Source organism: Cervus elaphus, chromosome 10 (genome assembly GCF_910594005.1).
Source record: "Cervus elaphus chromosome 10, mCerEla1.1, whole genome shotgun sequence".
NCBI lineage: Eukaryota > Metazoa > Chordata > Mammalia > Artiodactyla > Cervidae > Cervus > Cervus elaphus.
Genome location: NC_057824.1, coordinates 35989800 through 36133978, shown reverse-complemented (window position 1 = coordinate 36133978; position 144179 = coordinate 35989800). Strand labels below are relative to the sequence as shown.

Sequence of the window (144179 nt, the reverse complement as noted above, 5' to 3'; positions counted from 1 at the left end):
CCATAAAACAGAAGCAATATTGTAACAAGTTCAATAAAGACTCTTAAAATGTTATATAGTTATACAAAAATGTTATATATAGTTATTAGTTAGTTAGTTAAGTCGCTCAGTCATGTCTGACTCTTCGCGACCCCGTGGACTATAGCTCACCAGGCTCCTCCGTCCATGGGATTCTCCAGGCAAGAATACTGGAGTGGGTTGCCATTTCCTTCTCCAGGGGATCTTCCCGACCCAGGGATTGAACCCGGGTCTCCCGCATTGCAGGCAGATGCTTTAACCTCTGAGCCACCAGGGAAGCCCATATATAGTTATATATAACATCAAAAGAAAAAAAAGAAGAAGTTGTACTTAATAGTGGCTACCAGAGGAGAAAGGGCAAGGGGCAGGGGAGAAGGAGGGCAAAATGGGTAAATAGGAGATCCATTGTATGGTGACAGATGGAAACTAAACTTTTGATGAGCACGTGATACAATATACAGAAGTAGAAATATCATGTTGTACACATGAAAATTACATAGCATTATAAACCAGTGCTACCTCAATAAAACAAGTGATATGTGTGGAAGTCGCTCAGTTGTGTCCTACTCTTTGCAAATTTTCCAGGCCAGAATACTGGAGTGGGTAGCTGTTCCCTTCTCCAGGGGATCTTCCCAACCCAGGAATCGAACCCAGATCTTCCCCATTGCCAGGTGGATTCTTTATCATTTGAGCCACCATGGCTTCCCAGGTGGAACTAGCGGTAAAGAATCTGTCTGCCAATGCAGGAGACACAAGAGTGCCGGTTCGATCCCTGGGTCCGGAAGATCCCCTGGAGTAGGAAACAGCTACCTGCTCCAGTATTCTGACCTGGAAAATTCCATGGGCAGAGGAGCCTGGTGGGCTACAGTCCATGGGGCCGCCAAGAGTTGGACATGACTGAGCACCTCAATAAAAAATATAAAAATTAAGTTATATAAACTTATGATTAGCTAAATTATATTTTAAAAGGTAGTAAATATTCAAAACTCATTGCTTCCAGATAGTTTTACATTTTCTATACTCTCGAAGTATATAAATGTGTACATACGTATGTGTATATCTATCTGTCTCTAACCTATATGCTATATAGTACTTAGCCTATGGTCACAGAAATATTGTGAAAATACTATATAACAGGCAGCCAACTCCCAACTCTGCATTCAGTGACATCATAGTGATAGCTTGAAATCAGCTGCTGTTGAGTATTCACACCATGGAAATCAGCCAGTGCTTCAAATCAAGGATTGATTTCTTTCCTTGATTAAATGTCTAGACTTTAGAAAGCGATACAGATTTTAATAATGCAGACTAAACATAAAAGTGTGTCACATCTACAGTGGTTACATTGTGAATACTACGAAATATTGTGAAATCATGGTTGAATTGTAGCTGTAGGTTGACTCTAGGTAACAAGAGTTCAGCAAAATTCAACAAAAGCATTCCATAAGAATTAACTTCATAGGACTTCAGGGGACAAGGGTTAAGTCTCTGATCCAGGAAGATTCCACATGTCAAGGAGCAACTAAGCCTGTGTGCTGCAACTATTAAGCCTGCTTTAGAGTCTGGGAACCACAACTACTGAAGCCCGAGTACCCTAGAGTCTGTGGTCCACAACTAGAGAAGCCACTGCAATGAGAAGCCCGTGCAGACCCAGCACAGCCAAAATAAAACAAAACAGAATAAAATAAAGAAAGAAAGAATTAACTGCACGATAAAGGAAACGATCAATAGAGTGAAAAGGCAGCCTATGGAATGGGAAAAAAATATTCACAAACCATGTATCTTAGGGGTAATATCCAAAATATATAAGGAACCCTTACAACTTCGTAGAAAATAACTAGTAACTTCATTAAAAAATGGATTAAGAATTTGAACAGACATTTTTTCCAAAGAAGGCATTCAAATGGCCAGTAGGTATATGAAAAGATGCTCAATATCAATAATCATGTGCCTAAATGCAAATAAAAATCACAAAAAGATTACCTCACTCCTGTTAGGGTGGCTATGATCAAAAAATCAAAAGACAGTTAAGTGTGGGTGAGGATATAGAGAAATTGCAACTCATATACTTTTGGTGGGAATGTAAATGGTTCAGCTGCTATGGAAAACAGTATGAAAATACCTCAAAAAAATTAAAACTAGAACTACCATATGATATATGTATCATAATATATATGATATATATGTGTATGATATATGATACATGTATCATATGCTATATATATCATATATCATATCAGATGCTTACCATATGATCCAGCAACCCCATTTCTAGTATTTATCCCAAAGAACTGAAATCAGGATCTCAAGGAGATTATCGGCACTCCCATTTCGCTGCCGTGTTAGTCACCATAGCCAAGATGTGGGAACAACCTAAATGTACATCAGTGGATGAATGAATAAAAAAATGTGATATATACATGCAATGGAATATCATTCAGACTGAAAGAAGCAGCAAATGCCACTGTGTGCAATAACACACATAAATCTGGAGGACATCATGCTAAGTGAAATAAACCGGTCACAGAAGGACAATTACTGCATGATCTCATGTGTATGTGTGTGCTAAGTCACTTCAGTCGTGTCCAACTCTTTGCCACCCCATGGACCATAGCCTGCCAGGCTTCTCCGTCCATGGGATTCTCCAGGCAAGAATACTGGAGTGGGTTGCCATGATGTCCTCCAGGGGATCTTCCCGACCGAGGGATTGAACCTGCTTCTCTTACCTCTCCTGCACTGGCAGACTGGTTCTTTACCTCTAGGGACACCTGGGAAGCCCACGATCTCTCTTGTGTGTGTGTGTGTCTCTGTGTGTGTGTGCGTGTGCACGTATGCATGCTCATTGTGTCTGACTCTTTGCCACCCCATGGACTGTAGCCCACCAGGCTCCTCTGTCCATGAAATTTTCCAGGCAAGAATACTGGAGTAGGTTGCCATTTTCTACTCCAGGGGATCTTCTTAGACCCAGGAATTTATCCCTCATCTCCTGCATCTCCTCCACAGGCATGCAGGTTCTTTACCACTAGCCCCACCTGGGAATCAATCTCATTTATACCAGGTATCTAAAATAAAGTTATGCAAGTACAGAATTGTGATTGCCAGGGGCTGGTGGGAAGGGGAGGTGGGTTTTTTTTTTTTAATCAAGTATACGATTTCAGTTATGCAAGAAGAATAAATTCCAGAGATCAGCTCTACAATATTGTGTTCATAGATAACAATGTGTTAACTGAAAAATCTAAGAGGATACATCTCATGTTAACTGTTTTTAACCACAATAAAATATTGAGGAAGAATTAATCAGCTTTGTGTAATTTACAACAAAGAGTCTTTTATATTTTATTACTTGCAAATTATGTGATGCACTTTCTTTAGAGCTGCAAAATTTATAATAAACTTAAGTGTGTATAGACACACATGCATTCTCCCCCCCCAAACCCCCAGAGCTGGTTGTTAAACATTTACCAGCGCTCCCGAAGCTGGCTGTCCAAGCAGGACTTTGGTAAAAGGAGCGCCGCTGAGCGGTTCCAGCTCAGTCCCTGCCAAGCTCAGATTCCCGCTTCCTGACAGCTCTGTCCCATGGCAGGAGCCATGCTTCCTCCACCTGGGACTCGGCCCAGAAGTGCAGTTTGGCGCTGACAGTGAGGCGTCCTCCGAGGCGCTGGCCACCCACATCCCTGCCTTCTGCGCGCACACTCGCTTCCCTCTGCCAGAACACCAGATGTGAGATGTGGCTCAGCCCAGGGAAGAAACAAGGAAAGATGGCAGGCATCCTGATCCCCTTGGTCCTCAGCCTCCTGCTCTCTACCCAGATGTTGAGGGACTTGCACACAGACAACACCCAAGGTGCTCCTTCTCTCACAGATACTCTTTCATGCGTGGCCTCCAATTGTCTCCTTTAGGACTGCCTGGTACACATGTACTGTCTTGGATCCTATCCAGGCCCTCTGGGTCATCATCTCCAGGGGCAGTGTCTGTGCTGTTAACTGCTCTATTCATTCATTCATTCATTCAGGTTGAGTGCCTGCTGTCTGCCAGGCATTGTAGGCTCTGGATATGCCAGAGAACAAAGCAGACAAAAATCCCAGTTTGCACGGAGGTAGGGCGTCCCTGGTGGCTCAAACGGTAGAGAATCTGCCCGAAATGCAGGCGACTAGGGATCAATCCCTGGGTCGGGAAGGTCCCCTAGAGAAGGGAATGGCTACCCCCTCCAGTATTCTCACCTAGAGAATTCCATGGATGGAGGAGCCTGGCAGGCTACAGTCCATGGAGTCACAAAGAATCGGACACAACTGAGTCATGAACACTTTGAAAAGAAAGAAAGTGAAGTCACTCAGTCGTGTCTAACTCTTTGTGACCCATGGACTGTAGCTGGCCAGGCTCCTCTGTCCGTGGGATTTCCCAGGCAAGAATACTGGAGTGGGTTGCCATTTCCTTCTCCAGGGGAGCTTCCTGACCCAGGGGTCAAACCCGGGTCTCCCACATTACAGGCAGACTCTTTACCACCTGAACTACCAGGGAATCCTTTTTGTTTTTTGAACATGAACACTTTAACACTATACTAATGAAGAAACACCAAATAGATACGTATGGAAAATATAGGGTATATTAGTTAGTCATAAGTGCTAGGGAGAAGAATAAAACCAGGATAGGGCATAGGAAGTATGAAGGGGAAGAATGAGTAAAGATCTGAAAGAAGATAGTGAGCCACGTGACTATCTGGGTGGAACAGTGCTCCAGGCAGAGGGAACAGCAAATACAACAGCCCTGAGGAAGGAGTCTGCTCGGAGTCACCAAAGAATAGTAGGAGGCCAGTGTGGTTGGAGAATTTCCAGAAGATTCTTCTGTACACAAAAATGGAGAACTCCCTAGCAGAGCAAATGCCGCTTTTTCTTTCGTTTTAAAAAATATTTATTTGCCTGTGCCATGCCTTAGTTGCAGCACCCAAGATCTTTGATCTTTGTTGCAACATGCAAGATATTTAGTTGCAGCATGTTAACTCGGTTGCGGCAAGGATCTAGTTCCTTGCACAGGGATTGAACCTGGGCCCTCAGCATTGGGAGCACAGAGTCTAAGCCACTAAAACACCAGGGAAGTCCCTAACTTTTTCATGTAAAGTCTGTCAGCCTCTGCACTCTGCTGTTTCCAGACTCTTCCTCCACTGTTTGTTTCTGTCACTATACATTTATTGAGCACTTATGAAGTGCCTGCCTTATGAGGCTGAAAGTCCTTGTAATCATTTTCTGGAGTCTTTGCCTGTCCATCCAACACCCCCTGCCTCCAACTGGATTTCATTCTTCAGTTCCTTGAACCCTAAGTTTCGAGCCTACTGCTGTCTCCCAAACTCTGCAGTTATCCTTTATTCTCTGCTTGTGGCCACAGGATAACATTAGTTCCCCAAGCCTGGGTCCAGATCCCAGAACCTCCCTGTGCCAGCAAAAAAGGCTCAGATCCCTCACTGGCCTGCAAGGAGGGTTGGGAAATTGAGTTTAGTCTTGGACATTGAGCTTGAGGCATCTGGGATGCATATAGGAGGCCATGCACAGCAGGTCATTGGGTTGACTGCCCTCTGGCTCAGAAGAGATGGTACGGATGGAAGTAGTGATTGGATTCAATATAAGCGTTTGTCAAACTGCATTCTATGTGCTAAGCTGGTGCTTCTCAACACTGACTGCACATTCAAAGTGTCTGGAGAGCTTTTAAAAAATATATCTACAAGAGTCCTACTCCAGGCCAATGAACACCAGATCTCTGGGGATGAGGCCCAGGCCTCTGCATATTTATAAAACTTTCCAGGTGATTCTAGTAAGCAGGGAGAATTGAGAACCACTGTGACACATGAACTGCATCATCCTTGGCTGCTTGTTGGAATAAACCAGGGAGCTTTAAAAAGTATTGATGCCTGGGTCTCACCCACAGAGGTACTGTGTAAAATGGTCTGGGTGCAGTTCAGCCTGCGGAGTTTAAAAAGTTCCCCAGGTAAAGTTGTCAAGCTTGAGACCAACCGTGGATACTGTCTCATCCACCCACTGAACTCGATGATGAACACGGAGGAGGAGAGAGAATTACAAAGATGAACCAGATTATCTTTTCACCCTCAAGACTCTCACTGTCTTAGAAGGCACCGTAAATTAAAAGTTGATCAGGAGGATTCCCGTGGTAGTCCAGTGGTTAAGAATCCGCCTGCCAATGCAAGGGATGTGGGCTTGATCCCTAAAATCCCATAGACAGAGGAGCCTGGCGAGCTACAGTCCATGGGGTCCCAAAGAGTCGGACATGACTTAGCGACTGAGCACGCATGCGCACACTTGGAAGCGTCCACATGCCGAGGAGCAGCCAAGCTGGTGTGCCGCAAGTACCGAAGCCTGCGAGCTCTAGAGCCTGCGCACACAAGAGAATCCACTGCAGTGAGAAGCCTGCACACCACAGCTAGAGAGTAGCCCCTGCTCACCGCTGCAGAAAACCCACAGGCAGCAATGAAGATCTGGTACAGCCAAAAATAAATAAATAGTTAACCATGGGTTTCCCTGGTGGCTCAGACGGTAAAGTGTCTGTCTCCAATGCTGGAGACTTGGGTTCGATCCCTGGGTCGGGAAGATCCCCTGGATAAGGAAATGGCAACCCACTCCAGTACTCTTGCCTGGAAAATCCCGTGGACAGAGGAGCCTGGTAGGCTACAGTCCATGGGGTCCCAAAGAGTTGGACACGACTGAGCGACTTTAGTTACTTGTGGTACTGGAAAACTTCCATCACCTTCCTTCTATTGCACCCTGTTCTAACTCCAAAAACTCAAATGCCAATAGTCTGTTTTGATGACGTCCCCCTGTTCTACCCAATCAATCCCAATAGACCTGCAGTTTGACCTTCCCAAACAACTTCCCTTCCCATCTGGATGCCACAGTCAGACTCTTAATGACACTCTCACCAGTCCTTAAATCTTTTGTCTCCTTGGCTTTCTATCACTCTAATTCACCAAATCCTATTGTGTTCCCTCCTAAATATTGCTAGGATTGGTCTGCTTCTTTCCATTCGCTGTCCCGCTTCAGGCCGCCCCCATTAGCTTGAATGCCTGCTTGCAGTCTCCCAAACTGATACCCAAAAACTGATACCCACCAGGGTTCTTGGCCTTCCTTAATCAATAGAAATTGACTAGAGGCCAGACAAGAAATTCAAGCAAGGCTTTATTGATCTGGGGCTCTGTTTCCTTATAAAGTGGACATAGTAATACTTACCTTGTAGGTAAGTATTCAAGAAAGCAGAGAAAAACTCCCACTTCTGAATGGGAAGAGCTGCACCATAGGATTGGGTGAATTAGTGTGACAGAATAAATTCATTTATTTTGGCTGCGTTGGGTCATAGTTGCTGCATATAGAATCTTTGTTGCATCATGTAGGATCTTTCGATATGGGGCACATTGATGTGGGCTCTCTAGTTGCGGCATGGGGGCTCAATAATTGCTCAGTAGTACAAGCTTTGTTGCTCCACAGCATGTGGGATCTTAGTTCCCCCATCAGGGATTGAACCCACATACCTTGTATTGCCAGATGGATTCTTTACCACTGGGCCACCAGGGAAGTCCCAACAAAATGGTTTTTAGTGGGGTTTGCCAACCACAACATGCCCTGCTCCTTTGGGCATCAGGCCTGAGACAATCAGAACCCTCCCTACAGTTTTCTGAAGTCAAACTAGGGGAAGTAGGATGAAGCTCAGGAGGTATGAGCTTGGCCACCACTGACTGCCATGCTTTCAGCTTCATGGAGAAAACAGATTTGAAGAAAAGAAAGTACCACCCCCCCCCCCCCCAACAGGGAGTGGTGTATGTGTGGTGGGGATGTGGCCTGGGTGGGCAGATCAGGAGCAGGGAGAACCTCAGTTCCCAGTTTTATTATCAACAAGGGCAGCTGCTTCCTCATCTTCCCCAGGTTGAGTTACCTTGATCAGTAAATCCCCTACTAAGCCTCAGTTAATTGAAACTAGGTCACTTGAAACAATTTGAAACAATTTAAAGAAACTTCACAACACACAATCCAGGGAGGAATTAGTTGAGGAGGAGGATTAAGGCATTAGGTAAAACCAGCCCCTTTGAATGCGGGGATTGAATTGGGGGAGGGCTGAATTGGTTGATGACACAGGTGAGGGTGTAGCCTTGGGCGCCCATCTAAAATGAAAACTCTTAGCCAAAAATTCAACTGAATTGCAAAGGCATTTAGGACTTAGGGGGAAAATGAAAATGTATTCTTCTAAATCAGAGGGGAAAAAAAAAAAGTGTCTAACAGGTTGTGAATAATTCAGATTTAATTACTAGGAAAATGCCTTCCTTTTCTTTTTCTCTTTTTATTCTTTCTCCTGCCTGATGCTTAGGCAGCAGGTTTAGGAGATATTTTCGTTCCAGAAATTCTCCTTGAGAAATAGTGAGCCAAGTCCTCAGCTTTCTCCTTGTTGGGTGTGAAAGCCGGGTGTTTGGATGTGGGCAGGAAGGAGTCTCAGGTACCCCCTGCCTCTTCCAACTGGATGCTGCCTGGCGTGGTACCCACTGTGGGGGTCCCGCTCCAATGCCAGGGCCTCTGTGCTTGTGGCTGAAGGCATGGGTGTGAAATTCTCCCAGCCATGCAGATGGGTGCCATGACAATTTTGTGGTACTGCATCACAGACCCGGCCTCATCACTGCTCAGAAATCCCATTACACGCCTACTGCCGTTGATTTCAAACCTCATTACTCACTTGGAGCCCTCTGTACTCTATCCCGTGCCCAACTCTCCCCTCCTTTCCAGAAGATGAATTTTTAAAATAACAGCTCTATTGAGATATAATTCATGTACCATAAAATTCACCCCTTGAGAGTATACAATTAAATGACTTTTTAAAAATATTTACTTATTTTTTATTTGGCTGCACTGGATCTTAGTTATGGCATGTGGGATCTAATTCCCTGACCAGGGGTCGAACCCTGGCCCCCTGCATTGGGAGTGTGTAGTCTTAGCCATTGGGCCATCAGGGAAGTTCCCAATGATTTTTTATGTATTCACAAAGTTGCATAATCATTACCACTATCTGGTTTTGGAACATTTTTATAACTCCAAAAAGAAGTCCCCAGGACTTCCCTGGTGGTCCAGTGGCTAAGACTTCATGCTCCTAATGCAGGGGGCCCGGGTTTGATCCCTGATCCCGGAACTAGATGTCACATGTTACAGTTAAAGATCCCATGTGCCACAACTGAGACCCCGAACAGCCAAATAAAAAAGTTCAGTTCAGTCACTCAGTTGTGTCCGACTCTTTTCGACCCCATGGACTGAAGCACACCAGTGACTGAACAACAACAATTGAATTGCTAGGTCATATGGTCACTTTTGAGAAACTGACAGTTTTCCAAAGTGGCTGCTCCATTTTGCACTCCTATCAAGCAATGTATAAGTGTTCCAGGTTCTCCACATTCTTGCTAACATTTGTGATTGTCTTTTATATTTTGGTGGTATCTCACTATGGTTTTTGATTGGCAAAAACTAATGACTAATCTTTTCCTGTCAAACTTATACCCTTGTGCATTTTAAAATTAGGTTATTTGGGTTTTTATTTTTAACTAGTAATAGTTTTTTATATCACCTGGGTATGAGTTTTTTTTTTTTTAATCAGATGTTTCCAAGTATCTCCCAATCTAAGGGTTGTCTTTGTGTGTGTGTGTGTTTGGTCCGTACTGTGCAGCTTGTAGGATCTTAGTTCCCTGACGAGGAACTGAACCTGGACCCTTGACAATGAAGGTGCTGAGTCCTAACCACTGGAGCAGTAGGGAATTCCTGTCTTTTTGTTTTCTTTTTGGTGTCCTTTGAAGCACAGAAGTTTTAATTTTGATTATGTCTAATGTATCTACTTCTTTCTTATCACTTTTGCTTTAGTGTCATATCTAAGAAACCACTGCCTAACCTGAGGTATTGAAGATTAACTCCAGTGTTTTCTATGTAAGTTTTATAGTTTAAGCTCTTGCGTTTAGGTATGATCCATTTTGAGTTTATTTTCATATGTGGTGTGAATTGGGTCCAACTTGATTCTTTTGCATGTAGATAGCCACTTGTCACAGCATCATTTGTTGGAAGACTTTTCTTTCCTCTTTGAATTGTCTTGGCAATCTTGCTGAAAATCAATCAGCTACAAATGTGAGGATTTTCCTCTAGCCTTTCAATTCTGTTCCATTGGTCTACTTAGCCTCTTGCCAGTACCACACTGTCTTCATAGTGTAACTTTGTTGCAGGTCTGAAACCAGCAGTTCTGAGTCTTCTAGCTTTGTTCTTCTTTTTCTAGATTGTTTGACTATTCTGAGTTCCTTGAATTTCCATATGAATTTTAAGGTCATTCTGACAATTTCTGCAAAAAGACTGCTGGGATTTTGATAGGGATTCTGCCAAATCCTTAGATCAGTCTGGTGAATATTGCCATCTTCACTATATTAAGTCTTCTGATCCGTGAATATAGGATGTCTCTCCTTTTCTTAGGTCTTTCTTTTTTTGAGCAATGTTCTACAGTGTACAAGTTTTGTACTTCTTTTGTTCAGTTTATTTCTAAGTACTTTATTCTTTTTGAGGCCATTGTAATTTTTGTGATTTTTCTTAATTTCACTTTTTTATTGTTCATTGCTACTACATAGAAATACAATTGATTTTTTTATGTATTACTCATATTAAACAATGCTGCTGTATCTATTTGTTAGTTCTAATAGTTTGTGTATGTGTGTTCCTAAGAATTTTCTATATTTTCTGAAAATAAAAATAGCTGCACATCTTCCTTTCCAAGTTGGATCCTTTTTATTATTTATTGCCTAATTGCCTCAGCAGAAGAGTTTTGGAATGGTTTAATATAGTGGTTTTAGGATGGTTCATGGCCTTTGGAATCTGTCAGATATGGTTTTGAATTCTAACTCCACCATTCCGCTCACTTACTCTATGATTGTAGGCTGGTATTTTGATTTCTTTGAACTTTGGTGTTTTACCTGTAAAACCCAACTTGCAGGGTTTTAAAATATTTATTTTTAAAGTAAAGTACAATATATGTAAAATAAGATGTACAAGTCAAGTGTTTACTTTGATGAATTTTGACTATTGTGTACATTTGTGTAACAACCATCTGAAAACAAGAAATAAAGCATTACCATCAGCCCAGAAAACTCACTTGTACCCCTTTCTAAGTGAATCTGTTTTTTTCTGTCATCATATGTTTGTTTAACCTGTTCTTAGATTTCCTATAAGTACAACCATGCGGTATGTTTTCTTTTGTAACTACTTTCTTATATTCAGCACAGTGTTTTTGAGATTCACCCATGCTATTGTGGGTATCAATAGTTTATTATTTTGTATTGTTGGGTAGCATCCCATTGTGTGAACATACTACAATTCGTAATATGTTCTCCACTTGATGGGCATTTTGAGTTGTCTCCAGTCTGGGCCACTATTATGATCCAGGTTACTATGAACAATTGTGTGCATGCCTTTTAATAGAAGTATGTTTTTCATTTGTCATGGATAAATACCCAGGCATGGAATTTTTGGGTCGTATAGATGTATCTTTGGGCTTCCCAGGTAACTCAGTGGCAAAGAATCTGCCTGCCAATGTAGGTGATGTGGGTTCAATCCCTGGGTTGGGAAGGTCCCCTGGAGAACAAAATGGCAACCCACTCCAGTATTCTTGCCTGGAAAAACCCATGGATGGAGGGACTTGGTGGGCCATAGTCCATGGGGTTGCAAAAGAGTTGGACACAACTGAACACACATGCATGCATAAATATATCTTTAACTTTATAAAAAAATTCCAAGGAGTTCAAAATGGTTGCATGACTCTGCATTCTCACGGCCATGTATGAAAATTCCAGTTGCTCCATATTCTTGTCAGCATATGATTTTAACCATTCTCATAGGTTTGAAGTGGTATCTCGCTGTTCATTGGCATTGGTCCGATGGTTAACAATGCTGTGCATCATTTCATGTGCTTGCTGGTTATTATATATTTCCTCCTGTGAATTTTGTTCATGACTTTTGCTCACTTAAAAAAACTAAGTTGTTTAGGGGCTTCCCTGGTGGTCCAGCAGAGAAGGCAATGGCACCCCACTCCAGTGTTCTTGCCTGGAGAATCCCAGGGATGGGGGAGCCTGGTGGGCTGCTGTCTACGGGGTCACACAGAGTCGGACACAACTGAAGCAACTTAGCAGCAGCAGCAGCAGCTGGTGGTCCAGTGGTTAAGAAACTGACTTGCAATACAAGAGACACCGGTTCGATCCCTGGTCTGGGAGGATTCACATGCCTCAGAGCAACTAAGCCTGTGTGCCACAACTACTAAGCCTGCTCTCTAGAGCCCACGAGCTGTATCTACTTAAGCTCATGCTCCTAGAGCCTGTGCTTCACAAAAGTCACCGCAATGAGTAACCTTTACGGGCAACTAGAGGGTAGCCCCGGTTCGCCGCAACTAGATAAAGCCTGTGTGCAATGAAGATCCACCGCAGCCAAAAAAAGAAAAACAAGGGCTTCCTTGCTGTCCAGTGGTTAAGAATCTGCCTGCCAATGCCGGGGACAGGGGTTCAATCCCTGGTCCAGGAAGATCCCACGTGCCGCGGAGTAACTACATCCATACACCACAGCTATTGAAGTCTGCGTGCCTAGAGCCCATGTTCTGCAATCAGAGAAGCCGCTGCAATGAGAAGCCTGGGCACAGCAACTAGAGAGTAGCCCCTGCTCACCACACCTAGAGAAGGCCCATGTGCAGCAACAGAGATCCAAGACAGCAAAAATAATAAAGTAAACGAAATAAATTTTAAAATTGAGTTGTTTGATTTTTATTGTTAATTCATAGATGTTTAAACTATATTTCATATACTCTTCCTTTGATATATGTACTATGGTTTTTCCCAATCTGTGTGCAGGGTTGTTTTGAGATTTAAATGAATGATACATTAAGAACAGTGGTTGACACACAGTAACTATTCAAAATAAAAAGAACAGAGGCTACCAGAGCATAACCTTTCTCCATTTTCTGACCACCTACCCTGAAACTGAGTCCCTCTCCACCCATCCTTAGGATTTTCTTCCTTGTTTTAGAGGGCAAGAAGAATTTCTCAATGTAATCCACCTCAGCAGTTCTTGCTGTATGAATTATGCCCTCCCATATCTGTTACACCTTCATCCTGTACTCATACATATTCAAAAATCTAAAGTTTCTTCCTTTAAAAATAAGAACAGGTGGGAGGAAGACAAAGGACAGTGATTTTAAGTGACCTTTTTCTTCTTTCTGGAAAATTTTAGGATTTTTCTCTTTATTCTTGATGCTTTACATCCACCTATGGGACTTCTAAAATTCATCTTACTTCTCAGTGCTCTTACCTGGCTAGCTTCTCAGAGACCTGACAAAGTCATTTTATCTCCCCAGTTAATCACCTTGACAAGTACCTCTGGGACCACCCCTTCTTTCCCTTGCCTCTGAGCTTGGAGTTTATCTCCATATATTCCTTTCTTCTTTAGAGATTCTCTTGTAAATTTTGTGATGATGATCCTTTAGTTTTGTTTATTTGTAGTGTATATGTTGTCTATTTCCCAACTTCTGCTTTTTTAAAAAAATGTATTTATTTATTGGCTGTACCATGCGGCATATGGGATCTTAGTTCCCTGACCAGGGATCAAAACTGCACCCCCTGCTTTGGAAGTGTGGAGTCTTAACCACTGGACCACCAGGGAAGTCCCTTCTAAGCTTTATCTTTGACTTAAAATTTCTGACCATCTGATGATGATAACTTTCTTGTTTTCCTGTGCTGTTATGAATTTGTTTCATGGGTTAGGGGAAACAGAGGTGTTTATATTCCATGTGTCATAATAGCCAATCTCCAAAGGAATTTTCTAATATGCTACTTATATAATGAGTATATAAGTGCCATCACTTCATGGCAAATAGATGGGGAAACAATGGAAACAGTGACAGACTTTATTTTCTTGGGCTCCAAAATCACTGCAGATGGTGACCGCAGCCATGAAATTAAAAGACGCTTGGTCCTTGGAAGAAAAGCTGTGACCAACCTAGATTGCATATTAAAAAGCAGAGAAATTACTTTGCCAATAAAGGTCCATTTAGTCAAAGCTATGGTTTTCCTAGTAGCCATGTACAGATGTGAGAGTTGGACCATAAAGAAAGTTGAGCACCAAAGAATTGGTGCTTTTGAACTGTGATGTTGGAGAAGACTCTTGAGAGTCCCTTGGACTGCAAGGAGATCAAACCAATCAATCGTAAAGGAAATCAGTCCTGAATATTCATTGGAAGGACAGATGCTGAAGCTAAAGCTCTGATACTTTGGCCACCTGAATGGGAAGAGCCAAATCATTAGAAAAGCCCCTGATGCTGGGAAAGATTGAAGGCAGGAGGAAAAGGAGATGATAGAGAATGAGATGGTTGGATGACATCATTGACTCGATTAACCTGAGTCTGAGTAAGCTCCAGGAATTGGTGATGGACAGGGAAGCGTGGCGTACTGCAGTCCATGGGGTTGCAAAGAGTCAGACACGACTGAGCAACCGAACTGAACTGAACTTATATACTGAGTACAGAGTGTGTTACTGGTTTACTGTAGGCAGTCAGCCAGTTATTTGCAGAATGGATCAAAGGACAGGTGCGTGGTAGAGACGTTTCCAGACACAGTAAAGCCCACCAGCCTCCCACTCCTGACCTCCATGCTCTGGAATATATACTGTAGAAATAGATGGACTAGTCAGGGGACTTTGAAGAAGTTACTTTGACTCTTTAGGCCTCTCCTTCCTCATTTGTAAAATGGGGATTTCCATGAGGATAAATGCAGCAATGCACATGAAGTGGTTCGAGTGATACCTGGTACATAGTAATCAATAAAGATTGAGTTTCTTTTAAATTAACAGTGAAATATTTCATTTCAAAAACATCTCTGAGGGACGTCCCTGGACATGCCTGTCCAGTGGTTAGGACTGCCTTCCAATGCAAAGGATGCTGGGGCTTCCCAGGTGACTCAGGGGGTAAAGAATCCTCCTACAAAGCAGAAGATATAGATGTGGGTTCCATCCCTGGGTCAGGAAGATCCCTTGGAGAAGGGAATGCTACCCACTCCAGCATTCTTGCCCGGAGAATCCCATGAACAGAGGAGCCTGGTGGGCTACAGTCCACAGTGTCTCCAAGAGTAGGACAGGACTGAGCACTTATGCTCCCAGGGGATGTGGATTGGATTCCTGGTTGGGGAACCAAGATCCCACATGCCCCATGGCCCAAAAATCAGAACATAAAACAGGAACAGTACTATAGCCAAAGATCGCTGGATTTGAGCTCCCTGCGTCCTGTAGCAAAATTCCCACTGACTATCTGTTTTACATATGGTAATATATATGTTTCAGGGCTACTCTCCCAATTCATTGCATCCTCTCCTTCCCCCCACCCCACTGTGTCCGCATGTCTGTTCTCTACATCTGGCTGATTCATGTTGATATATGGCAGAAACCAACATGATATTGTAAAGCAATTATCCTCCAATTAAAAATAAATTAACATACTGTAACAAGTTCAATAAAGACTTTAAAAATGGTCCATGTGAAAAAAAAATCTTTAAATAAATATATAAATAATTAGTGGAAGATTTAAAAAGCAAAAACATTTCTCAGTGCTGTGGTCTCTGTTACTTGCACTTTTACCAGCAGCCCACCCCCCTCCCCGAATCACCTGCACCTTCTTCTGCGTTTCACCCCATTCCACCCTCTAAGCATCTGTGTGCAGTCTGTCCTTTCCAAGGAACACAGAAGCCTGCCACACATTCTTCCCTTTAATGGGCCTTAATAAAAACCCTTAACTAAGTCTTCATCAGTGTCAGTAGGAGGTGAGTAAGCAATTAGCATTCCTTACTTAATGGACCAGTATTTCTTTCGGCGGGGGCAGGAGGGGGGATGGGGTGGGGGCGGTGACAGTACCAGCTAGGAGATGGATGTAAAGTTTTAATCTTGTTTCCTGGTGGACACAGTACAAGGCGGGGTGAAACGCCTCCTCTTCAAGGCTCCACACAGGTGAGCCTGAGAACAACTTTGTCTAGGGTGGCACTGGACCCGTGACATAGAGGTGATCTTCTTATACGTCAGGCTTTAGAAATAAAAATGCTTTCTGGGCTAAAGGAGTGGCCATGTGAATCCATCTGGGCTAGGCTGAAAGGCATGAAGGTATGATTCTAGGAAAAGTGTTGGATACAAAGGAACACGGAGAATGCACTTCTGGCAATTGAGACAGTACCACGTACCAATGGATGCTTAGACATGTAGAGGATGTATTTCTGGTTGGATAAAAGAAAGTGTTCATTCATTTGGTGATTGTTTATTGGGCTTCTCAGGTGGTGCTAGTGGTAAAGAATCCACTTGCCAATGCAGGAGATGCTAAGAGACGTGGGTTTGATCCCTGGGTCGGGAAGACCCCCTGGAAGAGGGCATGGCAAACCACACCAGTACTCTTGCCTGGAGAATCCCATGGACAGAGGAGCCTGGTGGGCTACAGTCCATGGGGTTGCAGAGAGTTGGACACCACTGAAGCGACTCAGCAGGCGCGCACACACGTATTGCGCACCTACTATGTGCTAGTTACTCTTCTAAGTGCAGGTTTACAGCAGGAAAGAAAACAGGCCCCAAATCTCTTCCCTCATGTTACTTGCATCCCCGTTAAAGCATAGTGGGGCACCCTGGGGCCAGAGCAAAAGGAAACTTTGGTTGGTGATAGGAGACTTTTGGAGATGATCTATGAGCATGATTCGAATTCTCTTAGGTAGACATGCAGGGACAGATGAAAGACCCTGAACCTCTCATCTTCCTGGGAAGAGGAGTTTAGAAAATGCCAAGAGCTCATTCCCCAGGAGCATGAAGGAGGGATAGCAGAGAAAAGAGGACTTGTTAGCTGGTTTGGTGGTTGGAAGATGTTCTTGAAGGAGACATGATAAGGGTTGTTGGGAGGGGATGGTGTGAACTCATAAGCAAGCCTGCCTTGCTGGGGTGCCGATGGTGAGAGGAACCAGTTCATCAGAAATGAGAAAGACACAGAATTATGTATTAGCTATGGGCATGCGCATTGAATTCCGGTCTGACACCTGTGTACGTGACCTTGGAAAATTTTCTATTTTCTCCTTCAGTGAAGACCTCAGGAGCATTTTTTGGGTTTGTTTTTGTTTTTGGCAGGGCTTTTTCTTTTGGCTGTACTGAGCGGCATGCGGGATCTTAGTTCCTTGACCAGGGATTGAACTCACAGCCCCGGCGGTGGACGCACAGTCTTAACCACTGATGTGCGTGCTTGCTCAGTCCCTCGGTCATGTCCAACTCTTTGCAACCCTATGGCCTGTAGCCCGCCAGGCTCTTCTGTCCATGGGATTTCCCAGGCAAGAACACTGGAGTGGATTGCTGTTTCCTTCTCAAGGGGATCTTCCTGACCCAGAGATCCAACCTGTATCTCCTGTGTCAACTGCATTGGCAGCAGATTCTTTACCACTGAGCCACCTGGGAAGCCCTTAACCGCTGGATCACCAGGCAAGTCCCTGGGACCTCGGTTTCTTCAACTTTAATGGAGACAATGCTGCAGCTTCTTGCGTGGATTTAGCCAGCAGATGCGTATATATGTATATTAATATGTGCCTGGCATTATTATCCTGTTTGCAAAACTGTCTCTCCACAGGTTAATTCAGTCTTGTCTGGAGGGTGACTGGAGGAAACATGCCTTTATCTCCCGAGACTCTTGCAGCCACTGCCTGGGGGTGACGGGCTCAGCCATCCAGGGTCACTCGGGGTCCACTCCAGCCGGGCAGGGGGCTCCTGGCTGCCTCTCTGCATCCTTTCACTTGGAGGCCTCTTTTCACTTTGTTTTACAATATTTCCCGAAGCTCTAATTGCTACACTTCCTCAAATGTTTTTAATACAGGCAATCAGCGACGACTGCAATTAGGAGGGCCTAATTACATCGGCTTTCTTTCTCTGCCTCAGAAACCACCATTGGAACAGTCACAAATAAACCTTAATGAAGACCAAAGATCTTTCTTCAGTCTAAAGCCATTTGTAATCACGATCTGTTATTGTCAAAGCCAGCAGGCAGAGGAGTCCTTAGAAGGACTGTTGCATATTCAGCAGTAGCAGCAGAGAGAGAGATGGGCTGGGGCCTGGGAGGAGGTGAGCAGGCAAGCTTGGGCCTGGGGGGGTCTGTGGCCCAGGCGGGTGTCCAAATGGGTTTGCCCTCAATCTATCTTTCTGCTTTAATTGCTTTATTTGGCTGATAAAGTCTCTTAAGCCAAGGGTCCCCAACCTCTGGGATCAAATGCCTAATGATCTCAGGTGGAGCTATTGTAATGATAGAAATAAAGTCACAACAAATGTAATGTGCTCAAATCATCCTGAAACCATCCCTCCTCCACTGGTCCATGGAAAAATTATCTTCCATGAAACTGGTCTCTGGTGCCCCAAAAGGTTGGGGACTACTGTCTTAAGCCACTCTTTAAAAAAAATTGTTGGGATGCATAGCTTCTCAAAGTGGCTCAGTGGTAAAGAATCTGCCTGTCAATGCAGGAGATGCAGGAGACTTGGGTTTGATCACTGGGCCAGGAAGATCCCCTGGAGGAGGAAATGGCAACCCACTCTGGAATTCCTGCTTGGGAAATCCCATGGACAGAGAAGCCTGGCGGGTTACAGTTCATGGAGTCAAAAAGAGTCGGACTCGACTGAGCACATTTGAATGTGCTCTAGATGCACATTTGAATGGTAAAATGTGAATGTCTTAAGAATAAGGTTTAATTAATTAAAAACATAGATACATATAGTATTCATGTAATCACTGCCCAGATCAAAATATAGAACATTTCCAACATCCTGGACCGCTCCCCCTGCCCTTCTGTGCTGTATCCATCAGGGTCGAATCAGAAAAGCAGAACCATGATGAATGTTAGGTTACCAGGGATTAAAAGAATTTGAATTTACCCAACTGTGGGAGGAACTGGGGAATTAAGAGTTCAAAAAAGGGCATGGGGGAATCAGCAAAGGCGCTCACTCGAAGCAAGGACACGGGTGAATGAGTCAGAGATTGTCAGAAAGCCCGGAAGCTGGCCACGTCCGGCTGTAGTAGTGAGACCACAGAAGAGCTGGTGCAGAAACCCGAGGGAAGCTGTTGGTTCTTTAGCTGCTGCCTCTGCGCATGCTCAGTGAAGCATGTGGCGGTGATGGGGTCACTGTGGGTCAGCAGGTCCGGAGGGCACTCAGGAGAAGGGCTGGATGCAGTGTACAGAGCAGAGCCGGGGAAAACTGAAACATGGCAACATCTCTCTCTCTCACCACTGTGAACATTCAAAAAAATGGGCAACTGTAACCTGGAACCACTCAGGGAAGGCGATTCTGGGAACCGTGGACCACAGCGGAACCAGGCTGACTATCGGAACAATCAGGCACAGAGGAAGAAGTTTCGTGTCCACTCAGTGGCTGGTGGGGTTTGTGTCCTCCAGCTGCGAGATTACAGGTCCTTGACAAAGTCTTTATATTCAAGCTGCAGGACACCCAGAACAGCGCCTTCCCCAGAGCCGGTGAGGGGAGGAGGTCTCCAATCCCTCCTCCTTCCAATTCCCATCTCTCTTTAGGAGAAGGCAGCACTAATGGAATTGGGTCAGATTCTTGGATAGTGGCCAAGATCACTGTGCTTCAATGCCTGGGTGTGGCCTGTGGTTATGAATAGTGGTTCTCAACCTTGGCTTCCCAATGGAATCATCTGGGAAGCCTTATAAAATACTGATGCCTGGGCTGCCCCCAGAGAATCTGGAATGCAGCGTTGGCATTGGGATTTTGAAAAGCTCCCCAGATGATTTGATTGGACAGTCAAGGTTGGGAGTCACTGGAGAGGCAAGAACTGCAGCTTGGTAGGCTGGTTCTTCTCTTTTCAGGGCCTTTCTACTTTCCCATGCAACAGTAAGGTTAAATGACTCCAAAACAAGGAAAGGGGGCATGGCACAGTCTTTAAAAGAATGACATAGCCTAGCGTGCATGTGTGCTAAGTCGCTTCAGTCCAGTCCGGCTCTTTGTGACCCTGTGGACTGTAGCCTGCCAAGCTCCTATTTCCATGGGGTACTTCAGGCAAGAATACTGAAGTGGGTTGCCTTGCCCTCCTCCAGGGATCATCCCGACCCGAGGATAGAGTCTGAGTCTCATGTCTCCTGAATTGGCAGGCGAGTTCTTTACCACTAGCGCCACCTGCAAAGCCCAACATAGTCATTTTGTTGTTCATTTGCTCAGTTGTGTCTGACCCTTTGCAACCCCATGGACTGCAGCATGCCAGGCTTCCCTGTCCTTCATCATCTTTAACATAGGCATAGGACATGACAAAAACTGGTTTGAATCAACTAGGTCCAAGATGGTGGAATATTCAACTTCCAGTGGACCTCAAGCCTCATTATACACTCACTGTGATATATTAGCATAATCTAAGTGACACACCCACCATGACAGTTACAAGGCTGGCCACCAAAGACCAAAAGATAGGAAGTGGCCCAATTCCTGGAAATCTCTGTTCCTTCCCCAAAATCATTGGAATAATCCTGCCTTTCATTAGCCTATGAAATTACCCAGCCCATAAAAACTAACCATGCCATATTTCAAGGCTGTTCTTGCCTTCTAAAATGGCCCACTCTCTGTCTGTGGAGGGTGTTTCTCTTTAAATAAATCTACTTCCTACCTACCACTGTGTGTCTCACTGATATCTTTTTGTGATACAACATCAAGAACCTGAGCTTCATTAAGTCCTGAGACCAGGTATGTGATCTCAGCTAAAAGACCGTGGGTTCCAACATGGGCTTTGTCTGGGTTCAATCAGAGATACACGATTTCAACTCTGGGGTTGGCCTCCTGGGACTGGTTTCCTCTGCATGCATTGCATTGCCTAAATAATTAGATTTGGAACACGGATGAGTAAGAAGCTCTCCTTATGCCTTAAGGCCTTGTCATCTGCTTCAGTCCAGTAAACCAGATTTCTTGTGCCAGGATGTTCTCCCCTTTCCTCCATAGGGTCAGACAGAGAGAAGCTAGTTGAGCACATGTCCACTCGTCTGGGACAGTATTCTCAAAGCAGTCTTTGTATAAAAGACTGGCGTAATGTTCAGTATGTCACTATGGTTAACAATGCTGTATTGTCTGTTTGAAAGATGCTAAGCGAGACCTTAATAATTCTCAAACACACACACATCCACTTACTGAGTCCAAGTTCATACTCTCAATGAAGAACAGGCCAGTGAATTGAAATTCGAGTCGTTGGGGGTGAAGAATGGCAACTTTATTCGGAAAGCCAGCAGACTGAGAAGATGGTAGAATAGTGTCTCAAAGAACCATCTTGCCTAAGTTAGAATTCAGGTTTCTTTTATACTAAAAGGTGACCTCAGGTGGCCTTGGCCAGCAGCAGCTTGAAGCAGGGCTTTGGTTCCTGACCAGAGAATGAATCCAGGTCACAACAGAGAGAGCACTGAATCCTAGCCACTAGACCGGCGGTCAGTGACAAGGCCCCAGGTCTTCAGCTTTGCGGAAAAGAATTCCCACAATGACAGAAAGTAGTGAATCAAGTGAAGTGTTTATTAGGAGGAAAAAAGAGTACAGTATGTGTGGACAGACACAAGGGCTTGCTCAGAGAGTCAGAGTCATGCTTTCGTGGCAGTTTAAAATCACTTATATGGGGCATTTCTTCCTGGTTTCTTTTGGCCAGTCATTTTGATTTGCCTGGTTCAGAGTCCGTATTTGGTATATCTCAGGATACTCCCATGCGTGTGCACACACCTCTTAACCAAGATGAATTCTACTGAAGAGGCCTATGGGAAGTTAGCATCACTTAGCATCACTCTCCCTTTTTACCTCCAAGGAGTCTTTCTGTGCATGAGTAGTTGGCGAGGTTTGTTAACTTTGAGAATGAGAAATATGTGATCTCTTATTTTCTATCTGGGCAGGACCGAGCCTCCTCCCTTGATTGTCCCGCTATTCTCCTCTTGGAGTATCTACTCTGCTGGGGGGTGGGGCGGGGCGGGGAGAAGCATCTAACTCCTGCCTCAAAAGGGGAGGGAGTAAAGTCAAGCTTTTCCTGGTTCCAATCAGCCTTCAGAGGGGATGTGTTAATTTCCTCCTTCCTGCAGTCATTCACAGGTGAACCTTGCCAGGATGTTTCCTGTGAGGTAAATAAAGGTATTTTAGCTTAATGCTCGTTGTCTGGGAGGCAGGGTTCCCAGAGGCGGGCGATTATGTATAATTTAAGCTTATGGGCAACAAGTTAGTGATTACCTTGTAATAGAATACAAAGGTTGTTCCCTATTACACAATTGTAACTGTATGAAAAATTAATCAATCTAAGAAAGAAATGGGAAATCTTACTCAAGTCAAACTGAGGATTATAACCCAGGAAGAGCCTCTCAGGAAGTTTTATTCTCCATGTTAGAAGTCAAAGCACAGTTATATAAGTTTTTTGAGACAGAAGGCTGTGTGTTAAATGACACATTATTGGCAGTTTACACAATCTAAGCATCATGTGACGCCTTACAAGATTGGGAAGGAATGCTATCTTTTAAGAAGTTGTCTTGTAGGTGCTGGAAGAATGCTGCTCTTTATGGTTGAGCAGGTATTTCTGTTGATGGCAAGTTTTGATCGATGCGTAATGCAGGCACACAGTGCCCAGTAGGGGAGTAGAGAGGAAATCAAAGGGAAGAGAACATTTTTTACGTTCAACTTTTTCTTGTCTTGCCATAAAATATGAATTTTATTTCACAAGGTGATGGATGTGTTCATTAACCTTATTGAGGCAATCATTTTGCAACATATATATATGTATATATAAATATATATAAACATTATGTAAGCCTTAAACTTATACAGTGTTCTGTGCTGGTTATATCCTAATAAAGCTAGGAAAAAAATCCCCATGGGACTCTTAAAATATCCCTTTGTCTTGGTCCTACTCAAAAATTCAACCGAATCAGACTCTCAGGGAAAGTGGGTACTGGCTTAGGTATTTTGTATTTTATGTAAATTTGCTTATTTTATAAAAATTTGCATTGAGTTATGGTGTATCCCAAGGCTTCCCCTGGTGGGTCAGATGGTAAAGAATCTGCCTGAAATGCACCCGGGTTCCATTCTTGGGTCAGGAAGATCCCCTGGAAAATGGAATGGCAATCTACTCCAGTATTCTTGCCTAGAAAATTTCATGGACAGAGAGGAGCCTGGTGGGCTACAGTCCATGGGATCACAAAGAATCAGACATGACTGAGTGACTAACATATATACATATAGTATATTAAAGTAGAATTTACAAATCTTGTTTTCAGCCCAATGAATTTTTACATAAATATATACCCATGAATTATACTAACAACTTGATGAAGCCATAGAACTTTCCGGCTACTGCTGAAAACTCCATCATGCTTCTTCCAGGCAGCAATTCCTCCTACTGCCCCAGGATGTCTGTGTGTGCACTCAGTTGTGGGATTCTCCAGGCAAGAACACTGGAGTGGTTTGCCATGTCCTACTCCAGGGGATCCTCCTGACCCAGGGGTTGAACCTGCATCTCTTGCACCTCCTGCATTGGCTGGCGGATTCTTTACCACTGAGCCACCTGGAAGCTCCCTGTCCTAGGATCAGTCAGTTCAGTTCAGTTCAGTCGCTCAGTCGTGTCCAACTCTTTGCAACCCCATGAATCGCAGCACGCCAGGCCTCCCTGTCCATCACCAACTCCCGGAGTTTACTCGAACTCATGTCCATCGAGTCGGTGATGCCATCCAGCCATCTCATCCTCTGTTGTCCCCTTCTCCTCCTGCCCCCAATCCCTCCCAGCATCAGGGTCTTTACTGAGTCAACTCTTCGCATGAGGTGGCCAAAGTATTGGAGTTTCAGCTTCAGCATCAGTCCTACCAATGAACACCCAGGACTGATCTCCTTCAGGATGGACTGGTTGGATCTCCTTGAAGTCCAAAGGACTCTCAAGAGTCTTCTCCAACACCACACTTCAAAAGCATCAATTTTTCAGCACTCAGCTTTCTTCACAGTCCAACTCTCACATCATACGTGACCACTGGAATAACCATAGCCTTGACTAGATGGACCTTTATTGGCAAAGTAATGTCTCTGCTTTTTAATGTGCTATCTAGGTTGGTCATAACTTTCCTTCCAGGGAGTAAGTGTCTTTTAATTTCATGGCTGCAATCACCATCTGCAGTGATTTTGGAGCCCCCAAAAATAAAGTCTGACACTGTTTCCACTGTTTCCCCATCTATTTGCCATGAAGTGATGGGACCAGATGCCATGATCTTAGTTTTCTGAATGTTGAGCTTCAAGCCAACTTTTTCACTCTCCTCTTTCACTTTCATCATGAGGCTCTTTAGTTCTTCTTCACTTTCTGCCATAAGGGTGGTGTCATCTGCATATCTGAGGTTATTGATATTTCTCCTGGCAAGCCTGATTCCAGCTTGTGTTTCTTCCAGCCCAGTGTTTCTCATGATGTACTCTGCATATAAGTTAAATAAGCAGGGTGACACTATACAGCCTTGATGTACTCCTTTTCCTATTTGGAACCAGTCTGTTGTTCCATGTCCAGTTCTAGCTGTTGCTTCCTGACCTGCATATGGGTTTCTCAAGAGGCAGGTCAGGTGGTCTGGTATTCCCATCTCTTTCAGAATTTTCCAGTTTATTGTGATCCACACAGTCAAAGGCTTTGGCATAGTCAATAAAGCTGAAATAGATGTTTTTCTGGAACTCTCTTGCTTTTTTGATGATCCAGCAGATGTTGGCAATTTGATCTCTGGTTCCTCTGCCTTTTCTAAAACCAGCTTGAACATCTGAAGTTCACAGTTCACGTATTGCTGAAGCCTGGCTTGGAGAATTTTGAGCATTACTAGCGTGTGAGATGAATGCAATTGTGCAGTAGTTTGAGCATTCTTTGGCATTACCTTCATTTGGTCCTAGGATAGGGTGCTACTATTCTGACTTCTATCACCTGAGATTCATTTTACCTGTTCTTGGACTTCATAGAAATGGGGCCATGTAGCATGCAGTCTTTTGGAGCTTAGCTTCTTTCCCTTAACAGGTCTGTGAGATTCATCCATGTTGTGAGGGTCAGCAGTTGTTTATTCCATCAAATGACTATGCCACAATGTGTGCATCCATCCTATTTCTGATAGAAATTTGGTTGTTTTCAATTTTTGGCTAACATAATGAAATATGATGAACATTTTATACTTATTTTTGGTGTACACACCAAAAATTCCCATCAGTACACTCATTTTTCTTAAGCATATACTCTTAATTAGGAGTAGAATTGTTGGGACATAGGGCAGGTGTATGTTTAGAATTTATACATAGGGAATAGGGTTTTTTTTTTAAGCTCTTAAGCTGGACCTAATGCTTAGCCAGGATTGAGAATAACTGCTCCGGAGGGTAAGTAAAGGCATTTTCAGTAAACATGGGTCTTCGTTGTAATAAAACCCAAGACAAAAGAGGGTTTGCTATGCCTTTAAAATAATAAGACCAGGTTTGTTACTTCTCAAGGGATAAGGTCAAGGTCAATTCTTAAGAGACAAGTACATTTCTCAGGTAGCCTAAATGGGAGTGGTTTACAAAAGGGAAATTAACCTCACATCTGACTTCAATTACCTTAGGAGATAATAAGCCATTGCCTGGGGTGGAGATAACCCACAGCCCCCTTCTTTCCCTGCACCTCTCATCCATGGACCAGGACTCTTTTTTCTTACCCTTGGAAAACTAGAAATATCAAAGCTTACTCTCTCCACCAGTAGAAAGTGCCAAGGAGACATCTCTTCAATATTCAGGAGACATTTGAGATGGCACATTTTGTAACATGTGAGCCCAGCCTGGATCTCATGGGGGCTTTATTATTATGAGGGGCTGGGAGAGGGTTATCTTGGCTTGAGGAAGGGGCATGTGAAAAATACTGTATAATGTTATAGTTAAAAACTAATGTAATCATAACTAATATAATTAATGTATAATGACTGTTATTGTTCATTTGCTAAGTCGTGTCCAATTCTTTGTAACCCCGTGGACGGCAGCATGCCAGGCTTCCCTGTGCTTCACTGTCTCTCAGAGTCTGCTCAAATTTATGTCCATTGAGTCAGTGATGTTATCCAACCATCTTATCTTCTGCCGCTGTCTTCTCTTTTTGCCTTCAATCTTTCCCAGCATTAGCTGCTTTTCCAATAAGTTGGCTCTTTGCATCAGGTTACCAAGGTATTAGAGCTACAGCTTCAGCATCAGTCCTTCCAATGAATATTCAAGACTGATTTACTTTAGGATTGACTGGTCTGATATTCTTGCTGTCCAAGGGACTCTCAAGAGTCTTCTCCAACACCACAGTTCAAAAGTATCAGTTCTTGGGTGCTCAGCCTTCTTTATTGTCCAACACTCATATTTGTACAAGACTACTGGAAAAACCATAGCTTTGACTATGTGGACCTTTGTCAGCAAAATGATGTCTCTTTTTAATATGCTGTCTAGTTTGGTCATAGCTTTTCTTCCTAGGAGCAAGTGTCTTTTAATTTCATGGCTGCCATCACCACCACAGTGATTTTGGAGCCCAAGAAAATAAGGTATGTCACTGTTTCTACATTCTCCCCATCTATTTGCCATGAAGTGATGGGACTGGATGCTATGATCTTAGTTTTTTGAATGTTGAGTTTTAAGTCAGCCTTTCACTCCTCTTTCACCCTCATCAAGAGGCTCTTCAGTTCTTCACTTTCTGCCATAAGGGCAGTGCATCTACATATCTGAGGTTATTGATATTTCTCCCAGCAATCTTGATTCCAGCTTGTGCTTCATCCAGCCCAGCATGTCACATGATATACTCTGCATAGAAGTTAAAAAAGCAAGGTGGCATTATACGGCCTTGACCCAATTTTGAGCCAGTCTGTTGTACCATGTCTGGTTCTAACTATTGCTTCTTGTCCTGCATACAGCTTTTTCAGAAGACAGGTAAAGTGGTCTGGTATTCCCATCTCTTTAAGAATTTTCCACGGGTTGTTGTGATCCACACAGCTGAAGTCTTTAGCGTAATAATACATAATATAATATTAAAATAAAGGGAATATTCATGGACAAAGGAGAGGGATACTTTCTTGAGATTTAAGCGTTTGTGTTTGGACTTAAAAAAAAATTGCATCTGTTCCCCTCTCCCGGTCTGGGTTCTGTATTAGTTGTTTATCTCATGTTGGCAAATGAGACAATTTCCATACTATTAGAGGGGCAGAGAGGATGGATTCTGTGAGGGAAAGTCCCTGCCAGACAACTGAAATCTGTTTTTAAGTTTTATTTATTTATTCATTTTGGCTGCAGTCCATGGGATCACAAAGAGTCGGACCCGACTGAGAGACTGAACTACTACTGGGCTTTCTCTAGTTGGAGCGGTGGGGACTGCCCTTTGTTGCACTACTTGTTTTTCATTGCAGTGGCTTCTCTTGTTGCAGAGGATGGAACAGGCTCTACTGCTGTGCACGGGCTTAGTGCTCCGTGGCACGTGAGAATCTTCCTGGACCAGGGATCGAACCCAAGTCCAGTGCGTTGCCAGGTGGATTCTTTAACCACTGGATCGCCACGGAGGCCCTAACTGAAGTCCTAACACACCATGACTGTCTCTGATGAGAACCCAGCTTTGATGTATGCAGCATATGGGGCCACGCCAGAAATTAGGGTCATTTTCTCTGCCATAACATGCCCTAGAAGGTTATGCTCTGTCTCTTGAGTCTTTGTATTGTGATGCTCTGGGCCCCTCTGGGGGAAATCAAGCTCTATTCTGTGGGAAGTGGAAGGACTCACAATCTTTAAGGAGAAGCTTCCAGGTGACTGTGGGATCTCCTAGGAACAATCCAGTTACCTTTAAAGGGTGAATCACCCCATCTTCCTGGAAAAGTGAAAGAAGAGCTCTCATGGGCTCAAAGGAGGGAAACAACTCTTGGGTAAGTCCCTGGGATGGATAAAAGCAGAACGTCTCAGGTGCTTGGTCACTTGGGGTGGTTGGTGGGGTCTCTAATTGGAAGCGCTCCTTGAAACTGTCACTGCTTGAAGGGCTGCCTTGACTTTGCATTGTGACAACTGAGGTCACAATGAATTCTACACTGAATGGATGGCAATGTGGGCTCTCAAGGAGGGGTGTCAACAATGGATGGGTGGTACACCAAGACATGGATGTTTTCTGTCCCCTAAATTTCTCCTATTTTCCTTTCCCACTCTGAAGACTGGTAATGTCATCAAGTATCCTTTTCTCTAAACTTGCTATCTGTCTGTTAGGGAACCATGGACTAAAATGACCTGCTCTGACCATGCAGGATAATAACCGTCTGCATGAGTCATCTCATAACAGGAGGTTCTGATAAAGAACATGCAACTGACAAGCTACTGTCAGCCAAAAGAATTCAGGAGAGGCCAAAAGGAGGGAGGGAGATGCCAACATATAATATGTCCTGTCAAACTCCCAGCAACTCTCACGCTGGAAAACATCTTGACTGAGAGATACACATGTTGTTAGGAAAGGCCTTGAATCAGATCAAATACGGACAGGGGTAGTTCTGAAACTTGGCCTATGTACGCTGGTGCTGAACTGAATCTCAAAGACAGAGCTTTGGGCACAGTAGTTTTATTGCTTTGCTAGGAAAGGGGGACACAGAGAGCTAATGCCCTCAAAACTGTGTGTTCCAACCTGGGGGAGGTTGGATGAGGAGTTTCATAGCAATGGTCCAAAGGGCAGGGTTGTTGATAAGGACTGAGGTGTGTCTAGGGCCTGCATTCCTTTAATCTGGCCTCAGGTGGTATCTCCTAATGAGCTTCTCCTGATGAGGTTCTCAGGGTTATCAAACTGTGATTCTCTGGAATGAAGAGTGCTTCATAAGTAGTTAACATCTTCCATTTGTGGTGGGTTTTAGTTCTGCAGAAGACCTCAACGATAGTTCTGTGTATCCCTTGAGGCAGAACCAGGACTCTGTCCCAGAGCTGCACTATTATTTCCTGACTGCTCTTCCCTTCTCTCTGCATCTCCTCCTCCTTTGATTCAAAGCAATGGTTTGAACCTTTCCTTTGGAACTCAGTGAAAGTCATGGAGGCTGAAACCTCTTTCCTACAAACAAAAAGTGGGGGACAAAGAAAGGTTTCCATGCCCAGAGCCCCACAGGGACCTGCTCAGTTTCATGCAAGGTGACTGGCCAGAGAAAACCCGAAGGACGAACTCCACCACCATATACTCAGTCTACAAGCCATGTGGCAGAGAAGTTCTCTGGGTTGCTTTACCACACTGCCCTCCGCCTGGGCACCACATCCCAATAAATTCCCTTACTTGGTCAGTATGTATGTCTCCTTGGACAATTCATTTCTGAGTGTTAGACAGGAACCCAATCTCGGGCCCTGGAAGGGGTTCCCCTTCTGGTAATACCTCTCCTGTACTCTGCTCTCTTCTGCCCATGGGAGGGATGAACTCTGATCTCCATTTCTCCTGGTTTTGTTGCAGAGAAGAAGCCAATTCTGACTCCATGTTGGAAACTGTTTCTTTGACTTGCTCTTCATTACTTTTGTTATTATAATCACACATAACAGCCTGCCTCAGAGGACCCTGCCTGTCTGCCTGACTGTAAACTAAAGTACCTTTGTTCAGCTCATAGAAACATAATCTGACCCTGCCACTTGTGAATAGCTACAACAAAAAGAAGACATTAATACACTGCTTTCAAAATCTGGCCATTCCCAGAGATGTTTTGGAAGGCTGAAGACCCCCCACCTCTTCCTCCCTTTCACTTTATTTCCCCACTGCCTGTCCCTCTCTATCCTGCCTTTTGATTTTAGCTCCTCAGGGCTTCTGTCCCTGACCTGGCATCCAGACCCTGACAAGATGGTTACTCTGAGACATTAACCTGCCATCTTCTTGATCAGCCAGCTTTCTGAATAAAGTTATACTCCTTGCCTCAACACTTTGTCTCTCAGATTCATTGGCCTGTTGTGTGGTGAGCAGAGCAAGCTTGGACTCGGTCACAGTTTCTTCATGGGGAGAGCAAGAAGAATCCTGGTCCATGAAGAAGGGGTGCAAAGATAAAGGGGATATTTTCCAATTCTGCTTACCTTTGAAACAGAGCAGGACCCTGGGGGGGGGGGTCCTTCTGGGTACAAATCCTTTCAGGGTTTCCCCATTTCTGTTTGTAGGAAATAAGCTTCATTCAGGCTCCTTGAACTTTTCTGAGTTCCAAAGGGCAGATTCAGACAGTTGCTTACCAGGGGAGGGAGGGAATGCAGAAACTTAGGAGGAACAGTCAAGAAGCAATAGTGCAGGGTTAAGACTCTACACTTCCACTGCAGGGGTTCCCCTGGTCAGGGAACTAAAATCCTGCAGGCCATGAAGTGTGGCCAAAAGGAAAAAAAGAAAAAGGAAAAGAGACAACATTTCAGGGTTCTGGTTCCTCCTCATGGAATATGCACAGCAAAATACCTTTGAGTTCTTCTGCTGGAACTAAGGCAGTTCCACCTCCAGGTGGAGGATGGTGACTTCAGGCTGAGCACGTGATTCCTAGAGCACTGCCTTTTTACTTCACCACTAACCAATCAGAAGAAAGTCAGCGCACAGCAGAAGATTTGAAGACTTTGACCTGCTCCCCAAGTGATTCTCCCTTCAAAAACTTATGTGTGTTGGGTTAGTCACTCAGCCATATCTGACCCTTTGCGACCCCCATGGACTGTAGCCCACCAGGCTCCTCTGTCCATGGAATTCTCCAGGCAAGAATACTGGAGTGGGTTTTCATCCCCTTCTCCAGGGAATCTTCCTGACCTAGGAGTCAAACCTAGGTCTCCTGCACTGCAAGCAGATTCTTTATCGTCTCAGACACCTGGGAAAACTTCATGGTTGAGCAGAATCTTTGCAATTGGTTTTTGGACACAAGTCAGCCTTCTCCCCAGGTTGCTAGCCTCCTGAAAAAACCTAAGTTTTCTTTCCAATTGACTCTCGATATTTGAATTTGGCTTTTGAGTGGCACTCAGAGTTTGGTAACACCTTGCTTTCTCCTCCAAAAGTAACTGAAATCAGACACTACTTGCTTCCCAGAGAATGGACTTCCTATTGAAGACTATCCCCAATTTAGTAGCCCTCAAAAGACTACATGGAGGAAACGTTACAAAAGGAAGAGCAGTATGGGCTCGTGCCAGCTCTGAGTTATTTGGTAGAAATAAAAGATTTATGACTGTACTGACTCCTGCCCAATGTTGTGAAATATTTAAAATCTAATACAGTGAATACTAACATCATTACTGAGGAATATGAAAGTGTTAATGTTTCAGAGCCCTGACACTACCCAGGCCTAATATTAATCATGAGGAAGCTTAATATTTGAACAGAATTGGAAAGAACTGGGCTGCTTTAAAAGCCTTCCCTTTGTGTTCAAAGAGGACATTATCTTCTGAGGGATGGAATGGCCTCCATTTGCATAATGTCTCTCCTTTTGTTCCTTCTGTTGTCCCAACTAATTGCTTTTGAATACACGACCTCTGCTATTTCCCCTATCTTTCCTGCCAATAATGATTTGCCATCCTCTTCCCTCTTGATATGTAAAATGTAGGTAAGTGGGATCCTTCAAAGCACAAGACTTCTTGTGAGTCCCCTACAGCTGAGATGGCAATACGGACACATTGATCATGGGGTGCCTGAGAGTGGATAGAAGTAGGGAGACAGAAGCCAGGTCCCTGGGGCTCCCTGCTAAAAGGAAGCATCTCATTATGTTATGGGAGAGGGTGTGTTTGAAGAAAAGATGAATAGATATAGATTGTAGAAGTTCCCCTTCTCGAGAGAGACTTGTAGTGGGGATGTCAGTGTGATATGAAATTCATATTTTATGGCAAGATTAGAAAAAAGTGAACAGAACATGTCCTCTGCCCTTTGGTCTCCTCTCTCCCCTTACTGTGCATTGCGTACCTGCATTATGCATCGACCAAACTTCTCCATCAGCAAAATAGCAGCATTCTCCTAAGACAACACCTTAAAAGGTAACATTCCTTCTTGCTCTTGTAAGGGGTCACAATGATCCGCCACCTTGTACCTACAGATCTGGATTGTATAAACCGTCAGTAATATGTCATTAAACGTACAGTCCTCTATTTCAAAAAACATAAAACTATGCCTTGGCCTCTAATGGGTGAAACAGTTCTTGGAGTTTTCTGAGATGCTCTTCCCAGGTTATTATCCTTGGTTTGGCTCAAATAAAATTTTCCATTTCTTTCTTAGATGGACGGATTAACTTATTTTGTCAACACCAGCTTTGTTGTAGTTAATAAAACTGGTTACATTTCAGTGACTCAGCTGTTCACCTTTCTCAAAATTGTCCTGAGACCACAAGGGGCAAACATACCAGGGCTGGGGATGAAGATCGAGAGGGCGAGTGATGAAACAAAATTCATAATTTATGGCAAGATGGGAAAAATTTGATAGAGTGTTTCTTTGCCTGTTTGGGCTTCCTCCCTACCCTTTAGTACTTATTGTATCTTTTGTTTCTTTGTTTTGTTTTTTGACCATGCAGCTTGTGGGATCTTAGTTCCCCAACCAGGGATCGAACCCATGCTCCCTGCAGTGAAAGTAGAGTCTTAGCCACTGGACTACCAGGGAAGTCCCTTTCGTGTGCTGTGTGCATCTGCATGGGGGCTTTCCAGGTGGTGCTTGTGGTAAAGAACCCTCCTGCCAGTGCAGAAGACATAAGAGATGTGGCTTTGATCCCTGGGTTGAGAAGATCCCCTGGAGAAGGGTATGGCAGCCTACTCCGGTATTCTTGCCTGGAGAATCCCATGGACAGAGGAGCCTGGTGGGCTACAGTCCATAGGGTTGCAAGGACTCAGACATGACTGAAGCAATTTAGCAGGCATTAATCAGACCTCCTTAGGAGATAAACTTCCTCCTTAATCTCATCGAGATTCATTGCTCCTTAGGAGATAACTTTTCTTAATCTTGTAAGGGGCCATAATGACTCATGACCCACTACTCACTTTGTACTTGTAGATTGTCAAAAACACATCATTTAATGTACAGCCCTGCCTCTGTCTCAAAAGATTGTGTGACCGTGCTAACATTCTCCATTTGGCTTGAATAAAACATTCCATGTCTTTCCTAGATTGGTTAATTTTTCATCAATAGTAGAAGTGGTAATTATCTAAGTTCTCAGTTACTAAGCACTGACTATGAGCTGGTCATGTATTCAGTACTACACAAGTATTTGCCTCATTTAGTCCTCACTGCACAAATAGAAGGTGGGTTCTCTTGTGATTCCCACTTTGCAGTATAGGGGAGGAGAATACTTTTCCTCTTACACTGTTTAACTGAGTGGATGGGTCCATGCAAATTAAACTAAGAAATGCTAGGTAACAGAAAAAGAGTGTCGGGGAGGAAGACAGTTTCCTTTTCCCTTAGAGGTTCTTCTGGCTGGCCTAAGAATTAAACTGACATGAGACGGATTAATAGGAGAAAACCAAGCAAAAGTTTAATAACAAGTGTACATGGGAGAGCCCAGGAAAATGGAGTAATTTACTAAAACGACTGAAACCTTCACCTTAAATACCATCTTCAGCTTAAGATAGAAGAGGATGTTAGGGGTAGGGATCTGGGACTGCAAAGGTAAGGAAGGTAATTCACATGGATATGGAAAAGCAAATATTTGGTAAATAAATGTTTGCTGGTTCAGGCAGAGGCAGTGGGACACAGAGGAGTTTTAACAAATAGGCCTTGTTATGTTCCTCCCTGTCTATATACCTAATGTCTTACTATAGTGTCTATGGTGATATTCCCTTGCTATAACAGGTCCTCTATCTACATTCTCTAGGCAGCTAAGGAGGAGGTCAAGGTTCCTTGCTGAATCTTGTTTCTTAACAATCCCTACCACTTCCTCAAAACAGTTGAATAATCTTCCCACTCATTAGCCTATGAAATTCCCCAGTGCATTAAAACTAATATCCCCTATTTTGGGACCTCTTGCTTTCTAAGATGGCCTACATTCTGTCTCTGGAGTGTATTTCTCCCTAAATAAATCCACTTCTTACCCATCCCTTTGTCTCTCACTGAATTCTTTCTGGGAAGAGACTTCAAGAAGCTGGGCTTCATTAAGTCCTGAGACCAAGTGTGTGGTCTCAGCTAAAAGACCATGGGTTCAAGTCCCAATCTGAGTTGCATGGTTTAGTCTGAGAGGTTATATACCATTTTAACAAAAAGGTTTGGGCTTCTAGGAGCAGTAGATTGTGGGAAGGTAAATATATGGGAGAAATGATGGACGATAAGGGTTATTTCAATTCAATTTCTTTGTGCAAATTCAAAGTTGGCACCATCGCCAGTGTGATAAGAGTTGTTTCCTCTTTTTAGTACAGAATTGAGGAGGGGGCACACCTTCACAGAGGGAAATTTATGCCTTTAGGCAGAAAAGAGGAGGATAAAGAGCTTTCTCTGCATTTGCTGTTTCTTGATTGCCTTCAGCTCAAAATAATCCTCTGCCGAAGTGGCATATTTCAAGATGGTATATCCTGATCCCCTCCAGCAGCTAAGTTAAACTGAAGCAGGAAAGTCACTTGTCTAAAGTCACAGAGCACAAACTTGAACTTGATAGGGAAGGTGGGGTCGAGGCAGCAAATGGAACTTCCCAAGGCATAGCGGTCATGGTCATTGTTGAGGAGGGGCAAATTTACCTCCTTCCCCTCTTGAGTTCTTGCAGCTGGACTCATAATAAAATGGACACAAGACAGATTAACTGGAGAAAAAGAGACGAATTTTAATTTGTATGAACAGAGGTCTTATAGAAATGGAATCTAAGAAGTGGCCAACTCAGGCAGCTTTTATACTTAATAGACAAAGAAATAAAGGTTTGAGGAATGGGTGAGACAAAGAAAATTAGGCTTTGGGGGCTTCCCTAGTGGCTCAGTGGTAAAGAATCTGCCTGCAATGGGGAAGACCTGGCTTCAATCCCTGGGTTGGGGGGATCCCCTGGAGAAGGGAATGGCAACCCCCTCCAGTATTCTTGCCTGGAGAATCCTATGGACAGATGAGCCTGGTGGACCACAGTCCATGGGGTTACAAAGAGTCAGACATGACTGAGCAACTAACACTTTCACTTTTCTTAATTAGTGAATTACCTAAACAGAGTTTGGGCTTGGGGAAAGTAAATTAAAGAGGTAACAAGACTTGTTTATACAGTTTTCTCACCTCAAATCCCTTGTTTCTGATGATAAGGGTGTCCGTTTTTACCTCCAGATGCAGGGAATGGACCTTTCCCATGAGAAATTTAATGATTGATATACTTATTGATTGACTGATTTTCTTTGACTTGGGGATTCTCTGCCCTCAAAAATTCATTTATTTGTTTTTAATGAAGTACAGTTGATCTACAATGTTATGTTAGTTTCAAGTGTATAGCAAAGTAATGCAGCTATATATATATATATATATATATATATATATATATATACATAAATATCCATTTTTTTTCCAGATCCTTTTCCCTTACTGGTTATTACATGATACTGATTATAGTTCCTTGTTCCCTTGTTGGTTATTTATTTCATATATAGTAGTATGTGTCACATGGGAAGTTTATTTGCTGCTTCCAGAGAGACACAGCGGAGGGTCTAAGTGTCCTCTTACATCAATTGTTTCTTAACTTTAATTCAACATAATCAGTATATAATTGAGGCCTACTTTGGGGGCAGTTGGTCCCGACGTCATGTGTCTCAACATTTCTGCTCTCCCAAGCTCTTCAGCCTTAAGGATGCCCAACGTGGAAGAAGAAACCGCTAGCCATCTAAGGAGGCAGGTGTTGGCTGGAAACAAAGATCCAGGGGGATGCGACAAACCAGGAAACGCCCCCCAGGGGGGCTGGGGAGTCAGGACTAAAGGGTCAGAAATCAGAAATGAGTCACCACAGGAGTGGGGAATAAAACCTAGAACTTATGTCTTTAACAAGAGGTAGGAAGAAAAGGGAAAGCAGGGAGGGGTAAGAAATGGACAGGTAAGGCTGAAAAGAGTTTTTATTATCAGTTATTACTTTCACTATTCCTTTAAATATTTATTATTATTATATTTTATTCTTGGCCACACAGTACAGCATACGGGATCCGAGTTCCCCAAGCAGAGATCAAACCTGAGATCCCTGCATTGAAAGTGCATTGAAAGTCTTAACCATTGGACCACCAGGAAAGTTCTTGTAAAGAGACTGATTGCCTGGAATTGGCTTATGTGATTGCGGGGCAGGCTGGGCAAACCTGAAATCCGTAGCACAGGCTGTTAGGAAGGGCAGCCTGGAAACTTGGGCGGGAGCTGATGCTCCTGTCCTCAGGAAGAATTTCTTTTCTTTTTTTTTTTTTTTGGCCATGCCACACATCCCGCATTATCTTAGTTCCCTGATCAGGGACTGAACCCAGTGAACCCAGTCCCTGGCAGTGAAAGCACTGAGTTATAACCACTGGACCACCAGGAGATTCCCCAGAATTCCTTCTTCTTCAGGGTAACCTTGGCTTGCTCTTAAGGCCCTTCAACTGATTGCGTCAGGCCGCCCAGATTGTTGAAAATAATTCCTTTTACGTAATGTCAACTACAGATGTTAATCACATCTGTAAAATCCTTCAGAGCAACACCAAGATGAGTGTTTGAGGAGGCTACTGGGATATTCACATGAAATGGACCGTCACAGTGCTCAATGAACACTGGCTGAATTAACCAGTAATAATAAGCCAATATTTATAGAGTAGTTAATAGATGCCAGGCACTGTTCTGAGAACTTTGTATGATTAATTTGTTGACTATTCCCAGCAAACTTATAAGGTCAGTATTGTTATTACTCATGTTCAACTTTAGTGCTGTTTGTCAATCAATATTTCCTCTTCTTCTTTCTTTGGGCTTGTGGTAGGTTTTCACTTTGTTGTCCCCTTTAAATTCAGTATTGCCACCTAACTTATTTGATCAATGAAATATGAACAGGAATGACATGTATCATTTCCAGGCAGAAACTTTTAAGGGCCAGTTTAACACCTCTTTGTTTTCTCCTTGTCATTTTGACCAGCAATATCCAGATGGTGGACCCTCTATTGAGCAACATGAACAAAACCCCAGCTGACCCCCATCAGACACAGAGCCTGTATTTTAAACTATTAATATTTGGGGGTCATTTGTTTCCACCATGGAACATAGTTTATCCTGATTATCTCCCTTTAAAGATAAGGGAACTGAAGCATGGAGAGATTAAGTCAGACAAATAAAAATGATGGAACCAGGATTCACATCCAACCATCTAACGGTCCTTGCTGTCTAGAACCCTACAAGGTTTCAGAATGATGCCAAAAACTCAGCCCCTACGCACTGGGGCTGAATAGAATAGAGACAAAGTTTGGATGAAGTAGAAAAGAAGAGCTTTATTTCTTTGCCAGGCAAAGGGGAACCCAGTGGGCTTGTGCCCTGAATAACTGTGTATCCCAACCTGGGAGGATTTGGTGAGGAGTTTTATAGCAATGGTTCAAGCATGGGGTTGCTGATAAGGATTAGGTGTGTGCAGGGCTGGAACTCCTTTAATCCAGCTTCAAGTGGTCTTCTCTGGAATGAAGAATGCTAACATCTTCCATTTGTTGGGGGCTTTATGGCTCAGACGGTAAAGTGTCTGTCTGCAATGTGGGAGACCTGGGTTCAATCCCTGGGTCAGGAAGATTCCCTGGAGAAGGAAATGGCAACCCACTCCAGTACTCTTGCCTGGAAAATTCCACGGATGGAGGCGCCTGGTAGTCTACAGTCCATGGGATCGCAAAGAGTCGGACATGACTGAGCAACTTCACTCACTCACTTAGTTCTATAAAGAGCTCAAAGATATTGTTATAGGTACCCCTTGAGGGGGAACCAGAACCCTGCCTCAAGGTTGCACCACTGTTTCTAGACTGTTCCTTCCTTATCTCTGCAGGCCCCCCTCCATTCCCTGAGTAGCAACAAATTGAATCTGCCCTCTGGAACTCAAGGAAGATCATGGAGACTGGAGTCTGCTCTCTATAAACAAGGAAGGAATGGGGGACACAAGTGCTTCCAGGCCCAGGAGCCCCACACGGTCCTGCTCTGTTTCAAGATTGCCATCTTTTCTCAGGCTTCATCCTTAAGCCTTTCTGTTAGGAGCAGCTTTGAATTCCCCCACCCCCACCAAAAACTTCTGCCATTGTCTGGAGACATTCTGGGTTGTCACAACGTAGGGGGTGGGGCAGGGCAGTTGTGCTCCTGGCATCTGGTGGGTGGAAGCCAGGGCTGCCGCTAAACATCTTGCAATGCTCAGGGCAGCACCAGAGCAGAGTTATCCAGACCCCAGTGCTGCTTGTACCACCGTTAAGAAGTTTTGCCTTGCACAAAATTCCTCTGTTGTTTACATTAACCGCAGCTGGCCACTTTCGCTTGCCACCAGAGGCTTGGTTGGGTTGTGATGAGTTAGTTAATCAATTAATTGAAAACAGTGGGGTGTCAGTGCTGGGCTGGGTCTTCGCTGACATTTGCCTGACTGATCCGGAGGAGTAAGTGGTGAGAGCGCCACATGCGCCGGTGACACTTCGCTGTGCCAGGGAGTGAAATGCCAAGCCGCTGGCGACACGTCGTCGCAGGAAGAGCTCACCAGGCTGCGTGAGTGGGCAGAGGAGTTGCCAGGGATGAGCTTTCAGTGTGGGCAAGTGCAAGGTGCTGCATTTGGCAGAAAATAATCCAAGCTATACTTAGAGGCTGGAAGAGGATGGAGCAGATAGAAGAAAATGAATAGAAATGGGAAGGATTCCAGACGCCGAGTCCCGAGACTGATTCTAAGACTCACCTGAGCTCCGGATAATGACACTGATGCCAGGGCCCTTGCCTTGGATGTACTTGGTCAGAGTTCTGGGCTCTATTATCAGGTCTGCTTTTTATTTTCTGCAGGAATACAGACCCTGCTTCTCCAGATTTTCAGATTTTCAAGAGAATTTCAAAATCCTGGCTTTTATATGTAAGTTCCCATCACCCCCCCTTTTTTGTAACTTTAAATTTTGGTATAATCTCAAGCCTATAGAAAAAAAATCACAAGAATGAAAAAAAAGCTTCTTCTGCTATCCTTTATCCAGATGCACCGGTTGCTATCATTTTCCCCATTTGCTTTATCACTCCAAGTTCCCAATTTTTATAAGCATCTCACGGATCAAGCTAAACAAGAATGTAAATGGACTTTGTTCCTTAATCTGTCACTGGCGACTACTGAAGCTCAGGCCCCCTTTCAACGAATTAAGTTGAGAGCTGCTGGGGTGTCTGAACATTTGTATTTTAAAAAACGTCCTGCAGATGGTGCTAATGGGCATCCAAGGCTAAGAACCACTGGTCTGGATCCCTCATGGTAATTTTATTCCCCTTATCAGTGACTGGCTTATGGGTGGACATGTGGCCCAATTCTGGCCAAAGAGAATAAGGGGAAAATCTAATGGAGTAGCTTCTAAGAAAGATTTCTTCCCTCTTAAAGACACACAGTAAAGAGGCACCATCTCGATGCACCTGTCTATGATGGGATATTGTACCTGGGTATGATGGATACTGGCCCAAGGATGGAAGTCTGGAAAGATGGAAAGTCATTGGGTCCTTGGATTTATCTTTAAGCTGCTGAATTAACTAACCTGTGTGTGTGCGTACTCAATAGCTGCAGTCATCTCTGACTCTTTGTGACCACATGGACCGTGGCCTGCCAGGCTCCTCTGTCCATGGGATTTTCCTGGCAAGAATCCTGGAGGGGGTTGCGATGCCCTCCTCCAGGGGATCTTTCTGGCCCAGGGATAGAACCCACGTCTCCTGCATCTCCTGTGTTGCAAGTGAATTCTTTACCACTGAACCACCAGGGAAGCCATTAACTAACCTGAGGGCCTCTTTATCTTGAGATTTTTTTTTTGCAAAGGCAACATTTTTTCTTACTTAAGTTGAATAGCAAAGATGAGCAGTCACTTGCTAAAGATCAATGCCTGCCTTACGTCACGTAGAGTTATTACTAGGAAGCAACTCTCCAGCCATGGATGATGTTTTCAACATCACTTCCCCTGGAATCTAGATGGAGCCATGTGACTCTTCTTACTAATGAAATGAATGGGTTGTTTCTGGGTCAAGGTGATTGAATTTAGGGGCATGATCCTCCGCTTTCTCACCACCACCACTCTCTCCTCCCCGTCCCCCATCTACCCAGGTGGATGAGATCAGGCCACCCTGAAGCCACAAGATGGTACAGCTGCAGGACAGAAGCAGCTTGGTCCCTGAGTTACAGCTTGGAGCAGAGTCATCCAGGAGTGTGACTCAGCCAGAAACACCTGCACTGGACTTTGTGTGAGTGAGGCATAAAGGTTTATTTAGTTAAACCCTAGAAATTTGGGAGGTTATTATGATAACTTAGTTTACCTGATCAATACAATCTAGTTAAGTTAGAACTGAGTATTACTTGCAGCCAAGAGGTTTTTACTTAAAGCATCAGAGAAAGACCTCTAAAGTCCAGATCACCATCTCTTTTTTTTTTTCCCCTGTGCCATGAGGCTTGCAGGTTCTTAGTTCCCCCACCAGGGAGCAAACCTGTGGCAGTGAATGTGCCGGGTCCTAACCGCTGGGGCACAAGGGAAGTCCCCACAGACCACCATCTTAAAACTGGTTTTTGTTTGGTTGGTTTTGTTATTCGCAAAGAAGGAATCAGCAGTCCACAAATTTTACCTAACACCCAGGAGGTGCTTGCTTTCAGCTAATAACATGGCCTTGCCATTGCTTTTATGGTGGCTTTGATTTTAGGCTCACGATTTACTGGCCCTCAGACACTGACCCTTGGTTTCTGGTCCCCGGTTCTTTCTCAGTCTTGGTTGTTTCTGAACCAAACTGGCTTTGAGGTTCTGACCCCTCTTCTAGAAACATCCTGACTAAATACTATTCTGGTCCAGCTATCCTGCTGTCCCCAAGAGGGACTCTCAGCTGCTCCCAGATGGCTGGGTGTTTCCCAGCTCTGGATGCTTCAGAAGTTCTAATCAATATTCACTTGGTGACTAGGAACAGAGACCCACTCAAGCTTGCTTGAGGAAAGAGGAGATTGTTGAAGGAATTTAGAAAAAGTCTCCCAGAGATCTGAGGACTACACCTGCAATACGACTGGGCCAGGAGGAAACGGGACAGAGAGGCTATTAGAATCCAAGAAAGCCACTCTTTCCTCTCCTTGGGCTACCTGCTTTCCCCTAAATGGTACTTAATGCATTTTTTTTTTCTTTCCTTCACGTAGAGCACTTACCAGCTGAAAAGCTAGAACAAGACAGTTAAGGACACTGGTCTCACAGAACTTATCTTCTAGTAAGTAAACAAATACACAAAGGATAAAATGTTACACCCTTCTGAGTGATCAAGGGAATAAGTATGGACTATAATAAAGAATAACAGGTGATCTGCTTTTGAGAGTTGGCAAACAAAGAGGTGACTTGTCAGCTCAGACCTGAAGAATGAGAAGAACCATGTAAACAGAGAGATTTCAAGCAGTGGGAACATTGGATGCAAAGGCCCTGAGGCAGAAATATGTTCGGCTGGATCAAGGGACCGAAAAGGGAGGACATGTGACTGGAGTGTAGGCCACAACATGAAAGGTGGCATGGAATAAAGATGGATAGGTCAGTATGGTCTTAATAATGCAAGACCATTTGGAGATCAAGGCAAAACTTTGGATTTTATTTAAGTGTAATGGGAAGGCTTTGCTGGGTTGTCTCCTCATGACCCAACAGTTTTGTCTTATTTTTGAAAATAACTTCAGCTTGCCTTTGCCCCATTGTTGCCACGCTAGTCCCAAGGCTTCCTTGTATCTTTTCTGTTTTGCTGCTCCTAGCCAACTAGCAGCTGATTTCTGTGGTGTCAGTTAAAATTTCCAGCAGAGATCATCTGATTGGCTCAGTTTACCTTTTAAAGTCAAGTCACAAGGCCCAGGCCACCGGCCTCCCTGTGAATGAGTTGGCCAGCCTTCAGTTAGGAGCAAATCGTGATTCAATCAACTGTATCTGGCAGCAAGTGTGTGCATGTGTGTGTGTGTGTGTTAGTCATTCCGTCGTGTCTGACTCTTTGCCACCCCATGGACTGCAACCTGCCAAGCTCCTCTGCATCTCCTGCAATGGCAGGTGGATTCTTTATTACTGCACCACCTGGGAAGGCCCCATCCACCAGAGACTGTGCATAAAGCAAGCGATGTAAAAGCTATTAGAGAAGTATTTATTTCTACAGATGAGATTTAGGAAACGAGAATTTCACTAGGTGCCTAACATATAAAATTTCTGAAAATACATGTGAGATTGTCTCTAATGTATACCTAAAATTAAAATTCTCTTTTTATGCTTCAAAGTCTTTCTTTGAAAGTTTTTCTAAAATTTTTAATTTTATTTTTAAGTTGAAGTATAGTTGACTTACAACATTGTGCCTATCTCTGGTGTACACATATAGACATTCTTTTTCTCATATTCTTTTCCATTGTGGTTTGATCACAGGATTTTGAATATAGTTCCTTCTGTTGTACAGTGGGACCTTGTAGCTTGTCCATCCTAGATGTAATAGTTTACATCTGCTGCTGCTGCTGCTAAGTCACTTCAGTCGTGTCCGCCTCTGTGTGACCCCACAGATGGCAGCCCACCAGGCTCCCCCATCCCTGGGATTCTCCAGGCTAGAACACTGGAGTGGGTTGCCAGTTCCTTCTCCAATGTGTGAAAGTGAGAAGTGAAAGTGAAGTCATTCAGTCATGCCCGACTCTTAGCGACCCTGTGGACTGCAGCCTACCAGGCTCCTCCATCCATGGGATTTTCCAGGCAAGAGGACTGGAGTGGGGTGCCATTGCCTTCTCTGTAGTTTACATCTACCAATCCCAAACTCCCAGTCCTTCCCCACCCCCCCACCTTCCCCTTGGCAACTGCAAGTCTGTTCTCTATGTCTGTGAATCTGTTTCTGTTTTGTAAATAGGTTCGTCTGTGCCATATTTTAGATTCCACATATAAGTGGTATCATATGGTATTTGTCTTTCTTTTTCTGACTTACTTCACTTAGTATGATAATCTCTAGTTGCATCCATGTTGCTGCAAATGGCATTATTTCATTTTTTTTATGGCTGATAAGTGGCTTCTGAATGTACTTAGCGTCAAAATTCCAAATCTTTTACGTGCCTGTAATTCTCTATCCTCTGGATGCAGCTTTTCTCTTGGTTTCATCTGATGCCACTCTTCCTGTAACCTGTATATGTTCCAGTTTTACTGACTTGTTTGGAGTGGGTGGGGGTAGGGGGTGTCTCTCCAGTCTCAGGGCCTTTGCGCATGCCGAGGTTTTTTCCCTCCATGTGTCCTTCTTTCACTTGGATAACACAAATGCTACTTTTAGGTATAACTGTAAATGCCAACTCCTGATACTTGACACTCCAACAAAATTAGAGCCCCCTCTTTACATGCCTTTGTACTTTTGCTCTCTATTTTGCCTTTATGACGTGGATCACAACTGTAAATGATGTTGATTTGTGTGTCTACTTGTTCAGTACTCGTCTCCCATGCTGGACTGAGAGTGGCTTGAGGACAGTGGTTGTATCTGTGGGGATTGTAGCTGTTTCTGACACATAGTAGCATCGTAGGTACTTGGTAATAAGTGCTAGATGAGTGCATGAAGGAATGAATGTTGTGAAGTGAGAGATTATGTAGCCCGAGAAGCCCCTGAAGACTTCATGGAGGCGGATGAGGCTTGATTTTGCTCTTGAAGAATGGACAAAACTTGGAGTGGGCAGGGGGAAACACTGTAGGCAGGAATAACACTCATCAGCAAAGGCAGAGAGTTGGGAATAAGTATGTAGATGCTGGGGCATCCCAGGTGGCGCTAGTGGTAAAGAACCCACCTGCCCGTGCAGGAGACATAAGAGACATAAAAGGTTTGATCTTTGACTTGGGAAGATCCCCTGGAGGAGGGCATGGCAACCCACTCCAGTAGTCTTGCCTGGAGAATCCCCGTGAAGGGAGGCGCCTGGGGGGCTAGAGGCCATAGTGTCGCACAGAGTCGGACACAACTGAAGCGACTTCGCATGCAGGCATGCATGTAGATGCTGGCTTGATTAGAGGTGTGTGTTGACACAATCTGGAAAATAAGATTGGATCGGTGGGAAATGATCCAGTAGGGACAATGTAAATCTGAGAACAACATTAAATATTAGGTAACCTGATAGCTCAGCTGATAAAGAATCCGCCTGCAATGCAGGAGACCCCGGTTTGATTCTTGGGTTGGGAAGATCCCCTGCAGGAGGGTGTGGCAACCCACTCCAGTATTCTTGCCTGAAGAATCCCTGTGGACAGAGGATCCTGGTAGGCTACTGTCCATAGGATCAGAAAGAGACAGACATGACTAGCAAGTTTCATACAGTGCATGTTTTGTTTCAAGTATATGTCCAAGTGCTTTATGAAAATAAGCTCATTGAATCCTCACCACAAACCTATGGAGTAAGGATTATTTTTGTGTCCCTTTTACAGCGGGGAAAGCTGAGGCACAGGGAGATTATCTTGTTAAAGTCATCATGGCTGATGAGTGCAGAGCTGGGATTCACATCTGGGCAGAGCAGCTACAGCGTCTGCTTGCTTGAATGTTATGCCCTCTTGAAAGATAGAGACAAAACTTGGCTCTGAGGCTTGCAGAACAGAGATACACGACAGAGAAGCCCCAGTGTTCTGGTCTTGAAATTGGCCGTAGGATGTTGCTGGTCCAGAAATGAGGGGACTGGGAAAGGGAGCTGCATTGGGGTGAAGGAAATGGTGGGGGGCGGGGGGGTATGCGGAACTCAGAGGTGGAGCAAGAGATTTGAGAAGCGTGACCCAGAAGGCTTAGTGAGTGGCTATTGCGTAGGGTTTAAAGTCAGGTAGATGCTGGTCCGAGTACCCGCTTTGCTGTCTCTTTGCAAGTTTCAACGTCTATCCAGTGGGTTTAATGATAGTACATACCCCAGACGTTAGGATTAAAAGACACAAATAAAGAGAACCTCCTGACACGTAGCTTGGCACACACAGTGGGCGCCTAGTGAATGTGAATACTCTTCACAGGACTTTGGATGACCAGGATTGTCCTGGGTCCTGGCTGTGAACCGGAAGTGTAGATATGAATATGTACTTGATGCCAGCCAGCCCGGTGCATCTGAGCAGTCTTCATGCAAAGGCACTCTGAGGTCTCATGTACCGAAACTTTGCAGGGAGCAAGGGGGTCCTTCCAGGGGTCAGGTGCCCGCTTCTCTCCCCCAGCTCTCTGGCCTTCGCAGAGGGCTTCGTACTGGGTCTCCTGAGCAGATGTCCAGTTAGTTAAGCCCCTGGGTCTTTTCTCTCCATCTCTGATCAGCTCCCCAGATGCCCTGTTTTTGGCAAACTGGTTCTCAGGGCTGCAGGTCGCTGCGTCTTCCCTTCACGGTATCCATCACCTACCTGCTCCATCTCTTAGATCCTTCCCTCTCCAAGAGTGCCCGGAGCCACTCCTCTCGAAGCGTTGGCTGAGATAATTTGACCTGACGCATGGCCGCAGCATTAGAGAGCAGTGTTAGTGAGGAGGTTTTCCCCTTGCTGCTTCTCCCGATTAAGCCAAGGGAAGCATCTTCTTTGTTGCTAGAGTATCTTAACATCTTTCTAACATTTTGATTATGTCCTTTTTTACAAAGAGCAGGCAGCCGGTCTTTGGCTTACAGTAGGCAGCAGCTAGAATATGGCAGGATTGTATTGCTTTTTACTGTAGTTATTCTCCCAGTTACCATTTGCTTATGGTAAGCAATTCCAGTTTTCTTTTTCACAGTAGTGATATAAAGTTCACTTTCAAGATATATTTATTGAAGTAAAAAGCGAGTCAATTTAAAGAGAAACATTAAATAAATAATGGCCGATGTGGTACGTGGATATGAAGCACTTTTGCAAGGGTTGAATTCAAATGTCTGAGGTTTGGGAAATGCGATTGGAAGGAGGAAATTGATCAAATTAGGAAGCAGAGTCTTGGCTCTCAATGCTGGCTCTGTTATCGGCACCTAAGACACTCTCCTCGAGCCTCTATTTCCTCACCTGCTGAAATGCGGATAATAATTCTTCCTACACGTGGGTTGTCTTAAGGATTCAGTGAGATAATTTGATGTATGGGTGTAATTTGCAAGCAATGTCTCTCAAGTGTCAAACAAAACAAATTGTTACTAGTCTGCGCTCTACAATAAAATTCACCGTGGGTGTGAGTGTGGGCACGTGACTAGCTTCCCAGGACTTGGAGCCTGCAGCAAGAATGAAGGCTGGACAATCACACACCCTCTCTGGCCTCAGTTTCCTCCTTGGTAAAATGGGATATTTCTGGGAAGATTAAAAGATGCAATATGTGTAAGGTTCTAGAACACTACCTGGTACTTAGCAGAGTCAGGTAAGCATGAGCGCCTATGACCATAACTCTGTCCCCTTGAGTGGCTGGAGCTGGAAGTAGGATGGAGGTGTGATGAGTTGGTGTGTGCCACACTCACCCCAGGAGTCACTTCAGGCAGGGATGCTATCCATCTCTCGTGTTTTCTGATAAATATTCAAAATATTCAAATGTCCTTCCACTTCACTCCCCTGAGCTCCTCAGAGACTGTGCAAAGTACACCCTTACCCCCAAAAGAGACTCCCTCCCATTTGGCTTCAGTCTTCCTACAGTCGTGCTGGCTGTGGACTGAGTGGGATCCCTCCCTGCCATCCAAATCCACACACGGAAGCCCTGAGCTTCAAAATGATGACATTTGGAGATGAGGCATTTGGGAGGTAATTAGGGATCAAGCTCAAGCTGAAGTGTGCATGCTCAGTCGTTGACCCCATGCTCTTTGTGACCCCATGGATTGTAGTCCATCGGGCTCCTCTGTCCGTGGGATTGTCTAGGCAAGAATACTGGAGTGGGTTCTCTCCAGGGGATCTTCCTGATCCAGGGATCGAACTCACACCTCCTGCATCTCCTTCATTGCAGGCAGATTTTTTTTTACCACTGAGAAATCGGGAAAACCCTTAATGAGGGTGGGCCCTTGTGATGGAGTTAGTGGCTCTGTCATGTGAGGACAGTGAGAACGTGGCTGTCTGCAAGCTAGGAGGAGAGCCCTCACCAAGAACTAAATCTGCTGTCACCCTGGTCAGGAACTCCCCAGCCTCCATAACTGTAAGAAATAAATGTCTGGTGTTTAAGCCACCCTGATCTATATATTTGTTATGGAAGCCCAAACTCAGATAATGCTCATTCTACCCAGAACTCATCCATAAGGTACAAAGCATACATACTGATTATGTGTAATGTGCTAATCATTTTGGAGAAGGAAATGGCAGCCCACTCCAGTACTCTTGCCTGGAGAATCCCAGGGATGGAGGAGCCTGGTGGGCTGCCGTCTATGGGGTCGCACAGAGTCGGACACGACTGAAGCGACTTAGCAGCAGCAGCAGCAATCATTTTAACACAAGATGTTTTATTTAAGCCTCACAACTCCGTCGAGGAGAGTACTGTACCATGCTCCATTTTACAGATGAGAAGGCTGAGGCTTGAAGGTCAGGTGGACCTTCCCCAGTTCCTAGAGCTACTGGGTACCAGAGCTAGATTTCTGAACACATGTTTGCCCTCAGTAGCTTCTGGGGATTCAGGTGAGGGTTACAGACTCTGCCATTGGTGAGGGCACCTTGCTGTCCTCAAGAGGGGAAGGAGGATCCTTCCCAGTGACTGGAGTGTGGATGAGCAAAGCTCAGCTTTCAACATGGACATGGGTCGGCTTGAGGGCAGGGCAGTGAGTTTGTGTAGGAATTCCCCAGAAGAAACAAAGCACCCCAGCTCCATGAGTTACAACAAGGCAAAACCTTTAATACATGAGTGCTTATTACATTAGCTGCTTCGGGGCTCTGACATCTTTGATTTCTGGTCATGTTATTCTAACACGGAAAGGTGAATGCCTCTGTCCGGGCCACCTGGGTGGTTAAGTGGCCTGAGGATTTGCATGAGTGGACAATGGGGACACCTGTGCACACACCTGGGGATTTGGAGACCCCACACCGCCCCCCCTCCCCCAGCCACCACCTGTGACTTTGAGTAAAGTCCTCTTCCAAGGAGGGAAGAATGAGGAGGTCCTTCCAGTAAAGAAGGAAGAGAGGAAAACATCTGTCACAGATACACACAGAGAGAAACGACATCATGGGATTGGCTTGATAAGTGGAGGAAGGGATGGACGGGTTAGGACCTGGGCGGGGAGGAGCGAAGTGTGGGAGAGGGCTGAGTCCATTTGGTTTCATTCTTTGTAAAAAGTAATACCATCACGAGGACCATGCCATGCAACCTCAGAGACTCCTCTGTCCACTTCCCCCCGGGCTGTGCTGGGGCGGAGGGCAGAGGGCCGAGGTCAGTTCAGACCGGCGTGGTGCGCCTGTTGGCCGGATTATTATGCAACGACTCTTTGAACTCTTTGGGCGTGGAGTTGTGGAACTGTAGAAAAGCGTGGTCCCGGTCGGAGTTGAGGAGGGTCCCCATGGTGATCTTTGAGGGGTCCCGGGAGAGGGTGAACATTGAGATGTCAGTGGAAGGGATGGTGTGGAAGCCTTTGCTGATGGGGGACAGGTCTCGGGATCTGGGTTCCGTGGAGCGGGAACTCGACCGCCTCCGAAATCTATACCTGTAGGGTGGAAGGCGAGCGAAGGTAGATTTCTTCAGGAGCTCCGAGTGGGATTTGGCACGTAACTGCTGATGCTTTTCTATATAGATGTGCACGGCGACAACCCCCACAATTTCCGCGATGATGAAAGAGAAGGCTCCGAAATAAAAGGACCAGCCATAGGAGTAGCTCTTTTTGGAGTCACGCTGCCCAGGGTCTCCAGCGTTGGCTGATATATAAACTATGATGCCGATGATGTTGCTTAACCCTAAGAGAAGGGGAAAGAAAAATACATCCTTTATAAACCTCAGAGGTAACTGTCACTTTTAGGCTTAAACTATTTATTTTGAAAATGTGTGTGAAGTAATTAGCCTCCAACCAATAAAAAAAAAAAAAGAAAGAAAATGTGGAGATGACAGGGAGAGAGGAGGATGGATTTATGGCTGGAAATCCAGCTGCTGAACTCTTCTTGCAGGGTCTGTCTCTCAGGAAATGAAAAATTCTGCTGATCCATCCCCGGTGGGAAGCATGTAGCTCAAGAATACACCGTACTCCTCCAACAAGTGCAGAAGAACTCAGAGTGCACGTATTTTCCCTTAGAAACAATTCATTCCATCAAAACTTAGTCTTTGGCACTAAGTCATGAGAATGGTAAAATGAACAAGATACAGATCCTTGCCCTTGAGTTCCTCACCATTAGTAGGAAAAACTGACATGTAAATGCAATTACAGCAGAATACAATAAGGGCTCCACCAGAGACACATGTAAAATGGTTCAGGAGCGAAAAGAGAGGATGACTAAGCCACTTTGTCCTGAAGACAAGGTGACGTTTGAGCAGATCCTGAACAGCTCCTGGCTCACTGGGAGATGAAAGGCTATTGACAACAGAGTTGAGAATAAGAGTAGAAGTCTCGCCTGGATGATGGGAAGGCTGATGGCAGCTTGAGCCTCAATAAGAGGCAGCAGAGAGAAGAGGCTTAGAGAAGAAGAGTGGGGTTAGAAATGCTTATTGAGAGTCCAAATAGGGCTGCCCAGTGGATATTTCTGGGTCTGGAGCTGCAGTTTGGAGAAAGAATGATCCATGGGTAAGGGACAGTAACTAACTATATCTTTTTATCTGCCCAGGGGGATACAATAATGTTTTAAATTAGCTATTGTTCAAACATCAGAAATTGGGGAATGTGAAGCTGTTGTTCCCAGCAGGCAAGGTCTGCAGACTTGGTGTCCCCAAGTGCCAACAGGATAGTTCTGGAAAGAGCTGCCCAGTTGCTTGGAGAGAAATTGATTCTCTAGGGAGTAGTAAGAAGGAATGAAAGAACCTGAGGGTCTGTGGCTGCTTCTCTCACATGATTGTCCAAAGATGACGATATGTCTTTGTGTCTCTTTGCTTTAAGGACCTTATCTGAGCCTTATACCAGTAATGACTCAGGGAGGCTTGTACATCAGGTGGAGTCTCCTAGCCTACAAACCCAGGCTGCCTCTAAATGGAAGTTGTCCCTTGTTACAGTTCCCAGTGCATATGTGCTAAGTCACTTCAGTCATGTCTGACTCTTTGTAACCCTATGGACCGTGGCCCACAAAGCTCCTCCATCCATGGGATTCTCCAGGCAAGAATACTGGAGTGCATTGCTGTGCCCTTCTCCAGGGGATCTTCTGGACCTAGAGATCCAACCCAAGATTCTTACGTCTCCTGAATTGGCAGGCTGCTTCTTTACTACACAGTTCCCAGTACTAGTTGGTAAATAACCATTTCCACTGGCCTGCTGAGTATCCCTGCCATTGAATGCCTCATACTCTTCCTGGGGATCCTCAAGTTTTCCCCAGAGTCCAGCAACTAAAGAGTTAAAGTTGTTTTTTTTTTTGTTGTTGTTGTTGTTCTTTTTAATTGGGGTATAGTTGCTTTGGAACTTCCCACTAGTGGTAAAGAATCTGCCTGCCAATGCAGGAGACCCAAGAGACGTGGGTTTGATCCCCTGGAGTGGGAAGTGGCAACCCACACCAGTATTCCTGCCTGGAAAATTCCATGGACAGAGGAGCCTGGCGGACTACAGTCTATGGGGTTGCAGAGAGTCGGACATGACTGAGCGACTGAGCAGCATAGTTGCTTTACGATATTGTATTAGTTTCTGCTGGACAACAACATGAATCACCTATAGGCCTGCATATATCCCCTCCCTCCTGGACCTCTCCACCTCCTACCCCTACCACCCATCTAGGTCACCACCGGGCGCCGAACTGAGCTAGTAGGAACCTACAGTAGGTTCCCACTAGCTATCTGCTTTATGCATGGCAGTGCACATAAGTCAGTCCCAATTTCCCAGTTCATCCCCACACCTCAGATCCACACGTCCATTCCCTACATCTGCGTCTCTACTCCTGCCCTGCAAATAGGCTCATCTGTACAAAGGGTTAAAGCTTGACATAGCAAGGCCATTCCATTCTACTGCAGTGCTACCGTTCTGATTGGCTGGTGCTCATGCATTAAAGGGATTCCTATTTTGAATATGACCTCTGGCCACACTCCATCTAGGACTCTCCCCTAGAAGGCAGGGCCAGGGTCTGCTTCTTCCCTGTCTCCTCTTGGCTTTACCCAGCACAGGCACTCAGCAGGTAGGCAGCGGGTTCTAATCACTGAGCTATTTCTTCATATGGGGGTTAACACGGCCAGCCCTGTGTCAAGCTGCAGAAAACCACAGGGTGAAAAAAAAAAAACGGCTCCTCTTTCTGGAGTGTCAGTTTGGCTTGAAGATGAGTAGGGAAGACACATTCTTTTATATTAAAATGAACATGGATATAATAAGGAGAAGAGAGCAGAATTCACATGAATTTTTAAGTATAAATGGGAGACAGACTTCAAAGACATTTCAGCTCACGGAAGGCAGCTTCTGGTGATGCCCCCTGACTCCCCAGGGCCACATTTTTCACTCGCCTCTGCCTGCAGGGAAATTTTGGTGGCAAAGTTTGAGAAGCCCTGGAAAGAAGTCTTGCTGGGAAAAAAAAAAAAAAAAGAAGCTCAAAGAGATACTCCGATGTCATCACAGGCTAAAGGAGGTGACAAGCCAAGCGAGTTGCCGCTTATTTCTAGGGCATTGATGATATGCCAGGCGCTCTGCAAAGTCTTTACGTGCATGATCTCAATTAATCATTGCAACAGTCCTGCTTTAAAGAAAAACAAAAAACCAAAAAAACTTTTTTTACAGATGAGGAAACTGGGACACAGAGAAGATAAATAACTTCCCAAGTCAACACAGCTGGGAAATGGTGTGTGTGCTTGTGCTAAACTGCTTCAGTTGTGTCCGACTCTGCGACCCTTTGGACTGTAGCCCACCAGGCTTCTCTGTCCATGGGATTCTCCAGGTAGAAATACTGGAGTGGGTTGCTATGCCCTCCTCCAGGAGATCTTCCTGACCCAGGGATTGAACCAGTGTCTCTTAAGTCTCCTCCATTGACAGGTAGGTTCTTTTTTTTTTTTTTTTTTTTTTAATTTTTTTATTAGTTGGAGGCTAATTACTTCACAACATTTCAGTGGGTTTTGTCATACGACAGGTAGGTTCTTTACCACCTGGGAAGCCCTGGGAAATGGCAAAGGTGGAGTTTGAACCCAGGACTATTTCTTAAAAGCTCCCTGAGCGTAGATCTAGCTAGGTTTGTTCATTGATCTGGTCTTATCTCCTTGCCCAAAGCCTGACCCAAAGCAAGGGCAGAGCACATATTTGTTGAATTGAATCAACATGAGCATTAAATGGTACAACCTACATAATACCAGCTATTGTGCATCCTAGGTGGTGCTAGTAGTAAAGAACCTGCCTGCCAATGCAGGAGACATAAGAGATGCAGGTTTGATCCCTGGGCTGGGAAGATCCCCTGGAGAAAGACATGGTGACCCACTCCAGTATTCTTGCCTGGAGAATCCCAAGGACAGAGGAGCCTGGCGGGCTACAGTCCATGGGGTCACAGAGTCGGACACGACTGAAGTGACTTAGCACGCACTATGCATCCCGCAGTTACTGCCAGCTGGATGCAGTTCTAGGCATTTTCCACATACTAACTACTCCTCTGAGCAGGCTTAAGAGGTAGAGCCATTATTACCCCCATTTTTCAGATGAGGAAACTGAGGCACTGATTGGTTAAGAGACTTGCCTGAGGTTGCCACCCAGGGAAGTGGTAGAACCATGATTTGCCCCGGGCAGCCTGACTTCAGAGCCCATGGTCTTGAGTATAATGCCCAGTTCCTGGCACATAGTAGATACTCAATAAAGGGTTGTTGACTGCTTGCCAGAAATCATAGAACCTTAGAATAACTGAGGAAAAGAGCCTTCAGGAGTGCTGAATCCTACTTTCCTTTTGTAGGTGGAAGAACTGAGGCTCTTTAGGGTCCCCAAGGAGGTCAGTGGTGGCGGGATAGCTAGGATTAGACCCCCGGCTTCTGGCTCCCCCTCAGGGCCTTGTTGCTGCCCCTCGTGTTCCCCCGTTCCCGTGGGTCTATTCTACCTGCTGTCTCTCACAACACCCCTTGTGACAAGACGTTTGCTGGTGACACACTCTCCCTTCACAATCCCCTTGGGGGACAAAATAATGATCTTCTCCTGTTTAGGAAACCCTCATGTCAGCACAACACAGCATCCTCTGGGTCAGTCAGAGACCGGGAGGTCTGGAGGGGCCCCCGACAACTAGAACGTGCCTCAAAGCAACGCAAGGCCCTGGGTTTGCCAGCTGTTAGCGTCTGTCCATACAGAGTGTCACCTTTAATAAGATCATAGGCTGATCTTATTCTCCTGACAAGATGGTCTGTGGCTCGAGTTGCTTCCCAGACACTCAGCACTGGATTCCGTCCACCTTCCCCATTTCCGAGAAGGGAAAAGAGTAGGGAGGAAACAGAAAGATCCTAGAGGGGGCTGGGCTTCCAACTTCAGAACTATTGTGTTGCTTTTACCTTGCTAGAAAATAATATTGTGCTTTTTACTTTCAACCTCCTTCCAACAGCCATATGAAATAAGTACTGGTACTTTTACCCCCATTTCACAGTTGAGGAAATCAAGCTACAGGGAGTTGGTAACATTCCCAGGGCCCCACAAGTTTAGCCAGAATTCAAATCCAGGCAGGTAAGCTATTCTTTTTTTGTGGTTCTTGTTTCATCGCTAAGTCACGTCTGTCTCTTTTGCAACTCCATAGGCTGTAGCCCGCCAGGCTCCTCTGACCATGGGATTTCCCAGGCAAGAATACTGGAGTGGGTTGCCATTTCCACCTCCAGGGGATCTTCCCCACCCAGGGATAGAAACCCACATCTCTTGCATTTCCTGCATTGGTGGGCGGATTCTTTAGCACTATCGCCACCTGGGAAGCCCCCATCTGCTTCTACCCCAGTAAATATTCTGCCATTATGGGTTAAAGTCTGGAGGTCATCATCAAAGAGTCAAGCTCTCTTCCCTCTTTTCATCTCTAAAGCATTTCATTCAGATGGCATTGACTGAAGGCTGGGGTGGGAAAAGACTGTAAAGCGATGGAGGCGTGGAAACCCAAAAGGGAGGAAGATGAGGGGGGTGGAGGAGGGATGGAGATAAAGAAGGAGAGAGGAGGCAGAAACAGGACCCGTTCTCGAGAGTGTCTCATCCTCCTTACCACCCTCTGCCACCTTCCAGTCAGAGCTGCTATTGATAAGATCTTCCCTGAGAGCATCTGAGGCTGCTGGGTTTTCTGTTGTTCCCAGAGATGCTCTGGACAGCCTGAGGATTTGAGGGCTTGAAGAACTGTGACCAATAGTTCACCAGCAAACCCAGGTCTCACAGGGCCAGAGATAGTGTATGACCATATCCAAGTGAACAGAAAGTTGGACCCCTTTGCAACACACCGGACTCATCTCTCGGGTCACGCCTTACACACACCGTACACGCTCCCTGCCCACTCTGAGCAGACATACAAGGCACGCTCTTATTAATCATTCTCCCATCTCTGAGCTGACCTAAGTACCTCATCTCCTCCTCATCTTCCCTCTGTCCACTCTCCAGCTAGATTGTCAGCATCTTTGGTTCTTATTAAAGCCTTTGGTTCTCATTCTTAGCACACAGGTTGAACATTGTCTTGCCCCTTCCCTGGAGGGAACCCTGAATAGCTTGGCTTTGTCCTTCTGGCCCTGGCTCAGGTTTGGTGTCTGTGATGCTCTCCGGGCGGAGGTCAAGGTGCTCACCTGCAGAGACAAAAAAGATGCCCGCGCTGAGGATGACATTGTGTCTGCTGCGGTGGAACTCGCTGGCTGCCACGCAGAGCCCGCCGAAGAAGAGCAGAGTGACGCTGAGGATGGGGAAGACGCTGGAGGCTCTCACAGCCCCTGCGGAGAGAAGGAGAGAGGGTTTTGCCTGCACCCAGCCAGCCCTGGGATCCCCCTCCATGGGCGTGGGGGTGACTGGTTGGAGGACAGCACATGAGCAGGAAGAGTCTACATCTAACACCCTGGGCTTGGGGTTAATGGTCTGTAGTCATCATCCTGAAATGCATAATAGCCTTATCTTTGAATGTGTTTTTCAAATAAGTCTGATGGGGCAATGGAGCATGCGCCATGGGCTTCGAACCTTGACTCACGTGGCATCCCACTCCCCGCCACATTGCTACCTCCCGTTCTCCTTGGGGTGGTTCCTAGCTGCCCCCTCCCCCACCCAATCAGTGACCGCTGCCACCCTTGGCTCCTGGGCATGGACACGGGGAGAATCAGGGTTGGGTGCAAGCCCTGGGCATCCTTGAGAGTCCTCATGCTGGAGGGAGTGTGACATTACATAGCAAGTAAAAGACACCATGACAGGTGGAGAGAGAGAAGGTAGAAGAAGGGAAGCAGCATTTTTGGCCTGTGTTTTGAACCAGAAACCCAGGATTTTCATTTTGCCCTGGGCCCTGCAATTTAGGTAACTAGCAGGGCATCCTGGGATTCCCAGTAGATCACAAGCTCTCTTTCCCAAAACACAGGTACATTCGCTTAGTACTGAGTCTGGCAATGACCATGCAATATCTATTTAGTCACTGGATAAACACACGAATTTAGGTATTCATTCATCAAGGCTTCTTGGGCACATACAAAATGCCAGGGGCTCAGCTGGGTCCTGGCATACTGGCAGAAATGTTTAACCACCCCAAGGGGCACAGGTGTGGCCCTTCAAAGGGGAAAAAGGGGATGCTAGCTGAGGCCCAGGGCAAGTCTTTGAAACAAGTGTGTTAGCTCTTGTTGCTGGATCACAAAGAGGCCCTAAGGTTTTAGCAGAAGGGGCTTTCAGGTGGGGATCCCAGTATTTACGCAACCAGCATTAGAGTATTTCATAGAATACTTGGGCCAGAATTATTCTGCCTTCACTGAGGTACAAAAGAGCTAAGGTCCCACCCTTACAGGGCTTACATTCTAACAGAGATGACGGGTAGGAGCTGCTACCTAATTTGCAGGGCCCTATGCAGGATGAAAATGCAAGGCCTCTTGTTCTAAAATTACTAAGAATTTCAAGATGGTATGGTGACTAGACTTATCATTGCAATCATTTTGAAATGTATAGAAATATCAAATCATTTTGTTATGTAACAGGAACCAACATAGCGTTGTAGTTCAGAAAGTGAAAGTCACTCAGTCATGTCCAATTCTTTGCGACCCCATGGACCCCAGTCTATAGAATTCTCCAGGCCAGAATCCTGGAGTGGGTAGCTGTTCCTTTCTCCAGCAGATCTTCCTGAAGCAGGGATCTAACTGGAGTCTCCTGCATTGCAGGTGGATTCTTAACCAGCTGAGTTACCAGGGAAGCCCCAATTGTAGGTCAGATCTACTTCAAAAACAAACTCAGAGGAAAACAGACCAGATTTGTGGTTACTAGAGGTGGGGACTAGGCGGAGGGGGAATGAAATGAAGGTGGTCAAAAGGTAGAGACTTCCAGGTTATAAGAAAAATAAGCACTAGGGATTTAATGTGCAGCATGGTAAAGAAAATTAACACAGCTGGACATTATACATAAAAACTGAGAGAGTAACTCCTAAGAGTTCTCATCACAAGGAAACACATTTTTTTCTGCTTCTTTAATTTTGTGTCTATATGAGATGGTGGATGTTCACTAAACATACTGTGGTCATCATTTCATGATGTATGTAAGTCACACCATGATGCTGTATACCTTAAATCTATACAGCGCTGCATGTCAGTTATATATAAATAAAACTGGGGGGCGGGGAGGCGGGTAATGGGATAAAGGTGACTGTCAAGGCTTCTGTAAAAAAAGAAGACTTCCAAGATAGAGCAGAGCATGGGTCCAGGTGGGGGCTCTTGAAAGGTGGGGCTGATGTGGCTGAAAGGGCTGTAAGCACCCAGACTTGAGCTGACCTCGGCATGGACTCTGTTGTAGATGGGTGGTGAGAGCCTCAGGATGTATTTTGCAGGCAAATCCTAAAGAACTGACAGGGGATGTGATAGACAGAGGTGTTGAGAATGACTGGAAGGCCTGGTGCTTAGTGGCTGAGCAGACAGTAACGTCTTTAAAATCATGGTGCATGTGCAGGAGAAGTAGGGCAGCAGAAAAAGGTGGTCAGTGCATTTTTGGCTTTGAAGTTCAAGCTCAGTGATCGGAACTTCTCGCCCGGGTGACACCGATTCAGCTGCAGCCCTTCCTAAAGCTACAAAGTACTGATTCAGCTGCAGCCCTTCCTAATGCTACAAAGTGGCGGTTCGCACGCTCCAAATGCAGCTGGCTGGCCTCTGCTTTTGTTGTTGCTGTTGTTTTGTTTTGTCTTTTTCTCAGAAAAAGTTTTCTGCAAGTTTGGTAGCTGATTTGGGATCTGCCTGGGAAGTCCGATGGAGGAGAACTAGGGTTGGTACATTCTCTTCATGAAAAGAAGAAAAGGAAAAAATTCTAGCTTTTGTTTAGGGATGGCCACTCCAAGTCACCCAGTGTTGGGGTCTGGGCAGACCAGGATCCCAGTAACTGTCCCCTTTGTGATAGGGAAGTTTTGGGAGGGGCTTCAAACTACCTAGAAACCTCGATAGGAGACCTGAAGCATGAAGGGAGGGGTCCTGGCTGTCCTGACCGCTGGGAGGGTGATTAGATCAGTCCCCATCCTGGCTTCAGGTCAGTCAGTCACTGTTCAGGAGTCCTGGGCTAGGCCTAGCTTGCCCTGCACATCTGGGGTCCCACACAGGCTTGCAGGAGGCAGGGTGGGTCCCCTGGTTCCTCTAGTGTCCATGTCAAGGGGTATCCTGGGAAGTAAGCTCTGGGGTCTTTGGCAGGCATAGCTTATTTATAGCATCTAAATATTGACCCACATGGCCTATGAGTTTCCACGTGAACCTTGGCCCTGGGCCCCACAAATATTAGGAGTGGGTCTACCCCCAGTGATATCCAGCAGTCATTAGGAACTCTTGCACAAATCTCTAAAGCAGCTGTTTGCATTGTGTCCTTGATGGGAATTGCTGGAATATTCAATGTGATGAGTTCAACTGATTAAAGGAGAGCACCTTAAAAACAATTTTTAAAAAAAAATTTCAAAGTATGATTACAGCGTGATTATGCCCGAAGGAGATGATCTGAGCGTTGGAAGCTACTGAATTGCGTTGGTTGTGTGTATTTGTGATGTGTGGCTGTGAGATGTGGGAAAGTAGTTGCTTCCTATGTGGGGTGGGAACCATCTGGAAACCACGTGGTGGCCAGATCCCATCTCTGCCCCACAGGCAAGATCAGAGCAGGTTCTAAAGACTGGCTACAGGTGCCAGCCTCACACAGGACATGCTCTGCTCCCACTTTCTCCTAAGTCAGGTGGTCTACCCTGGATTCATTCATTTATTTTTTCTTTTGGCTGTGATGCATGGTTTGCGGGATCTTAGTTCCCTCACCAGGGATCAAACCCCAGCTTCAACAGTGAAAGTGCCAAGTCTTAACCAGTGAACCGCCAGGGAATTCCCAACCTTGGGTTTGGTTTATCTAGATGAACAAGAAGGTTTTTGTTTGGCTTCAGGACAATTAAAGAGGTCTTACTGTCTTCTTTCCCCGTTTCTCCTTCCTAATCTATATGGGGCTAAGCTACGGTCCTAAGAGTGGGGAGGGAAGCTTGTTCCAGGGTAATTTCACCTTCGGAGTCTGAGCAGGACTTGGCCAGGTTCAGTGCTATGTTAGGGATTTCTCTAGTCTAGGGATCCCCAACCTACAGGCCCTGGACCACTTCCCATCTGTGGTCTGTTAAGAACCAGCCTGCACAGCAGGAGGTGAGTGGCGGGCCAGTGAGTGAAGCTTCATCTGTATTTACAGCCGCTCCCCATCACTCACATTAATGCTTAAGGTCTGCCTCCTGTCAGATCAGTGGCATTAGATTCTTATAGGAGCCGGAACCCTATTGTGCTTGAATCTTCCTGAAACTATCCCCTCCACCCCGCTATCCTTGCTGTCCATGGAAAAATTGTCTTCCACGAAACCAATCGCTGGTACCAAAAATGTTGGGGACCACTGCTCAAGTCAACAGGACCTGTGGACTAGTAAACCTTCTGGTGTAGGTTTAAGCTGTAACCTCCCCAACCACATATGAGAAAGAAGAAAGACCAGACCAATCAGTGTGGAGATTCCCATCCTCCTGGGGTGTGGTCGCAGCAGGAACTGACAGCATGTGGACTGGACGGGCTGGAGACCCCTGGCCCCAAGTGACCGGGTCAGGGATTCCAAAATTCCCAGCAGGAAATTCGTGTGCTTGGGACGGTCCCTCCTTAACCTGGTTCTGTGGCTGATGGTGAGGACCCTCACCTTCCAAGAGGGGAGAGATATATTTTGTTGGAAAAGAGGTGCATCTCTTAGAAGAATTTAAAATCAGTTTTGCAAGTTGTGAAATAGAAATCACTGTTCTGTTTCATCCCCAACAGGGAAAACATCAAAATAGGGAAGGAAAATGAAAACTTAGGTACTCTGGTAAAACCCTACTTGTGATGGCTTTAGCATCATTCTTTTTTGATGAAGTCCAAGTAATAATAATCTATGTCATCCCCCAAACTCTGGTCAAGTTCCCTCTCTAAATGGGGCTTCTATTCCCACATCAAATCTTTTTGAGCTGCTCATATAAATCCTAGGCAGCATTGGACAAATCCAAGTAGTTGAAAAAAGAAAAATAATATGTTTACGTTTTAAAATTTAGCTTAGAAGTGTCTGTTTCTTTCAAACTGATCCCCCAGCACCACTTATATTGTTATGTGATTAAAGGCTCATATGAATACCCACAGCCCCTCTGCAGACTAGAAAGCTTGAGGAGAACGAAAACTGATTTTAATTGTAAAACACTCTGCTTGAGTTATGAGTTACAGGCATAATCAGAAAACCACAATTTCTTGAAGTTTTTATTGATATTACTGTAGTAGTTTTTTTAAAAAATGTTACATTTAACACTCTCTAATAGTAAATTAGTCAGTGCCTTAAAGATTTCCCTTTGAGGAAACTCAGGCTCCCTGTTGAAGAAATTCTATTTAAATTACATTGTTTCCAATTCTCTCTGTGCCAGGATCAATGTCAGGCCCTTGGCTGCCATTGGCCTTGGCTGTTGTTCATCCCATGCCACAAAAAAGAGCCAACACGTATGGTTTCAGGCGGAGTGTAATGTGCATCAGCTTATTTAATTTTCGTGACCCTGTGGAATGGATGACGTTATAGTCTTCATTGCTGACTATAAAGAACGGTGAGAGAGTTTTTGATGATGTAGTTTTGATTTGCATTTCTCTGATTATTAGTGATGTTGAGCATCTTTTCATGTGGTGGTTGGCTATCTGTGTGTCTTCTTTAGAGAGAGGTTTATTTGAAGTCTTCCATCCATGTTTTGATTGTGTCATTTGTTTCTGTTTTTTGATATTGAGCTACATGAGCTCTTTGTATGTTTTGGAGATTAATTCCTTGTCAATTGCTCTGTTTGCAAGTATTTTCTCACACTCTGAGGATGGTCTTTTTGTTTTGTTTGCGGTTTCCTTTGCTGCGCAAAAGCTTTTAAGTTTAAGTAGGTCCCATTTGTTTATTCTTATTTTCATTATTCTAGGAGGTGGTCAAAAAAGATCTTGCTGCGATTTATGACAAAGAGTGTTCTGCCTCTGTTTTCCTCTAAGAGTGCTATAGTGTTTGGTCTTACAATGAGAGGTGAAGCAACTTGGCCCAGATCTAACCTAGTTAGTAGGGCATCAGTGGAGTAAAAGCCCTGGTCGACCAGAATCCATAGCCCTTGCTCAGCATACCCTACTGCTTCCTACATTCTGTGTTCATGACAGTTCCACATCATATCAGGGTTACTGACCTTGGGACAATCTATGGGGAGACACTGGCCCTGCCCCAATGCTGTTGAAACTGAAGAAGGGTGAACCTTGGCTTACGTTTATTCTCCCAGGCCTTGCCCCTTAGGACCTTGCCCATTAGCGCTTCATCCATTAGCACCTCACCCCTTAGCTCTTTGCCCATTAGCACCTCAAATCCACCCTCTGGGGCAGGTGAAAACTTGTACTCAAGTTGAAGAAAACCCTTAGATTTTCTCATAAGTGGACTAAAAAGAACTTTTGAGGTTTGATTCACCTTTTTTTTTTTTTTTCTTTTCCTGTTTCTAGTTCCTTGAAATGAAAGAGACTCAGATATCAGAACTGCCTGGATGTCTCTGTCTATTAGTAAAGATTTTCCTGAAGCTTCATTGCACATATCTATTTCTGAGGCTAGGTATTGGGGAGCCTCAAACTCAAGACAGTTGGGTGACCGCAGGGCACCCCTCTTCACCACCCTCCCGCCAGGGGGACCCTGGAAGTAGGGGGAACTTACGCAGGAGATACTCAGCTGTATCCTGTTCATAGTCAGCATCTTCAGGGAAGTGATCAATTTTCTTGCACACGCCTCGGAAAGCCCCTGTGGAAACAAGTGTGGCCCTGAGTCGGGGGAGGGGGGCAGAAAGAGCACCTGGGCCCAACCTGGGGCTTCTCTCCCACAGACTTGTGGGCTCTGCCTTGATGGGTCCATCAGCGTCCTTCTTGGGGCACAAAAAGGAGATTAGTAGAGGAAAAAAATAAATAAAGCTGGAGACGGAAACTTTCTGCTTAGATTTTGCATGGTCCTGGGTTCTATTTCGAAGGGCAAAGAGCTAGGAAGCATAAGCATTCATCATGAGAGCTGTTATTTTTTTCCCAGTCAATGAGGGGAAAGGGGAAAAGAAAGTGGAATATACATGTGTGTGTGTATGTGCATGCTAAGTCACTTCATCACATCCAACTCTTTGCAACCCCATGGACTGTAGCCTGCCAGGCTCCTCTGCCCATGGGATTCTCCAGGCAAGAATCCTGGAGTGGGTTGCCATTTCCTCCTGCAGGGGATCTTCCTGACCCAGGGATCGAACTTGTGTCTCCTGTGACTCCTGCATTGTAGGTAGATTCTTTACTGTTGAGCCACTGGGGAAACCCAGTGTGTAGGCATATATGTGTGTATATATATATTTATATATAAAAACTTATCTTCCCATTTTACAGATGAAGCAACTGGCCAATAGCATTGTGCTTAGGGACTTCCCTGGTGGTCCAGTGGTTAAGAATCCACCTTGCAATGCAGAGGACTTGGGTTCGATCCCTGGTCAGGGGAACAAAGACCCCCTCATGCTGCAACGAAGCCCCAAGGAGCCAAATAAATAAATATTTTTGGGGGGAGTGGGAGAGAGGCTTACGAGGGAGGGGATCTATATTAATATATAGTTACGACTGATTCGAGTTGTTGTATGGCAGAAACCAACACAACATTGTAAAGCAATAATCTTCCAATTAAAAAACAAAACAAAACTGTGCTTGCGCTCAAATGCGTAAGTGGTGAGCCAGGACGCATTCAAGGTCTGCTGACTCCTCAGTGTGGATTCCAGGCATGGATTTGGAGTAACCCACCCTCCCTGAGAGATAACACAGGATAGTCCCCTTTGACGATCCCCTTGCCTGGAACCACAGCTTGCTGGGCTCTGCTGTGCGGCTCACTCCTTCAGGAGGACAGAATTGCGTGGGTATATCCTGGGGAAATGATTGTCAGCATTCTCTTCCCTTTTCTTCCTTCGCCATCAGCCTGAGTTAACTCATTGCTGGTGTTTGATAATCGTAGGTGTTTGCTAACCAGCCAATTAGCCAGTCTCTGGGGCAGTTAATGGCTCTGCCAGTTCTCATAAATGACAAACAATTTCAGAACCTCTCACCACAGCACAGTGTGAAATTATGCCTTATTGTTCTTGTCTCTGCCCGTAGAGATGGCGTGGAGGTGAGGGGCCAGGTGGTGTCGAGGACCGCAGACAAGGCTTATATTCACACACAGCTGGGCTTATATTTTCAGAGTAGTACTGGAAGAATGAAATAAGATCATATACGAAGTAAGATAATTTTTGCAAAGCTCTAGGTGGATCATTATAATGGCCAGCACCTTTGAAGTGCTTCCAGTGAGCAAGGCACAGAGCTCATTTACTCTCATCCACACCCTAGGAGGTAGGGACTATTCACACTGACATTTGATGATGAGCCAATGCAGGATCGCAGCGGAGAGAGTGTTATCACAGCTGGTGAAGGGAAGAGGCAATATTTGCATCTGGCTTTACCATTACACTATGTCTATTATTACCTGATAATAATAGGAGCGCTATGCATTTTTAAAAACATTTTATTTATTTATTTGGTCCCACAGTATCTTAGTTGTGGCATGTGGGATCTAGTTCCCTGACCAGGGATCGAACCTGGGCCCCCCGCATTGGGAGCACAGAGTCTTGGCCACTGGACCACCAGGGAAGTCCCGTGCCATGCATATTCTAAAATTTTTATTTTATTGAAGTGTAGTTGATTTACATTGTTCTGTTAGTTTCTGCTGTTCACCAAAATGATTCAGTTATACGTATATATATATATATATAATTTTTCATATTCTTTTCCATGATGTCTTATTACAGAATATTAAATATAGTTCCCTTTGCTATGCAGTAGGACCTTGTTGTTTATCCATTCTGTATGTCGCAGTTTGCATCTGCTAACCCCAAACTCCCAATCCATCCCTCTCTCTACCACCCTCCCGACCCTGACCCTTGGCAACCACAAGTCTATTCTGTATGTCTGTGCATCTATTTCTGCCTCATGGAAATTCATTTATGTCATATTTTAGATTCCACATATAAGTAATATCATATGGTATTTGCCTTTCTCTGTCTGACTTACTTCACTTAGTATGAGACTCTCTAGGTCCATCCATGTTACTGCAAACAGCATTATTTCATCCCGTTGTGTATACGTACCACACCCTCTTTATCCATCCTTCTGTTAATGGACATTTAGGTTGCTTCCTTGTCTTAAGAAGTGCCATGTATTCAACCCACATTACAAGTATGCTCCAAGCCAGAGGCGTTTCACAGAAAATGCAATGCGATATGAGCCCATTCTCTCGGTTCTGAGTCTCCACTTACCCGGCAGAGAAGGGAGTCAGAACCAAGAAGGGGAGTCTTGGAGAGAAGTCTTGAAGACTCAAAGAAATTCTTTGAAGAAGGACAAATTCAGAACTCCTTCCCTGATATTGAGAAAAGGCCTTCCTTTTTCTTGTTTGGATTTGAGAGTTTCATCCACAGATTGCTGTTTGTTTTTAAGTCCCATCCCCTTCCATCCGGCTGGATAACAAATCAGAATAAGTCATACACGTGAAGTACTTACCGTATGTCACATGCCGTTCTAAACACTTTACAGGCTTTATCCTCTCTAGCACTCAAGACAGCCTGGTGAGGTACCTGGTATTATGAGCCTTATTTTACAGATGAGGAAATCTATAAAGTAGGTGATTTTCCCAAGAACACAGCTATTAGTGGCACACTCAAATATAAGTCTTTCAGACTCCAAAGCCACGGTCATAATCACTACTCAGAACTTTCAACACATTTTAGAGTTGTAAGCAAAGTCCTTTGCCAGATGGCTCTATGACCATTTCATGGTCCACCCACTGTTATAAACCAGACCATAGGATGGTGGTTTTTCCATCCACTATGCTTTTTCCAGGATTTACATCAGAGGCCACCGGGCAGGGCAAGAAGAGTGGTTGTGGGACCACCTATTAATAGCTGTTTCACATTCTCCACAAAAGATTTCATAGGAAAGAAAAGTTCAGCTGAAGATTAAATGTGAAAACTACTGAAACGGGACTAGAGAACTACACATATGCCCACATCTGCTTGTGAAATGGGCCTTACCTAAGGTGGCTTAAGGCAGCTTGAAACTAGGACGCAGAGCCAGCAAACACCAGTGGCTCCTGGAGAAACGGTCAAGAATTTTAAGTGGTCTAAAGCGTCGCACCACCTGTTTTGTACAGCCTACGAGCTGAGGCTGGTTTTTGCATATGTAGATGGTTGGAAAAATCAAAAGAAGAATGTTGTTTCATGACACATTAAAAAAAAAACTAGATGAAATTCAACTTTCAGAGTCTGTAAATAAAATCGTATTGAAACACAGCCATGCCCGTTTGTTTATGGTTTTTGTGCCAAAATGGCAGAGCTGAGTAGTTGTGGTAGAGACAGCAAAGCCAAAATTATTGACTGTTTACCTAAGGAGGCTTCCAAGGTGGCTTGAGTGGTAAAGAAGCCACCTGCCAATGTGGGGGACATAAGAGATGTGGGTTTCATCCCTGGGTTGGGAAGATCCCCTAGAGGAGGGCATGGCAACCCACTCCAGTATTCTTGCCTGAAGAATCCCATGGACAGAGAAGCCTGGAATGTTATAGTCCATGAGGTTGCAAAGAGTCAGACACAGACTGTGTACAAACTAGTGGCGGGGGGGTGGGGTGGGCAAAAGTGGGAAGCAAGTAGGAATTTGGGCCCTCTTGGGACTGGAGAACTTAATCCAAGCTGGCGCTTCTGAAGCAGATAATGTTCATCCAGGGCAAATATGGACTGCAGAATGTTCTGTTTGGTGTGTGTGTTTGTTTATGTTCGGTTTTTCACTTGTAGTATTTCATTGTATTTTGATTTTAAATTTTATTACTATTTTTAAATTAATTAATTAATTATTTTTGGCTGTGCTGGGTCGTATTTGCTGCATGTGGGCTTGCTCAAGGGCTTTCTCTAGTTGGGGAGACTTGGGGGTAGGTGACTATTCTCTTTGCTGTAGCTTCTCTTGTCGCAGAGCATGGGCTCTCAGGCCCGCGGGCCTCAGTGGTTGTGGCTCCTGGGCTCTAGAGTTCAGGTTCAATAGTTGTGACTCATAGGCTTAGCTGCTCCTGAGCATGTGGAATCTTCCCAGACCAGGGATCGAACCCATGTCCCCTGCCCTGGCAGGTGGATTCTTTATCACTGGACCACCAGGGAAGTCCTGTATATTTTTAGAAGTTAAGTGTATCACTGCAATTTAAAATTCAGGATATGTCCCAGGAAAATCTGATTTGCAGCTTCTCTTAAACAATGGGGCGCTCTGTCCCACATGTCCCTGTGAAAACAATCCCCAGCAACTGGACATCAGTAGCCCCTCCGCCCCTTTGGACTGGATGTGAGCTCTCTAGTTGGCCAAAGTCCCCACCTGGCTCAACGTCACTTGAGCTATCTGTGGCAAATCACCTCTCCAAATCTCAATTTCTTCTTCTCCTACAGGATGAAGGTAATAACAATAATGACTTCATGAGGTTGTCATGAGAATTAATCGAGGCTGTGATAGTCGCGCTGTACTCAGCAGTTTCTACAGAACTCTTTTAATCAGGCAATGATGTAAGGCACTTAGTATAGTTCCTGGCACATAGTAAGAACTCAATAAATGATAGCTATCTGTACCATTGGCTTGGGGAGGTATTTTAGGACCAGAAGAGACACATTGGTGCCATGATGAGATTTTAAAAAGCAATATAAAAGGAAAGGGAATCAAGAATTTCCCTGAGGAAGACTCCACACTGAAAATGAAGCTGCTGGCACCATAAGTCATACAACTCATCAAAAAGTGAACTTGGCCATTCGTACAAGTAGCATATTGCCAGCTCCCAGAAATAACCACTGTTTAGCATTTCTGTATGTTTCCTTCCAGCCTTCTCCCCGCACCCCCCAGGCTGTAACACACAAATAGTTTTTTTAAAAATCATGATTTTGCTGTTCTTATTCTCACTTATATTTTCTCATCAGTATTTCCCCACATCAGTAAAATCTAAGGAAAACAAAGGATGGGATTGGACTTGCCCATGAATTGCAGAGGATGGAGCCCAGAGAGATGCTGAAAACAGGTACCCTGCAAGGATGAAGTCAGGATACAGAGATAAGCACTGTCCTAGTACAGCTGAGGCTAAGACACGGGGGCTGAGAGAAGCAGAAACCAGGAATGTGTTCACCAGGAGAGGACTCAGTGGTGGTTGGTCTAGGAGACAGACCAGTGGTTACAGGCGAGAGGTGATGGGGATCCCAAGTAGAGAACATAGGGAGCTCAGCTGTGAGAAGTCATAGACCTCAGGACCCCAAAAAGAGCTCTGGAATGACAGGGAGACCCGACGAGATTTCCTGAAGTGTTGCAGTGTAATTACAGGGACTGGATTTGGGGTGACAACAAGCCCCATCCTGCAGAGAAGTTTATACTAAGGGCTCATCTCTGGCTCCGAAATAGTAGAATACTTCTTTCCTATGAGGAAGGCACCTCCTTTAAACCAACAATCCTTTTCAAAGGTCAAACCCTAGAAATAGTCCCATTACAATCAAGAATGAGATATGAATGCCCACAATTGCCTCTATTATGTACCATGGTTCTAGAAGCTCCAGTACAAGAAGGAATAAAACAGAATTAAGAGTTATACACAATAAAAAATAGGGTAAAATTATCATTTCTTTCCAGGTGATCGAATAGTCTATTTGGTAATGGAAGCTGGAGGCAATTTGCTATGAAAAAATAGTAGAATGAATGAAAGAAGTCAGGAAGGTGGCTCCTGGTAAGATATTAAACCATAAAACAAAGCTGTAATAATTAAGTCATTGTGGTACTGACATTGACAAAGTACATTTATTAGGATATTTTTTCAAAGCAGAGAAATGTTACAAAGAAAATAAGAAGCAATCCATTATTCCGTATTCAGATAACCCCTGTTAAACTAAACGAATATATGTACGTAGTTAGAAAATTCAAACAGTATATATAGAAAAGGCATAAGATTAAAGTAAAAGCGCTTCCTTCATCACCAAAAATTCTCTCACTTGATAACTTCGTTGAGTGATTTTTGCTAACTGAATGTTGAATGAAATCATGTCTAAACTGAGATCTGAAGGTTAATTAAAAGTTAATCAGAGTAAGGGAGGTGTGTGGCTCCAGGCAGAGTGGAATAACTTGTGAGATGATGAGAGGGAGTGAGTGAAAGAAAAACTCATTTGGGTCCTCGGAGTAATTCAGGGTGTTAAGAGGATCAATGATGGCTGGTCTGGGAGACAGATCCAGTAGCCACTGGTGACAGGTGATAAGGTGATGGATACCTGGGGTAAGGCAGGCATGAGAACTGGGCTGTGAATATTGATGGCTTCAGCCTCCCCCTTCCTCCCTCTCTCCTTCCTTTCCTTCCTTCCATCCTTCCCCCAAATTTATCAAACACCCACAGTGTACCAGAGTTGTTTTAAGTCCTAGGAATTGACTAGTGGCCAAGACAGAGAAGATTCTGGTCCTCAGAATTTATATCCTCACTGGAAAAGAGAGTCTATAAACTATTCAGTCAAAGCATAAGAAAACTTTGCTATAAAGGAACCCTACAGGATGATGTGATGGGAGATGGTTGGCAACTTGGGGCAAGTGGTCCAGGGGAACATATGAGCTCAGACCTGAGTACAGAGAAGGAGTCAGTGGTGTGAAGAGCCCGAGAAAGGGCTTTCCAGGCCAAGGGCTGTGCAAGTACCAAGGCTCTGGGGTTGGGAATGAGCTTGGGGAACAGAAGGGAGGCTGGTGGGTGGAAGAGGGCTTCTTGTGGGGGTGTTACTGGGTCCATCAGCTGCTCTTCAAGCTGTCCCTTCAGCACTGAGGTCTACGGAATATCTCGGAGGTTGGGTTGCACAAGGACCAAGGTCACCGCCATCTCTTCCTTAGGGTCAGGGTAACCTGAAGGATCTACAAGGCCTCAGGGGGCTTCCAGACATGCAAGGGAGGCAGCCAGGCTGGGGAGGGAGCCCGGAAAATGGGCTGTTTGTGCTTTTAACTCATAAACCCCTTGTCACATGTCTCCAGGGAAAGTGGTGCTTCCACGTTCCCTGGCTCAGTCTCCATCCTGAGTATTTCCTTTCAGATCTGAGTACCGTGGGCACCCAGCCTGATCTTGGGAAGTGGCCATCAACAATCGTGAAGTGGGGATTAGGCTGCTTTGCTTGGAATTCCTTTTTTTTTTTTCAAGTTTTTTTAAACTGAAGCATAGTTGATTTATAACACTGTTAGTTTATACATCTCACACACACACACACGCATATACATCCATTTTTTTCTCAGCTTCTTTTCCCTTATAGGTTATTAGAAAATATTGAGTATACTTTTCTGGAATTTTTACAAACAAGTCAGATTCTTATAATTTGGAGAAATAAACGCTGTACCCTCTAAGAGATGGGAATACCAGACCACCTTACCTTCTTCCTGAGAAACCTGTATGCAGGTCAAGAAGCAACAGTTAGAACCGGACACGGAACAATAGACTAGTTCCAAATTACTCCCTTGATGTGAGTACATCAAGGCTGTATATTGTCACCCTGCTTATTTAACTTATATGCAGTGTACATCATGTGAAATGCTGGGTGGAATCAAGATTGCTGGGAGAAATATCAATAATCTCAGATATGCAGATGAGATTGGCACAAAGTGAAGAGTAACTAAAGAACCTCTTGATGAAAGTGAAAGAAAAGAGTAAAAAGTTGGCTTAAAACTCAACATTCAATAAACAAAGATCATTGCATCCAATCCCATCACTTCTTGGCAAATAGATGGGGAAAAAATGAAAACAGTGACAGACTTTATGTTCTTGTGCTCCAAAATCACTACGGACGGTGACTGCAACCATGAAATTACAAGATGCTTGCTCCTTAGGGAAAAAAAACTATGATGAACTTAGCATATTAAAAAGCAGATACATCACTTTGCCAACAAAGGTCCACATAGTCAAAGTTACAGTTTTTCCAATAGTCATGTGTGGATGTGAGAGTTGGACCATAAAGAAGGCTGAGCACCAAAGAGTTGATGCTTTCAAATTGTGGTGCTGGAGAAGACTCTTGAGAGTCCCTTGGACTGCAAGGAGATCCAATCAGTCAATCCTAAAGGAAATCAATCCTGAATATTTATTGAAAGGACTGATGCTAAAGCTCCAATACTTTGGATCACCTGATATGAAGAACCGACTCACAGGAAAAGACCCTGATGCTGGGAAAGATTGGGGGCAGGAGGAGAAGAGGGAGACAGAAAATGAGATGGTTGGATGGCATCACTGATGGACGTGAGTTTGAGCAAACCCTGGGAGATAGTGAAGGACAAGAAAGCCTGGCATCCATGGGGTCACAAAGAGTCAGACACGACTGAGCAACTGAACAACAACCTCTTCAGCAGGTACATATTTGATTTAGAAAGAGGTTGTCCAGTGGCACAGTCATAGGAACAAAGCTTTGGAACCCTCAGGCCTGAGTTCAAATCTCTGTTCCACCACTTACTAACTCACTGGTTGAGCAACCTTGGATGAGTTATTTATTCTACTGAGACCCGGTTGCCTGTAAAAAACAATAACCTGCAAATAACTTCTCAAAGAAATAAGTATATTACCTGCTGTTTGTTTAGATGTGCCCTGTGCCACGCATCAAGTTAAGGGATCTTTGTGTAGTGCTTGCAAACCCATGAAGCAGTCACGCCTGCTGGTTGCAGACTGGAGTGAGGAGTATGGATCCTGGAGCCAGACTGCCTGACTGTGAGTGCTGGCTGTGTTGCAAGTTACTGAACTTACATGTATCTCAGTTTCCTGTCTGTAAACTGAGAATACTGGTGGTATATAGCTCGTGGGGTTTAATGAGGATTAAAAGAGTTAATATTTGTCTAGAGTTTTAGAGCGATGGTTACTATTATGTGTTAATCCAATCAATCCATTTATAGACAGGAAACCTGAGGCCTAAAACCAAGGTCTGTCTAACTTCAGAGCCTGAGGTCTTAGCAAAATCCCCTAAATGGTACTAACGTAGTGCTGAGCCCCAAGAAGACGTTAACAAAGGACAGCTACTGGGACTTCCCTGGCAGTCCAGTGGTTCAGGCTCAAAGCTTCCAATGCAGGGGACACAGGTTCAATCCCTGGCTGGGGAACTAAGATCCTGCATGCCACATGGTGTGACTCCCATCGCATCCCACCCGCCCCCCCCCAAAAAAACCCCAAACCAAGGGACAGCTATTAATGTTGTTCTTAACTATTTGGGGCACGGGGGAAGAGGAAGCCATGGGGAAGCTGGAGATCATGTCTCCTCCCTGCCACCCTCACAAGGACGTGTCTACACATGCACAGGCCTGTGTGTGGGCGTGTGCACACGTGTGATCCCACATAGAGAAGAGCCAGGCAGGAAGCCCGAGGAGCCGTCACACCCCAGCAGGAACAGGCCTAGACCGCCGGCTGTACCAAGTTTGGGCAAGGGCCTGACAGAGCTTTTCTGGGTCAGCTAAAGACAGCTCTGATTTCAGTGTTTTGGGCTTTAAGACGGGAAATGCCAGACCCAGAGCAGAAAGACCAGGGGAAGTGAGAGAGTCATTCAAATCAACCATCCTTTTTTCAAGTTTGCAGTCCTGAAGGGAGACCCTGAATGGAGGGCAGTTGTCCCCAGGGTGTCCATCCTCTGAAGGGATGAGATCGGACTGGCAGAGCCTCTCATTGGTCTTCAGGCGGGTCCCCGCCTGCCGGGGACTGTGAGCAGCCCATGTTGACAGTCCTGGGGCAGAATTTGGTGGCCGTGGCACCATCCGACCTGACAAAGGATTACTTCTGAGCAGTCTCTGGACAGTGACCATGGGCTCAGGGCGAGGGTGGATGCTCCTAGCTAGCCCCACCCAGCCCAGCATCAGTGCCCAGAACCTGGTCCAGCCCAGAAACACAGCCAACCCAATGCCTGGACCTTGGCACCCATTCCATTTTGCTGCTGTGGCCAAACGTCAGGCCCCCAAACTCCAGCTCAGAATGAAAACCAAGGCTCACTTGAGACGAGGGGTCTGGGTCCAGTGATATAGGTCTTTTGTTAAGTGCTCATTGCGATGAATCTGCCTTGAGAAATCAGGAAAGAAGAACAAACATCAAGTTTGTGCCCTGAAAGTACTTGTGTTAAGAAAGCAAAAACCACCACCTGATGGTAAGGATGTTTGGGTTCCTGGTGTTAAAGCAGATCTTTATTACTGAGGATAAGGGTACATTGAAACGGTGCTTCCCAACATGGGATGCACATGGGGATTTCAGGGGCTGAGGGCACAGCTGGAAAATACTGACCTTGGTTTTACCTCTGAAGATTCTTACTTAATGAGCCTGGACATCTGGAGTTTGCTAAGCTGCCCAGATGAGTATAACTGATCAACTAAGGTTGAGACTCAAAGCCTTCAGGGGAGCTCACTTAAGAATAGGGGCCAGGACTTTCCTGGTGGTCCGGTGGTTAAGAACCTGCCTTGCAATGCAAGGGAGGCAAGTTCACTCCCTGGTCCGGGAAGTTCCCACGTGCCTCGGGGCAACTAAGCCTGTGCACCACAACTACTGAAGCCCACACACCCAGGAGCCCATGCTCTTCAACAAGAGAAGTCACCACAATGAGAAGCCTGGACACTGCAATGAGTAGCTGCCAATTGCCGCAACTAGAGAAAGCCTGCGAGCAGCAGTGAAGACCCAGAGCTGCCAAAAATAAATAAATAAAAACAGGGACCGTTATTTCATAGCAAATAATAAAATTCAAGGTTGTTCTTCCAGCCTTATCTTGAAAATAGAATCATCACTTGTGAGACTATGTTTATTTTGTCTTGTCTTTTCTAACTACACACTAGGATGAACCCAAAAGTCGGTTATGTGGATTTTTGGTGGGAGGGGGCATCCTTTGTCTGATAAAATCGCATGATGGTGCAATAAGAAATCCTTTGCTTTCCCAGGTGGATTATAAAGTCTGACTTTCAGAGCCGGATTGTAAAGTGGGTCATTTTTGGGAAAAATGTTTGAGCATGTCATCATTTTCTCAAGGGCTCCTCTTAATCCTTTGATATTCAAATGGCTGGGATGCGCCTATCACATCATCACTCTTGTCAGTTTTCTCTTCTCCCATTGTTAACCGGTGCCCTTCTGCGGGCTCTTGGTTGCCCTTGGCTGGCATGTCACCCCACAGCACCGAATCCCCACCATCCTTCACATCCATCTCATGAAGTCCTGACTATGCTGCGAGACACCCATTCTCACTTTGCAGCCATTTTTGCCTCCTATTTGCGTTGTTGGGTCACATGTTGACATGAGCTGGCAATCAGAGAGAGGCTGCCTGGGCTTGACCATGAACCACAGGGTATTCAACAGGGGTGTGGTGGGACGGGGTTGGGGGTGTGTTTGAGCAGAGGTTGATTTTATGAATGGTCAGGTCACGTATTCACAGTAAGATGGAGTTTGCTGGCTCATCCATGCAGCCTTGCGTGCGCAGGATTTGGATAATGAATTCACCGATAATGAGGACCCTGAACTAGGTGTCTTTGAGCAAGACGCAGCACTTGGGGGTACAGTAATTATGGCTCATGGCTCCTAATAGGAATGAGCGAATTAAGGAGAAATAAACAGGCTCTTCTGAGGCTCCTGAACCTGATGTCGGTGCACATCCAGACTCAGCCTTTTGTTCAACAGATGTCTGCCAAGGTGCCTGGTTTGCATTAAGCTGTGTCCTGGGCACACCAGATTCATCAGTGAATGAAACAGATTAGGTTCCGGAGCTCAAGGCTGTTACAGCCTAGTGTGGAGGGACCAACAGTGAATGAATAAATAAATGGAACAAAGGTTTCTGTAATGGAAAAGGCGATTTCAAATAGTGGTAAATGCCATGAAAATAATAATTCCCAGAGAAAGAGAGTGTCTTGGGAGGAGAGGGAGAGAATCGTAGGATTGGGTGAACAGGGAAGTCTTCTCTGCGAAGATGATCTGAGTGACAAGATTTGAAGATGTGAGGGAAGAACTTTCTAGGAAGAGGACACCCCAAGTGCAAAAGCCTCAAGGCAGGGTAGTACAGAGTGTGTTTCTGGAATCAAGGGAAGTGCAGGGAGCAGAGTGAGTAAGGGGGAGACAGGATAAGACCAGGTCCACGAAGGAGCCAGAGGATGGAGTCCCTCTGAGGTCAGGGCTGGGAGCTGGAGAGGTGTATGGTCTGTGCTTCTGGAGGGCTTTACGTACGTGAGAAACACAATCTGATTTGTAGTTTTAGAAGATCTCTTAAAAGGTGGCAGGGGCTTGCAGAGGAGCAAGAAGGGAAGAGCATCATCAGAGGAATCAGTGAAAGCTATTATGGACCTTCTGAAGAAATAACTGCTGATGGGGGAGGAACAGTGGTCCAGCCAGAGTCCAGCCACATCCACCTGGAGAGAGATGCCTGATCAAGCGAGTGTCCTGCTTTAGAACCAAGTGTGGAAAGTTGAGCTCAGAGCAGGGGTCTGTGGTACTGTCTGTCTTCCTCTGCATCAGTTCTAGGTCTGATTTATTTCTGTAGAGCCTGGCATTGGGCATTTTGCTTGACTAGCCCCTTTGCTGAGTTTGGGATAAAATCTTTTCCTGGTCTCTAATTATTTGGCTGATTGCAGACCCAAATGGAACACCATTCTAACCCGAAGCCTGGGTCCTAGCTGGTTCTGAAATGCAGAGTCAAGAGCCTGGCGCATCCTAGCCAAGATGGCAGTTCTCTCCACTTCTGTATTTTGGATGCCCACTTCAGCACCTGGAACTTCACAGGCACTGGTGTGGAACACCTAGTTCTGCCAACTAGGCAGAATAAACCATGTGTTTTGGGGGTACCAGGAAAGCAGGGGTAAAAAGAGAGAGAGAAAAAAATGAGAATGGGAAATTAACTGATATTTGACTTTTACAAAATATCATTGAAAGAGCCAAAGAATTGATGCTTTTGAATTGTGGTGCTGGAGAAGGCTCTTGAGAGTTCCGTGGACAACACAGATCAAACCAGTCAATCCTAAAGGAAATCAGTCCTGAATATTCATTGGAAGGATTGATGCTGAGGAAGCTTCAGTACTTTGGCCAGCTGCAGAGGTGACTCATTGGAAAAGGCCCTGATGCTGGGAAAGATTGAGGGCAAAAGGAGAAGGGGGTGACAGAGCATGACATGATTGGATGGTATCACCGACTCAATGGACATGAGTTCGAGCAAACTCTGGGAGATGGTGAAGGACAGGGAAGCTGGCATGCTGCAGTTCAGGGGGTCACTGAGTCAGACTTCGTGACTGAACAACAACAAAATTAAAACAGCATGGAAAAAATCCTGAAACGTATTGTCCTTCCTTATTTAACAGCTTAGTATTATTTTTTTAACACCAGATTATCTATGAGGGTGGGGGGTGATCCCCATAATCATTTTAGTGAAAAATCATCTTAATCTCACCTTGGCAAGCATTGGCTGGAGTCAAAGAACCCATCAGTTTCCAGACCAAACAGATGGCCATGGAAAAGGTTCTGGGGAAAACCCTTCATCTCTGGATTCCTGAAAAGCTGGGCGCACCCACATGAGAATCACCTGGGCTCTTGGTAGGAAAGAAAGAAGTGTATTCTTGGGCTCTCTACACAAGGCAGTGAGTTAGGGAGAGTCCGAGAAACTGCTTGTTAGCAGGCTCTTGCAGGATTGCGAGGCTCACCAGGGTCTGAGAGCCACATTCTGTGGCCAGACAGACTCGCGATCATGGTCACACACACAAAGGACTTGACCTCTGTGGGTTTGTGAGACCTTGGCTGTGGAGCAGGTCCAGATAGGGTTTGCGAGCATTTGTGGAAAGCCATTCCCTCTTACGAGGTTGAGGTTGAGGCCATACAAGTGTTTGGTTTTTTTTTTCAACAAGGGAGCATCGCATAGCCCTGAGTCCCTGCCCTGAGCGGGGAGCTCAGAGCAGCCGATCCCTTGGACTTGACCCCCGTATCTCCAGGTGCTAGCAGCTCCCAAGGGCAGCGCCACACAGCGTCACAGACACGCTTTCAGACCTGAGAGACAGCCATTGTGCCCCCTGGAACCTGCTCCTGGCTCCCTGCGTGTGTTCTTTAACACGCGTAAGCCGCGTGTAAATGGCACTCTTATGCGTAACAGGTGGAGGTGTGGGGTTCGAAAAGTTATTGTTATTTTTTCAATAGATCATACTTTTTAGAGCAGTATTAGGTTCAGAGCAAAATTGAGGGGAAGGTCCAGAGATTTCTGATATCCTCCTGCCCGACACATTCATTACTTTCCCTTTATCTGCGTCCCCACCAGAATGGTACCTTTGTTATAACCGATGACACATGGGTTACACTGTGTAACCCACACTGACACATCGTCGTCACTCAAATTCTTAGTTTACATTCTATTTCATTCTTGATGTTGTATATTCTTTGGGTTCCGACAAATATGTAACAGTACATATCTATCATAATATCTCACAGAGCAGTTTTCACTGCCTCAAAAAATTCTCTGTGCCAGTGAAGTAAGTCAGAAAGAGAAGCACCAATTCAATTTATTAATGCATACATATGGAATTTAGAAAGACAGTAACGATGATCCTATATGCAACGCCCCAAAGGAGACACAGATGTAAAGAACAGACTTTTGGACTCTGTGGGAGAAGGCGAGGGTGGGATGACTTGAGAGAATAGCACTGAAACACGTATATTACCATATGTGAAATAGAAGGCCAGTGCAAGTTCAATGCATGAAGCAGGACAGACAAAGCCGGTGCTCTGGGACAACCCAGAGGGGTGGGGTGGGGAGGGAGGTGGAAGGGGGTTCAGGATGGGGGGACACATGTGCACCTGTGGGTGATTCATGTCGATGTACGGCAAAAACCACCGCAATACTGTAAAGAAATATCCTCCAGTTAAAATAAATTAATTTTAAAAAATCCTCTGTGCTTCACCTATTCATCCATCTCTCTCCTGACCCCTGCCAACCACTATTCCTTTTCCTGTATCTGTTTGCTGTGCCTTTTCCAATGTCGTATAGTTGGAATGTCATATAGTTTCTTTCACTTAGCAATATGCATTTAAGAGTCCTCCATGTTAGTCCCAACCCCCCAATTTATCCCACACCCTACATTACTATGTATAAAATAGATAACTAATGAAAACCTACTGTATAGCACAGGGGGAAATAAAAAGAAGATACAGTCTGTTTGTAGGACATACGTTAAGTTAACTTTAAAAGTGCATTCCAATATACTTTAGGTGCAGACAAATACTGCTTGATTCCACTTGTACAAAGTACCTGGAATAGTCAAACTCGTGGAATCTGAAAGTACATTGGTATATACATATGACTGAGTCACTCTGCTGAGTACCTGAAACTATCACACCATTGTTAATCAGTTATACTCTAATATAAAATAAAAAGTTAAAAAAGAAAGCACATTGGTAGATGCCAGGAACCAGGGGATGGGGAAGGGAGAATGGGGAGTTAGTGTTTAATGGGAACAGAGTTTCAGCTTAGGAAGGTGAAAAATTCAGGAGATGGATGATGGTGAGAGAGGTACAGCAATGTGAATGTAATTAGTGCCGCTGAATTGTACAGTTACATATGGTTAAAACAGTGTATTTCATATTATGTGACTTTTACCACAATACAAAAAATTTTTTTTAAAGATTCCTCCATGCCTTTTCATGGCTTCACGGCATTTTTCTCTTTACTGAACAATATTTCATTGTTAAGATGTGCGACAGTTTATTTATCCACTCACATGTTGAAGGATGGGTTTCCTAGCTGGCACTAGAGGTGAAGAACCCAGCTCCCAGTGCAGGAGATGTCAGAGACATGGATTCTATCCCTGAGCTGAGAAGATCCCCTGCAAGAGAGCATGGCCACCCACTCCAGTATTCTTGCCTGGAGAATCCCATGGACAGGAGAACCTGGTGGGCTACAGTCCACGCGTGGCACAGAGTTGGACACGACACGCATGCATGCATACTGAAGGACATCTTGGTTGCTTCCAGGTTTTGGCAATTGTGAACATGGTTGCTATAAATATCCACGTGTAGGTTGCTGTGTAGATATAAATACCAAGGAGTATTTGGATAAATACCAAGGTATATGATTGCTGGATTGTCTGGTTAACTGTATATTTACTCTGTAAGAAAGCATCAAACTGTCCTCCAAAGTAGCTCTTCCATTTTGCATTCTCACCAGCAACGCTTCCCAGGTGGTGTGGTGGTAAAGAACTCACCAATGCAGGTAAACATAAAGAGACACAAGTTCGATTCCTGGGTTGAGAACATCCGCTGGAGGAGGGCATGACAACCCACTGATCCCGTGGACAGAGGAGCCTGGAGGGCAATAGTCCGTAGGGTCGCAGAGAGCTGGACACGACTGACGCGACTTAGCACTGCACAGAAGCAATGCGTGAGCGTGTCTGCTGCTCAGCTGCTTTTGGTGGCGTCAGCCTTCTGGATTTTGGCCATTCTACTAGGTGCTTGGTGGTATCTCATTGTTTTAAATTGAGTTTAGTGACAACGTTTGTTATAGTTTTTGGCCCATTTTAAAATCAGGCTCTTTGTTTTCTTAATGTTGCTCTTTAAGAGTTCTGTTTTAAAATTAATTAATTGGAGGATAATTGTGGTGGTTTTTGCCATACATCAACACGAATCAGTCATGGGTGCACACGTGTCCCTCCCATCCTGAACCCCCCTCCCACCTCCTTCTCCACCCCATCCCTCTGGGTTGTCCCAGGGCACCAGCTTCGAGTGTCCTGCTTCATGCATCGAACTTGCACTGGTCATCTGTTTAACATGTGGTAATATACGTGTTTCAAGAGTTCTTCATATATTTTGGGTAATAGCCAGACGTGTCTTTGGCAGATACTTTCTCCCAGTCTGTGGCTTATCATCTCATTTTCTTGACCTCGTCTTTACAAAAGGCTGTTTTTTCAGCACTAATTTGGCATTTTATTCACCAAAAAAATAATCCAGAAAAGTTTACGTGCATGTGTGCTAAGTTGCTTTAGTCTGTCCAACTCTTTACGACCCCATGGACTGTAGCCCTGCAGACTCCTCTGTCCATGGGATTCTCCAGGCAAGAATACTGGAGTGGGTTGCCATGCCCTCCTCCAGGGGATCTTCCTGACCCAGGGATGGAACCCAGGTCTCTTACATCTCCTGCATTGGGAGGCAGATTCTTTACCACTAGTGCGACCTGGGAAGCCCTCCAGAAAAAAAAATTTTTTTTAATATAAAGTGACATCTTTTAATTCTTGAGGGACCTGGACTTAGATTTCCACCCCCTGCAATCTCTGAGAACATGTTGCAGGATCAAACCCAAACCTGGAGTCTATGTAGAAACCATCCATGTACAAATCTATACTTTTTGACATTTTGTGCTATTCTGACTCCACTAACCTGAAAAGGGCGAGAGAGAGTCTTCTGCATCTGTTTCCAGCTACCCTGAACTGCTCATTTCAACCTTCACTGGGCATCTCTGCCCAGCGCGAGCAGATCTGCTCCCGGCAAATCCATCCTGGGCTCTGACATTTATCCAGCATCTTTAACTCTCTTCTAGTCATTAAGCATGGGTGGTTGCCACAGCAACCATTAACTGCACCTGACATCCAGGAATAGTTCTGGCGTTTGGAGCAAACTCCATCCTGGGATTTAGTTCTGCAAAGTACAGAGCCTGGCTGCCTCCCTGTAACCTGTGTGGATGTGATGGTTTCTCCCCCATCTCGGCAGGAGAAGGAAGGTGTGGCCTCTTCCTCCAGATCCTCCATTCTCCCTGCCCACTCACCCACTGGAATCTTTCTAAGTTGCAGTATGATGGGGGTGAGGCAGGGGTGTCTCTGGGTGGGATGAGTCTAAAGGCAGGTGTGTGTGTGTATGTGTGTGTGAGAGAGAGAGATGGGATAGGGATGCCCCTACCTACCCTGAGGAGGGCATCTGAAGTTATCAGTGCTTAGTCCTTCATTTGTGTCCTACTCTTTGCAACCCCATGGACTGTAGCCCGCCAGGCTACTCAGTCCATGGGGATTCTCCAGGCAAGAATATTGGAGTGGGTTCCCATTCCCTCCTCTGGGGGATCTTCCCAACTCAGGGATCAAACCCATGTTGCAGGCGGATTCTTTACTGTCTGAGCCACCAGGTAAGCCCAAAGTTATCAGAGGTGGGTGCAAATATATTTTAGAAAAGCAGGGAATGTAAATGGGTCTGGTACCCACATGTGGATGTGGCTGCATGCCCGTGTGCTGTGTGTGTGTGTGTGTGTTGGGGTGTGGTATATGGGTACCTGTGCTGTACTTGGAATGAAACGAGGCCCCTAGAGTAAAGCCCATCTGACCTCCTCTCATCTCTCCAGCCCCACCTTGTCCTACCTCTACCTCTCTCTCTCACTATACTCTGGGTCAACCATTCTCAAACTTTAACACGGGCACCTTGTAAAAAATGCAGATTGAAACTGGTAGGTCTGGGAGAGGGCTTGAGGTTCTGTCCCTTCCGGGATTTCTAACCAGCTCCTAGGTGGTGTGGCTGCTGCTGGTCCTTGGACCACACTTTGAGTAGCCGGGTCTGACCCAGGGGTTCTCAGTCCTGGCTGACCCCAGAACCATACTAGAGGTTCTTAAATAGTATTGGTATCCACACCCTACTGCAGACCAAAGGAATCAGAATTTCTGGATGTGGGGGTCAGCCTTTTTTAACTCTCCCACGTGAGTCTAAAATGCTGCCTCTTCCCAGATGGCACAGTGGTAGAGAAACAGCCTGCAAAGCAGGATACTCAGGATTGATCCCTGGGTTGGGAAAATCCCCTGGAGATGAAAATGGCAACCCATTCCAGTACTTTTGCCTGGGAAATTCCATGGACAGAGGAGCTTGGTGGTCTACAGACCATGGGGTTGCAAAGAGGTGGACATGAGTCAGAGACTGAGCACGCGCAGGTGATTCTAATGTGTGGGAGGTTGAGGAACACAGCTTTCTGCCTGCACCACTCTCTCCTGGCCCTTCTTGGAGCTGTCTCTTTCTCAGCATTTAGGTCTCCACCTGCCTCTAGTTGCTTCCTTCACAAAGTTTATGATTATGTATGATTGTGTTTACTATCTTGTTTATATTTATTGTTGCTGTTTAGTCACTCAGTTATGTCTGACTCTTTTTGCAACCTGTGGACTATACTCCTCTGTCCATGGGATTTCCCAGGCAAGAATACTAGAGTGGGTTGCCATTTCCTCCTTCAGGGGATCTTCTCGACCCAGGGATCAAACCCAAGTCTCCTGCATTGCAGGGGGATTGTTTACCACTGAGCCATCAGGGAAGCCCTTCTTGCCTCGTTTAATTTCTGACTTCTTCACTAAAATGTAAGCACTGCTGTATCTCAGACACCTTGTACAAAGTCTGGTACATAGTAGGTGATTCATCAGTATTTATCAAATGTCTGTTTGTTGTGTATTGTACCTGAGGGTATTTTAGACAAGGTGGCTTCCTGTTGGATAAGGACAAAAGTTCTGCACAGTCCTGTGTCATCTGGCCCCTTCCCAGCTCTAGATTCTTCTTCCCATACTCCTCTTGCACCTGCCTCAGGACCTTGGCACCTACACTCTCTCTGCCTCATATATCCTTCTCTACCCATTCTTATTTGATTAACTCCTCCTGCCCTTAAGCTCTTACCATCCACACATATTCAGGCTGATACCATTTGATTATTTGCTCTCACAGCACCCCATGTTTTTTCTTTGGGGGGGAACATATTATAAATAATTAATTATGGGTTTAATTATATGTCTGTTTATTCTATGCTACCATAAATTCCAAGAACACACTCCTTCTTGTTTACTGCTGTCTTCCCAGTTCCTGGCACGCAGTAGGTCATTAAGTCAATAAATAAGTCAATGAAGGGATGAGTATGGAGTATTTCCTCCAAGTCTGAATTCTTCCCTAAGTTTCTTGTGTTAGCGTCTCTTCACTGCTTGAGACCCTCTTAATTCCAGAGCCTTGCAAAATCTGGGCCCTTGAATTGCCTCCTTGCCTTTTCCTTCTCCAGGACTGGGGCTTTTTCTCTTGGGGTCCTCAAGCCAAGCCCACTCCTGAGAGACGTGCATCTTTCCCCAGGAGGGATGTTGAGGTTCACAGCACATTCACTGTGTCCCCATCAGCCGGCAGCGCTGTCCCCCGGCATGGTCAGTCAGCCTCAAGCCTGGAGCCTACAGCCAGCTGTCATTAGCTAGACTGGCTCAGGATCAGGGCATGGTAGGGAGAGCTCCCAGTGGGTCTCTCTGATGATCAGGGAGGCTGAGGTCAGTCCCAGGGCTACGGAGGGCACACCTGTTCTATCTGCCTGAGGAGGGTCTATAATCTGGTCTTTCGGTATCAGCACCCTGATTCCACTGTAGGAAATAATTTCTCCCTCACCTCAGCCTGTGTGTTGGGGGTGGGATGAGAAGAGTGATGACTTTATTAGCTTAGAGGTGGACATGTGATGACTGATCAAAATTCCAAATAGGTCTGGCTGTTGTGGTTGGCTAAAGCGGAGAGCACGTGACTTAGGTTTGACCAATCAACACATTCCATCTCCCTGATCAGAGTGATTGGTTCAGGGATGGGCCAGTGACCAAATAGGTCTAGTGAAGAATGGTCTTGGCTCAAACTGTTATGGAAGAAAAGTGCTCTTTCCTATTGGGTTGCTAAGGTAGTAAGCTGGAACTGGAGTTTGGCAAGGACCCCCCTTGTAGAGGGCAAGCCTGAGGGTGAAACAGAAATAAGAATGTAGAGCTCAGAGGTGTTGAAGGTCTGAATCTTGTTGACATCATTTGAACCCCTGGATGCAGCCATGCAGTCTGAATTAAGTAAACCGTTGGGTATTTCAGCTACATAAGCCAGTAGCTCCTCATGTGTGCATGCTAACTCACTTTAGTCGTGTCTGACTTTTTGTGACCCTGTGGACTATAGCCCGCCAGGCTCCTCTGTCCATGGGATTCTCCAGGCAAGAACACTAGAGTGGGTTGCCATGCCCTCCTCGGGGGATCTTTCTAACCCAAGGATCGAGCCCACATCTCTTACATCTCTTGCGTTGGTAGGCGGGTTCTTTTCCACTAGTGCCAGCTCCTCAGACTGTTTATAATTATTTGAGATGGATTTCTGTCATTTACGAATGAGAGTCTTCACAAACATAGGATCACCTTCTTGGAACAGTAAAAATCCTGTTATCTGCCAAGTCCAGTTTTAAGCACTTTTGATCTAACCCTATAAGATAGGTACTCATCTTATTGATAAGCAAACTGGTCATAGAGAAATATGTAACTTGCCCAAGATGACACATCCAACCTGTGGCAGACTCAGGACTCAAGCCCAGAGACTCATTCCAGAGTCCATGCACATACCCCTCTCCTGCCCTGCCCGTCCCTCTCCTACACTGACTCTACTCCGTCTTGGCCACGCATTATTTCATCCTTACAGTACATCACTTGAAAAGGATCAGCTCTTGTCATGGCCACATTACAATCTGTAAATTGAAGCCCAGAGAGGGTAAGTATCTTACTCAATTTACACAGCCTGAGAGGGGCAGATCAACAACTTAAATGCAGGTTCTTCTAACTCCAAAATATCAGTGTGCTTCCTCGTGACTAACCAAAGAAGGATTCAATAGCCAGCCGTTTTCTAGGTTCTCACCGGCTCTAATTCCTCCACAGGGCTTTCCCTGGCTGTGAGAGTTCTCAATCATGTCACAGTCTAAGCCTGTGCTGACCACCTCCCCCCCACTGACCTCCCCCCCACACACACAGGCTCTTGTTTCACCAAGTATAAGTCTCACCCTAAGGAATCCAGATTCTTTTTCTTTACTCAGTAAATATTTCTTTCATAAATGAATGAGTGTGCCTCCTGCTGGAAGGGCTGGATTGACCATCAGCAGTTACTGATATGTCCAGAAGGTGCACCTGATTCAGGCATGGCTGGATCCAGGGTCTCAAATGAGGTCATCAGGATTTGATTTCTCATTATTCCTCTGCGCTTTCAACTTTTAGCAGTTGTCTGAAAAGCCACCCATTGAATAAAATTGGTGAACCCCAGAGCAAAGCACATCTGTCTCTCAACTTCAGGTTTGCCCCAAGACCATGTTGCAAACCCAGGTAACTCATACAACCATTTCTGGTCTTGGTGTTCACGTTTGTGAAATGAGGATCGCCAGTCCTACCTGTCCTGTTTCTCAGGCTTTCTGTGAGAATCAGTGAGGCCATGGCACAGGAACGGTGCTTAGCATGGTTCCCCAGGAGCAGAGCTCACTGGCTTGGGCAAGGCTTGTGTATCTCTGAGGCCTGGCAGCTGGGACTCAGGCTACTGAGTGTGCTGGGTCTCAAGTGTATGAAGGAATAAAGTGGGACAAAGCTGTGTGGTCAGTGACTCTTCTGCTATAAATTAAGTGATGTTCCCCAATCCTTTTATCCCATCATCCTTCCTTTCACCCCAATGAGGTGAAAGAAATGAGAAAACCTCAGCAGATGGCAGCATGCAGGCAAGATGACCCAGACCAGACATTCCCAACTTCTGAGCTTAGATGCCCGTCAAGGAAAGGGATTGGCTGAGATTAAATCCTTCCTCCAATGGAGCAGAGCTCATAACAGAAATTCATTCATGTCACTCAAGAGATAGCTATTAGGGGACTTCCCTGGTGGTCCAGGGGCTAAGTCTCCACTTTCCCAATGCAGGATGCTTGGGTTTGATCCCTGGTCAGGCTTCCTTGGTAGCTCAGCTGGTAAAGAATCCTCTTGCAAAGCAGGAGACCCCAGTTCAATTTCTGGGTTGGGAATATCTCCTGGAGAAGGGATAGGCTACCCACTTCAGTATTCTTGGGTTTCCCTGGTGACTCAGACGGTAAAGAATCCACCTGCAATTCAGCAGACCTGGCTACAATGCCTGGGTTGGGAAGATCCCCTGGAGGAGGGCATGGCAATCCAGTCCACTATTCTTGCCTGGAGAATCCCCATGGACAGAGGAGCCTGGTGGGCTACAGTCCATGGGGTCACAAAGAGTCGGGCATGACTGAGTGACTAGGCACAGGGAATTAGATCCCACATGCTGCAACTAAGATCCAAAGCAGCCAAGTAAATAAATATTGAAAAGAAAAGGAATAGCTATGAGCCACCTACTAGTTTCCAGGCCTGCAACTACTGCGCTTCCACTACTGTTCTGTGACTCAGAAAGCACCCCAGGCCCTTCTGGAGGGTGGGGAGGACAAATGAACAAGTGACTTCGGACAGTGATGGGAGCGGTGAGGAATCTCGAGCAATGAGGGGCTTGGGAGTCACTGAGGGTGATGATCCATCGGGGTGTCTCTGAGGGGGATGTGTGGCCTGAAGACTGAATGGGGAATGAAACAGTCCCATCTCAGGCAGCAGGAAGAGGAAGCACTGGGCCCTGAGGTGGGAATGAGCCAGACTGTGGAAAGACGGGAGGACCCACTAGGGAGCGGGAGAGGAGAGTGGGGAGGAGATGCAGGCTGAGTCCATGGAGGAGGGGAGAAGAGCTGGGGGCTACAGAACAGCGCTGGGGTCTTATTCCAAGTATGGGGGGGGGGGGCTTGGGGAGGGAGAGTAAGTGGGAAAGTGATGTGACTGGATGGACATTTTAATGATGCCTCAGGCTGCCGGGCTTCCCTCGTGGCTCAGCTGGTAAAGAATCCGCCTGCAATGTGGGAGACCTGGGTTTGATCCCTGGGTTGGGAAGATTCCCTGGAGAAGGGAAAGGCTACCCATTCCAGGATTCTGGCCTGGAGAATTCAGTCCATGGGGTCACAGTCCATGGGGTCACAAAGAGTTGGACACAACTGAGCGACTTTCACTTTCAGGCTGCCAGGTGGAGGATGGTCCTGACAGAGAGAAGCCTGAAAGCTGGGGCCATGCGGTCCTGGAGTGGGAGCGATGGATGATGGCGACTTGGACTAAGAAGACAGGTCAGGAAGTGGTAGAAAAGCTTGGTTAATTCTGTATTTTGAAGGTAGAGCTGAAAAGATTTGGATATTGGATGGAGAAAAGAGACATCTAGGCTCCCTACATTTTTTGGCCTGTGAGAGCGCGGTAAGTAGTCGTCCCTGGAAACAAGACGGGAAAACTGGACAGGGAGCGTGTTTCAGAAGGAAGTTAAGATACTAAATTCAGCTGCAGAAAAATACAATTGTGTTCATGCAGACTTGGGTTTGCGGGCTGAGATCTGTATTCATCTAGAAATAGAAGCAAAGAAGAACGGGGTTGGAACCCGGCTCCACCACTTCCGGTCTGATCTTGGGCAGTTTCTGTTGCCCTTGAATTTCAGTTTTCTATAAACAAGGACACTGGTATCGTTCCTAAAGTCTTTACTGTTATTGCTTGTCTTTGGGGGCATTCAATGAAATAATGTAAACAAAGAATCCAGCAAAGTGCCGGGCATACACTAGGTGATAAATAAAAGTCGGCTTTAGCTTTCTTCCTTTTGCCTTTCTAGGCAGAAGTCAGGTTTTCTTTGGTGGATTTTTTGATATCACCCTGTGGAGGTGATAATCTTGTCCCATGCTCAGTATCAACATAAACATGGTGTCAGACTGGCCTGGGAAGGCATCCTGACTTAGTCACCTACTAGCTATCCATCCTTGGGTTTTCCTACCTCTCTGAGCTTCAGTTTCCACAGTTTAAATAGGGTATAATGATGCTTTCCTCAGAAGGCTGCTGTGAATATTGAAGGGATAATGTATGAGATGTAAAACTTGGAAACATCTTAGATGACTCCCATGATGGGAAAGGTTGGTTTCATTGAGGTGTAGCCATGCTATGGACTATCAGGCAGTCTTTGCTCTGACATGAGTTCATTCAAACAGGTGTCCATAAAATTGTGGTTTGATATAGAAGGCTTTATCTCTTTTACCTAATGTGAAGAGCCAACTCATTGGAAAAGACCGTGATGTTGGGAAAGATTAAGGACAGGAGGAGAAGGGGGCAACAGAGGATGATATGGTTGGATGGCATCACCAACGCAATGGACATGCGTTTGAGCCAACTCTGGGAGATAGTGAAGGACAGGGAAGCCTGGAGTGCTGCAATTCACGGGGTGGCAGAGTCGGACATGACTGAGTGACTGAACAACAATAACATCTCATTTTAGTAAGGCAAAAAATAAGTGTAAATGGATTATAAGGCAGTTTTAAGATTTATAAGAATGGTGGCTCTAGGAGTTGAGCAGTGCACCACCTAAGCAACTGTATAGAGGCTATTTTGTGGAGCAATAGCTAAATATGTAATTGATTTAGACATAGAATAGTCATAGATATAGATCTGGACATAGATCTGTCTCAGCAAGGATAGGAAAAGATTGAGAGGGTTACTTTCAACTGTGGTTACATCTGTGGTGTGTGGAGGGGGTAGAATTTGAGTGGCAGAATGGGTTGGGGAGAACTTTCCCCTCTTACTCTGCATTTTAAAGTGGATCGTGAATAAGTTTTACATTTTTGGTTTCATTTCCCTATATTTTTCAAGTTGAAAACTCTTCTAAAAACAGAGGTGGTGGTGGTTTTAGTTGCTAAGTCATGTCTGACCCTTGCGACCCCATGGACTTTAGCCCACCAGGCTCCTCTGTCCGTGGGATTCTCCAGGCAAGAATACTGGAGTGGGTTGCCATTTCCTTCTCCAGGGGATCTTCCCAACCCAGGGATTAAACCTGGATCTCCTGTGTCTCCTGCATTAGCAGGTGGATTCTTTACCACTGAGCCACCAGGGAAGCCCCCCTCCAGAAACAGAGGTGGTGTATAAGAAAATGTTTAGCTGGTCAGTGTCTGGCATAGGGCTTTTGTGTTCAATAAAAACGGCAACCAGAGAGGAACAAAAGCAATGGAGAGTATGCCTGATGGGGAGGGGCAGGTCTGAAAGCTAAAAGAGACTGTGGCCATGAAGCTCACAGCTTGTCTTGGCAGCTTCTGGCGGGTACCCAGGGTGACCAGGGCTCCCTCGAGGTGCTAATGAGATCATAGAGCTGTTCTCAGGCACTGGCTGGGCTTGTTTCTCTTGGGCATCTGGAGACGGTGGCTCTTTTTTCTCACCTAGCTAAGGATTGATGCTGATGTGAGAATTTCAGTGCTAGGAGAGTGAGAATCATCAATAGGTCATGGAATGGCCATGAGGGTGGATACAGCTGAGTTCCAGGTCATTCTGCCCTCCTCCTCCAGTCTGTCTGGCTTCCAATTCAGGTCCCACTGTCATATTAGCTGTGTAACTTTGTTTCCCTTTGGGTTTTTTAACCAAATATTTAATTTATTTATTTCGCTGCAGCGGGTCTTAGTTGCAGCATGTGGAATCTTTTTTTTTTTTTAGTTGCAACATGTGAAATCTAGTTCCCCAACCAAGGATTGAACCCTAGGCCCTTGAGATTGAGCCCTGGGCCCTCTGCATTGAGAGCTCGGAGACTTGGCTACTGGACCACCAAGGAAGTCCCACTATCTGTGTAACTTTGGCAGGTGGATTAACCGCTTGAGGCCTCAGTTTCCTCATCTGGAAAACGGGTATGATCACAGTCCTTAACTCTTGGGGTTGTCATGAAGATTAAATGAGATCACACAAGGGGAAGCATGTCACAGGGTGAAATGCTCATGGGCTCCCATTTAGGATTTGTATGAGTATTATTTCCAAGGTCTACAACTCCTTATCCAAAATTCTGAAATCCAAAAAGCTCTGAAAAAAAAGAAAAGTTCCTTGCTGTGTATTTGGTAACAAAACTGTGAGGTCATGACATGGACTCAGTTGATGACAAAAGCTGACCTAACAATCTAACTTGAGAAAGTACCCATGGTCTTTACAGATCTCACTTGTTGGAACTATTTTGAAGTTTTGCCGCAGAGTGATTAATGCATCTGACTGCAGGGTGCTGCCCAGGGTCATAAAGCCATCTATGGTAAATGTACCCTAGTCCCTTTCTAAAATTCTAAACACTCTGATGCATGAAATGTACCTGGGTACAGGACTGTAGTACAACTATAGCAAACTATGTGTTCCCCAGCCTTTATGGCCTTCTCCATACGTTTATACCACCTTTTAGTATTTGTCTGATATATCTCTTTAAATCAAGTTACTTTTTTTAAAACCCAATTTTATTTAAAAGGAGGCTTTATAACCTGACTGTAAATGGAGAACTAGTATTGCTGGCCATAAATAGAAGGCCACCTCGAAAATAAACACAATGAAAACAAAATGATGTTATTAAATTCCAGCTAGACACTGTGAATTGAAAAGCAAATAGCTTTCTCGCCATGTGGTAAGATGCTATTTAATGCCATGTCCAGATTCCAGGCATCAGCCATGGTAGCTACCCTCTGCGGCTTGGGAGCCTCTTGGGTGGGCTGTCAGGTAGCCCCCAGGGAGAAGGGAGGGGCTAGGTAACCTCATTTCATCTAGGCTGGGTGGCACTGATTTTCAATGCCTCAAGGAACAGCCTTAACAAGGGCCCTTTATGTGATTTGCTGTTGTTGCTTAGTTGCCAAGTCATGTCCAACTCTTTTGTGACCTCATGGACTATAGCCCGCCAGGCTCCTCTGTCCATGGCATTTCCCAGGTAAGAATACTGGAGTGGGTTGCTGTTTCCTTCTCCAGGGGATCTTCCCAGCCCAGGGATCGAACCCACATCTCCTGTTTGGCAGGCAGATGTTTTACCGTCTGAGCCAAAATGTTCCCTAAGCCACCCTAACCACCCTGTAATAGGCCATTTCTGCCTGATATACAAGGCCCCTCGGGCCTGTGTTGCTGAGACTTCGTGTTGAAAGGGCTATCATATAACCAGACGGTAGCAAACCTATAAGCTGATGCCAGGCAAGAAGCTGGTTTTTTTTCACTCACTCATCCATAAAAGTGTCTACGGAGGGCCTACTGGGTGCTAAGCATCACACTTGGCTCCAGGAATGCAGAGAAACATTAGATGAATCAAATCTCTGCCCTTGTGGATATGGGGGAGAGAGAGAGAAAAAGAACAAGCCTTTCTTGTTTTAACAACATAGCATGAGGCGGGCCATGCTATGAAGGAAATCAGCAAGGTGTAACACGGCCAGTCACAGCGGGAGGAGAGGGAAGCTTCTGGAAGGGGCATCTGAGCTGAGGTTGGATGCAGAACATGAGCCAGCCATGCCAAGAGCAAGAAGGAGAGCATCCTGGCCGGGGGACCAGCAAGTGCAAAGGCCCAGAGTCTGGAACCTTTGAGAGCAGCACTTCCCAAACTTCAGGGGCACAGGGTCCCCTGCAGGGCTTGTTACAATGCAGATTCCCGAGAAATTCTGACTCAGCAGATCTGGGGTAGCTTTGAGATTCTACATGTTGAACAAGCTCACAGGAGATGCTACTGCTGCTGGTGGTCTGGGGGCTCCAAAGTAGCCCCCAGGGCTCACCCATCCCTGTGAACAGTGGCTCCTTCACGTTCTGTCTGTCGTCTTTGGAGCAGGCTGAGGAACACACCCATCCCCTCCACTCTACCCATTTCACTTCCACCATGTGATTCCATGGGTAGGTGGAGTCTAACCGCCTCAGAGAGGGGCCTCCAAGGTGGCGCTAGTGGTCAAGAAGCTGCCAGCCAATGTAGGAGACATGAGACACGGGTTTGATCCCCGGGTCGGGAAGATCCCCTGGAGGAGTGCATGGCAATCCACTCCAGTATTCTTGCCTGGAGAATCGCATGGACAGAGGAGCATGGTCCATGGGATTGTGAAGAGTCGGACACAACTGAATAGACTTAGCCTGCACACATGCGATGGTCTCACAGAGAGCCAGCCTGGCAGCATAACTCAGTGGCTAAGAGCTCAGGCGCAGGCATAGCCAACCCCAAGCTGAAACCTGTCTTCTGTCTCTGCCCCTTCTTGCCCTTGCAGCCTTGCTCGAATTTCTCAGCATTTCCAAGCTGCAGTTTCCTCAACTGCAAAGTTGGTTGGAATGGCCAATTAAATGAGATAATATAAATAAAGCATGGAGCATGTCCGTGGGACCTAAACTATGTGGGCAATAAGGGTGATGATGGTTACTCTGCAGCCTGGATGGTCATTTATGAGATCCCTTCATTCACATTCATTCATTCACGCATTCCCTAGTTTTGGAAGCTGGTCCTACTTGTCACGTGATGTCTGAGTCCTAGGTACTAGAGAAGACATTTCCCCTGTTATGTTATCACTATGTCATAAACCAGTCAATCCTAAAGAAAATCAGTCCTGCATATTCACTGGAAGGACTGATGTTGCAGCTGAAGCACCAATACTCTGGCCACCTGATGTGAAGAACTGACTTATTAGAAAAGACCCTGATGCTGGGAAAGATTGAGGGCAGGAGGAGACGGGGATGACAGAGGATGAGATGGTTGGATGGCATCACCAATTCAACGGGCTTGAGTTTGAGCAAGCTCCGGGAGTCGGTGATGGACAGGGAAGCCTGGTGTGCTGCAGTCCATGGGGTCGCAAAGAGTCAGACATGACTGATAGACAGAACTGAACTGATGCTATTATTTGTGCATTTTTATCCATATTTCACTAGTGAGGGGACTGCAGATCAGGGAAGTCAAGGAATGCTTGATGACCTAGCCAAGTAGCCAAGCTGGAATTTGGACCCAGGTCTGTTCATTTCCGCTCCCCGTGTGGCCATCACACCAGGACTTTGCGGGGGTTGCCAAACTGTCCCCCACTCTGAGGATCCAAGGGCAGATCAGGCACAGCTTGGAGCGAGCTGGGGGGCTCCAGGGCCGCTGGGGGTGGGGTGGAGTCTTGGGTGTCTCAGTCGGACTGCTGGGAGAAGTTCTGGGGAGATAGAGCAGAACAAAGCCATGGATGGGCCAATCCTTTGTCACCCCAGCAAGCGACATGACTGCCTGCTCCGAACTGGCTCTGTGGGGACTCGAGGAAGTGGGCCAGAACCTTCCCCAGGGAGCTCACAAGCACAGGCTCACAAGCTGGAGTGAGATCCCATGGGTTCAGAGTTGCTCGCAGCATGCTGGGCATTCAGGCAGAAGCCCAAGGAAAGGCTGACACCAGAGCTCGGCCAGGGCACTGGTGGGGGAGGGCCTGGGGCATGTGGCAGGGCAGGCACTGCCCAGACAAGCAGGAGGGGCTCCTGCCAGGGATGGTAAAAGGGAGGCTGTGTCTGCCCTTGATGTCTCAGGATGGATGAAGTCCAAAGGGTCCCTGAGATCCTCCAGGTGGCGAACACCTTAAGTTGCTGGTCCAGCCTGGCTCCCAGGCTGTGGGGCCTCGAACAAGTTCCACTTTCTCAACCTCCGTTTCTTCCTCTGTAAGACAGGGATAATAATGGTACCACCTCATTAGACGTACCATGCTGTCTGGGACATAGTATATGCTCAATAAACGCCATCAATCCGATGATGCTGCTGATGGTGACAGTGGTGATCAGAGGAGGGAGCCGTGAAGTGGCCAATCTGTTTTGACAGCTGAAGAAGCACCCGTGTCCCTTCCTTGGATTCAAAGAGCCCCTCTCTTGGGCTGGGAGAGACACAGAGGTGGGTGAAGCTCCACCCAAGATACAAAGTGAGTCGGCAGTCTGACAAGTGTGGCCTGGCTTCGGGGATGCGCTCCATGAATACCTGTTGAATTAGTAGAGTTCCAAAAATAATTCTGCGAGGCCCAGAGGAGAGGCCGGGGCTGCTGAGTGAGGGAAGCGCCAGAGTGAGTGGGGCGGGAGTGGGGGGTTGTTTTGGAAGCTCCCAGATGGAGCCACCTCCTTAGGATCTTCAGGTGGGCAAAGCCGCTCCCATGTTCTGGGAACTTCCCAAAGAACCTGGTAGAGAATAAAAATAGCCCGCACGCACCCACAGCTTCCTAATACGGCAGCCCAGGGGGCTCCCACCCTTACAGACTCTCTGATTTCTCAATCACGTAACAGTCAGAGCCCACGGCTTCCATTTTCCACTTCCTTCCTACCTGGATTTCCCGATTGTGGGGGCCTCTGGATGGCGTGAAGGTGAAGGTGGTTGAGTGAGGGGATGAAGGAGGAGAAGGAAAAGGAGGAAAAGGAGGGGCAGAGAAGGGGACAGGGCGCCCCTGGGGGAGTTTGCTGGGTTTCAGAATGAAGGTGGGTTGCTGGGGAATCTGTGGGGACACAGAGATGTATAGCAACATCCATACTGTAAGGATGGGGGGCGTCCCATACATACAGAACATTCTGATGGCTGACAAATCCTGGGGAAAGAATGGGGCTTTGGCTCACAGCATGGTGCCCTGGGGTGAAAGGTCAAGGCCACTCACAACCCCTCAGTTGACACGGTTCGGCCAGGGCCATGGGGCAGCCCTGCAGGTGGAGTGGAGCCAGGCCACAGCTCACCAAAGCTGGAGTGGGATGTAGATTGTTTTGATGGGCTGAGATGCTGAGCTGGGTTCACACTCCGATCCATTTTAGACCTGAAGCCTCCCAGCCAGGGGATCATGAAATGCCAGTGCCTGGAGTCTGCAGCCAGACAGCCCAGGTTCAAATCCCAGCATTCTCACCTCCTAGCTGTGTGACTTTGGGCACATTGCTTCACCTCTCTGTATCTCAGTTTTCCCCATCTGTAAATGGGGATAACATTACCTTCTCCCTCAGACTGCTGTGAAGCTGAAAGGAAGTATTAACATACAGGAAGTGATGAGAACAGTATTTAGCAAACGCTGTTTAAGCAATAGCTATTTTCATTGTTGGTCTTCCTTATCTCAGGCAGGTGACTTTTTGATAGATTTCCCCTCACTCTGAAACATCCAATTTGTTATCAGTGTCTGTCAACTCAATCTCCAAAGCATGCTGCTGTTAGGAATGCTTCTGCCTCACGCTGGTCCAAACCACCATCCCCTCCCACCTGGACGTCTCCTCCGAATGGTCTCCTTGCTTCTGGTCTCTTTCACTTCTTTCCCACAGTGATATTTTACAAAGAGGATCACTTCATGTCTTCCCCTCTGCTTAAAAGTCCTCCAGTAGCTTCCCACTATGTTTAGAACTAGGCTTCCCTGGTGGCTCAGAGAGCAAAGAATCTGCCTGCCATGCAGGTGACCCAGGGTTGATTCCTGGGTTGGGAAGATCCCTTGGAGAAGGAAATGGCAACCCAGTCCACTCTTCTGGCCTGGAGAATCCCAAGGACAGAGGAGCCTGGAGGGCTACAGTCTATAGGGTCACAAAGAGTCATACACGACTGAGCGACTAAACCACCACCACCACTACGTGTAGAACTACATCTGACGTCCCAGCTGAGTTCCATGATGTCCTCCATGATCTGGTCCCTGTCTACCTTCCATCCTTCATCTCCCACCATGCTATTCCATGGATCAGCATGCTCTGGTCCCTCCAGCTACAAATACACCGAGCTCTTTGCTGCCCCAGGGCCTTAGCACATACCGTTCCTTCTTCTTGGACTGTATCTCCCCTATATTCTCACATGGTCAGCTTCTTCTTCCCTGCAGCTTCCCTCTTGAGCTGCAGGTCTCAGCTCAAATGTCACCTCCTCAGAGAGGCCCTCCCTGCCATCCCTTGGTGGCAATGATCTGATTCACTCTTTGAAGATCAGTTCTTGCTGCTTTGTGGAGAAATCATTACCTATGCAACACGTCCCTCCACTATGTCTATGAAGTCCCACCAGGCACCCTTGCATGAAAGTACGTGAACTATGATTCATCTGCTCACTCAACAGGCTTTGTGCTAGGAAGTGTGTGTGGAACCAAGACAAGCGAATATTATGTGGGCCCACCAGGAGGTCACAGAATGAGTGAGAAGCTTATCTGCTGGTTTTCTCATGCTGAAAGCATTTCATTTCTCTAAAGAATAAAGTTACTTTAACAGGTATCAGGAGGTCTGGGTTTGAATCCAGACAGATGGATGCCTGCTGTGATGACCTTGAGCAAGTTACTTAACCTCTCTGAACCTCCCCTATCTCACTGGGCAGCTATTGGGAGAAAATGTATTGGAAGGTACCTAGCACATATTAGGCACTAAATAGCATTTGTTTATTGCCTTCCTTTTCTACCCTATCTACTCATCAGTCCTTTTTTCTTTGTCCAAATCGCCCTAACTTTGCACACACTGGGGAGATACAAAGTGGTGCTGAAACGCTTGCACTCAGAGCCTGACTGTACTACTTGATTAGCTGTGTGACCTCAGGCAGGTTGCTTGACATCTCTGTGCCTTAGTTTCTACCTCTGCCACATGAGAACAATTCATAGAGCTGCTGTGAAGGTTAAATGAGTTCATTCAGGAAAGGTAATTAGGCCAGTGCGTACTTGCTCAGTCACTTCAGTCACATCAGACTCTTTTCAACCCCGCCAGGCTTCTCTGTCTATGGGATTATCCCAGCAAGAATACTGGAATGGATTGCCGTGCCCTCTTCCAGGGGATCTTCTGAACCCAGGGATCAAATCCTAGTCTCCTGTGTCTCCTGCCTTGCCAGCAGATTCTTTACCTGCTGGGCCATCAGCGAAGTGCTAATTAGGCCAGTGGTACATAGTAAATGCTTCAAATGCTTATCGTTCGCTTTTACCATTGATAACATCAATTGATGAGGTGATCACAGTGAGATCAGGCCTGGACAAGAAGATGGGGGAATCCAGACATAAGTAAGACAGGCCGGCTGCAAGGACAGCTTGCAGAGACGATGGATGGCGTGGAAGAGACAAGGGCCCAACCAGCGAAGCCGTACATGCTGCACAGATTCCAAAGTGCAGAGGAAGGAAGTGGGCGCGCCGCCTCTGCCCTGGCCGCTACAGACACTGGTAGAGCAGATGGCTTCAGGAACAGCCACACCCAGGCTCAAAGCTGTGAGGTGTGGATCTGCACCCTCTTCCTCGGGGATGGGGACCAAGGTCAACAATGAACGGGGACACGGCGTTGGGGGTGATCCACCATCTCCCTCCCAGCACGTGGGGGTCCTTCCACCTTTATTGGCCTTCCTCCTGGGTCCCTGGCTCATCTATTCATTCAAGCAAGGTTTTCGGAGTGTCCACAGAGTCAAAGGCCCTGATGGATGCCCAGGAGTTTCAGGTACAATAAGGCCCACTGGAGAGTTCAGTGTGGAGCTGGGGAGGCAGACACAGCAGCAAGATGCCCATCAGGGAACATAGATCTCACGCCCCTGGATAGGCACAGGGAGATCCTTTTCTTGCAGGTCTGCATCTGCTGGAGGGATCATGGCCTCTCCACCCCACCTTGTATTTGGGGAGATGCCACCAGCCACCAGAAGGAGGGCCGCGAGTCAGAAAGAATATCAATGCAGTGAAGTCCTCAGGGGATCACAGTCCCTGCCTATCACACCCCAGGAAAGATTTCTTCCCTTGTCTCATAGTGTGCTACACCATTTAAAAAAATGCATTTATTTTTATTTATTTGACTGTAGCAGGTCTTAGTTGCAGGACACGGGATCTTTGATCTTCCTTGCAGCATGAGGGATCTTTTTTTTTTTTTTTTTCAGTTGCAGCCTGCAACTAAATTCAGGGATTGAACCCAGGCCCCCTGCAATGGAAGCATGGAGTCTTGGCCACTGGACCACCAGGGAAGTCCCCCTACAATCATTTTGTTATAAGTTATGCTATGCTTTGTCACTCAGTTGTGTTCTACTCTTTGCGACCACATGGACTGTAGCCCACCAGGCTCCTCTGTCTATGGGGACTCTCCAGGCAAGAATAGTGGAATGGGTGGCCATGCCCTCCTCCAGGGGATCTTCCCAACCCAGGGATCGAACCCAGGTCTCCTGCACTGCAGGTGGATTCTTTACCATCTGAGCCTCCAGGGAAGCTCTTCATTATAAATGAGAACATCCAATTTTTCCAAGAGGCGCATGGAGAAGAGGCAGGCTTGTGTTGTTTTCCCATCTCTGCCTGCTGGGTACTGGGCTGGGAAAACCATAGGTAAAGTTTACAGACCTCAGAGTCTAGTGTGTGCCTTGGAGTTGTCATAGTCTATATTCCCAGACAGAGATCCTAGAGATTTACATGTCAGAGGCTTTTTGGGATGGGTCCCTGGGAATGTTCCCCGTGTGCTGGGGGAGTAAGGGAAGAAGGGCCGGCCAGAGGATGTGAAACTGTGATGTGGTTATGTGATCTCTGTCCCCTTTATGGGGACTCTGGAGCTGAGCTGGCATTCAGCGATGTCCTGAATGAAAGCAAGGGGGTGGGGTCTTTGTACCCCATACTTTAAGCAGCGGTTGGATGTGGGATGCCCCTTGGGCATGTGACTTTGGCCGAGGCAGCTCTTTATACTGAGGGCAATTTCCAGAGACGGGTTCAGCTATGAATGGGCCGTGTCTGCAGGTGCAGTCCGGTAGCTGGTCAGACGCTGTCCAGCATTTGTCATTCAGGTCGAACAGACGAGGGTGCCAGTCTTCACTCTGCCACTTACTAGCTGAGAGACCTTGGGTAAGTCAACCTCCAGGAGCCTCATTTTCCCCATCTGTAAAATGGGGATGAGGCCAGAAGGGGCTTCATAGAGCTGGGATGGGGACTAAATGAGGGGCCACAGGTGAAGTTGCAGCACAGGGCTTGGCCGTATTGTGAGAGGTTGTGGTTATGCCTGAGATGGAGCCAGACATCACACCTAAGGCAAACTGTGGAATTTGTGTGTGTGTGGGGGGAGGGGCAGGAATTGGGGGTGGGAAGAATTGTGTCCAGGAAATCTTCTCACAGCTGGGGACAATTGAATTCTGAAGGCATCGTGGTACCTGGACACGCAGGCAAATGTGTATATGTTGGGGGTGGTTAGCCAATGGCTAGCCCCCCGGAGGAGGGCACGGAACCCACTCCAGTATTCTTGCCTGGAGAATCCCCATGGACAGAGAAGCCTGGTGGGCTACAGTCCACGGGGTCGCAAAGAGTTGGACACGACCGAGTGACTAAGCCCAGCATAGCATCACAGCCAGTGGCGAGAAGGAATAGTTACCAGCACAATGGTGAGCAAGAGGCCACGGACTGCCGGGTGGTCCTCGAGTTTTGGGGTCAGTGCCAGCGCCCTCTTCCCTTTGTCCCACATGCCTGCTGCACAGGAAACCGTGGTTTAGTACCTCTCTGCTTCTGAAACTGCAATTCAACCTTTTTACCTCGCTCAGCATGGTTGCTTCATCAACTAGAAGGGAAAAAACGAAAAGCAGAGAAGGAAGAATAGGAACCCTGAGTTTCCATGAGGCGAAATATAAGCCCCAGTTAAATGCAAAGAAACCCAAAGGGCAGTGACCACAGTGACGCCAAGAACAGCCTAGCGGTGTGATAATTCCCGCTCCTGCTGACGGGCGGTGGTGCAGCGGGATGGGTACCGTCAGGGGTAGGGGGCAGGCACCAAAGCAAACCCGCCTCCCTGGTTCCATCAAAAGGCTCACAGACCAACTGGACCTGGAAAATGTGCCATCCATTGCTGGCATCCTAAAGGAGACTGAGGTCAGCTCTGAGCTGACCAATGTTTTTTGGGCATTTGAATTACACATTCCAGCCTCTGAGAGCTGCCCTCTCTGGATTCCCCAGCAGGGGGATGTGCATGGAGATAATTGGAGGAAGTAATTAATCAATGAGCCAATTCATTCATTCAGCAAACACTGATTGATCGCCCAATATTTGCCAGGCACTGTTATAGTCATGGGGCCATAGAGGTGACAATGTTGGGTTAGAACTTTCCAAAAACTGAGCCTATGCTGAATGAGGGCTGACAGTGACCAGAAGGAGCATGAGAGAAGCTTCTAGAAGCTGATTGGTGATGGATACATAGGAGTGTTCAGTTTATGAAACTTTAGTGAGTTTGGGATGCATTTCTCTGTATGCATGTTACACTTTTCGTGCATTTGTGCTAAGTCACTTCAGTTGTGTCAACTCTGCAACCCTATGGACTGTAACCCACCAGGCTCCTCTGTCCACGGGATTCCCCAGGCAAGAATGCTGGGGTGGGTTGTACTTTCATTTTTTTAAGTTTAAAATTTAAAAGCTCTAAGTACTAAAAAGATGATCGGTACCTTTTCCCTCTTGTATTTTTTTTTTAACTATCTTAAAATATGTATAAGGAAGTACAACAGATTCTAATTTTTTTCTATGATGACTAACTTTGGTCAGCTTTTGAAATATCAAATCTTGTTTTAAAAAAGCTTTTCTTTCTGTCACTCTCCCCCCACCACATGTTCTTGCGCAAAGCACGTCCTTAGTTTGCCATGAATCCAGCCTTGATGGTAAATAAAACCTGCAAGGTCTCGGTCTTCCTGAAACTGAAATTCTAATGAACAAAAGCAGCCATTTCACGGGCCAAGAAATATAGAAGCATGTTCATTAACTGCAGATAGCAATAAATGCTCTGAAGGCAATCGAACAGGGCAGTGGGGTATAGAGCCAGTGGGCAGTGGGGCTGGCCAGGAAAGGGGACCTGAAACGTTGATGTTGAAGTAGAGTTCTAAACAATAAGAAGACCACAAGAGGAGCTTTCTACGCAGCAGGAACATGAGGGCAAGAGACTGGGGCATTTTTAGAGGATGAAAAAAAAAAAGATGGATGTGGGGACCTTGGGGGGATGAAGCTAGAGGGGCAAGCAAGGGTCAGAACAGGTAAAGCAGGTTTTTTGACCCCTAGTTGTATCTTACAACCACCTGGGGAGTTTTTTTTGGTGGAGGGCAGCTCTGGGTCTTTGTTGCTACGCCCAGACTTTCTCTAGCTGTTGCAAGGAGTTGTTGCAAGGAGTCGTTGCAAACTGCTCTCTGGTTGAGGTGTGTGGGCTTCTCACTGCGATGGTTTCTCTTGTTTCGGAGCATGGGTTCTAGGCAAGAGGGTCAGGAGTTGTGGCTCACCGGCTTAGTTGCTCTACCTAATGTGGAATCTTCCCAGACCAGGGATTGAACCCATGCCCCCGGCACTGACAGGTGAATTCTTAACCACTGGACTACCAGGGAAGTCCCACCTGGGGAGATTTAAAAAAATATACCAGAGCCTGGAATCTACCACATCCAGATGGGGGCTGGGCAGGATGTGCTCAAAAATCTTCCAGGTGACTCAGTAAGCAACCAGGGCTGAGGACTACTAGGGTGGCGCCTGGAAGCCCATAGGTTCTTCAGTTTTTTGATATGCAGCCCAGTCACCAGAAGATCTTGTGAAAATGCAGATTCTGGTTCAGTAGGTTGCATTCAGCATCTGCATTTCTAACAAGCTCCCAGATGATGCTGATGCTCCAGGTCCAAGGACCACACTTCCGAGTAGCAAGGTTTGGGGCTGCGATAAGAAGGCTTATTTTTAAAAGAACCTTGGGAAGCCATCGGAGAATATTAAGCAGAAGGAGAGCTCGACCTTATGGGTGTTTTCAAAAGATTACTCAGGAGACAATGAGGAAAATGGATTAGAGGGAGAAAACAGTGGAAGCCAGAAGATAAGAGATGAGGGAGAAAAAGGGAGAAGCTGAGTGCCTTCTCTTGCTTTCCATGTGCCTGGGTCCTAGGGATCCCTGGCATCAGGATAACAGAAGAAAGAGTCAGAATTTACAGTGTCCCGGTCTTTAATTTAGAATCCCTCTCTAAGACTTCCCTGGTGGTCCAGTCCAGTGGACTCCTTAGGAGTCCACCAGCCAGAGTGAGGGACATGGGTTCCATCCCCGGTCTGGGTAAGTCCCACACGCCACTATTATTCCATGAGGAATTACTCATCCCAGTAATGACTTTCAAAGCCAGATCTATGCCCTGAACACAGGAATCTAGGAAGCAGAAAGGAGATGCTGATTTAGGGAAGTCCAGAGGACCAGAAGAAAATACAGTTGTTTAAAAACTTAAGAAAATGATCATGAACATCTCAGCTTTTTGGTTGCCAACTAATAGTGTTCTCTTGGGTGAAAGAACATGGTCTGCATGCCAAGATGAACGAAGAAGTATGGTTTTCATTTGGAGGCTTAATCTTGCTGGAAGGATAATAATTCCCTCGGCTCCATTCCCTGCCTTATGGGATGCTTTTAAATCAATCCCCCACAGCCCTGAAAGACTCATGAGTCAGAAAAGCAGAAGAAGCAATGAAGACCACAGAGGGTGGGCGACATGCCTTTGCAGGGTGGGCAGAGGTCCCTCCCTGTCCCCACACCTCTTGTGACTATTTTGGATGGTGGTAGGGGAGTCACATTTCCCCCAACACCCCATGAAGTTGACCTGGCTTATTCTGCCACTAATGCTTTGCTATGTTCCAGTCTTCATCCCTCAGCCTCCAGAGAGTCTGAATTCTAACTTGTTTGGAAACTCACTGACCCAGGAAAGAAATAAAAGTGAATGTTTTCCCACTGGCTATCTTCTGTATAACACAGGGAGCTCAGGCTGGTGCTCTGTGGCAACCTAGAGCGGTGGGAGGTGAGGGAGGGGACAAATGTATACCTGTGGCTGATCCATGCTGATGTATGGCAGAAACCAACGCAGTATTGTAAAGCAATTATTCTCCAGTTGAAAAATAAATAACATTTTTAAAAAGTGAATGTTTTGCAGAAAGAGACTCACAGAGAACGAACTTATGGTTGCCAGGAGGAAGGATGGGGGAAAGGTATAGTCAGGCAGTTTGGAAAAGAAATGTACACACTATTATATTTAAAATGGATAAACGACAAGGACTGACTATATAGCACGTGGTGCATATGTGCGTGCTAGGTTGCTTCAGTCATGTCTGACTCTTTGCAACCCTATGGGCTATAGCCCACCAGGCTCCTCTGTCCATGGGGATTCTCCAGGCAAGAATACTGGAGTGGGTTTCCATTTCCTTCTCCAAGGGATCTTCCCAACCCAGGGATGGAACTTGCATCTCTTGTCTCTTGCATCGGTAGGCAGGCGGGTTCTTTACCACTAGGGCTTCCCTGGTGGCCCAGACAGTACAGAAACTGGCTACAATGTGGAAGACCCGGGTTCGATCCCTGGGTCGGGAAGATCCACTGGAGATGGAAATGGCAACCCACTCCAGTATTCTTGCCTGGAGAATTCCATGGACAGAGGAGCCTGGTGGGCTATATAGTCCGTGAGATCGCAAAGAGTCAGACACCACTGAGTGAATGACAGTTTCAGATTCAGTGCCTCCTAGGAAGCCTATAGCACATGGAACTCTGCTCAATGTTATGTGGCAGGCTGGATGGGAGAGAAGTTTGGGGAAAAATGGATACAAGTATATGTATGGTTGAGTCCCTTTTCTGTCCACAGGAAACTATCACAACATTGTAATCGGCTATATCCGAATACAAAGTAAAAAGTTAAAAAAAAAAAAAAAGAATGCTTTTGCAAGATAAAGTAACCCAGTGTTATTTGAACTTTGTTGTATGTGGGATCCCTTTATAGTATAAAAAGATGGTCATGGATTCCCACGTAATTGACTTGTTAACGGCTTTCTTATAAACAAAAGAGTGCCAATACCAAAGTCCCAAACAGGAATTCTGAAGGTCATATCTTGCCAGAGGACATATTTTGGCTGGCTCTGACAATGTTTTGGAAAGATTGCCAATCATGACCACCGTTTAAAAACTGCAGGGGTTCACACAAAAATCTAGATTTCTGGCTTCTTCAAAAGAAATCGGAGGGCCTGGTGACACTGGGCCCACATTTCTATAACCAGGCCCTGAGTTTTCCAGTTTGCCAGCACTCTTTCCCTCCTGTGCGACCCACCTGGTTCTGTAGGCACCTGAGTTTTGTGACCCTTTATACATAGATTCCATAGTCCATTGTTTGCCCCATGAGGTCTCAGGTCCACAAGTTGGGAATAAAAGACGAACTCTTTATCTGGACTTAAAAGCAGTTTGGAAGCCACTCAGATCAAAAGATCTTAGTCATGGCTCAAACACGTACTCTACAAAGCAAGAAATAACCACAGATTTCCACCTGGAGCTCTTCTCTGATGTTAGTGGTCTCTGATTCTCAAAGTGGGCGAGTTGTGCACACAAGTACTTTCAGATTTTGATCTCTTCAAGCAAAAAGGAACTTCATATCTCTCATATAGCACAAGAACTGTTAGCTTGGAATGTGTCATTCTATGCTGTGTGTGTGATCAATTTTATTCAAACCTCATTGTCAGCAAAGAGGTTCAGGGCATACTTCTCTAACTCCTGTCCTCCCCCCAAAAAAGAAGTTCTTGGAAGGCAATATGGCAGTATAAGTCAAAAGCCTTTAAAATATAGCTATCTTCCAAGCAAAAACACTAATTTGAAAAGATATATGGACACCAATGTTCACTGCAACATTATTTAAAATAGTCCAGATAGAGAAGCAACCTAATTGTGCATCCATGGATGGAAGGATAAAGAAGATATGTTTTATATATATATATATCTATAAAATGGAGTACTGCTCAGACATAAAAAAAATGAAATCTTGCCATTTGTACAACATGGATGGATCTGGAGAGTATTATGTTAAGTGAAATGAGTCAGACAGAGAAAGAAATACCGTATGATCTTACTTAAATGTGGAATCTAAACAAACCAAACAAATAAAACAGAATCAAAACAGACTTAAGACACAGAGAACAAATGTGTATTTGCCGGAGAGAAAGGGGTGTTGGGGCGGGGCGCAAAATAGGTGAAAGGGATACAAACTTCTGGTTACAAAAGAAGCTACAGGGATTTAATATGCAACCTAAAGAATATGGTGGTGAATAATCCTGTAATAATTCTGTAGGAGGACAGATGATGACCAGATATATTATGGCGATTATTTCACAATGTATGCAAATGTAAAATCACTATGCAGTACATCTGAAACTAACATCATACTGTATGTCAATTATATTTCAATTGAAAAAATATATAGCTAATGGCAAAGAAGAAAGCAAACCATGTCATACTGGACTAGAACTGGAGACATGAATATGAACTCATGTTTAGCTTAAAAGAGATACAGGTAGATAAATATAGAAATAATTACAGACACGTCCATAAACATGGCTTAATGCACACCTACGTTTTCAAGCTCTGTCTGCCAGGAGGGCCTAGAGCAAAGAGCAAAGTGCATAACCAGCACCCCATCTTGGTTTCTAATGCCATTCTCCTGTGAAAGGAACCGAGAATTATCGGAAAAATGACTTCTTCTGGGCAGAGAATATACAAGATGAGCCCAGAACATCCTGGAGGCCAGAAAAATGAGGTTCTCAGACACAAACCGATGGGAGAATATCAAAAGGACAAAGGAGCCAAGTGAAAGGGCTCCCAATGGCTAGAGCTGGGACAATTGGAGGAGCAAAATAAATAATGGAGTCATGAATTATAATCCACAGTATAAAACACATGTCTGTGAATTCATATTGATATGAATGAATGAATGAATAAGGAAGCATGGACATTTCTCCTGTACAGAAGGATTCTACATAATTGATGTAGAGACTGCCGCCTCACGGAAGGGGAGCATGACTCTCCACTCATTAAGTGTGGGAGTCAGAGTAACTGTGTGCAGAGAAATTTCCTTCCAAATAACACAGTACAGGAAGTGGGGGGAGTAACTCTATAGTAGAGAAACCTGATAAACACGACCTCAGCCTGGTGATCAAGGTCAACACCAATAGTGGTGTCATCTGGACAGCACGTACCCTTGATATGATGTGACGAGAATGGCACTTTTAGTGGTTTTTCCTCTCAAAGCCCCATAGTCTCTGATGTGATCATGAGGAAAACATCACACAAAGCCAAACTGAGGGACATGCTACAGAATACCTGGTCAGTACTTCACAGAACTATGAAGGTCATCAAAAACAAGGAAAAACTGTCACAGCCTGGAGGAGCTTAAAGAGATGTGATGACTAAACATAATGTGACATCCTGGATGGAATCCAGGAACAGAAAAAAGGACATTAGGCAAAAACTGAGGAAATCAGAATAAAGCATGTGATTTAGTTAATAATGTACCAATACTGGTTTATGTTACGTGTTGGATGCTCAGTCATGTCCAACTCTTTGTGGTTCTGTGGACGGGATCGCCAGACTCCTCTGTCCATGGAATTCTCCAGGCAAGAATACTGGAGAGGGTACCCGTTCCTTTTTGCAAGGAATCTTTCCGACCTAGGGACTAATCCCAGGTCTCCTGCATTGCAGGTGGATTCTTTACCATCCAAGCCACCAGGGAAGCCCGATATTGGTTTATAGTTGGAGCAAATATATCATAGTCTGAGAACTTAACCACAGGGGAAAATGAATGTGGGAACTCTTTCTACTGTCTTTGCAGCTTTTCTGCAAATATAAACTGTCCTAAATAAAAAGTATATTTTAAAATATGTTTTGACCCAGTGATTTCAGTTTTAGAAATTCTTCATAAGGACATTATCATGAATGCATGCAAGAATTTATTCATTGCAATGTATGTGTGTTTATTGCTTTTAACTGGAAGCAAACTAAATACCCAACACAAACAGATTAAATTAGTTATGGCACAGCATACAATGAAATATTATCCAGTCATTAGATGATAAGGGAAAACATTTGTCTATATAGAAAAGATGATCATGATGCTTTAGTAAGGGAAATCAGTTCAGTTCAGTTCAGTCGCTCAGTCGTGTCCGACTGTTTGCGACCCCATGAATTGCAGCACGCCAGGCCTCCCTGTCCATCACCAACTCCTGGAGTTTATTCAAACTCATGTCCACTGAGTCGGTGATGCCATCCAGCCATCTCATCCTCTGTTGTCCCCTTCTCCTCCTGCCCCCAATCCCTCCCAGAATCAGGGTCTTTTCCAATGAGTCAACTCAGGACACTATAAAAAGTACATGGTGGGCTTCCCTGATGGCTCAGATGGTAAAGAATCTGCCTGCAATGCAGGAGATCCAGGTTTGACCCCTGGGTCAGGAAGATCCCCTGGAGAAGGGAATAGCTACCCACTCTAGTATTCTGGCCTGGAGAATCCCATGGACAGAGGAGCCTGATGGGCTACAGTCCATGAGATCGCACACAGCTGGACACAACTGAGTGACTAACACACACACACAAAATGTATGGTATAACTCCATTTGAGTTAAAAATAAGGGATAACTAGAAAATATAGAAAATGTAAACATATACATTCAATAAGGGTTATATCTCCAGGTTATATCTGGGATAAGAGAATATAAGGATAATTAATGTTACTTTCAAGCTAACTTTCATTATCTAAGTTTTTTACAGTGAATAGTGCATTGCTTCTACAGTAAAAGAGCCATTATACATAATAAAGTGAAAAAGTGTTAGTTGCTCAGTCATGTCTGACTCTTTGTGACCCCATGGACTGTGTAGCCCACCGGGTTCCTCTGTCCATGGAGTTCTCCAGGCAAGATACTGGTGTGGATAGCCATTTCCATCTCCAGGAGATCTTCCCGAGTCAGGGATCAAACCCAGGTCTCCTACATTGCAGGTCAATTCTTTATTGTTTGAACCACCAGGGAAGCCCCATAACACAGTAGTAGTTAAGGAGGGTTAATGATTTGATACCTTCACTTAAGAGGGAGGGAGGGAGAGAGGAGATGGGAGGAGAGGTTATGGGGGGACCTGTAGGCCTCGAAACATCCACCAGCATGAGCACTCGTCCCCAACAAACCCAGCCTCCCTTTGCATGGAATGGCTGAGGAGTGTCTTCAGAGATAACAGCAGTATCACCGCAGCCCCCTGAGCTTCTCTTCTACAGCTCTTATCTCAAAAGTAATTGATTAATTTTTTGTGCACAGCTGGGTGTCTGGTGAGGAAGCGGTTTAATTTTGTTTTCTGCAAGAGAAACTGTAGTTCCGGAAGAGCTGCACGTTCAGAGGACACATTCACAGAAGGAGCCCAAGACGTGAAGTTGTGGAACGCTGTTCAGTGCGAACTGGCCCAGCTGATGGTGCAGAAGGGCAAGCGGACTCCTAGACAGAAGTGACCCCGGAATGGGACAGGAGCGGGGCGGGATGGGGAGGAGACAGGACCAGGACTGAGGGCGTTAAGTCAGTGACTGGTGGACGCTGAAAACACCCCTGACCTTGTCATCCTGAGGGCAGACTGGAACTTGAATCTAAGATCTGTATGTCCTATTTTGGTATATGATGGAAAATTCTCCTTCTTAGTGCCTCCAGAAGAGGTTAGTAGTCAGAGGCAATGGCTCTGGTTCAGATCCTGGCTTTGTTGCATAGAGCTGTGACTTAGGAGGGTCACTCCTAGCCTTGATTTCTTCTGTAAAATGGGGATAATCCTAATACTGCCCTCTTTTCAATTTGAGATTGAAAGAGTTACTGTATGAAATATGCTCAGGATAATACCCAGTTTATACATTGATAAATCAGTCAGTAGAAATCAGCTGTTTTATTATTCATACCTTAAAGGATCAGAGAAGCCTTGGTAGAAATCCCACCACCTCTGGGGACTGAGATCTAGCTGCCATTGGTACCAGGAGTAGCAAGCTGAGACTCTACTGGGAATGTCCCCCTCCCAGCAGCAGGCTGGGGGACTTGGCTGCAGGGAGGCCCATTTTGAAGCTGGCATCTCGGGTGGCAGCTGTGACATACCCTCCTCCAGGGAGCAGATCTGGGCTCCAGTTCGAGCTGCAAGCCTGGAGGAAGCTGAGTGACCGTTCGGGCCCCAGGAAGCAATCTGGAGACTTAAGAGACTTAAGGAAAAAAATTGTACTTCCAGCTAACCTGGCAGGGGGAGGGCTAGGATGTGGCCGCTGGAGGGTGGTCTGGAGAAACCATTCCTCAGCTCAGGGCACACCTGCCTTCCCCACCTGTATATAAGAGCAGGTACCCCCTAGCACCATCCTACCTGCAACTCCTGGCATCTAGAGAACACGCAGCCTCCATTATTTGAGTAAATAAAGAAGTACAATATATTCTCCCAAATCATTTAATACCTAGCATCTCATTTAATTCTCATAACAACCCCAGGAAATACACAGAGCAAGAATCACTTATCTAATCTTGCCAGATAGGCTGGGCTTCCCAGGTGGCTCACTGGGTAAAGAATCTGCCTGCCATGCAGGAGTCGCGGGTTCAGTCCCTGGGTTGGGAAGATCCCCTGGGGCAGGGCATGACAACCCACTCCGGTATTGTTGCCTAGAGAATCCCACGGACAGAGTGGCCTGGTGGGCTGCAGAGTCAGACAGGACTGAAGCAACTGAGCGTGCATGCCAGAGAAGCCAGCGCAGGACTCCTAACTGGCAAGATCCCCAGATATTGACCCCACTTCATACTTTCTACTAGAGCATGCTGCTTCTCAAATATCTTTCATTTGTTTATTTTGCCAGGAGTTAAGAACAATATGGTTTCATCACTATCATCTGCCTAGACTTCTGGGGGAGGGTATAAAGTCACTTGACCTCCTTGCCAAGCATCCCCTGGCTATAAAGACAATTATCTCCTCCAGTGCCCTGGAACCTGGACCTTCTGCCCGTCAAAGCAGACGGACTTCTCCCACAGCCTGTGGGCAGCATTAATGAACAGCGACTGGGCACCCTGGGGCTTTGGCATAGGCAGCTCTGCTGCCAGTAGGGATGCTGTTATGTCCCTTCACACTGAATAACTCAGGGGATTTCTCGTACCCAAGCCAAGAGGATGCGGGCCCAGCTGCCTGGAGGGGAGATATTCTAGTGTCTTCTTCCGATGTCCTAAGTTAAGAGTTTGCAGAGAAGCAAAAGGAAGCAATTTTACTACCCAGATTTGCCTTCTTGTCCCTGCACCTATGATCAGGTGCACAAACACTAAGTTTGTGGGACAAATATATCTTTTCAGAAGCAGCAAATTTTCTCAGAAGGGAGATAAGGCAAAAGCAGTTTTCTATGAGAACACGTTCCTGCAGTGGAAGAAGAGGCTGTTGATCAGACGGATGGGGATAAGAGGCAGGAGGATTGGAAAGCTCTTGATTCAAGGGCTTGATTTTTTTTTTTCTCCCCTCCACCCATAATGTTTCCAGTATGAATCCCAGAACCAGATGCAGGGTTTAGGAGTGAGAGAGGACTTCCCCTCTCTAGATCTCCCTTGGCATTTTCAGTGACACTCAAAAACATCTGTTGGCTGATTTTGGGCAGATAGTTGGGCCTCTCTGATCCTCAGTTTTCTCAAGCAAAGCTGAAATGGAACCAGATCGGAAGCGCCAGCAAATCTCAGCTGCAGAATGTTTCCCTGTCAATTGCAGAAGACATCCCAAGAATTTTATTACCAATAACAGTGTAAGTTCTGAAATATGCATGGGATGTACATTTTATTTTTATGAATCAGGGTAGTTCTATTCTTACTCAGTGGCTTCCTGATAAGCTTTGTTGAGTGGAATGGGAAAAACAAGTGCAGTGAAAAACCGTACTGTTATCCATTTTACAGATGAGGAAACTGAGGACTCTGAGAGGTAAAAGTAATGTGTGCAGATCCACAGCTGCCAGGGACGGAGGCAATATATGACTGCCGGCGATGTGGTTCCAAAGATCACACTCTTAGCTGGCTGTCAAGTGGAGCGACAAGGAGAGAGAGAACCAGAGGCTGAAGGTCACAGTTGGAGGCCTCTTGAGGTCGCCTAGTCTAATCCTCTTATTGTGTAAAGAAGGAAACAGGGGCCCCAAAGGGAATGGTTTATTCCGTAGCATAGAGCTAAGGGGCAGAGCTGAGACTAGAGCTAAGATTCTGGCTTTTCCAACAGAAAAGACTTCAATATTTTCCTGACAGCTCTGGGATCTTTAAATCCAGAGGACAAGGAAGGACTTCTTTTTTTTCGGTTTGCCCTTCTCTTTTAAAGAATTTATTTATTTTGAGTTGAAGGATAATTGCTTTACAATGCTGTGTTGGTTTCTGCCACATGTCAACATGAATCAGCCATCGGTACACACATGTCCCCTCCCTCCCGAACCTCCCTCCCACCTCCCACCCCATCACACCCCTCTAGGTTGTCACAGAGCACCAGGCTGAATGCCCTGCACTGTGCACCAACTAAGGAAGGACTTCCTGACTTGGGATGAGGACCAGGGTGGCCAAGATCTGAAAGGTCAGGTCTACACAAGCAATCATCCACACGTTTCCAAGAGCTGGATGTTTGACAGGGGATGGACTTGACTGCCCAACAATTGAACAGATGTTTTACTCTCTCTCTGCTGACTTTCAGGTCTTCTAATCAAACACCTTGGCTTGGTTACCTCTCCAACACACTGGGGTGACATCCTCTCTGTCTTTCCTTGTTCTACACCCTGTCCCGGCAGGTGAGGCTCTCTTCCCAAATCCATTTCATCGTTCAGGATTATTGTCTGGTTCATTCTGGCTTAGATGGTACCCAAATTTCTTAGGACTGACTCAAAGGAAAAAGCATTTTGTTAAAATAGATGCATTGCTTTTAAACAATTTGTCCTCCTACTCAGTTTTTCTTTTTGGAAGACAGAAACTGAATATAGATTTGTGGGAGAGAGATAGAGGGAACCAGAGAAGAGGGGTAGAGAGGAAGAAGGGGAGAGGAGAGAGGCTGGGGAGGGGTGGGGAGAGGAGGGGAGGGGAGGGAGGGCAGGACGGGGGGGGGGGGGGGGGGGGGGAATGTGAGTTTCAGGGAATGTACCAGGAAGTGAGCCAGGACCCTTCCCCACTTCTGATTGTGTACAAGCTACGACCCCAAACCAGGCCTCCTTGATGTCAAAAAGGAATCCACTCCCTGCCGATCCACTGCCCCAAACGCCTAGTTTCACTGGACAAAAGGAAGGAAGGCCCCTTCTCTGGTCCCCTGACGGGGGCGGGCAGCCAGTGGCCCGAACCCAGGAGAAATGGGTACACACAGCCCCCTACAGGGGGATTCCTGCTGACTCTGTTTCCCCATTCACGACTCCCTGTGAGGAGCGATTGAAAACCCCAGTCGTTTGGCACCGCGGGAGGACAGTTCATGCATATTCAAATCCCTCCCTTCCAGCGCTAAACTTAGCTGCCACCTTGCTCATCCTGAATGCCTTCCACCTCCGCAGGCCCCGATTATCCGCTCCACCTGTGCCCAGGAGCCGGGCTTGTCTGTTGCCCTGGGTCCTTACCTCATCAATAAGCACCCCTCGTTTACCCAAGTCTCCCTCTCCACAGCTCACCCTGGAGTTCCATTCTGACTCCCTTCAGGAAGGACAACCCCCTTAACCCTTTCCGCCACCCCCATAGCGTCTTCACGTTCTCACCTTCGGCACACTCCGTGATAAGAGCAGCTAACACTTAGCCTGATCCTACTGTGTGCCCCTGTCCAGTGGCATCTTTCAGATTGCTTAATCCTATCATAATCATATGAGGTTGGTGCTGTTATTATCTGTCCCCTTTTGTTTAAGAAATGAGGAATCTGAGACCCAGAGGGGTTAAGTAACTTGGTCTAGGTCACACAGCCAGTAAGTAGCAGAAGAAGGTCTTGAACCCTGAACAGGGTGGTCCCCAAAGCTACGCTCCTAACCATGAAGGCATAATACCTCAGTCCTGACCTACTGGCTTTCACCAACACAACTGTTCTAAGGAGGATACCGAAATGACCATTTATTCAGGTCCAGGCCCTTCGAGGGCACTTCGTCCTCTCCAAAAGGATCCTTCTACCCCTCACTTGATTTAAGCCTACATGGCTTGTCCTCAGTTGACAAGATAAAATAGTTGAACGGTTCCCTGAAAAATGCAGTCTGTAAGTACGTCATCACACAGAGGAGACACCCCGCCAAGCTGGCGGGATATGCAGACCACACACCTACCAGCTATTCTGGGTGTCCCTCTGGACAAAGCCAGACCAGCGGAGATGAATCAGTGCTGTCAACATCAGCAAAAAACAACATCAGGGCCACGGAGTGCTACCTGCATGCCCAAACGATGCCAAATATCTTATCAATCATTATCTCATTTAATTTCTATAACATCCCTATAAGGAAAGCATTGATAGTAGTCTTTTGCTCTTTTACAGACGTAGAACCCAAGTATCAGGAAAGTGAAGCGAGGGGTCCGAGGTCTCACCACCAGCAGCAGTAGAGCTAGAACTTGAACCTGTACTTCTGTTGTGCTCCTCAGGGCTGTGCGCTGTGGCTTTGGGGACTTTGCCATCCTCCCCACGATGAGGATATCATGTTTTATTATGTGAAACAGCATCCTCTTAGGAAGGGAGACAGTCCTTTCTGAGCTTGGTATCAAAGAGAGTGGTGGGTATCTGTAGATTCTGAAATTTATTTATTTTGACAATGATTTATTGGACACTTGCTAAGTGGCAGGCCCTGTGATAAATGTTTTTCATCTATTATTCCAATTTACACTTGAAATACCCCATGGTATCCCATGACAGGTGAAGGAACTCCAACTCCAAGAGGTGAAGTAATTTACAAAGGGACAAGCCTTGAAGCATGTCTTGGACCCCAGGTGGGCCTGATCAAAGGTTTCCTTAGCCATCAGGTTTACCTATATTCGAGTGCTGTGGTCATGCATTTGACCAAGCTTCCCCTAGTTCAAGGAAGACTGGTTTACGGGCAGCCTTATGAACCACTTTTCCAAGAACGTATTTCATTATGAGATGCATTTTACTCTCACTCTTGGCTCGGTCCTGTCCCCAATTTTTCTTAATCCAGTTAAAATATTGGACCTATCTTTTCTTATGTTATGTAGCTAGAAACTGCCTTAAATTCTTTCTGCAAGAGGATGATTGTGCTGTGCTGTGCTTAGTCGTTCAGTCGTGTCCGACTCTTTGCGACCCCATGGATTGTAGCCCACCAGGCTCCTCTGTCTGTGGGGATTTTCAGGCAGGAATACTGAAGTAGGTTGCCATGCCCTCCTCCAGGGGATCTTCTCAACCCAGGGACTGAACCCAGGTCTCCTGCCATTGCAAGCGGATTCTTTCCCAGCTGAGCTACTGGGGAAGCCCAAGAAGATAATTATAAATCAACAAATATGTTAGATATTAATTTTGAATCCCCATAGAGCTTTTGTCACATAGTAGGTCTTGATTATACCTATGATGATTTTTGTCCTGACCTCACCCCTGACTGGCTGGAGTCTAAGCTTCTCTAACCCCTCAGCCCTGGGCTTCCCACCATTTTTAGCCATAAACCCAAATCTATTTTTGTGGTTGCATTGTGTCTGCTAATAAATAATAGCCAGCATTATTAAATGTTTCCCAGGTACTTGTTACTGCTCTAATGCACTTTCAAGACATAACTCATTTAGAGTTATGTCATGAGATAGATATTGTTCCCATTTTACAGATGAGGAAACCAAGGCACAGAAGAATCAAGTAACTTGAATAAGGTCCCAGAGTTTATAGGTCATGGAATCAGTACTGTAAACCCAAGTGGTCTGACTTCACAACCTGAATCCTTAGCCAGATGCTGTGCTCCCAGACACTCTGAGGGCAGCAGGGCAGCCTTGGAGGGCTGAGTGGACACAGCCCCAGAAGATGAGGTCTGCAGGAAGCCGGAAGGGAGGCAAGGACCCAGGCACAAAGGGCCCCCCTGAGAGTGGGTGGCCACCCATTGTGTTGATGGCTCAGGCCCACAGGTTTCATCAAATCCCTCTGAGATGCAAGGCTCCCACTCTTGTCAAACTGAACGGGCTTTGCAGATTTCAGTTTCAATCCTGCCAACTTGAAAGTTTTAGCATTTCAGCTGTTTCAGAATTATAAAAGCCTACAAATGCTAAGGTGCTTTTTTTAGAGTTTTAAAAAAATGTGTCTTTTCCCCACCATCACATAACAATCTGAAGGTTTTTTTTTTTTTTTTTTTTTCAGATTCTTGCCAAATGTGTATTTTTAAAGATTGCATTTGGCCAAAGACCAGAAGTGGAGACTCTGGGAGGAACGTTGAGGATGTTCTAAGACACGTTCAGAGGGGAAGCTCTTTCCTCGCTGCATAACCCAAGGTCTGCTGGGGTGATGCTGTTTATTTCAGCTTTCTCACTCCCTTGGGTGACAGAGTGCATCCCTAGGACACTGACATTTCAGTGAGTTGGGTGACCCAGAAGACATTAGAACAGCAACTGTGTCCAGGGAAGACCACCATTGCTCTGTGAAAAGCTTCCGGTTCAGTGACTGTCATCAGGAGCCAGATGGCCCTCGGTGGACAGTTACCGCGCCCACTGGACCAGGTGCCAGCTCAGTCTTCACTAATTAAGTGTCGTGTGCATGTGTATGTGTGTGTGTTTATGTGTCAAAGACTCTCCCCCGGTGTGAATCAGCTCAATCATCATTTTGCAGTGTTTCAGCTTCAGATTGCAAACATCTACCAACAAATAGGAGCCTTGCTTTCTAACGAGCTCGAGATGTGTGGAAAATAGAATCACTCACAGTAGTAGGGAGCCACAGATGTTCCAGGGAGGCAGCAGGCTGTGCCAAGCACAGACGGTATGTGTGCCCACGAGACAGGATGCAGAATCTTGCCATGCAAGTGATGCCCACACACCTCAAAAGATGAAGGGATGAAGATGGGTGGGATGCAATCTGGTTCCTTCTTCCAAAGGCCTGGGCTTCTAAACAGCTGCATGACGCAACATTCAGATATGGTCCAAGAAGTTGAATGTTTAAATCTGAATAACTGCCACCAAGGTCTTCACTACCAAAGGAAGGGCAAGGTAAGCTTCTAAGGAATCTGAAAGACTTGAGTTCAAATCCCAGCTCCCACACTTATTGAGTGCTCTTGAAAAGCCATTTAACCTTTCAGGGCCTCAGTTTTCTCATCTGTAAAAGGGGTTAATAATAGGGTTCACGTGTTGGATGTTTGTTAGGACCGAATGAGGGTGCAAACAAAGTTCTTGACGTAGTACTGACTCACAGCCAATGCTTGATAAACAGTAGTCATCACAACCATCACCATCATTTCTAGTCTGCAGTCCTAGGAAGATGATCTGGACTCTGCTGAGTGTCATTTTTCTCTTCTGTATGATGGAAATAATGATGCTTATGTCACAGAGTTGAGCCAATGTTTACTAAGTTCCAAGACAGTGTTCAATACCTTGGCCCTCAAAGGTGGATTCGTTTCCCTTCTCGCCTGTCTAGCCTTGAGTCTTACTAAAAAACATCATCAGATCTAATTACTGAGAATCGATATTGGCCCAGCATGATGCAGGTTCCCTCAGGACCTAAAAACTGAGAGGCATGGGCATTGACTGGTCCCCAAGGAGATGATGCTCTAATAGGTAAGACAAGACACTGAGGGGGATGTTTATGCTGCCAGGGAGACCAGGAGGCTTAGAGAGTCTCATGAAACTTGCTGGAGGATAGATAGCAGGTTAGTTTTCAACCCAGGTCATTCTGACTCCAGAGTCTATACTTTTAACCATGACTGTGTGTTGGCTATCACGAGAGAATGGAGAGAGGTAAAAAGTTCCCAGTTTCTCTTAGTTGCTTCAGTTCTCTGTCTTAAGAAAGAAAAAGAAAGAGAGTAGGGAGGGGAGAAGAGGAGAGAGGGAAGAGGAGGAGAAAGCTGGCTTTGGAGTTGTGTGCAGGGCAAACAAACGTGTCCACCTAGCATCCTGGGAGCTCACTTCTCACTCAGCTCCCCTTGAATAAGGAAGTCCAACGTGAAGGTCAATCAAGCTCATAGCTGTGATCCTCCTTCCCAGCAGGAGGCACAGCTTAGCCTATTCAAAGTGAACATCAAAGGTCACATCATTTTGGGGCTCAAATAAAACAGTGTCCGCAAAGGCATCCTCGGAAGAAATCCCATATGCTGGTTGAGAGCACAGGTCCTGGAGCCCCACAGAACTGGAGTCAGATCTCAGCTACACCACCTACTAGATGGGTGACCTTGAGTACGTGACTTCAACTTGCTAGGCCTGTGTCTGTTTCTGGAAAGTGAGGACGGTAAAAAACAGTATCTGTTTTCTACGGCAGCGAGAGTGAAATGAAAGATGTGCGCTTAAGGTGCTGGCTGATTACGTGGGAACGGCTCAGTAAATGGCTTTGCTGTTGTTTTTATTGTTCTCAATGACTTCCCTGGTGGCTCAGACGGTAAAGAATCTGCCTGCAGTGCAGGAGACCATGGTTCGATCCCTGGGTCGGGAAGATCCCCTGGAGAAGGAATTGGCAGCCCACTCTAGGATTCTTGCCTGGAGAATCCCATGGACAGAGGAGCCTGGCAGGCTACAGTCCATGGGGTCACAAAGAGTCTGACATGACTGAGTGACTAACAACAACAACAATTTCTGTTCTCAGAGCAGTGCCCCCTGGATTTTGTGCGTCCAACCAACCCATTCTGGAGAGTTTCCTTCCAAACAAGTGTCTTTGAATTTGTGTGGGCAGGCAGTATTTTATTTCAAAAATTATAGTATTTTTCTGGTAACCATCCCTCACTTGCTAAAATCTTTCAAGATTTTCAAGTTTGTCAATACCTATTAAGATTATAAGCCCATACCTCTATCCGGCAATCTCACTTTTGGTAATCTAGCCTATAAAAATAAAAGCACCAGTACATGGCAACATATGTGTAAGAATGGCTAGAAACAAAACAAAACTGGAAGCAAGGTGAATGCTCACCAATGGGGAAATCGTTGAATACACTGAAGTGATTCCATTCTATGGAATATGATATAGCTATTAAAAGGATTGAGTTAGATCTGTGTCTATTGACCTGGAAAGAAACCCATGAGGGATTGAAGGAGAAAAGCAAGTAGCAGCTAATAGCTCATTCAATTTTAAAAATAAAAAATTTCCCCTCCCTTGTGCATGTATGTGTGTGTTTTGAGGGTGAAGAAGATGTTGAGGAAACATATCTAGCTGTTAACACAGGTTGCTTTGGAGTAGGGTAATGTGGAGGTAGAGTTGGAATTGAGCAGGGTATATTATTATCACCTTTTCTATGTTTGGATAGTTTCACTGATTAAAGTAAACATGATACTCTTGTAGTTTTTGAAGGGGAAACTTTGTGTTTGCCGACATAAGAAAAAAAATAGTGGTGTGAGGCAAGCTTGTGTGATCACATAATTTTTTTTTTTTTAATTTTTTTATTAGTTGGAGGCTAATTACTTCACAACATTTCAGTGGGTTTTGTCATACATTGATATGAATCAGCCATAGATTTACACTTAAGAAAGGATTTTCTTCACAGCCTAAGTGCCCGAGGAAAGGGGCCACATCTTTTCAGCTTTGTGTGTCTAAGACCAGCAAGGTGCCTTTCTTACCCAGAGAAAATACTCAATGAGTGTATAATAAATGAGTGAATAACACTTAACTCAGCCAGCGTTAGGGGCTCTGGCTTTTCAATGAACTCACTGAACTTGAAGTGAGTTTATATTCAGATGAATCTTCTGATGATCATTATGCTTAACTAGTTCTTTACCACAGATCTGCATTCTTGAACTTTTCTTTTTCAGTGGTTTTATCAATGACTCTATGAGAATCAGAGTGGCAAGCTAGTCAATCACATTGGCAGATGACACTTAGCTGGGAACTCTAGTGCCTTTGCTGGATGAGTTGGGATCCCCAAAAGGACTTCTTCCCATTAAAACCTGCCAACCTGAACAAGATGAAACTTTAAATCTGGGTTAAAAAGTCCCAAGAGAAAAAACATGTTGCTCAAAATGCATTTGGCTAGCTGCCTTCAAACAGTTTTTCCCAGCTTCTTAAAAAATACATAAAAAACCAGAAAGAGATGAAACCTCAAAGCTGAAAAATTGAAGGCTGAAAGACAACTCAATGGCACAGTGTTGAAAAAAACAGAACCAACTGTACATGCAGTTGGAGACAAAATGATAAACTAGAGAGGAGAAAAGATAGACTTGGAAAAATACAAGCTTTAAGTGATCACAGTGTTCAACTCTATAACAAAACATTTATATGTTTCTATGAAGTGAATTATTTTCTAGGAAACTGCAGTGACTCCAAAAAGGCCTGATACAGACGAATAACACATGAAAGATATTGTCAAAGAACTACTTTCAAAAAGGCCCCAGGCCCAGAGGGTTTTACATGAAAATCTCCATGTCATTCAATCTATTTCAGAGCATAGCAAATCATTTTATCAAACTGCCACAACTCTGAGATCTAAGCTTAACATAAATAGCATACAAAAGGCAGACTGCAGATAAATTTTACTGATCAATATAGAGAAAGGTTCTAAATTATATATTAGCAGATTTATTTCAGCACTATAAATCAAAAGTAGAATAAAGCCCCAAAGGATTTATTACAAAAGACATTAACAGGGTGGGAGGTGGGAGGCAGGTTCAAGAGACAGGGGACCATTTGTGTACTTATGGCTGATTTATGTTGATACATGGCAGAAACCAACACAGTATTGTAAAGCAATTTTCCCCCAGTTAAAAAATAAACAAATTTTAGAGAAGGAAATGGCAACCCACTCCAGTACTGTTGCCTGGAAAATTCCATGGATGGAGGAGCCTGGCAGGCTAAAGTCTATGAGATCACAAAGAGTTGGACACGACTGAGCAACTTAACTCACTCAAGCTCAGAGTAGATCAAAGGTACACACATGTTGGGGGGGGGGGGGGAATCAAACATAAATAAATAAATAAATTTAAATTTAAAAACATATTATTAACAAGTCAAGGGAGAAAAACCTTGCAATCACAGTAGATATCAAAAAAATGTAAACCTCCAAAAAACAATGTAAACCTCCATACCTGTTTTAAGATTCTTAGTTAGCTAGACCTTGATAGAAGCCTCCCTAGCATATGAAGAAAACCTTTCTAAACCAATAGCAAAAACCATGCCTCTCGGCAAAACACCGAAGAGCAAGATTAGGCGAGAAGGAATCACCCTAGGAGCTTGCTAAAATGCAGATTAGCAGGTTTGCATAAATTTGGGAATTTATACCAAGATAAATCACTTTGAGAACTACAGTCCAAAGGCATTTATAGTGAGGGGCAAGGCAAAGCGGTCTTTAAGCACTACCATTGCTGGCCATCATCCTCTGGGGCTCAGTCAAAGGGAAGTGAGCAGGAAGAAAATAAGTTCTATCTATTACTTGCAGATGTCATAATTGTTAACCTGGAAAACCAAGTGAAATTAATTACAGTGCAACTGGCAACAATAAGAAAGTTCAAGCAGCTTATAATTGCAAATCAATAGCTTCCTCACATACAGACTATTTAGAAAATATCCTGGAAAAGGTACCCATTGACATTAGCAACCAAGAATATAAATGCTACCTGAAAATAATATATACCCAATCAATGCACAAGCTTAAGTGTGGAAACTGGCACAACTTCTCTAAAAGACCTGACAGGAAATGTTAATACATGGGAAATTTGTTACTTTTTTGTTGAGGAAGATTTAGTGTTCTGAAGATGTCGATTGTGCCCAAATAACTCTATTAATTAAATTTTTCTTAATATTCCATATCTCTGGCAACTTGACAGAACGGTCAGAAAATTCACTGGGAAAAATCAAAACAATTGAAAATGTACTGGAAAAGAAGCAGAGAAGGACTTCGCAGGCGGTCCAGTGGCTAAGACTCCCACTTCAGGGTGCCAGGGTTCAATTCCTGGTCAAGAAACTAGATCCCACATGCTGCAACTAAGAGTTCACTTGCTGCAGCTAAAGATCGCGTACACTGCAACTAAAAAAGATTTCCAGTGCTGCAACCAAGACCCAGTGTGCACCTAAATAGATATTTTTTAAAAGGTAATCAAACCACTCCTAGGAAAAAAAAAAAAAAACCCAGCAGCATAATAAGGAAGCACATGCCCTTCTGGCAATAAGAATCTTAAAAACCTGTGGTATTAAGTCAAACAAAAGTATGATAGAACCTCAGAAATAGAAGTATTGAAGTGAAGAATATATAGTCCAGAAACAGATACAGATTTGTTGTGTGTGTGTGTGTGTGTGTGTGTGTGAACGGAATCAAAGAAAAAGGCCATAATTCAAGGTGGATGAACTATTTTATAAATAGCTTAATTTGCAGTTTAAGTATCGAGGGAAACTTTGTGTCCAAGTTCTTGAGATTCTCTTATCTGCCAACAACAAAGCCAGAAGGAAATTAACATGATGGTAGCTTCCAGGAATCAAGGGTTCAGGACCAGCCTGCAATGAGTCCAGTAAAGTCTCCAGGCTTTTTAAATATGCACTAAATTTTGAGTGAACTCCGGGAGTTGGTGATGGACAGGGAGGCCTGGCGTGCTGCGATTCATGGGGTCGCAAAGAGTCGGACACGACTGAGCGACTGAACTGAACTGAACTGAACTGAAACTGTCAGGGTATGTAATTGCAGGGTTAGAAAGGATGGCTGTGGGAACTTCCCTGGTGATTCAATGGCTAAGACTGTATGTTCCCAGTGTAGGGGCCCCAGGGTCGATCCCTGGTCAGGGAACTGGATCTCACATGCTTCTATTAAGCGTTCTAATGCCGCAACTATAAGTTGACATGCCTCAACTAAAGATCCTGCAAGCTGCAACAGAGATCAAAGATCCCACGTGCCACAGCTAAGACCTGGCACAGCCAAATAAATAAATAAAATAAAGTAAGAAAAGAAAGGTGGGTGTGGGATTTTAGACCCTGTTCCACTATTTACTTGATGTTTGACCTAGAGCGAATCACTCAATTAACCCGAACATCAATTTTCTCATCCGAAAATGGGGCTAATGCACCCAGGTCCTGACTCATTCCTAAGGCAGTGAGGGAAATTGAAGTATATACGAAAGCCCTCTGTAACAGTGAAGTGTTGAGTGAGTGTTGAGTGGACATCTAGCAGCCCTACTCTTAACTTAGGGCGGTGTCACAGAGACTGGGCTAAGAGCCCACATGCTGTGGTGAGAGGCTGCCTGAGTTTGTTATATTGTGGCTCCATCATCTACCATCTGTAGATTTGAAGAAGGTTCCTTCACCTTTCTGAACCTTGCTTTTGTCATTTAGCAGCTGTGGGTTCTTGAGAAAGTTACTTATGTTGGTGGTGTTTAGTCGCTAAACTGTGTCTGACTCTTTTGTGACCCCATGATCTGCAGGCGTCTCTGTCCACGGGATTTCCCAGACAAGAATTCTGGAGTGGGTTGCCATTTCCTCCTCCATAGGATCTTCCCTCACCCAGGGATCGAACCCGAGTCTGCTGCATTGCAGGCAGATTATTTACCACTGAGCCACCAGGGAAGCCCCAAGTTACTTAACCTCACTGTATTTTGACTTTCTTCATCATTAAAAGGGTGATATCCATAGTACCTACCCCAAAGGTTGTTCCAAGTAGCAAATTAAAAAGCAGGCATACTGCTTAGACCAGTGCCTGACCTGTAGTAACTGATGCCTGTTGTTCATCATCATAATTATCTCTGGGATCTGTGCCTTTCCTACTCCAAGGTTTGACCACATAAACCAGTCAGCCCTTCGGGACACCTTGTCTACAGTGATTGGTTCAGTAACAGACATGGACCTTATCAGAGCCAATGAAATGCAATGAGGTTTATACTTGCTGGGCAAGAATCTCCTACTCCTATGTTGAATTCAAGCAAAGAAGCATTTAGCCCTGAGAGTTGCTATTCTGTACCTGTTTCTGAGTCTCTAATCCATTACTCTGAAATGGAGTCAACAGAGAAGAAGTAGAAGTAAGAATGGTAAGAAAAATAGTGTTACTTGTGAATTCAGTACATCAAGCCATACCTTTACTGTCCAGGCATGTGACCTGGTAGAATCTCTCTCTCAATTGGAATTGGGTTTTCTGTCACTTGCAATTGAATGAATTCTAAGTGATACAACAGTGTTATTGGACTGTGATGACCTCAACCCAAATGTTGTCAGGTTCTCCAGAAAAGAACAGATTGGGTCGTGTTAGTAACAGAAACTCAACACTTCATGTGTTTTTTATCCTCAGTGTCTGGTCACACAATTATGTATGACAATCCTTTATCCAAATGATGAGCATGTAAAGGATAAAAACAACACTGCCCTTTTCCAATTCTGGTTGAGAGCATGGGGCTAGAAACAAGTCAAGAGCTTCAAGCTCATGACCTTCAAGCAGCAGCCCCAGGGCTGCAATGGAAATTAACCGGAAACCATCATTTCAAATTTCAAAAGGTCACCATTATGAAAAGATTCTTTAATGTTCACCCCAAATCAGATGATAAATCAGCAATGGAAGCAGATGGGGTTGAAACAATGGTTTCACACTACTTGCTTTCCACGACCCAGTAAACTCTATCTGTGCCCAGTTAGATTGGCAGTGACCTCCTGATGTTGAAATCAGACTTTTAACATCAGTTAATCTGTCACGCAGAACCTCATTGAATGACCTGTCCAGGGTGACTCTATTAGAATTAGCAGAGGTGGGAAGGCACACATTTGTTTTCTGATCAAAAAGCCTAGCTACACACATGAAGAAGTAATTAGACAAGACATCTCTTATGAGTTCAGGATGAGCGTATTCAATGACCTTCTTAACGCCCCCAGCTGAATGCTAGATGAGAAGCTGTAAACTCAACATGTTCAAAACCAAATTCACCATCTTCCTGTACAAAATTTCCATCAGTAAGAGGTATCATTGCTCATCCAAAGGTGAAGCAAGAAGCACAAGACTATAAAGTCCCATGACTTTATTTTTCTTCACATTTGACAAGCAACAAATAGGAACGTCTGTGGATTCCAGTTTTTACACACCTCCCAAAGTAATGTGATTCCCCATCACCAATAGGGGAAATTCATCATTACTCCTGGATTATTACCTTAGAGCCTCTCAACTGGCCTTCTCTTCTCCCATCCACTGTCCACACTCCATCTGCAATGAGCCTCAGAAATGAAAACTTTATCATGTCAGATTTTTTTCTTAATATTCATCCATTTATTTATTTATTGGCTGTACCAGGTCCTAGTTGCAGCAGGTGGGAACTTAGTTGTGGCACGTGGGATCTATTTCCCTGACCAGGGATTGAACCCAGGCCCCCTGCATTGGGAGCATGAAGTCTTAACCACGGCACCACCAGGAACATGCCTCATATAAGTTTTTTTTAACTCTCACTTTAAATTTTCCAAAGGATTCCTGTTGCCCCCAGGATAAAGTCTAACCTTATATACTCTCCCCGGATCTGCATGACTTGGCGCCTGCCATTTGTGCTCTCGGCCCACCTATGAGTGTGTAGCTTTTTGCAGCCATTACTGAGTGTTTTAGTTTCCCTGTGATGCCAGCCTCCAGACATCCACACCTGCTGTTTCCCCTTCTTGGAACACTGTTCTATCCTTCCATTTTCCAATTCACATTCATCCTTCAGCTTCTGTGAAAGTTGTAGTTTTTATCTTAGAAAATTCTTAGACCAGGAAGGCAGCTTGGTAGTTAAGGGGGAAAGCGATATGGTCATATATTTTTAGTTCTACTTCTGTCTTGGACAATAGCTAACTGTGTGGCCTTGGGCCAGTTACTTAACCTCTCTGTGCCTCAGTTTTTTTAATCTGTAAAATGGTGATGAAAGCTTTGATAAATGGGTTAAGCGTGATCACGTAAATGACTTAGCATAGTGACTGGCGCATAAACTGTCAGACAATGTTAGATATTATCATTATTTTACGTGCCATACATGGGTGACTTCAAAGGCGCTGTCTTTGTTTCTATTCTATTATCTTTCACAGCCTTATTGGAGGCTATTATTCTCATCCAATCTCTACGCTTTGCCTCTGATGATTTGCAAATGTTTATTTCCAAATCAAACTTCTTTCCAAACTTCTAGAGTCTCTCACCAGGGTTATCACAATAGCACTCCCGCACCTGCTCCCTGTTCCATGCTTTCATCTCTAAAATCTGTTCCCGAATGACACCTGACTATAATTTTTAAAACATCAGTTCAGATCTCATTACTCCTCTGCTTAAAACCCTTCAATGGCTTCCTATTATCTTTCAATCAGGGCTAGCAGCCCCCGCTCTGTTGACACGTAGAACTAGAAAATTCCATTGTGGGGGCTTTCCTGTGCATTGCAGAGCATTTAGCAACATCCCCTGATGCCACAAGATGCAGGAGGACTCCCCCACACTCCTACCAAGTCGTGATGACCAAAAATGTTGCAAGACATTGCCAAATGTCCGTCCCATGGGGAGCAAAATTATCCTATATTGAGAACCCTGGCTTAGTCTAAATTTTTTATGACAATTGCCAAGGTCACTCCTGAGTCACATGCTCATCCAGAGGGCCAGGCTGGAGTCAGTTCCTCTCAAATCATGTGGAGAGAGGATAGAGTGATAGGGTGACATGGTAACCCCCCAAAAAAATCAGAGTACTGTTACCAGAAGAAGCGGGGTGGATGTGGGGCTGGCAAAACAACACACAAACAGGAATAGCCGTTTCTGGAAGCATCCCCAAGCCTCCCTCTGATTTCCCATTTCCCTCTGTTTCCCAGTGCTGAGCAGTGGGGCTGGGCATAGGAAATGTTTGTTCAGTGACTGTCCCAGTAGTCCCTTCCATTTCTGAATTTTTTCGTCTTCACACACGGTCTCTTTTAATTTGAGATAGAAGACAGACAATCTATCTATTTAAATCCTTACCCACAGAATCCTGAGGACTCACAGCTCAGTTTTCCTGCCCTCTGCTTGGTCTCACATGTAAGGAATCACACCACAAATCCCCAGCTTTCACCTCTTTGTGAGGACATGGCTAAGCTTTGTCAGCGTTTGTGAACAAAGACGCAAGACTCGGTGAATCCTTCAGGCCCTGTCAAACTTGATACCAGCAGGGTTGCATTTTAATCAAAGACACCTCTTTCAGCGCCTGCTGAAATCTCACATTGCCTCTTACATCCCAGTGATGGGGGAACAATGGCTGAGCTTAGCTGCAACCAAAGAGGACTCAAAAACAGAGAGACCAGAATGTGCCATGGTCCCAAGACCATGTTTTAGGTCCCAGTGGAAAAGAAGAGACAGAACTAGCAGGAAAGCTTCTGACAAAAGTGTGAACATAGCCTCTTTAGTTTCTCTTCTCGACCACTCGAAGTTTGTCAACAAGAGTAAAAGTTTATCTATAAAGAGATTCTCTTGTGTTTTGGTCTCAGGACTCCTATTACACTTGTGCACATTATTGAGATATTTCTTTCCATTAAATCTAACAGTATTTCCTGTATTAGAAAATAAAACTCAGAAAAATTCATATTCATTTGAAAACAATGATAGACCCAATTGCATGCTAACATAAATAACATATGTATATGAAAATAGCTCTATTTTCTAAAACAGAAAACATGAGAAGAGTGGCACTTGGTTTTACATTTTTGCAAATGTCTTTATTGTCTGGCTTGATAAAAAAAAGAGGTAGGTTCTCATGTATGCTTCCGCATTAGATCTGTTGTCAAATGTTTTGTTGAAATATATGAAGAAAACCTAGCCTCATACCAATATGTAGTCCGCAAAGATCAATGAATTTGAATAGCCTTTGAAGATGATCATGGATATCTCCTTTGCTAGTATGCCAAAACTCATCAAGCAGTTTTTTTTAATGGCCAGTTGCAATGTGGAGTTTGAAAACATATGCATTAACTTTTTATGCTCTAGTACATTAAAATCCATGGCTCTTTCTAATCCTGCATTTTGAATGAATCATTTATCCAGGGATAATTTTTAACATCATGCACTGGTCATTCGGGAAATATCAGCTCACTGAGTTATACAAACCTTTCAAATTTGGCACATTTCATTACAAATAGAAAAAAAAAATTGCATTCACTTATGGGGGCAGATCGAAACAAAATTGTAATTTTACTTGCAACCTTGAATTTTTTTCCTTGGCAATAAATACTGTCAGTTGCTTTCCTTGAAGTGACAGGCTCACTTAGCTCATTTTCGAGAAAATGTCTGCCAAATACCGAAGTCTGAATAACCACAATTTGCCTGTCAGTCATCCTTTCAAGTAAATAGGGTGTTTCATGGGGGAAAAGCAGCTAGTTCAGCTCGCAACTCAGTGGTACAAGTGCCTTTGCTGGAGATCAGCGGTGGCCTCTGGTTTATGGTGGGAGAACTTCACCTGTCCTTCCTGTTTTTTTACATACGGAGTGAAACTAGCGCTTTCTTTCACGGGGAGTGAGTGGCAGTGGTGAGCACGATGACGCCTAGACCCACTTGGCGCCATTGCCATTATTCCAGACTCCAGGAGTTATCCACCTTTGTTTTTGCATCATCTGTGCAAATGTCGACACAGTGAAAAAGGCAAATCACATTTTATTATCACTATGAAATCGTTTTAACTGTGCAGATCCTATGAAATGATGTTGGGAGGTTCCGTAGTTAACAACACACATTTTAGAACTCTTGACAGCAGCCTTAAGGACATCAGTTTTCAGATTTAAAAGACCCAGAGTTGAATCTCACTTCTATGACCACTCACTAGTTGTGAGAATCTGAACAGTTACTTCTCTGAGTTCACATTTGTTCATGTGTGTGCTAAGTTGCTTCAGTTATGCCCAACTCTTTGCAACGCCACAGACTGTAGCCTGCCAGGCTCCTCTGTCCATGGGATTCTCCAGGCAAGAATACTGGAGTGAGTTGCCATTCCCTCCCCAGGTGATCTTCCCGACCCAGGGATCAAGCCTGGGTCTCCTGCATTGCAGACAGCTTCTTTGCCATCTGAGCCCATTTGCTCATTGGTAAAGTGGGTATAAATACCCCATAGTGCTCTTGAGAGGGCTAAGGGACATAATGCATAAAAGTACTTAGTATGCCTTGCTACTGTTATTTATTAAGTGCTAATGGTTCCTCACTGTGGCTCAGTTGGGGGATATTCTAGTATACATATTCCCTGACATTTTGACCACCTACATCAACCAGTATGAAAGGAATCAGGTCCAAGATGTATCACCAAAGATCATGAATTTTGTTTCTCGATATGGTCTGCATCGGCTATATCATTGGCTTTGCCTCAGGGAAGGAAAGACTGTGAAAATTCTTGGGGACTAACAGTACAGTGGTAACTACAGCCTGGGTGGGTCCTTGCTATTGGCAGAACAATGCCGATGGGCAGATTTTGTCTGATCTGTTTATCACAGGAGGGTGGTAACAACCAAAACCAAGTTAGTACTTCCGTGTGCCAGGCCCTGCTCTAAGTGCTGTATAAGGACTAACTCATTAAATCCCTGAAACAGCCTTATCGGTAATAATCACCACTTTATAGATGAGGAAACAGACACAGAGAGATTAGTTGACACATCCAAAGTTACGCAACTGTATGTGGTTGACCTGGGATTTGAACCCAAGTAGTCTGTCTGACTCAGTCATATCCGTCTCTTAATAACCTGTCCATGGGGTCGTTAAGAGTCGGATATGACTGAGGGACTTCACTTTCACTTTTCACTTTCATGCATTGGAGAAGGAAATGGCAACCCACTCCAGTGTTCTTGCCTGGAGAATCCCAGGGACGGGGGAGCCTGGTGGGCTGCAGGCTATGGGTTGTACAGAGTCGGACACAACTGAAGCGACTTAGCAGCAGCAGCAGACTGTAGGAGCTGAGTTCTTAACCACTACCCTGTACTGAGGAAACAGGGGAAAAAAAAAAAAAGAAGGAGGGGTGATTTCTCCAAAACGTTCCTTTCCCTGCCACAGGGCTTCTGTTTAAAAAGCCTAATTTTGCTCTTAAATGACCTGTTAGAAAACTCTTTGAGTCAATCAGAAACTCCAGGAAAAATGAAAACTGTAGCAAATAATACATGGCATGATTTTGAACAACTAGTTGAGCATTAGAAAGGAGACTCCATAAGGACATTTATCTTTGAATGACTCAGAGATTTCAATGACATTGAAACTATAAAGAAAAACATGTAATCCTAGAAAACAACTTAGCTTTGTATCAAACATTGTCTACATAATCATAATAATGTTCATTTGGTTTTCAAACTCCAGAATCAATCTATAGCCCCAGCATGGAAGACATTAGCATATTTAGAGAATAGAATGTAAATGGAGTGAATCTTGACCATGAAAAAGTCCAAATATAACTGAGAGACATGGGTGGGTAGGAGGGAGGGTATATGTACATCCTCATTCTGCAAAGTGGGAAGCAAAGATGCTCTCCCCAAGGTGGCTGGAAAAAGAAATGAAGATTAATGTTATTTTTAGAAATTAGAAAGATAATCAATACAAAGGGTAGAGTGAGTTAGCTAAATCCTTGACTATTATGGCAGGAAGTCAATAGATTATAAATCAAAAAATGTTTATAATATGTTTATCAAGGAAGAAACATACTATTTAGAGATGTGGATATAACCACCAGAGGAACTGAATCAGAAATGTTTTTTGTTTTTTTTTTCTAAAAAAGCTTGCTCTAAGGAGTGGTACTTGAAGTGGGGAGGGGTGAAACCCCTTGAAGTACATGCTTGTCACTAAAAACTCTTCTGTATGATTTGATTTTTAAAACAGTGTGCCCGATTAACTATCTTAATAAATTGTAAGATACTATTTTAAAGCTTTGGAGTAAATTATGAATAATTTGAACTGGAAGAGAAAAATATATGCATTCTAATCTCCTTGACATGGTAGACCAAAAAAAAGGGAAATAATATTTATTAGAGATTCATCAAACTGAAGTAGCAATAGTTTGGGGGCAAGAGGATGAGAATGCTATAAGAACCCAGAGGAAACCTTGCCTTGTCTATTTTATTTTAAAAGTTGATACTGAGGATATGTTTTTCCATTACTTTTATATTCAAGGTGTTTTAACTAAGAAAATACAATAGGAAAAATACGCCACTCAAAAGAACATGACAAAAATCAAATATCCAGGATTATTTATTTTTTAAAAAGTTCAAAAAATTTAGGAAAAGAGACAGATGTGTCATCAATTAGTCTCCATGGACCTTTAGGTAGACTGTTTTTCTGTTCTCTTTTCCCTCTGCCGAAGAATAAAAAGCCCCGGGCTCTGAATTCATTTTCATCCCAGCCCCCAGCACCTGGCAGGGGGCAGTTCTCCTCTGCGTGCCCTCCACAAGTTTTTTTCGTGCATTTGACAAATGTGTTTTGAACACCTATTATAGGCCAGGCACCTTGGGACACACAAGCCCTAAGAGAACATTGCTGTGACAGTGATTAGTCCCCCTGCCTAATCCAGGATCCCCTGGTCTATGTCCCGGGAGCATCCTGAATGTTCATCTAGGTGCACTCAGCATCTTTCCTACACAATTGTGAACTTACTGAAGATGGGAACTTGCCTATTTTCTGCTGAGTCCTGGGCACCCAGAACAGTGTCTGGCACATAGTGGGTGCTAAATAAGCCCTCATAGAGCAGGAGGCAGACTGGAGGTTCCCTCAAATGCAAACCACTTACTTCAAAGTGTCTTATGGTCTCTTTTTGTCTTATTGTCTCTCCAGGCTGAGAAGAGGGACCGGAGCACAGGAGAAGATGCCAGCCTGACGGGGATAATCTGTGAGTCAGGAAGGGGTTACCCAACAGGAGTGATGACTCCAAGAGCTTTGTAAGATCCGGAAAGCATTAGAAACTTCTGCATCATTGTCATTTCATTTAAACCCCATTTCCTCACAGTGAGAAATACAATGCTGAAAACAGTGAGGGACCGTGGCTTGTGTTCAGGAGAAGAAGGAAGAGGAGGCTGAAGACATGCTATTCCACTGTGCCCAGTCTTAGAGAAACATGAGGACCAGGTGGGACAGAAGTTTTAAAGGTTAGAGCTGAAGCTCTTGCCTGGTGGAAGCAAGGAAGGTCACAGTTCAAAGTTCCCCTTCTATCAAGCAGCAAATAATGCAGGTGAGGCAAAGACTCAGACACGGCAAATCCAAGAATATGTCATTCCTGGGATTCAACTCCAGAGACTTCCCTGGTGGTCCAGTGGTTAAGAATCTGCTTTGTAATGCAGGGGATGTGGGTTCGATCCCTGGTCAGGGAACTAAGATTCCAGATGCCTCGAAGCAATTAAGCCTGCCCATTTTAACTACTGAGCCCAAGCACCACAACCAGAGAACCCGCGTGCTGTCACGGAAGATCCTGTGTGCCTCGACTAAGACCCAACACAGCCAAAGGTGTAAATTAATTAAAAACTCTTCCAAAGGCTTCCAGTTCACCCAAAGTCCAAGTTCCCACAGCTTCCTTCCAACCTCCAACTCCCTCACCTGTTCTCTCTTCCTCCTCACTCATCCTGTTCAGTCACACTGACTTCATTGCTCCTTAAACACCCAAAGCACATCCCCACTCAGGGCCTTTGCACAGGCTGTCCCTTCTGCCTGGCCGGAATGTTCTTCCCACCTGACTTGGTTCCTTACCTCTTTCAGATCTGGGGCTAAATGTCACCTTCTCAGGGAAGCCGACCTTGACCAGGCTGTTTACAATTTCACCCTCCCCTCCCACCCCATTCTTCTGCCTGCTTTAAGAGAGTTTGGAGAAAGTCCACGGTCTTGGGCTGAGACTCTCCATTTCCTATGCTCAGCCCCAGGGACTCCAACTGGAAAATCATCTTTGGGGGTGGCCCAGAATGAATTTTCCTTGGTTCAGACCTTATTATCTCTGAGAACCCAACCCCTGCCATTTCCCCACTGCTCAGAGCTAAGCCATCACTCACCACAGAGTGAAAAAGCAGAAAAGAGCAATTATGATGCTGTGCAGAAGGCCTTTGACTCAGATTAACATCATTGCCTGTTGATTTGATCTTTTTCTTTTTCTCTAAACACTTAAGGCATTTTGATTGCAAGCCAGATTCATCTTTGGTGAAAAGCAATATTTTGAAAAGCCAGGACTTACTTGGTAGTACATATTTTAAGACATTTTAAGCTGATAAACAGCTAATTGGTTCTGCCCTCCTGTGATTCGCAAAGGGTCAGAATGATTTGTTGTAAATATGCATCTGTATTAATGGCTCAATGCCAAAATCAATTTCCACAGGTGACAGTAGAATTTTGTAATAGATGAGGTGATGGAAGACACCTCAGCTGTTACCCATGAGGTTCTGAGTCACTTTAATTTAACAGGTAGGTATTATTGTATTCCAAGGCAGCTATGCGTGATGCTGAATAGCATATGCTGCGGAATATAGAGTGGTGGAAATTCCATTTCCTAAATATGCAGGTAACCAAATATATACAGAATCTGAAGCACAAGGAATAGAAACAGTGCCTGCCGGATCTGTACACAATATGTCTCACACAACATGTATTTTCTTTTCTCCTTCCCCAAGTTTGCACCCAGGATATGGAGGGAAATTTTAAATGAGGCAGTTAAAATATTCTGGGTCACCTTTGAGGGGAAAAAAAAATGGAAAATGAGTGAGTTATGGACAAACAATATTGAGATCTTCAAGTCAGACTTGCTCAAAATACAGACTGTTGAATTACTGTTCATTGTGGCAGGGATTATAGGATATATTATTTTAAAAGTAGTTTGTAAGCACTTAATGGCAGAACGACGATTGTCAGGGATTAGCATGGATTCACTCAGAGAAACTCAAGGTAATGAAATTACTTACTCACAAGCAATAAATTCAATGTATATTTATTAAGCATCAACTGTGTGCCAGGCTCTTGTCCTAGGCAGTGGTTCAGGGAAATGTGGTGGGTAAAGAGTGTCTGGGAGACTTCCCTAGTGGTCCAGTGGTTAAGAATCTGCCTTGCAATGCAGGATATGCAGGTTCGATCCCTGGTTGGAGAATGGAGAACCCATACGCCATGGGGCAACTAAACCCACACGTCACAACGATTGAGCCTGTGTGCCACAACTAGAGAGAAGCCCACGTCCCACAACACAGATCCTGCATGCTGCAACTAAGACCTGATGAAGCCAAAAATAAATTAGTAAATAGTTTAAAAGGAGTATTTGGAGAACAAAACATATGTGATAACATATGTGATAGATAACATATGTGATAGTATTTCTTACAACATGAAAATTAGAAGGTGGATTGATGGTGTTAAGACTTGCTGCCCCACGCTCACCTCAGCAGCCCATTCATTGTGAGCCTACTCACACCCACGGTCGCTAAGAACTAGAGCTGGTGGTACAATAGTCTTTGGCATGTCCGGTGTGAGTCATGTGCTCTTCAAAGGTGTTTTTGGCCTTGGGTGCTGCATGAGAATCAGACTGCAGACCCTAAGTACCAGAGTTACCCAAGTCAGACACCTTGGCTCCTCCTGCCTGACACAGAATGTAAAGCTCAAAGAAGTCAAATAAATGATGTGCCCAAGTCTAGTCCCCAGGAAGTGGGACAACCACAAATCTAATGGCACTCTTAAGTTTGCAAACACCACAAATTGAATGTAGAGGATGCAAGAATCTCCAATAGTTTGCTTATCTGCTTCTAGTCAAACTCTGGAAAAGAAACATTGCTCTTCTTCCAAATGTTTGGTGTTGCCTTTTTATTTTTTTCAATTTACCTTTGATTCAGAGGTGGTGTTTCTTCAGAACCTACTGCTACAATATCTCAGTCTCACTAACTCTACCATATCTTTCCCTGAATCTTGCTCGTGGTTTTGTAATAAAAATTGGCAAAGGTTGGGTTAATTATTTTTCACCACTGTTCCATTCATTGAATGGTTCAGAGCCAATGACTAACATCAAACTCTCCTGGATACAGGAATGGGAAGGTTAGAGAAGCCCAGCCCGCCAGGCTGGAATCTTATATTAAGACAGTGCAGTGTGGAGATTAGGGTGAATTTTCTGGTTCAAGTCCCAGCCCTGCCACCACTTAGCTGGTGATCTTCAATTCTCCAAGCCTCAGTGTCATTATTGGTGGGAAAGGCCTGCTAGTTGTCCACAGGGCTATTATGAGAATCAGTTCCTTCTGTCTATACTAAATGCTTAGCCAAGCAGGTCAGTTCAGTTGCTCAGTCATGTCTGACTCTTTGAGACCCCATGGACTGCAGCATGCCAGGCTTCCCTGTCCATCACCAACTCCCAGAGCTTGCTCAAACTCATGTCCATTGAGTCGATGATGCCATCCCACCATCTCATCCTCTGTCAAGTCGGCCAAGCAGATAGAGTATAGTAATGAAAGGCAACACAGGGTGGGATTGGATTTTCAGTTCTTCCTCTTATTAACCACGTCCCTTCTGGGTCGGCATCCATTCATTTGTAAAATGGGGAGACTAGTAATGGCTACCTTCTGAAGAAGGCATAAGGATTAAATAATGTTTGTCAAGTGCTCACTTATAACAGTGTTTGGCATAAAGCGTATGTCTGTTAAATAAACAAATAAATGTTCAGGAGTTAGGTGAATGCTCAATCTGTTCTAGTAATCGTAGCCTCGTGCACAGAAGGTGTTCATTAAGTGTTAGCTAATTATTATTTTACTATTTCCTTGGCACTTCTTTCTGGGGTTCTCATGACCCATTCTCTCCTTCAGCAACTTCCTTACAAGCATCCTCCAGGGTCCATATTGACTTCTCACCTGCTTACGAATCCCAGAAGGAAGGGCAGACTTACCCTGAAAGCAGGCCCCTTTGTGGGACCCACAAACCCAGGAAGTAGCCCACTGATGTTGACTTTCTGCCTTGCTAGGAGCTATCCAAGCCAGATAGCTTCTAGTACCAGACGTTTCTGCTCATTTGCATTGTTTTGGAGCAAGTCTTAGTAGACTTCAAAATGGTATTTAAATCCTGAATTCTTTCTCCTCTTCAATTCTGTTTTTTCTGGTTGTTGTTGTTTTTAAATTTTCACAGGTTCCTCTGATCCACGGGGCTTCCTGATGGCTCAGATGGTAAATAATCTGAGTGCAATGCAGGAGACCTGGGTTCGATCCCTGGATTGGGAACATTCCCTAGAGAAGGCAATGGCTACCCACTCCAGTATTCTTGCCTGGAGAATCCCATAGACAGAGGAGCCTGATGGGCTACATTGGGATCAGAAAGAGTCAGACAACCGAGGAACTAACACTTTCACTTTTTTTTTTCTGACCCTTGCCCCATAGTATTAATGTTACTTAGTGGGGTTCTGTCAATTTCCCTGTTTGTAGTCAGCTGGGGTTTCTCTGCCATTTCTTATGTACTCTCATGTCTTCAATTACCATCTATGCATGGATGATCCTAAGTATCAGCCCAGGTTTCTTTTCTGCCATAAACTCTGTATTAGTGGTTCTTAACACTTAGGGAGAATGAAACTATTTCTTAAAAAGTGCCCATTCATATAATATTTTTCATGGAGTTTCATATCATATGAACCTAATTCTTGGAACTATATGGATAAATAGCTCTGTCTAGATTGTGAATATCAGCTGCCTCTTGTGGACCTAATTTCTTCACCCTCACTCACCCAGTAACCATGTCTGATTGAGTCTACTTCAGTCTGCCTCTAGGATCTTTTTTTTTTTTTTTTTTTCATAGCCACCAGAACACAGGTTACCAAAGCTTTCTTCTCTTGCCGGCTCCAACAGATATTTTTCCCTACCATACCTTGGCAGGGGCTATCTTCCTTAGATACCATTAGAGAGCAGAAGATCTTGTTGACTTTCTTTCAAACTTTTCATGGCTCAGAAAGAGGCCAAGAACTGCCTGGGCAAAGAACTAAATAAGAGTTTTTCAGGAAAGAAAAGAGGACACAACAGAATACCTGAGCAGGTGAACAGTCTATGATAAAGCCAACATAGTACCAGAAAAAAAGAAAGAAATTCAACACTCTTGGGAGTACAAAGCGTACTTCTAGAAATAAAATGTTATTGTAGATTCCTACATATCTCTGCAGTGAGGTATAGCAGGGATTGGCAAACTATTTTTTCTTAATGGGCCGGACAGTAAATATTTTAGGCTCTGCAGACCAAGTAGCAAAATTGAGGATACTATATAGGTATTAACATAACAGGAGAGAAAACAAATTCCCGTAATTTTAAAATATACAACACTAAGAGTTATATACATGCTGAAATTTGAATTTCTTATCATTTTCATGTGTCGTGAAATATTTGGGGATATTGTTTAATTTTTTCTACCATCTGAAAATGTACAAAATAGTCTTAGTTTTTGGATTGCACAAAAATAAACCATAGGCCAAATCTGACCCTTTGGCTGAAGTTTGCCAACTCCTGAAATATAATTATGTATCATAGTACAGACATCATTGAGTTTTCAACTTTTAGAATTTTAGAGACAAACCGTGATGACATTTCCTATTTATTGATAAGTCTCAACTAAGTGGCATATAAAGAGGCAACTTTTATTTTGGCTTTCAACTGTGTTATGTCCAATCCCTCATTTTCTTAGTGATATTTTGGGCAGATTTCATAACTTTCCAGCCACTGTTGGTTGTTAAAACTTGCAACTGCATACCTAGTTGCAAGCTATTTCCCTATTCTTCCCTCTTTCATTTGAGAGTAAATTCAGTATGCTGTGGCCAAGAACAGGAAAGAAAAGAGGCCAAAATGCCACTTCATTTAGTAGGTGGGTTTGCAAAGCATTACTGTTCATTGCTACTGTTCTTCCAGCTGACACTGATGGTCACGTTCTCTGCACACAGGAATCGACACATTGACTTCCTATTAGAAGCATGTGCATTGGTTATTGGAGGCCCTGTGGACCATCCACTGCAACTTCCTTCCCTGATGTGAGATACCTGAGTCTGGTCAGTCTTTGCCATCCCACCTTGGCTCCCATCACTGGCAACTCATGGCCCCATGCTGCTGGGCCTGCAGTTGCCCCATACAGAACACTTCTGCTTTTAAAGCTCCTCCTGTCTTTGGATAGACTCAGATCTGGATCAACAGGTATGGTTTAGGGATTGGCACATGGACTGACTCTTAACCTCTGCTTGACCCCTTGGCCAGTCAGTGCTGTGCAGGGCAACAGACTGCAGGGCAATCTTCCTGAATATCATATAGCCCTGTCTAGGGTCTGCTTGCCTAATTGGCTATTCTCCTGGGTGGGATATGGACAAAATGGCATAAGCTATGGTGGATCTATGGTGGTATCCACCATAGATCCACTGAACTCAAAAGACCTCTCCCTTGCAAACAGGCCACCCCACTGCCATTCTCTCTCTCAGCCCTGGTCAGAAGCCCTTGCCTTCTGACTTCCTTGCTAAAATATGCACATGAACAGATGAGCAGTTGTGCTGCCTCAGCTAGTATCCAATCCAGGAATGAGATGCCAGCTGCCCTCAGTCTTTATGAATGATTCTTCTTGGAAAGCCACAGGTAACTCATTGGGGAACTAAAAGTACTGAAGGAAGGGTAGTGGTATAAGAAAGCAAAATCATTTGTCTTAGAAAATGCATCTTGTCTAAAACGCATGAATCAAGGAGTACTAATCAACATATTATTTAGAGGTATGAAGGAACCATAAGATATAAATTAAGAACTAAGAAAGAAATAGGTGAAAGTGCTTGCTACTTTTGCTTCCTTGTTGTACAGGTAAAGAAGCTCATGCTCAGAGGTTTAGCAGTTTCTGAAGTCTTATAGCCAGAAAATGGCAGGATTCAGGTAATAAACCAGGTCTATCTGAGCCCAAAGCCCCTGCTATTATCTAATATTCTTTGGGATCTTCCATAAATTATTACAGGCCCATTTGCTTCTATATTGAAAAATGAGCTCTTGGCAGGGTCATAGAATGAGGGGAAAAAACAATCTTGGAGTTTTGTAGACTTCTTTTTAATCTCAGAAACATTGGTTTTATTGGGAATACTTTCACATGTTGGGACAGAATGTTCAATTGTTAAAAATATAATTCTCCTAAAACACACAGTGAGCTTATGTCAAGTTTTATTTAATTCATCAGTGAAGGGAACCAGAAGAATGACAAAGCTGGCTCAAAGGAAGATGTTATATTTTTTTAGATGAAAAAAACTGAAATAATATTGTTAAGTTATATATAAAACTGATTAATGTCCTAGGGAATGGGCAAATCGTCCACAATATTTAGAGTTATCTCCTCTAATGAACAGAAACTATTTGTACCTCCACTGGAAGAAAAGATAAACGTTCATCTTCCCAAGTTTTCTACAAGTAAACATCTAGCCATACAGCTAGACCTGGATCTATAAGAAAAGCTAGGTCAAACAAAGGTACGTTTCCAGGGAATTAGATGACCACTTAAGTAAGCTTGTCAGACACTGCTCTATGACATTAAACATTAAAAGGGCATACCCATCTTTTTGTCTGATTTCTTGTTGTTGTTTTTTTCTCCATATGTGCTGGTAACTCACACTAATCATCCACCCTACTAGCCCACATTGATCACCCAACCTTGGATTGCAGGTCACTTGCCTTTATTCCAATCCAGAGATAACATCTCAAATGATGAAGCAAAAAGTATTTCTGGGCTATCTACTTTCTAAGATGGGTAGAATGCTAGAGTCAGAAAGTAGAAGTCTGGATTTAAGGTAGAAAAAAGAGCAATTCTTTCCATCAAGAATGGCATAGCTAAGAGTAAGATTCAAAAATATTTAACCACCAGCAGGACCTAAGATGAGCTAGTTATAACTGATGCTTCCATAGGGCTGGAACATGATCATGATGGCCCTACTGGGCCAGCTTTTTACTTTTTACTTGGTGGATCTAATGGATGTTTGAGAGGTTCCAGGAAGGGCTAGTGGTGGGGGTTTGGTGAGGACTGGTTTTTTGGGGATATTCCACATGTTGGAGTATAAAGTTCAAATTGTCGAAAACATAATTCCCTTAAAATACACAGTGAGTTCATGTCAAATTTTATTGAATTCATCAGTAAGGGGAACCAACAGACACTATTTATCAACAGATAAGGAAGTATTTCTGCATTTTAACGTCCAGTATGGCTATATAAACATCTTCTGGCTGAATGTTAGTCATGCTCCCACCACAGCCTCTGCCACTTTCCCAAATCCTAACCTGCCCCCAAACATGGTCAGTCTCTCCCATCCTGCCTTAAGACTCCATCCTATTTCTCTCTTTTATCTGCCTCTTGGATTTTTAAGATCAAGGAAGAAAAGTGGAGAGAAAGGAACAAGGAAGGTCAGGGGTAGGAAAGAGTTCTGATGCATTCTGCACCCATATTTAAGGGAAGGTGCAGCATTATCTAGGACAGAGGAGCAGAAGTGACTACTTGGTACTGTTTCTAAGCTCTAGGGATATAGTAGTGCCCCCAGTAGACCAGAATCTCCATCCTTATGGTGTTTATATTCTATTGGGGGGCAGATAGGAGATGCGAAATTTGTAAATTAATATAGGTAAAAGTGCCTAGAATGGGCTTGGTACATGGGAAATATTCATGTCCTTCTCCCATCCCTGTCCTCAACCACATCTTCAAAGCTTCCCTGAAGGCTTCTGAACACATAAATAAAGCTGGAACCCCATCTGGCTGAAAAAGTCAACCATCTGGAGATTTGGAAATATGGGGGAACTTCTAATGACTGGCTAATTTTTTTTCTCCAGTTTTTCAGCCAGATGTTTGATACCATCCAGGACCATCTGTAGCAGAAACATCAGTTTATTGAACCTCTTTTTCGTAATTTTAAGTTCCCTATCCTAAAATCCGAAGTGGGTTTTTTTTCTTAGTAGAAACTTTTTGATGAGTTGAAAAAGTGACTGTTCACTTAATGAAGGACAACTTCATTAAGGAAAATATCAGAAATTAGGATTTAAAGGGCCTTTTAGATCATTTTCAGGGCTCAAAAGGTACCCCAAAGGTCAAATTCAGCTATAAAGTGAGTTTGGTTTGGCTGGCACTGTGTGTTTAAAAAGATAAGCAAAAAAAAAAAAAAAGTTAAGCCAGTTGCCCACATTTTAAAAGTCAGACGATTCAACATTTGGCTTTTTAAAATTTGGAGTATTGGGCCAAGTTTGGTATCCATTTCCCCAGAGTAAAAATCAACTCAAGCCACATGGCAATTGTTTCGTTTGCCACAGTCCCCACCACTCTCTGTTGTCCCCACACTGAGACAAGTTTCAGTTATTGTATATCTTCTCACAGGCTTCCCAAGTGGCATTAGTGGTAAAGAACCCGACTGTCAATGCAGGAGATGTAAGAGACATGGGTTCGATCCCTGGGTCAGGAAGACGCCCTGGAGAAGGAAATGGCAACCCGCTCCGGTATTCTTGCCTGGAGAGTTCCGTGGACATCTCATATGCACTGTTACTCCTCTTCTCACCACAATATAACTGAGCTAAGAGGACTGTGAAATACTTGCTTCACACTTTATATTATTTGCCTAGTCCACGGGGATGTTTGGATTTGTTTCTTCCTAATCTTACCTGAAGCTCTCTCTTTAGAACTGGGTAAACTAAGGTCCAAAGGAGGAAATAACATACACAATTCACATATTCAACTGCTGTGTGTACTAACATGCACAACTGCTAGGGATAGGACTGTGATTAGCACCTGGTAGCATCCTTCCTACTAGGCCAGTGGTATTTCTGTTATCTAAATGCATCCCTTTGATGATCTCTACAACTTCAAGAGGTTTCTTAATGAGAGAATCACATATTGAACATGTTCTCATTCAAATTCACATGCCGCCATTGAAAGCTCACAGCAGGTTGGGGTACCGCCTTGTGAATGCCTAGAGTGCTTTCCAGCTGATGAGTCAGGCATTTGTTCTGGCTTCTCAGTGTGGGTGTCTCTACATAGGTCGATTGGTTTTTCATTCAGGGTCCTTTCCTGCCTCGGAGTCTTTGCCTCTCTGGTGTCTCCTACACCCCTGCAGATGCTGTACCGGCATGGTGGGATCTGGGGCTTCTGAATGTAAAAACCTATGTGTTTGGGCTCTCTCACAGGTTAATATTTGTACCAGTAGCAACCTATCCTCTGCTGGAGCATGAATCAATGTTCTCTAGGAAGTGCTAGGGGGAGCAACATGGCTTAGGCAAAGTAGTGTCCGCTGAGTTCAGGCATGAGACCTTGGGCAAGTTCTATAACTTCTCCTGGCCTCAGTTTTCTCATCTACAAAATGAGGCTAATACTTATACCCACAACACTGACAGCCTTTGAAGATCAAGGAGTTAATTTTTCAAAGTTCTTAGCACAATCCTAGCACATAATAAGTGCTACATATATATGATGTTCTGCTGAGTTACAGAAAGGAAAACTGGAAACATCTCTTCTCTCACTTGAGAGATGTGATCCTTCCTAACACACATAGTTATTTCCAGACCCATTGTAAATACTCAGTGTGGCTTGGCATTAATATCATATATTGCTTGGAAGACTTTTAGAAAATTAAGATTCCAAGTGACCTACTGGAGACCCATGGAGGCCAAGAACCTAGTTGTGGGGGCCTTATTATCTACTTTTAAAATCTCCCCATGTGAATCTGATGACTAGTTAAATCTGGAAACAATTAATGTAGTTTTCTTATACTTGACTATTTTTGGTGGTAGACAACTCATAACCTCTGAAAGCTTCTTATGCCATATTGGAGAGTTACTTACACTGAGGTAAAACCTGTTTTCCTCTAGCTCCTACTTCTATCCTCTTGAGGCCACATAGAACATTTTGAGTCTCTTTTCCATATGACAGCCCTTCAGATATTTGCAGACAGCTGTCGTGTCCCTCTGGAACATTCTCTCCTTCTTGTACGAAATAGTCATATTCTCTCATGACTCTTAAAAAAGTATGGATGCCCTCTCCCACCCAGTTATCCTTTGACACTTAAAGGGCCAGAAAAATGAAGATGCTGAGGCTTTGGAAGACAGGAGATATGGAACAGGAGACGGCTGTACACCTTCATTCCAGCAGAAGATGGATGCTGCCTACTGCATGTGGCTTCCCATGCAGAAAGCAGATGCTCCTGCAAATTCCTTGAACACTTGATATGTTCATTGCATGAAGGAAAATCTTAGCTTCAGATTTCAGCCAAGCCTATTTTGGTGTTGATTATATGGGTGAACACATAGCTAAAATTTCATTGTGATTCATTAAAGTTGGTGCAGCTCACTGTATTAATACTTCAAAAAGGTAAAAAATAAAATACCTGGATCACATTGCATGGAGACTGCAAGAAAATTTTCTCAGAAGAATCCACCTGACCAAGAATATATCTTAGAATAATCCAATTTCTTCTTGATTCAAATCCTCACTTCTCCCACTAAGCCCACATAATGCCTGGGTGGGGTTCTAATTCCTTGTACAAACTGTGGGTGTAGGACATGATGTTGGAGAAAAGAGAAATCATCAGTTGAGAAATTTTGAGCAAGGATTCAGGAATTTTAGGACCTAATGAGGGAGGCCAAAATTGGTGCTTAATTGTGTATTCCCAGATTTACATCAAAGAGGCAGAAAATTTGAAAATAACTGAAATATGGTCTACCTGTATGCCATTTTTGGCTTGGAAGCCACCTCAGATTTTTTTTTTTTTTATGTCATCCTTAGAATCACATAGGCACCAAAACATCCACCAAATTGCAGCTTTATAAAGGTGACTCAATTCCTTATTGTTAACATAGGAAAGAGAATTATGGCATTTCCCTGAGGTAAATGACTTCACCATATCTGACCACAAATAGATTTTTGTCAATGTTTAAGAAAGAGTTTCCATCAGTACATTGAATATAATAAGACTTTTGGATAGTGCTAATTCCTGAACACCTACGCCAGATTAATCATCTACCAGATTAATATGCTCAGAGTTGGATAGGTAAATGTCTTGGCCAAGGTCACATAGTTTGCAGCATAACCAAGGTCTTCAGACAGCAAGTGTAGTAATCCTGTTGCATTTAAATCATCCTTTCCTACCTGGGCTTCCCACCAGTTGCAGATTTGCGGTGGAAACAGAATCAACTCTAGTAGTGCTACAGTCAGGAGAGCAGTTGTTCAGAGTGTCAGATCATGGGAGGAAGGCCAGGGAATGATGCAATATTACACTAGCAAGTGATGTCATAGCATGATTTCCTAAGCAATTTACGTAAATGCAACTTCTCAAGAAGCCCTGACAAATGCCAGCCAGTGGGAATGCAGGCATGGAGAACCAATGGCAGGCAGGGGAGGAAAGCACATAGGAAACACAGATTTCCTTGCTCATCACTATGACAAGCTTCACAGATTCCTCAGAAGCCTGAGAAAACTCCTTTCTGCCCCTCTAATCCAGTTCCTTCCCTCAGGCACACAGTCTCTAAAGAGCTTTGATTTCCTTCTCTATTTTTTGATTTACTCCTACTAACATCCAGGCATTGCCCAATGATGCTGAGAGTGACTTCTTGTGTTCTGAAGGCAAGTTTAATAGTGAGACAGGCTTGACATTCTAAGATTGGTTTGTCCTCTTCATTGTAATTTAGAATGAAGTCTCAATTTTTTGAATGAGAAGTGGTATGCTGTGATTCTTGAGAATCGGTCTTATGCAAATGTCATAGAAATATACATTTTGGCTTTGCAAATGCTTTAGGAAAGAAGACAGGTGGACACTAAATACCAAGACTTCAGTTTTGTTTTGATCCCAAATGGAGAAATATGTATTAATGTTTTCAGAAAATGTGTGTGTGTGTGTGTGTGTGTGTGTGTAGAGGTTCATATAGGTTAGTCTGGAACTGACTGGCAATGGAAGTTCATGAAAATATCTAGTTAGACCCAACTCAGAAGAAACTGATAAGACTATGTTGAGAAATCAGGAAATAGCTTAGAGTCTGCCAGGCTAGGTCATAACCAATCTCTTGCTCTCCCCCTCCTGCTTTCCCTTCCTTCCCTTCCTCTCCTGTCACCTCTTCTCCACTGAAATGCAATTTAAGCAGAGCCAGAGACCCCATCTCAAGCCAGAGATCAAAGCAAAGTAGTTCACAATATGCCTGGGGATCTTAGATTTGAAGACTTTTCTCAACTGCAGAAGCTGCCTGGAGAGCCACAAAATCTCATCTCATGAAGCTCATACCAAAAACAACCAACAAGACCCAACCCTTTCATCCCACACTGCATTAGTCTTGCTTGGAACAGTCTGGACATCTGCAAATTCTCGGCAACAATTTGAACTATCCTCTTTCCCCATCACTGCCTCTGTCTCCCCCAACCACACACTGGAATAGCAAAAAATCAGAAACTGGATTGTTAGGGGCCGTTGAGAGGAATTAGTAAATACCTTCTAGGCAGCAGGTCCTCCACAGCCCGGAATGGGTCATTACTTCTTCATTCTTCCTGCTGGTTTCATTATCACTTGTAGATTTAGTCCTGCACACACCTCTGGAATATAACCAGTAGTCCGTGCCCACTGCAATGGTCATTAAACTAAACGCTGCAAAGGCTCCCACAGTAGTGATCAACATCTGGACTCCTCTGTCACACATCCTCATAATTCTTCATGGTACTCTGGACGGCTGGGGGTTGGAGAGGGAGATTCAATGCCAGAGGGGAAAAATCACTCTGCAGCTGGGTAACCTAGGACAGGCTCTTCCAAAAATTCAGGTCTCCTTTTGTCGGCATCCACAGGGACTTTGGGAAAGCTGGGTTTTCCTGTCTGGAGCTCTCTCCAGTTCCCTGGGTCGCCTATGGCCCTCGGAAGGGTGCAGGCTCCCGGGGGTTGGTCCACATCACTGCTGCCTTCTGAGGGTCCCTGGTTTCCTTTCATTCCTCGGGAGCTTGGTAAGGATGAGGGTCCGTGCAGGGCATGGCTCTGGAGCCTGGAGCTGCCAGCTCGGTCTGAGATGCGCCTGGCTCCTCACAGCCCCGGGAGACTCAAGGCAAAGAAATCCAGAGAGGACTATGTGTGTGTGTGTGTGTGTGTGCGTGCGTGTGTGTGCGAGCGCGTGTGCTGGGGGTGAGGGCGGATGGCAAAAAATAGCACTGCTGGGAGGCGAGTCGCTGAGAAGAGTGTTCATTGCTTCCCCAGCCTCCCAGGAAAGCTCACCGCCTGCTCCCGACACCCCCGCTCAAACTGGAGGAAAGACAGTCCTGGGGCGGGGGCCGAGAGGTTTCATCGGAGGGCAAAGGTCCGCGGTGCTGAAGAGACAGCTCCCCGCCTGTTGCCCCGCCCCCGCCTTCCTAACGACCAGGCTTTAGGTCCGTGGTGCTGAAGGGACAGCTCCTCTGCTGCCGCTGCACCCGCGCCTTCCTAACGCCCGGGCGAGAGACCTGGGATACTGACGGGTGGGTCTTCCTCCCGCCCCTCCCAGGCCAGCCCACCTGCTCTTCTCAACCTAGTCAACCCACGCTCCGCGCAAAGTTTCGGGAGCCCAGGGCAGTCAGCGCCCCGGCTCCTCAGGCGCGCTGCAGCACGACCCGGTTCCCCCGCTCCCCGCTCCCGGAAGGGTTAAGGAAAGGGGAAGGGGAAAGGAGCCTGCAGCGCACTCTGGCGCTCTCTCAGCTCCCACCCAACGCGGCATTTCCCCCACCACCAATGAGCCAGGCAAGTTTGCCTTTTGCTGCGGGCGCCGCTGGAGCCCATTGGGGAAGACCGAGTCTTCTTAAAGGGACCGGCGACTCGGGGCAACGGTTCTATGGCTCACTTGGGCGGGCAAAAAAGTGTTGTCACAGGAACATCTGTGTATAGTCTGACTCAATTTGGCTCCCCAGAAAACAAACCAATATGTCTACCCTCCTTTCTCTGGAGCTCTGGTTTACAACGGAGACAACGTGCTCAGATCAGACCCGGAACTGTTCATATACATATGATCATGTATTCCTAAAAGACAGAAGGAGCCAGAAGTATGTAGACTCTATTATACACATATTAGGGATTTGGGCCCAGAGAGTGTGAGATATTGATCTCTAAACACACATATATTTTCACAACCGTACATTTTGAGGGTGGTGGTGGTGATGGAGTCAAGGTGGGAGAGTCGCTGAAAATGTCAGATTCTCTTCAAAGGTCCCTTGGATGATCATTTGTTAACGTTCTTGTCTAAGTTAGACAGGAAGCAAGTGAAGTTAGGTCTGCTTTCCTTGTTAG

At 45.0% G+C, this 144179-nt stretch overlaps 1 protein-coding gene and 1 non-coding gene across 2 annotated transcripts; both read right to left on the bottom strand.

The window, feature by feature from the left end:
* Nucleotides 1-47847: 47847 nt before the first annotated feature.
* On the bottom strand, nucleotides 47848-143751 carry CACNG3 (calcium voltage-gated channel auxiliary subunit gamma 3). Its single transcript, XM_043915588.1, has 4 exons — nucleotides 142374-143751; nucleotides 61424-61507; nucleotides 54835-54975; nucleotides 47848-48917 (listed from the first exon to the last, which is right to left on the bottom strand). The coding sequence occupies exons 1-4, from the start codon at nucleotides 142582-142584 to the stop codon at nucleotides 48406-48408; spliced, it is 948 nt and encodes a 315-aa protein (XP_043771523.1). The 5' UTR covers nucleotides 142585-143751; the 3' UTR covers nucleotides 47848-48405.
* TRNAG-CCC lies at nucleotides 63330-63402 on the bottom strand. Its single transcript has one exon. It is a non-coding gene; the product is annotated as a tRNA-Gly (tRNA).
* Nucleotides 143752-144179: the final 428 nt, after the last annotated feature.

Bases quoted from the DNA above. Each gene is read 5' to 3' on its own strand.
- CACNG3 (XM_043915588.1), bottom strand. From the start codon at position 142,584: ATGAGGATGTGTGACAGAGGAGTCCAGATGTTGATCACTACTGTGGGA. The intron at 61,508-142,373 runs GTATTTACTAAT...TTGTTTCCACAG, and splicing joins GAGGACCTGCTGCCTAGAAG to GGGCTTTCCGAGGCGTGTGC. The intron at 48,918-54,834 runs GTGAGCACCTTG...CCCTTCTCTTAG, and splicing joins CATCTTTTTTGTCTCTGCAG to GGTTAAGCAACATCATCGGC.